This window comes from Lithobates pipiens, unplaced genomic scaffold (genome assembly GCF_037356315.1).
Source record: "Lithobates pipiens isolate NorthernLeopardFrog02 unplaced genomic scaffold, aLitPip1_a1.2 Scaffold_8, whole genome shotgun sequence".
In the NCBI taxonomy this organism is placed as follows: domain Eukaryota; kingdom Metazoa; phylum Chordata; class Amphibia; order Anura; family Ranidae; genus Lithobates; species Lithobates pipiens.
Window position 1 is genome coordinate 550,124,843 of NW_027507903.1, and position 144,179 is coordinate 550,269,021.

Below are 144,179 nucleotides of genomic sequence, written 5' to 3' on the forward strand. Positions count from 1 at the left end.
TAATAGCTAAAGTTGGCCATATGCTGTCCAAACGCTGTTTAGGAATCCATTCATATCCACCCACAGCTTGAATTTCAGCTCATTCAGCAGGAATTGGCTGGAAATCCAGCCGCGTATGGCAAGCTTAGGGCAGGACTTCAGCAGAATCTACCCTAGGTTAATTATTTGGCATATACAGCTGTGTAAATCTGTTAAAAGCACTACTACAGGGTAAAAAAAAACACATCTCTGCCTATAGAGTGTTGATTACATTTTGACTACTTGTCATTTAAAATGTGAGAGTCACATTCCAATGATCTGCTGTGTATTTTATAAAATGTGACCTTTCTATGATGAGTCTTAGTTTCATACTGCTGCGTGATTCTCTGTATCAGTGCTCATAAATATGGTCAGAAAGCTTTAGTCTTCTGCATTTTTTTAATTTATTTATTTTTTGATTGAAGATTTTTAATGTACAGGTGAGAGAACTGTACATGATGATTTTTTTTTTTCTTTTTAAGACGCTGTATGCAGCAAATCACAGCATTTGATAACGAACATACGATTGGCTGTAGTCACACAGGGGTGGGTGGTGGGGGTTTTTAAATGATTGCTAGTGATCTACTTCTTTCATAACCAATTGACAGAAGTAGCTATGTAATGCTATGTATTCCCTGCTAGCCACACTCATCTGGCTTTTCACACAGCTTCTATATGAAACTGTAACCTCTTGTTACATGTCGCTGCAGCATGTGTGTGGCTGACTCTGCTGAAATCTCAAAGAAAGTATGGTATGCATTTTGACCTACCATTCTCTAAGGCTGGGTTCACATATGTGAGAATTGTGTGGATTTCCCTGCATCCAATTCGCATGACAGGCAAATTTGCCCGCCTCCCTTAGGAGCCGGTTCAGACGGGTCGGGGTTTCCGCATTCCGCACCCAGAAGGGTCCTGTGTGTCTTTGGGTCCGATTTAGGTGTGGATTCGGGCAAAAATTCTGATCTGATTCGCACCTGAACTAGTGAACAGGGACGCACCGGGCCCCATGCTTTGAACCACGACCTTACTTGTCAAATAAGAATAGTGGCAGAGCCAGGTACAAAAGCTAGAACTTAAGGCTGTGTTCCCCTTATTGGGTTTTATTTTCTATTGTTCTATGTTTCTATTACTGTACATAACATTAAAGGAATACTGTCACACGAGAATATGTAGCCTGCCATTGCCGACTTCATCTGAAAATGCTAGTAGCCTGGCTGTGTCATGCTGCTCTTTTCCCTTCTCCAGTGAAGTTCTAATCTGCATGCTTGTTCAAGGAACTGAAGCCATAGGATCAATATGACAGTCAAGCAGTTGGCTTTATCAGAAGAATGACTCCACAATGGCAGGCTGGTCTCGGCACAGATTATCTTTAGTTTTTGGAAAATTTCTTGACTAAGTGCTGGTCTAAATGGCACCCTTGTACCACCATACCTCCTAAGCCTGGTTTCCCCCACTTCTGCAGATGTAAGTAGCCCACCACTCAGAACTTAGCCTGACATGGAATGTATGATGACCACAAATGGACAAGCTGCCCTCCTTTGACCATGTACTGCACATATTATCTACCACGCTGCCTGGGATATGATTCCCCCTTTGCAGAAGGCAACATCATAGGAGCTCTGCAGACTGAACTCTGTCATGGGTGACACCTCACTCCAATTGCACTGCCGTGGGTGGCTCTGCTGTATCTGGGCGGCTCTGCATGCACAGAATGTACCGCTGGTGGAGAGGCGGCTGCGCACAGCTGGTCTTGCAAGCACTAATGGTTGTAACTAAGAGAATTTAATTTATTTTCATTCTTGAAGGGGTCATAAAGAACCTCGCACACTCCTGTTCACCCCTGTACCTCCCCCTGTTAGGGCACATCCATTGTGTTGGGGGGTAATTTTAGGGCTATCTACAGAGGAAACCTTTGTACTACAAGGGCTTTTGGTGACACAAAGTTGTAAAATTAATATGGCGCTCAAATACTAGGATACCCATATTGTAAAGGAGAACTCCAGGCTAGGATGATGAGTGCAGCCTAAAGCCAAAATTACGGGTACACAATTTTTCATTTACTTTTTTTTTTTTTTTATTTAATATACAAATTAACATGGCTGTTATGTGTTGCCATAAACTCCCTTTTTCTTCTGGAACTTTGCTGAGATTGTGAGCCGTGGCTTGCCACAAGTTGACTTTTTAATACCAATAGTTGTGGTCAAAAGTAAAAAAAAAAAGCCACACAGATCAGAATTTTTTAAAATGTAACACAATCAGCTGATCAACTAGAAATGTGACAGCACTTTAAAGTAAACCTGTCAACCATTTTGAATTTTTATGCCCCGTGCACACGAGCGAATTTTCCGTTGGAAAAAACTTGGATGGTTTTTCCGGCGGAATTCCGCTGAAGCTTGGCTTGCATACACATGGTCACGCAAGTTTTCCGAACTTTCGACCGTCAAGAACGCGGCGACATACAACACTGACGAACCGAGAAAATGAAGTTCAATGCTTCCAAGCATGCGTAGGAATTTTGCGTAGCGGAATTTGTGTAGACAATCAGAATTTCCGATCAAAACTTTTTCCGACCGAAAAATAGAGAACCTGCTCTCAATTTTTTGCTGGCTGGAATTCTGCCAGCAAAAGTCCGATGGAGCGTACACACCGTTGGAATTTCTGACCAAAAGCTCTCATACGACTTCTGCTGGCAGAATTTCTGATCGTGTGTATGGGGCTTTAGTGGTAAATTTCTGCCTAGATTTGCTCTTTTCATATCTGCTGCAAAGTGTGCTCCTCACATGAACGGTGGTATGAGTGGTAGATGGCAGGGTAGAGTCTGAGAGAGGTACACAGAAGAGACTTTACTGGCTGATCCCTAAGAAATGAGACCTAGTGGTATTTGCTTTAGGGCCGACTTTAATTTCCAAAAGTTCAAACTTTCTAACAGGTGTACTCATGAAAAAGTTGATTCTCCTGATAATGGAGGAGAAATCCTGCCCTTCCCTGAAATGTGACATCAAATGTTGTAATCTTTATTTGGCATAAAGTGCTAGTGCCAATGAATGTTTGCGTTCTCTCATGCATTTGTTGGGTCCTTAAAGTGGAATCTAATAAAAAGAACCCTGTGATACATAAGCTGGGCATAGATGGCTCAAATTTTGACTGGATCCTGCTGAACTAGCTTTAATGTGAGCTGTTGGTGGCCCTGCAAGCACCACCTAGCTTGAAGAAATTTGATTTAAAATCAGCTGCGCCAGGTAGAAAATTATTAGCTCACCAATTGCTGCATCCTATCAGGTGCAGTTCCTGTTCAGGCAGTTCTTTTTGAACTTTCAAGCACAAAACCGCACATATTGCTTGGTGTATTTTGGGGTGCCATTAACAATGAATGACACCACAAGTGCAACATTAACTATTCTTTTTTGCACATTGTAAATGTATGCAAGATCACATGATACACAAGTGTGAATGCAAGCTTAGCATGGATGGGGAAACCACGGACTGAATAGAAAATCAAGCCGTGTATCCTTACCCTTACCTCTGGGTGACTGAAAGGATTACCTTTTGGTTTCTAATAACTTGTACTTCCTGATATCACCTGTGAAGTGCTGAAATTTGCTTTTGGGTAATATCCAGAAGGAACCATTTTTTTGTATTTAACAGTTTGCCACATGACTTTGTTAGACTATAATGGCACCAACTGGAGTTCTTCTTTAATAACCAGGGGCCAGTACTGCCATGGCAATAAGGCACTCAGGAGCTGGGTTACCTTAGACAATCTCATCCTTAGAGCATCTCCTGCGGGGTCCTTTGAGAACCACATAAGAGACACATCATCCAGATATGAGGACGTTTTCCATGGTTCCTCTAGACACGTAGCGGCACAGTAATTCCTACATCCACATTCAGGTTTTAGATGGCCCATCCTAGGGGAAGCTTGGCGGTGTGCCCAGTCCCCTGCTCTCCATCTTCATTAATCTTCTCTCCATTAAGTTTATTATTTGCTGAGTTGTCTTGTATTAAAAAGGAAAAAAAAAAAAGAAAAAAAAATGATGGAAATGTTTTTAAAGAAGTACAATGCTGATTTTTTTTTTCCACAAGAGAATGGGAGGAAAAAAACGTTCAGATTAAATGACAAAATAGTTAACCAAGGTGTCTGTTGTCTTTTTTTTTTTGTGAACAGGGTTGTGTTGAGCTGATATGAGAGGTGAGCAGTGATTGTGTTATGAACTGCGCAGTTTCCTGACGTTGGGGTGCCAAGGCATATGTATGTGGTTATGCGCAGTTCCATCTATTTGTGCGATTTCTTTCATTATTTACTATTCCTATTCTAATGCAAAATGCATTGAAGATAACATGGTAGCTGCGTGATGCAGAAGAAGGTAAGTATGCTTCCCTGGCAATGCTGGGATCCAGTTGTTGATCAGGGAGACACTTCTCTGTAGTAGGCAGAACAACAAAAAAAAACACTGCCAGTGTGTCCATTAGCAGGGGGTGTTTTGGCAGAAAAAAACTTGACGCTTGTAAACGTGTCTAAGCACATGTTAATGTTAGGTGTGTTTAGCGATTTAGCAGTAATTCATTTTAATGGCCAGAATAAATTATTATTCCGGCCAATGAAATAAAATAAAAGTCCAAGCGCTTGATGCCTGTAAATGCTCCAAAACTCTTAAAAATGCTATAAATTTTTACAAGCGTAAGGCTTATTTTCTGCCAAAAGCTACTGCCAGGAACAGAGTAGTCTAGGAGAGCTTGTAAAACAGCCTGTGTGCATGAGGTCTTGTAACACCTTTTTTGTTTTTGTTTGTTTTTTAAAATCAATTTGTACATTGACTAGAAATATGAATAACTTCCTTCATCTAAGAGACAGGTAGAAGCTAAATGGAAAAACTTCTCCAGCTCAGGGTTACTGGCCATACAAAAAAAACATTGTGTGCTGGTACTGGTGGGGCTGAGTAAAGACTGTACAGAGACATTTTATATTGGTAACATTTCCAGAATCCCTTGGGAAATGGGTAGGTTATATGGTGCACATTCTATTAATAGATTCCTTTTATGGCTGTATTTTGTACGTGTGTTGCTGCACAACATTATATCCTATTTGTTATGACCTTTGTATATTTTTATGGCATCATATATGTGCTCTTTAACTCTATGACTGCCAGGGAAGCGTGTATAGCAACTGCCGACATGTTTCTGTAAATGTGAAGAACACACAGAAGGTTATAGAAAGGAGAACATTTATGTGCAGTTCTAGCATGTGCACATTTATAAGCTGCTGTTACAGTGCCTTGAAAAAGTATTTATACCCCTTGAAATTTTCCACATTTTGTCATGTTACAAACAAAAACGTAAATGTATTTTATTGGGATTTCATGTGATAGACCAACACAAAGTGGCACATAACTGTGAAGTGGAGGGAAAACGATAAATGGTTTTCAAATTGTTTATGGGTTATTGGTATCCCCAGGATAGTGATGTGGACTATCCAATGTCACCAGATGGTTGGTAGTGGCTGTCTGTAGGATGACCAGTTGTATGGACTATATTTATTTTTCATACATCATGGGACACAGGCTAATATTCATTACCTACTGTTCTACTTCATCTCCAGGTGAATTGACACTGGTAGACCAAAGGTCTTTAGACAGGAAGTTATCCCCTATATAACCCCTATAATACAGGAAGTACTTCAGTTTTTTTTACCAATGTCTGCAAGGTGGATGGCATGGTTGTTTGAGCTCCAGGTCTCTAGTCCCATAAATGGTTTTTAAATGAATGAGGGGACTGACCGATCGGATCCATTAGACACAGGCTCTATATGCTTAGAAAAATGGTACCCGAGCCTTGCAAAGAAGATTTAAGATCCTGCAAGGTTTTGCCAGTAACGCAACCTCTGTGTCCTGGACCCTGCGAAGTGGAATCCTGGACACCACAGCGCTAAGGCATTCCTGCAGGGTGCTGTACAGGTCCAAGGGAGCGGACCCTAAACATGAAAAGGGTACCTAGTCCTTGAAGGTCCTCAAGTAACAGGAACCCGCCGTGATGGGTGAAGATTGGGCTCTTAGTTTACTAAGCTTCCCTGCACCTGGATGGGTAAGTGAAACCTATTTACTTATTGTGGGGTGTCCCAGTGATCAGTCAAGCTAGCTAGAGGCTGGACACCTGTGTTTGCAAAATGTACCCTTTTTGCTTGTGTCTGGCTGTTTTTATACCTGTATGATGATGCACGACGGTGTGCCAATTTTGCCCTGGTTCGCCGTGCATTGCTGTGCTTGTCAGTTTGGCAGGCCATAGCGCACGCAGCTTCACCTAAAGCCGCACATACACCATAGCCTTTATGCACACGAAGATTCACGTCATACGTGAATACAGCCATGCCATTCGCTGGGACCGCGTATGTGCGTGCGCACGCATGCACAGAACATTCTGGCTCACAGCCAGCTTATTTAAGCTGTGAATGCCAAGCATGCAGTGTTTTCAGAAGGCAGCTGTGGGACACAGAGCAGGCTCTGAACCAGGCATTTGCAGCAGTTCATTTCTCCTTACCCGGGTCGTGAGTCACCAGGTGTTGCTTGGTGGGCTAAAGGTGCTTGGCAGGATTGTTGCATAGGGGCTTGGTGAGCCCTATTAAAGGGTCTCCCTTCTGAGGTGTGTTAGAACTACACCCAGGTACTCTTTTTGTGGCTTGTAAATTACTTCAAAAAGAGGAGCGGGACTAACACTACAGGCAAGGGCACGCCTATGTCATCAGTAGTTACTGATGAACCTAGTCGTATCCCTAGTGCTGTATCCCCTGAAGGACCAGAGGCTTCTGGGCAATCTGAGCCACTGCGCTTATCTGATATTGTGCCCACAGTCAATGCTGCTGCTTCACCCTTTTTCACCAAACATGAACTGTCCTCGGTCCTAGCCGGGTTAGAGCACAGGATTGCTGGCACGATTGCCTCCCTCCCCGCAGGGTGGCAAAGAAGCGTGACAGATTCCCCCTCCCCGGAGCCTTCTAGTCTGGAGCAGGAATAGGTTGAGGATGGGGTGGAGCTAAAAGCTCAGGATTCTGTGGAGGGCCTGGCAGATAAGTCTGCTTCTGAGCAATCTGGACAAGAAGATATCCAGTTGATGTCTGCCTCTCAGTCGCAGAGGCTTTTGATCCAGACTCTTACCGAGATGGTTCATTCTGCCTTTAAGTTGCCTTTTACAGAGGTGACTGAGCCCCCCCGATCTACTTTGGGTTCCCGAGTCCTCTTCAGGCAGCACAGGTTTTCCCCTTGCACCCTTTGTTGGAACAAGCGGTGTATGCCGATTGGGAACATCCTAAGCCCTTGTACACACGGTCGGAGAATCTGTCGGAATGAGTCTTATCGGACCGTGTCGTCAGATAATCCGACTGTGTGTGGTATGCATCGGACTGATTCCGTCCGAATCTCCGTCCAACCCAATTTTCCAACATGTTGGAAATATTTCCCGACCAACTGGGCTGGACGGACCTAATCCGATCATGTGTAGAGCATTTTCATCGGACCAAGTGCCACGCATGCTCAGATCAAATTCCTACATCAAAGCTATTGGCTACTAGCCTGAATGTAGTCCCATCGTAACGAAATTACGTCATCACGTTCTGAAAGATCGGATTTTTCGACAACTTGGCCCGACCGTGTGTATGCAACAGTTTCGGACACAATCCGTTGGACTAAATCCGACGGATTTGGTTGGCAAAACCTCCGACCGTGTGTACGTGGACTAAGAGATTTTCCCTTTTATATCCCATGGATGAAAAGTTTGTTAAAAAGTAGAGCATGCCAGCTGTAGATGCGACAGTCTCTTCCTTAAACAAGAACTTGACCACTTCAGCCCCGGAAGGTTCTACCCTCTTCCTGACCAGAGCACTTTTTACATTTTGGCACTGTGTCGCTTTAACTGCTCATTGCACGGGCATGCAATGCTGTACCCAAACAACATTTTCATCCTTTTTTTTCCCACAAATAGAGCTTTCTTTTGGTGCTATTTGATCACCTCTGCACTCAAGGGGTTAATGTGTTCCCTAGTGTGTGTTCTAACTGAAGAGGGGGGGGGGGGGATTGTGCAGGGGAATTGACAGATCGTTGTTCATACTCTGTATGAACAGACGATCTGTGTGTTCTCCCCTCAGAGAACCGGAAACTGTGTGTTCTCCCCTCAGAGAACCGGAAACTGTGTGTTTACACATGTAGATCTCCCTTGCTGGGCCCCTCCCCCCGGAAACTCTTATCACCCCGTGGGACAAACACTTCTCCCGGCTGCTGAGTAACCTGTGGAGGCTACCAATTCGTTATCAACTACTGGAGGGCCCCAAACTCAAAGACGAGGTGAGTCTGGGTGCCGCAATTGGGGGTAGGACAGTGATGGGGTGTATATAATCAGCAGGGTGTCCGTATTACATGTGGGGTGTATATTATGAATGGGGTGTCATATTGTATCTGACAATTAGTGGGGGCTAATAGTATATGTGGGGTGTGTGTTATCAGTGGGGGGCAGTATTATATGTGGGGTGTATATTATTAGTGGGGGGGGGTCAGTATTTTGTGTTTGCAGAGCTGCAGCGGAGAGGTAGGAATATGCCTGCTAGAACTATGGTTCCAGCCCAGGGATGAACATCGCTGCCTGGACAGGGTTAACACAGATCACGGCTGCCACTCACCTCCCGCTGTGCGGCATTGACCTGTTTCTCCTCCAAGGTAGATGGCTGAGCTGTGTGTCTCTCAGCCTCAAAGCGCACCGGCCCTGAAAATGACATCCCCCTCCTCTCTCTGCATGGACGTGAGAAGAGATGGGGCTCATCAGCTCCTCCTCCTCCTGGGTCTGCCCCAAATACACTTCCCGGGCATGTTTGAACCCAGGAAAATAAAAGCTGCAGACAATCTGCGCCTCAGCCTCCATCCTGAGATGAGTAAGCTCACCCTCTCTCCTGCCTCCCAGTGTATAAAATGATTTTAAGGGGTGTGAGAGGAGGGGGGCAGGCTTTGGTGAGCAGAGACCCCCCTTACTCCAGAGTCGCAGCATTCCCCTTTAAATCAAGGTTCTCAGAACACCCCTTACATCAGATCCCCCCTTAAATCAGGATTCCCCTTTACATTAGTCCACAGAACTCCCCCTTACAGTGTAAATGGAAATTCTGTGCAGACTGATGTAATGGGGGGGGGGGGGGGGCAGCTCTGTGCAGACTATGATGTAAGGAGGACCTCTGTGCGGACTCTGATGTAAGGGGGATCTCTGCACGGACTCTGATGTAAGGGGGAACCTCTCTGTGGACTGTGATGTAAGGGGGACCTCTGCGGACTCTGATGCTTACATAATAATGTACATAACATAATCTACAGGGTTCAGTAGTATGTAATTTACAGGGTGCAGGAGTGTGTAATGTACAGGGTGTAGCACTCAGGAGCGTGTAATGTGCAGGGGTCAAGAGTATTTAATTTTGCAGGGTCAGGAGTGTGTAATGTACAGAGGTAAGAGTCATGGTAAAAGGAGGGGGTCCCATGAAGAGCAGAGTGAATGAAGGTTGAGAGATGGGACATGTTTATGGCAGGACTCCAGAGTATTGATGTCTACCATGAGGGACTGTAGTTTCTCTTCACACTCCTGCTTGACTCGTAAACCATGTTTAATAAGTACACCTTGTATAACCGCCTTATGCGCTTCCCATACAATCCTTTGATTGAAATCAGGAGTATCATTGGTTTGAAATTGAAAGCCCTCTTCTTTAACCACATCCACCAACATTTCTGGGTCCTGGAGAAGCCTCTCATTTAGCTTCCAAGACTTAGTAGTAGAGGAGAACATTGCTGAAAGATCATATGTCAAGATTATGGGTGCATGATCCGACCATGTAATCGTACTGATGGGGGAATCTATACCTGCATGTTTTTGGGAATGTGGGATAAGAAAGTAGTCTATACGTGTATACAGTTTATGAGGTGAAGAGTAAAAGGTACAGCCTCTTTCCCCTGAGTGCAGTAAGTGCCACACATAAATTAGTTGTGCCTTATGTATGACTCTGGAGATTCGCTTGAGGGACCCAGTAGGTACAGAGGAAGACCCTGAGAAGGTATCCACAGAGGAGTTCAGGGAAACATTGAAGTCACCGCCCAGTATCAAATGGCCCTCTGCAAACTCGGGGAGTTTTTCAAGACTTGGACCAACAAAATGATCTTGGTGGATGTTAGGTACATAAATGAAAGCCAGCGTCATTTGAATGCCACCAATTGTGCCCTTTACAAACAGAAAATGCTTGTTGGGGTCAACTAGGTTATTCAGACATGTTCATGGTAATCTATCGGAGAGTACAATGGATTCTTCCTTCGATTTAGCAGCCCTGTTCGTGGATTGTCATATTAAAAAACGTTTTGAGAAGAGGCAGTTTGTCATCTCTGAAATGGGTTTCCTGTCATGTCATGGAGTAACATACATCTTTTTTCGGGGACATTAAGTCCCTTGGCATTAATGGATACAATACAGATGGCATCCATTGTAGCCAGGAGGTGGCAAAGCAGAAAAAAAAGGGAGGTTGGGTGAAGGTGAAGGGAGAGAAGGGACGTTAAAGATAAATCAGGAAGGATGGGCAAGAAGGGCAAGATGGAGAGCTCCCAGCTAACTCCAATCAGACCTAAAGAGGTAAAGGCATGTGCAGCAGACTTAATAGGTAAAGATACTATAAAGTTAGCAACAGGTGCTCACTCGTACTATGTATATGATAACCAGAAGAGGAGAGCATATTAAAAGCAATGTGATATCTATGGGAAAATGCTGACATTAATAGGAACATAATGTATATGGAGAGGACCAAATAGATCAAGTACACCGTGGGAGATGAAGCATTCAGTGCCCTAGATCACACCAGGACACCGATGGTCAACGCCACATTATTATACTTATACTATTATATGCCATCATACTTTATTATACTTTTACTAATATACGTTATTATACTTTCCTCAACCCATCTGTGATTGTGATCAGCTTGATGGAAATAACCAAAAAGGGTCAGACCACACAAAGGTGATAGTTCAGTTGTAGATGGAGCATAGTAGAAAGATTCACCATAAAGTTGTTGTTTTTTTAACTTTCCCAAGAGGAAATGATATCAGTGGGGGCCTGTAGAGGCTCGTTTGCTTTAAAATATTCTACCAGTCTTAACATTGTGAACATGCTTACGGGCATGATAAAGACATAGAGATGACCTCATCATTGTGCTGCTGCTCCTTCATTGTCCACCCAGCAGCCTGTAAGCAGGTCCATGGCCAACCTGTATATTACTTAGCTGCAAGTCAAAAAAATGATGTCACCGACCTGTTTGTCTACTGTGGCAGGCAAGCCGGCTTCATACGACTGGTTATAGAGAATTGACAGGTAAATAGGCTCAAATATACTGTATGTATCTCAGCTGTGTATTTAGCTGTAAGCCTTCTATACCTTGGCCAGTAAGCGAGAGTCTCCCCCGGCATTCTTCAGAGAAGTCATACAGAGAGAAACAGATTTAAGAACTGGCAAAATGCAAATAAAAAGCACAATAGACCTTTCATGCCCACGATATGTGTGTGGGGTGAAGGTGAAAGGTTAATTTATGTCACTTTCTTCCAACTTACAATGACCAGACTCCGAATGGCATGTCTTACAGAACGCAGGAATGAGCCGGGGGGCAATTATACACATCATCTTATAATGTATTATTTTATCACTGTCAACAGGGCATGTCACAAGGGAAGGACAGATTCATGAACACCCCGCACGCACTTTATAAATAAAACTTTTTTGCCTCTTTACATTTCCAAAGGGCTTCCAATTGTGCGATTCCAGTGAACAGTCATTGTTAGTTACTGTAAATGCATACCTCCCAACATTCTGAGATGGGAATGAGGGACACCTACTAACAAATGTATGTAGCTAGGACACTCCCCCTACCACACCCCCTTAAAGAAAAATTAACCAAAAAAAAAGTAAATTAATTACACAAGGACTTTTTTACCACTACTATTCCTTTATATTCGCTTTTAAAATGTACAAATGCAGAGATTTAGAAATTGGATGAAAGGTTTAGCACTGGGAAACGTTTTTTTTTTTTGTTTGTTTTTTTTTTGTTTTTTTTTCTTTGCCATGGGGTTCTTTTCTTTATTTTAAATAGTTTTTTATTACGTTTTTACAGATAAAAAAATCTTACATACTTTGCAAAACAATTTGCGAGTCATTCATAAAAATTCAAAACATTCTCAAAGTACCCATAAATACATAAAAAAAATTCATATAGGTACACAAATGGATCTATCCTCTAACATGCACTTAAATACAGAAATGAATCAATTTAGAAATTAGATGAAAGGTTTATCACTGGGAAACATTTTTTGAAAGGTAAAAAGTGCATTTTTTATACAACTATATAGATCAGACCAAAATGAGGGCCAAATGAGAGGGAAAGAGGGACATTGTTCCAAATCAGGGACAGTCCCTCAAAATCAGGGACAGTTGGGAGCTATGTAAATGTTTATTCCAAAGTCAGTTTTTTAGACATTTACTTGCTTTGATTAGCCCCAAGTATTTACAGCAAGATAGCTCACTTTATCAACTAGAAAAACATATTCAAGCGTACGTATAATTTTACTAGTGAAGAAATTTCCAAACAAAAATACAGTTTTATTAGAAAACTGAGATAATAAAATATGCAATTCCTATTAAAAAGAATGTGTAGTGGCTCTGTACACATTTATTATGAAAATTATAACTAAATATAAAACATTGCATTTTAATATTACGCAAACTTTTATCCAGCCAGCAGATGGAGCTGTAGTTTTTTTTTTTTTTTTTTTTTTTTACAAAGTTAGTTCCACTCTGGTGAAAGTAGCCCAATGTTTATTAACCACTTAAGCCCCGGACCAGAAAGACCAGAGCGTTTTTTGCGATTCGGCACTGCGTCGCTTTAACTGACAATTGCGCGGTCATGCCACAAATATAGCTTTCTTTCCCAAGTGTTCTTCCAGGACAGCCCTTGAGAGATGGAGCTCCTCCCATCGACACAGGAAACACATTGCCACAGTTCAAAAGGTGGTCCCTCAGGTCCCTGGTCAGTCATTTGTGTTTCCTCCGTCGGAGGAACATGTTGCCAGGAACCTGGAGGCCCCTCTCAGGGGCTGCCTGAGAACCTGCAAGCCTAAGGGACCGGGTCCTGGTTTATGGCTGCAGTTTGGGTCCATACCTTTTTCTTTGGCTCGGGTACCGTCCAGCTGAACCGGAGCAGACCCGTTACCCTCCTCCTTCCAGTGCCGAGGTGGCCAGGGGCAGAATGACGCCGGTTTCCCCCAGGAGTGGTGAGTGGAACCTTCCATCTTCCCTCCTCGTGCAGGGGGTCGGAGACGCCGAGCGTTCACTTCCGGCGGAACCGCGTCATCACTGCGTGCCGAGACTTCCGGTTCCGGGTCTCTAAGGGTACAAGGAGGAGAGGGAGAGCCAGCGCTGTGCCTGTGAAGCCCGACCAGCGTCCAGCTATACCGGATTAGCGGCGGGATTCGGAGCGTCAGAGGGGGACCATGGAGGCTATTCCCCAGGATACTCCGGCGGAGACAGGCACCAGCCAAACCCAGGTAGGCTGCTGGGCATGCTATTACTCTGGTGGAGTGGTGGTGTTTGTAGGCTGGGCCCTGTAGTACCCCACGGTGGCGGTTTACTCACAGTGAGGTTGTTTGTTAGTGGTGATTCTAAGAGGGACATGGTGCTGACGCTAAGAAATCCTTTGTCTTCTTATTTTCAGGCTAAAGAGATGCCAAGGGAAGACAAGACAGGCCGCAAAAAGTGCCCTAATTGTGGGAATAGGTTGTCCTCTGGCTCTAACAAAGCCCTATGCAAGCAATGCATTGCAAGCTTGCTTAAATCTGAGGCAGATTCCCCTCTAGCAAAGTTTTTGGGCTCCTTTAAAGAGGAAATGGCGTCGACTTTTAAGTCCCTCCGGGAGTTAATCACTGACGTGGGATCAGCTGCAGCTGCCTCCACGAGTAAAACAACTATAATCTCATCCTCACCATGCCTTACAACACCCAGCTCAGGGGAGCCCCGTATGGTCAGGGAGCCTAGCCCCACGTTGATTAGCCCCGAATCCTCTGACACTGACTCGGGTCAGGAAGAGGATCAAGCAGCATCTAAAGCCTCAAAATATAGATTATCTCTCGAGGAAGTAGATGAGCTAATGGGGGCTATCTATGATACGCTGGAAATTGAGGAGGAAGAAACTCAGTTATCCAGACATGATCAAATGTATGAGGCTCTGGGGAAAAAGAAAGCAAGGGTTTTTCCTATACATAAGGTGCTTTCTGACCTTGTCCTTAAGGAGTGGTCTGAACCAGACAAGAAGGTTTTCTTTCCTAAATCCCTTAAGAGAAGGTTCCCTTTTGATGAGAGCCCAGAGGCGGTCTGGAATAAAAATCCAAAACTAGACGCCCCTCTGTCCAAAATCTCAAAGCAGGCTGATCTGGCCTTTGAGGATATGGGCCACCTGAAAGATCCCATGGACAGGAGAACAGACATTGTCTTAAAGAGGGCCTGGGATGCCTCTATGGCAGGCTTAAAACCAGCTCTAGCCACTTCCTGTGTAGCTAGAAACCTGGAGTTCTGGTTATCGCAACTACAAGAACATTTAAAGGCAGGCACTCCTAGGGGGGAGCTTTTGAAATCCTTCCCTATGCTTTTTAAGGCCACCAGTTTCATCTCTGACGCCTCCACGGACTCCGTTAAATTTACGGCTAAATCTGCAGCACTTTCAGTGGCAGCAAGGAGGTCAGTATGGATGAAAACCTGGGGGGGAGACACGGCGTCTAAAACCCGCCTGTGCAGCGTCCCTTTTACAGGAGACTTAGTCTTCGGGCCTGAATTAGACTCCGCCTTAGAAAGGACGGCGGACAAAAAGAAAACCTTTCCCGCAAAAAAGAAAAATTTTCAAAGAAAAATTTTTCGTCCCTTTAAGGAACCCTCTAAATCAGAGAAGAGTTCAACCCCCAAAAAACATTGGTCGGGACATAAAGGGAAAGGAAAAGGGGGCATACTGTTTAGCCGCCCCAATCAGGATCCCAAACCCCAGTGACGTCAGGGTTCCTGTGGGAGGAAGATTAAGCAAATTTCTTCCTCAATGGGAAGAGACAACCTCGAACGAGTTTGTCTTAAATATAATAAAAAGGGGTCATGCGCTGGAATTTCACAGGACCTAGAATTGACTCAACTCAGTCTGAGTCGATTAGGGTGGATTGTCAGTCAGGAGAAATCCAAGACAACCCCAACACAGGAGATCCTGTATCTGGGGTACTGGATCAAGTCTGTAGATCAGAAAATTATACTGCCGGAAGAAAAGATTTTGAATCTGTGGCAGAGAATATCTTTTCTTCAATGCAGCCCCAAGTGTACGGTGAGGGAAGTAATGTCGGTCTTAGGTCTTATGACGGCAGCCATTCCAGCCGTACAATGGGCCAGGTTCCATCAAAGAGAACTTCAGGGTTTTCTGTTAGAACAATTAAAAGGCAGAGATCTGGAGGAGGAGGTATCGATCCCCTCAAGGGTAAAACGCTCCCTCTGGTGGTGGAAGGACAGGGAGAACCTAAACAAAGGGGTTCATTGGGTCCTTCCTATCACTTCAACACTAACAACGGATGCGAGCAGTTGGGGCTGGGGAGCCCACCTAGGCTCAAGCTGGGTCCAGGACAAGTGGACCCCGGAGGAGAAATGTTTCTCTTCCAATTGGAAAGAACTAACAGCAATCCTGAGAGCTGTTCTAGCTTTCCACCCCGCAATACAGGGTCACCATCTACAAGTCCGTTCAGACAATACGACGGCTGTAGCATACATAAACAAACAAGGAGGAACCAGAAGTCCTCGTTTGATGTTGGTAGCCAGACGCATTCTCCAGTGGGCAGAAGCCAATCTGGAATCCATTTCTGCAGTTCACCTGAAAGGGGAGCTGAACAACAAGGCGGACTTCTTGAGTCGACAGAGGATTTCGAACCAAGAATGGTCCTTACACCCAGAGGCATTCAATCTCATAACAGCTCACTGGGGAGAACCAGAGGTAGACCTTTTTGCGAGCAAGAAAAATGCAAAGGTTCCCAATTTTTTCTCGCTAAACCCAGGAGATCAACCCCTGGCGGTAGATGCCTTGCAAACTCCATGGACTTTCAGTCTGGCGTATGCATTTCCCCCTCTTCATCTCATTCCGAGGGTCCTAGCAAGATTCCTCAAGGAGAAAACCTGTTTGATTCTAGTAGCACCTTTTTGGCCCAGGAGACCGTGGTTCACAACGTTGCTACAATTGACAGACTGTCCGCCTCTAAGACTTCCCTACAGACAGGACCTCCTGTCGCAGGGACCTCTTTACCATCCGCAGGTCGCCACACTGAAGCTGTCAGCGTGGTTACTGAGGAGGAAATCTTAAGGAGTAAGGGCCTGTCAGACGAGGTAATTGCGACCTTACTACAGAGTCGCAAACCAGTCACGAGAGCTATTTACAAAAAAGTCTGGAAAAAATTCAATAGCTGGCTGAATGGCCGGGACATAAATACGGCTAATATTCTACAGTTTTTACAGGAAGGTGTAAACAAGGGTTTAACCCTAAGTACTATTAAAGTACAGATAGCTGCCTTAAGTGTATACCTAGATGAACGCTTACAGGAAAATCCTTTTGTCGCTAGATTCTGTAAGGCAGTCGCTAGACGCAAGCCAGTCAGAATCACAAAAGTCCCATCCTGGGATTTAGCAGTTGTGCTAAAAGCTTTCTTGGGGTCACCCTTTGAGCCTATCTCAGAGGCCTCCCTAAGGCTTATTACCTTTAAGACAGTTCTCCTGGTGGCAATCACTTCAGCCCGTAGGGTCAGTGAAATCCAAGCCCTATCCATTAGGGAACCATTCCTACAGATCCTAGAAGACAGAGTCATTCTAAAGACAGACCCTGGGTTCTTACCAAAGGTAGCATCTAGCTTCCATAGGTCCCAAGATATTGTCCTCCCTTCATTTTGTCAAAATGCAGCAAATGAGAAAGAGGAACGTTTTCATTTATTGGATGTGAGGAGATGTATTCTAGAATATCTTAAAATAACAAATCCATTCAGAATCTCAGACTCCCTTTTTGTCCTTTTTTCCGGACAGCGTAGGGGACAGAAAGCTTCAAAAGTAACCATAGCTAGATGGATTAGGCTAGCTATAGCAGAGGGGTATAAGGCCTTGAATAGAGATCCTCCTGAGGGTGTTAAAGCTCACTCCACAAGAGCGTTGTCTGCATCCTGGGCAGAAAGAGCTGGTGCCACCCCGGAGCAGGTATGTAAAGCAGCCACATGATCAAGCTTTTCCACCTTTACAAGGCATTACCGACTGGACTTAATGTCTAGTCAGGATCAGGCCTTTGGGAGGAAAGTCCTCCAGGCCGTGGTCCCCCCCTAATCTGGTAAGTACTTGGGGATCCTCTCAAGGGCTGTCCTGGAAGAACACTTGGGAAAACTGGAGTTAGTACTTACCGGTAACTCCTTTTCCGGTGGTCTTCCAGGACAGCACGATCCCACCCTTTATTTGATTGTAGTGATGTACTAATGTTATTACCTGTTATGGTTTATATGTTTTTCAGTTCCATCCTTCGGTTCTTGGTAAATGACGGACCAGGGACCTGAGGGACCGCCTTTTGAACTGTGGCAATGTGTTTCCTGTGTCGATGGGAGGAGCTCCATCTCTCAAGGGCTGTCCTGGAAGACCACCGGAAAAGGAGTTACCGGTAAGTACTAACTCCAGTTTTTGGTGATATTTGATCACCTCTGCAGTTTTTATTTTTTGTGCTATAAACAAAAAAAAGCGCCTATTTAAAAAAAAAAGGCATTATTTTTTAATTTTTGCTATAATAAATATCCCCCCAAAAAATATTAAAAAAAACCATATTTTTTTCCTCTGTTTAAGCCGATACGTATTCTTCTACATATTTTTGGTAAAAAAAAAAAAAAAAAATCGCAATAAATGTTTATTGATTCGTTTGTGCAAAAGTTATAGCGTTTACAAAATAGGGGATAGTTTTATGGCATTTTTATTAATAATTTAGTAATTAGTAATGGTGGCGATCAGCGATTTTTATCATGACTGAGACATTATAGCGGACATATCGGACAATTTTCGCATGATTTTGGGACCATTCACATTTATACAGTGATCAGTGCAATAATAATGATTACTGTGCAAATGTGACTGGCAGGGAAGGAGGTAACCACTAGGTGGCGCTGTAGGGGTTAAGTGTGTTCTAGGGAGTGATTTTAACTGGGAAGAGGGGCTGTGTGTGACACCACACTGCTCCCGATTACATGGAGCGGTGATCAGTGTCACTAGGCAGAATGGGGAAATGCTTGTTTACATCAGCATTTCCCCGTTCTTCCACTCCGTGAGACGATTGCCGGTATCCCTGCGGACATCGAGTCCGTGGAACCCGCGATCACACCTTTGAAGCTCCCGGCGGGCAACCCGCCTCTTAAAGGACAACGTACAGGTACGTGATTCTGCCTGTAGGTGCCCTTCTGCCACAGTATATCTGCGTGAGGCGGTCAGGAAGCGGTTAAAGTCAATGAGTCATCACGTCAGGAAATTATCCCTTATCAGAGGGCTCTGTTGTACTGTTCCATCTAACCCATGGTGCTCTGGGAGTCCCTCATTATGCATTACAAGTTTATTTTTAAACAAATATGGTATCTATATAATGAAAAACATATAAATGTTTACATACTAAAGCTGTTTTGTTTTTTTTTATTAAAAATTTAAATTGATCCAAAGTGATTATAGTATCCCTTTAAATCTGAACTCAAGGTGGGTATAAAAATAAATCAATGATTGTACTTCTGTATTTTTTGTGTTCTTATATTTATGACTTTAATGAATTAAAAAAAAAAAAAAAAACACTACTAACCAGTAAAGTTAGCCCATTTTTTTTTGTATAATGTGAATCGTGATCTTTTTATTCTAAGCAAACAAATTGTGTTTCTTATTTTGGCCAGAATCGTGCAGTTCTACTATGCTGACAGGAGAGAGCAGAGAGATGGCCTCATCAGTTTGTTTCTGCTCTTTTGTTGTCCAATCAAAGGCTGGGGGTGGGGAGGTGACCTAATATATAAACCCAACATTTCATATTCCTGATATGTGCCTACTGTACCATCATGTACTATCATGTTCTCTCTTTATAGTTTCCATTGTGTGAAATCACTGGTGTCCCTGCCAATCCCTCTGCTTTCCTAATAAAAACTGACCACACTAAGCAGGAGAACACATCGCAGTCAGTTCTCTAACAATGCTGGGAACTCCATGCACCCTCCTCCAATATTCAGAATTGTCCCAACACCCCCTTCCCCTGAGGGCTGCATAGAACAGATGTATCTATACTCAGGTGGACTCTTTTTACTAATTAGGTGACTTCTGAAGGCAATTGGTTCCACTAGATTTTAGTTGGGGGTATCGGAGTAAAGGGGGCTGAATACAAATCCACGCCACACTTTTCACATATTTGTTTGTAAAAAAAAATTGAAAATCATTTATCATTTTCCTTCCACTTCACAATTATGAGCCACTTTGTGTTGGTCTATCACATAAATACCAATCAAATACATTTACATTTTTGGTTGTAACATGACAACATGGAAAATTTCAATGGGTCTGAATACATTTTCAAGGCACTGTACACACAAATGTTTTGCATTTATTTTTTATTTTTCACTAAATGGGTTACTTTACAAAGTGTTCATTTACAATCACTTTAAGCGCTAAATCTCAGGACTGGGCAGACAAAAATACAAATCCGTGAAGTAAAACAGCTCCCATATATCTGTGTACTTTACTATTGGAGACTGCAGTTCAGCTTTAAAGGTGTAAATTACTTAAAAAAATTCTTGCAATGCCAGTTTATGCCAGAAATCTCAATATACTCAAACCTACACATACAAAAGTATTGGGACGCCTGCCTTTACACGCACATACATGCACTTTAATGGTATCCCAGTCTTAGTAGGGTTCAATATTGAGTTGGCCCACCCTTTGCAGCTATAACGGCTTCAACTCTTCTGGGAAGGCTGCCCACAAGGTTTAGGAGTGTGTCTATGGGTGTTCTATCAGATTGAGGTCAGGACTCTGTGCAGGCCAGTCAAGTTCCTTCACCCCAAACTTGCACATCCATGTCTTTATGGACCTTGCGTTGTGCACTGGTGTGCAGTGATGTTGGAACAGGAAGGGGTCATCCCCAAACTGTTCCCACAAAATTGGGAGCATGAAATTGTCTAAAATGTCTTGGTATGTTGACGCCTTAATAGTTCCTTTCACTGGAACTAAGGGGCCAAGCCCAACCCCTGAAAAACAATCCCACATCATAATCCCCCCCTCCACCAAATGATTTGGACCAGTGCACAAAGCATGGTCCATAAAGACATGGATGAGTGAGTTTGGGGTGGAGGAACTTGACTGGCCTGCACCTCAACCCGATAGAACACCTTTGGTCTTCTCATCCAACATCAGTGCCGGACCTCACAAATGCGCTTCTGGAAGAGTGATCAAACTATCCCATAGACACACTCCTGAACCTTGTGGAAAGCCTTCTCAGAAGAGTTGAAGCTGTTATAGCTACAAAGGGTGGGCCAACACAGTATTGAACTCTACAGACTAAGACTGGGATGCCATTAAAATTCATGTGTGTGTAAAGGCAGGAGTCCCAATACTTTTGACAATATTGTGTGTATGTATATTTATGATAGTAACGTCCCCATTAGGAAATGAAAGATTGTCAGATGTACCGTCACTAAGTGTGAATACCATTGAAGTTTTATTAGGTGAACACCCTTTGTTTAAATAACTTGGAAAGTGAAGTGTCTTAAATTACTTTTACTTGTCAGCATGAATGCCATGTGTAAACTTTCCTGAAGATAATGATTGTCATGTCTCTATACCCCTGTTTTCAGTTTACACAGCGATAGGAAGGGTTAAAGATTAACACAAGAATTCTTCTTTTTCTGCCTACAAAAGGAAATGGTATATATAGGATAACACCAAACCTTTATTTACAACTGGGGTGTATTTTTATGAGAAAAAATTAGGGCTGTTACTGATTTAAAATTTTCTTGTTCAATTGATCAATTTTTTTTAATCGACGAATCGACTAATTTCACACACATACAGTTTTTACAATTTTTTTAATTAAACGTTAAGAAAAACTTAGAAAGTTAGTTTAACTTTAATTATAAAACATATCTAGTATATTGACATACTGTAATGTCCACATCTGCCCCCATAATGTAATGTGCACATCTGCCCCCATACTGTAATGTCCACATCTCCCAACATACTGTAATGTCCACATCTCCCAACATACTGTAATGTCCACATCTGACCCCATAGTGTAATGTCCACATCTCCACACATCTGCCCCCATACTGTAATGTCCACATCTCCCCCATACTGTAATGTCCACATCTCCCCCATACTGTAATGTCCATATCTCCCCCATACTGTAATGTCCACATCTCCCAACATACTGTAATGTCCACATCTGCCCCCATATTGTAATGTCCACATCTCCCAACATACTGTAATGACCACATCTGCCCCATACTGTAATGTCCACATCTCCCAACATACTGTAATGACCACATCTGCCCCATACTGTAATGTCCACATCTTCCAACATACTGTAATGTCCACATCTACCCCATACTGTAATGTCCACATCTCCCCCATACTGTAATGTCCACATCTCCCAACATACTGTAATGTCCACATCTGCCCCATACTGTAATGTCCACATCTCCCAACATACTGTAATTTCCACATCTGCCCCCCATACTGTAATATCCACATCTGCCCCCATACTGTAATGTCCACATCTTCCCCCCATACTGTAATGTCCACATCTCTCCCATACTGTAATGTCCACATCTGCCCCCCATACTGTAATGTCCACATCTGCCCCCCATACTGTAATATCCACATCTGCCCCCATACTGTAATGTCCACATCTTCCCCCCCATACTGTAATGTCCACATCTCTCCCATACTGTAATGTCCACATCTTCCCCCATACTGTAATGTCCACATCTCTCCCATACTGTAATATCCACATCTCCACTTGTCCGCTCTGTCCAAAATAGACAGCAGGCAGACCTGTCCGCTGAGTAGATGGCACAAGCAGGCGGGTGATGAGGACTTTAGCGCGCTGCTACTAGGCTGCCGCCAGGTGAACCAAGATGGCCGCCGCTCCAGACCTAGGCCGAAGCCACGGCCTTTCCTATGGGCAAGACTGCAGAGCTCAATCCGCGGATCATGCTAGATCAAAATTATTTTGGTCCGATCAAAGAAATTAACGATTAATCGAGTAATTAATCGTTAATTTCTGCAGCCCTAGAAAAAATCCATCTAATATTAGTATATGAATTGGAGGATTTAGTGTTTGGGTGGCAATGCAGCAGCTTAGTGGATAGCACCCTTGCCTTGCAGCACTAGGGTTCTTGGTTCAAATCCAGGCCCGGACGCTACCCACATGTTTGTTCTCCCTGCATTTGTGTGGGTTTCCTCTGGGTACTCCCGTTTCCTCCCACACTCCCAACATATGTGGATAAGCTAATTGGCATGTATGTGAGAAAATTACCTTAGAGTGCAATCTCCTTGAGGGCAGGGACTGATGTGAACATACTGTAAAGTGCTGTGCTAACTGTCAGCACTATATAAATGCCTATTCCATGGTAAAATTGCCGTTATCACCCAGTCATTGATTTGTGCAAGCTGCTGTCTACAGGTAATCACAAACACCTGTGCTACCTGCTGCAGAAATCTGCTGATTTTTGGTAGCGTACGCCTCTTATCGGCTGTTTATTTATTAATATTTTGTATTTTCATATATATATATATATATATATATATATATATATATATAGCCAGCAGGTGGCGTTTCATGCTTTTTATGATAACAATTTGCTCACTGTCACCTGGTAACAAAAGCCTCTTGTTTACATAGTTCAGTAACTCAAACTGAGATTGACACACACAAGTAAACGAGCCAAAGGTGTGATTGCTCCCCCTCTTTCACTACTTACATATTTTAATTCCAAGGTTTTAATTTCAGACAGAGAGCCTGAAAGGAGACAACTACTGCTGTGCTCTCACTCTTACTTTTCTCACAGTTCTCGGTGTATCCTTTGTCAAGGGTAAACTCTGTATTTAATGTTTATTTGTGAAACAAAGATTATATTAGGGATCCTCAAACTACGGCCCTCCAGCTGTTGCAAAACTACACATCCCATGAGGCATTGTAAAGCTCTGACATTCACAGACATGACTAGGCATGATGGGAATTGTAGTTCCTGAACAACTGGAGGGCCGTAGTTTGAAGACCCATGGATTATATAAATAGGGACAGTATATTAAATATAGATTTGCAGCAACGCCAATGTTTAGGGAGTTCCATTCAACACTTAATCCCTACCCAAGCAGAATTGCTGGAATTTTCTTTTATATACATTTTTTTTACTTCTTTGTTTTCTTTTTGGATCCACCCCTGGCCACCATCCAAGCCTAGATCAGAATAATGTGTAGCTGTCCCTGCAGCCTCCTAGGATGCATACCTCACATCGTGCAGAAGGCTGCATGATCGGCTCATAAAGCAGCCAATAAGCCAGCTGGAGGGCAGATCCGGCGCACCATCAGGAGAGGGTCAAGGTGATGGCGCTGGAGCCATTGTATGGCACCTCAACAGCGGATCGTAGTGGGACAACTCTGGATTTACTGTGCAGGTGAATATGTGATTTGTAGAGAGCACAGCACTACAGGTGAGAGGGGAGTTGAGTACCGCATTAAGGCAATGTTCACACTGGCATCAGTCTCTAACACCCCTCTGACATGCGATCCATAGTAGATGGCTTTTCAGAGATGATTTGCAAGTGGTTCGAGAAGCAATAGTGCTGCCTTCTAAATACTCACGGTTGCAGTGTGGATCCTATTGGCCATTAGAAGAGTTTGGCAAGGGGCATATCAAGCTCTGTCTGCAGAGTTCAAATTGATTTTGGAGGTAGGTGCACAGGGGGAAGTAAAAACATGTCCGCCTATGAACGAGACCTTAGTATGAATTTGTTTCAGACAGCCCCTGTGATAGCTTTTTGGGACATATAAACTGGAGCAAAGAAGGATTGAAAGTGAAAAATTGGCGTTGGGTTGCACCTCCTATGTTTTATGGATGTTTGATGAAGTGCTCATCAACTTGCAGGCACACTAATTCAGGTGATTTCTAGAACACCTGGGACTCACCCCTGGTCTGCTACAAAAATGAAAATAAAATTGACCAAAACCATTAAGCCTTGTATACACAATCGGATTGTTGGCCAACAAAAGCGTGGAATTTTGTCCAAATGGCGTTGGCCCAAACTTGTCTTGCATACACACGCCCACACAATTGTTGGCCAACAATTATGAACGTAGTGATGTACTACGTTGTTTTTCAGCTCTTTAGCGACACCCTTTGGGCTCCTTCTGCTAATTTCATGTTAGTAGAAGTTTGTTGAGTGTTGATTTGGATTTTTCATTTCGCACTTTTCATTTTGCGCTATTCAGTTAGTTTCTGAATAGCCGTTTGTCAACCAGCATTTTGCGAAATCGGAGATGATAACGTGTTATTTATTATTAGCCTTGGAGTTATTGCTTTGACATTATTTTTGTTGGTTGAATAATGATTTGATTTGGTATATTTTCTATTTTTGGATGCATAGAATGCACTTTATTGGCAGATCACATGTCCAATTTTATTTGTTTTCTTTTTTTAATGCACAATATAAAATTGTGGAGAATAATACTTGGCTATGTGTTTTACTTCAAATGACATTTTGGGAGTAGGCAGTTACATTTTAAAAAATACAATGTAAATATGATAAGTAACACCAACATAGTTGTATCTTTGATCGTAAAAAACTACAGGACAATGGTGTTGTGGTAACTTGCCCCAAAAAAAATAAAAAAAATTAAAATTATTCTTGATCTCACTAGAAAAAAAAGCCTTGAAAAATGTGTTTGCAATAACTCCATCAGTATCACCAGCAAAGCAGCTTCATTATTATCCCTTTAAAGAAGAAGAGAATGTGCGCTGCATTTCGAGATTTCATAATTTGCCACGTCACGAATGTTAATTCTCCATTACAAATGCGAGTTTACAAGACCGACTGCTTCTGTCTCATCCTTGCTTCTGAGCATTTGTGTTTGTACTTTGGACTTTTGTCTAATGGACTTGTGTACACACGCTCGAAAAATCTGACAACAAACATTTGTTCCCGGAAAAATTTAAAACCTGCTATCCAACATTTGTCTGCGGAAAGTTGTCCAACAATTTTCCGATGGAGCATACACACCAGCCTGACATCACACATTTCCTCTTTGAAAATCCGATCGTGTGTATGAGGCTTAATAGTCTTCAAGTGAACCACCTTTCAATCATAAAAACAATTACATGGACCAAGGCAACATGTCAGTAAAGGTTGACCGATTTATATCTATATGGCGGATGGTGGTAGGCTGCAGTTAACCACAGAACGCAGTCCAATTGTACTGAAAATACTAGAAGTTGCCAGAAAACTGCGGCGTGATAGGAAACCGCGCTGCCCAGAAATTTAGCAATTTTTTGCTTCCCATTAGGTTTCAAGTACAGCAATCAGCCGACCCATGGATTGGTTTTCCAGGGTATGGCAGGCATTACACACATGAGGTTTGATAACTTGCTGTGTGCTTTCATCGTATCAGAAACATTTTACTTATTTATTTTTATTACAAAATGGAAAAGCCAAAGTACAGTCTCATATCTGATTTCCTGTTGTAATAATATGGTCATGTAAGGAACATGGTGTAAATAACATTTGCATGATGTAGTGTATGAAGAAAGCAATGATCCCACTCCAGGCACATGTATGTGCTGTCCACTCCACCTCAGGTCCAGGACCCAATGGCTCACCTCTGGCCATATGAACTTCCAATTCACAACATGCCAACCACATACCAACATATGATCCCCACCAGCCGCACAAGCTCCTCCCCACAACAGCTTAATCTTAGGGCTCATTCACACCGTATTTGCTAAGCTGTGTTGATCAGCATAGAGCATCACAGGTACAACACAAGGGCACATAGAAAACAAATGTTTTTTATGTGCCTTATGCTCATCATAACACTGTGCTGAGGTGCAGCGTGGTGTGTTACATAGAAATTCAGCATATCACTGCAGTGCACAGACTTGAGTGAATTGTCAGTTTGTGACACTTCAATAAAGTTAGAAAAAAAAGAAAAATGTAAACAGTGCAGTGTGTTGTAACAAAACAATGCTCCAGCTGCTATACTCGCTTCTGGCTAGAGCTGTCCCATGAAGACTCACTGCTTCTGACGTCCAGCTTCAGTCCTCTTTTGAGTTAAATGATCAACAATGTCCAATCCCTGTCCACCTCGTCATCCTGGGCTCTTGGTGGAGCACTACAGAGAGCAGCGATAATGTCATAATGCCAGGACCACTCTTTGTAGTAAGGAAAACCGCCCCACCGCCATTACTGGAAGAACAAAAATGAGGCGGGAGGTCATCACCTGCCTGGCTAGAAGATGCCTGGACTCCAGATTTCTGCTTCAAGCTGCGTCCCTCACAAGTGTATAGACAAGTCATAACAAGTATAGGCCTCCATGAAAGTGTCACTAAAGGCAAAACTTTCATTTTTTGTTTTGGATGGAGTAAGGATGGGTTTGACCCTTCCGTGTGCATTTCCTGCACTACTTTCAAAACGTACTGCACTTGTAATCTACAGCTGGTGTCAGTGCTAACTTAAAGCGGAACTGCAGTCTGTTCACAGCATTTATAATAAAAACATCTTTGCCATTCTGAAGCTTCCCTCCAACCACTTTGTATATTATTTTATATAAACTGTGGTTCTGTATTTGCCAAATATGCTGCAGAAATCTCCCTCCACTGAGTCTGGCTGCAGCCATTTTAACTGTGGGCAGCTGAAGCCGATGCCTGTTCACTTTGTGGATTTACAGAGACACACCTCCAGCTCTGAAGCTCTCATTGGCCCTCTTATGACTCATCCCCCTCCGTTCCTGGCAAACTCTCACAAGAGTGTGACAGAGAGAGCTGTGCATGTCATGTAGGTCACAAAGGCAGTGTGTTTGCCTGCCCTAAATCGCATGGTACTGCGTTCTGATCTTTGTATCGGTTCTACACGGGTGTGCAGTCAGGGATGGCCCCAGCTACTATTGATATTAGCAGGCTGTCTGCACGCAGTTGCACGGAACTCCTGGGTACATCACGATAGCCCTTCACATGCATGTACGGATTAGTGCTCCCATGTGAATGAGGCCTAAAAAAATCACTACATGCGTTTATAAATGTCCTGTAAAAAACCTAGAATTGCAGGTTGGTAAATGCCGGTATGAATGTGGCCCTTCTAAATCCCTCTTGTATATACAGTATGTGTGTGTGAGCCATAGTGGTGTATTGTGTAATACTATCCTTATCTTTGTTTCAGCTCTCCTTTCACTCCATCCTTCTGCAGGTACTGGATGCTGTTTTCCCTGTCCCTGCGGTGTCCCACATCCGATCATCTACTTGTCCTGACCTTTCTCTACGTCCCTCGTCCCCTCTCTCCTCCCTGTGACATTCTCTCCTTCTCCCACTCTCTATAACAATCTCCCTCCCTCCATCTCTGGCACTGTGAGGACAGAACTCCTGATCTGCACATCTTGGGTAAGTGACTCAGAAAAAACATTGTAGCCAGATAGTCAGCTGGGCATGTAACAGCCAGGCAACTAGCATTTTCAGAACAAACAATGGCAGCCCCTGCATTTCCCTAAAGCCCAACTGCAACCACTTTTTTTTTTTAGGTTTCTATGAAGGGGAGAATTTTGAAGTCACTGTAATGCCGCGTACACACAGGCGGACTGTATGGTGTACTTAGTCCGTTGAAACACATTTCAGCGGACAGTCCGCTCGTGTGTGGGCTTCAGCTGACTTTTTCAGCGTGCAGTCCGGCGTACTAAGAATTTCGGATTTTTCGAAATTCTGTCCGTCGTACTTTGGTTTCAGCGGACAATCCGCTCGTCAGTATGCTAGTTCGACGGACTAAGAATGGCGCATGCCCAGAAAGGATTTACACGGCGGAAGGGTGCTTTGCTGTGTATTGGACTTCCTATTTCTAGTCCCGTCGTACGTGCTGTACACGTCATCGCGCAAGCTTTCGACGGACTGTTTGGGTATCCGTGTGTGGTCAAGTCCGTTCAGTGGAAAGTACGACAGACTGTCTGTCGGATTGTATGACGAACTAAGTACGCCATACAGTCCGCTCGTGTGTACGCGGCATTAGGTTGTATTGCAGTGTGACCCCCCATTAGGAATAATTACCCTGTCCAATCACAGGGTGTCACAACAAGGACAAACAATGATGGCAATTCTTTCATGGGGACAGACACGGCGGGGGAAAAATACCTTTATTATTTAGTAGAAAGGGAAAAATTGGGGATTGCATTGTTCTCTGTATCTTCCTAAACCTTCCAGTTCCACATAGATTCAACAAGGTGTTGGAAATATTCATCACAGATTTTGGTCCATATTGACATGATGGTATCACGTAGTTGCTGCTGATTTGTTGGATGCACATCCATGATGTGAATCTCCTGTTCCACCACATCCCAAAGGTGCTCTATTGGATTGAGATCTGGTGACTGTGGAGGCCATTGGAGTACAGTGACCTCATTATCACGTTCCAAAAAATGGTGGTGAGATGATTTGATCTTTGTGACATGGTGCATTATCCTGCTGGAAGGAGCCATCAGAAGATGGGCACACTGTAGTCATAAAGGTATGGACACGGTCAGCAACAATACTCAGGTAGGCCATGGAATTGAAACAATGCTCAATTGGTACTAAGGTGCCCAAAGTGTGCCAAGAAAATATACCCCATACCATTACACCATCTCCACCAGCCTGAACCATTGATACAAGGCATATGAATGTCGCAGCTGAAATCGAGACTCGTCATACCAGGAAATGTTTTTCCAATCTTCTATGGTCCAATTTTGGTGGGCCTGTGTGAATTGAAGCCTCACATGACTATTCTTAGCTGACGGAAGTGGCACCCGGTGTGGTCTTCTGATTCTGTAGCCCATCTGCTTCAAGGCTCAATGTGTTGTGCATTTAGAGATGGTATTCTACATTCCTTGGTTGTAACGAGTAGTTATTTGAGTTATTGTTGCGTTTCTATCATCTCAAATCAGTCTGCCAATTCTTTTCTGACCTCAACGAAGCATTTTCATGCACACAACAGCCGCTCACTGGGTATTTTCTCTTTTTGGACCATTCTCTGTAAACCCTGGAGATGGTTCTGTGTGAAAATCCCAGTGGATCAGCATTTTTTTTTTATTCTCAGACCAGCCTGTCTGGCACCAAAAACCACGCCGCGTTCAATGTCCTTTTCTTCCCCATTCTGATGCGTCTAGATGCCTAAATGCATTTAGTTGCTGCCATGTGATTGGCTGATTAGCAATTTTTGACAACAAGCAATTGAACAGATGTACCTAATAAAGTGGCTGGTGTGTGTGTGTGTGTGTGTGTGTGTGTGTGTGTATTTATAGCTATCTCTCTCTCTCTCTCTATCATATATATATATATATATATATATATATATATATATATATATATATATATATATATATATATATATATATATATATATATATACTTTATAACCAATTTACAGGACTTCAAGCAGATGTAAACCCATCCATAAAACAGTTTCATTTCTGGCACGTGCCGGAAATGTACCACTCCCATTGGTTGTGCTCTCAACCAAACTGTCAAACCATCCAATGGCTGGTGTCATACCTGATCACATGTGCAGCATCATGACAGTTGTAGAGTAAACATAGGCAAAGATGGCAGCTTTTTTGGCTGAAAACAATAGGGAAATTTACTTACACTTTAAAGGATCTGCTACTAATGGCTTGGCTTAGCTTGATGGCTTGGTGCCACATACCACAGCATACCGTCAGAGGTCTAGTGGAGTCCATTCTCAATGGGTCAGGGCTGTTTTGGTGGCAAAATGGGAACCTATTCAATATTAGGTGGGTGGCAATAAATGTATGGCTGGTCGGTGTATATAATGATGAATAAGCACAATCCAGCATAAATAATGAAAACCTTTACAGATACAGGTCTGTATTGTGTTATGGAAATTCGTATTTTCCCTTCTCATTTGCTCCATCATTTTTTCCTATCACAGGTTCTGCATCCAACTTTTCCTGACCTCTGTGTGAGTCACCAGTCCTCTCTCCTCCCTGTCACATTCTCTCCTTCTCCCACTCCCTCTCCCCCTCCCTCCATCTCCATGCACTGCCATCCCCATCCTCTCTCTTCCCCATCATCCCTGCTCTTCTTTCCCACCTCTCCCTGCCATCTCTTTCCTTGTACTGCTATTAAACATTATCTAGCCTGTAGGGCAGAGTTCAGAGGGTGTGTGTGTCACAAACGGGACACGCAGGGTAGGGTGTGTACAGTGTACCATGGAAAATATACAGCCGGGGTGTGTATGGTGCTTCACTATAGTGCAGGGTGTGTGCTCCAACTTTGCAGAACACTAGAAAAGAGGGGTTTTTTTTCTGCACAAAAGTGTGTGACAACAGATGTCATTGTCGGATCTGGTGTGACGTGCTCAGTGTTGTGAAACTGGTGTGAGTATTCCTTTGTTGTGGGGTGACAGGCTGCCAGGTATCCAGGACTGTGTGTGGGGAGAATGGCAGTGTATTGTGAGTGGCAGTGATGTGTGTATACAGGTGGGAATGTGAAGATCGGTGCTTGGTATGTAGAAAAAATGACTGTGATGATATCAAATTGATCACAGAGTGCTCTACGGGTTTGAACTACCTGGGAAAGCTCTGAGCTGGTGTGCTCTTATGTGCTCTGAATTGTTCTGCTCTGTGCTGCAGGTTGATATGTGCTCTCTGTTCCTCTAGATGGCGCTGCAGTGGGTAGAGACAGATCTCCAGTTATCACTGGATGACTTCATCCCTCCACACCTGCAGAGAAAGAGCAGGTCCACCAACAATTACACAGAAGACCACCAGGTAAGGGTACACCTTATGCTGCAGGAAAATCTAGGGATTCCTGCAGAATTTTAACAGACTTTGTAGCAGAGTTCTACCTTTTTCCTGTTCGGAAGAAAAAGCTGTTCCACTATGTCCTTTCAAGACTGATTCCTGAATACGAAGGTCTGCACCCATTATAACCACCTGTTGCACTTTCAGTGTTCTAATGAGGAACGTTTCAGTGTCTGCATCCCTTTAGGCCTTGTTCACACGGCATATGACTGCGTACACCTGTGCGAGGGCTGTGTTTGCCCCGCATGGGGATGCACAGGTATTCTTGACATTAATGGGACTGACTGCACGGGTATGCATGGAACACCTGTGCATCTCCGTGTGGGCAAATATGCACATGTCAAAGAGGCCTTAAAAGTATTTAATTATAAGACTTGGTTTACAAATTCAGTAGTGCTTGCCACAACTCTGAAATGCAATCTGTGGCTGATCACTTTTCAGAGGTGTTTAAAAGGCATTGAGGAGACAATATGTCGCCATGTCACTCCCTATTCTAGGCCTGTAAATGCAACAGCACTGCGCGCATTATATGCATTTGCAGCATAGTTGTGGTGCAATCTAATGTACTTGAAAGAGGCAGAGATCATTTTTACTGTGGCCGCAAAGCATTGCAGCTGTGGCATGTGTACACCCTTATCTGGCTACCATTACAAGCTGTAGCTTGTTTTCTTGTAAATGACAGCATCTGTAGAGGAGCTTCATCATTAATAAAAATACAAGCCTACAACAACACAACACATACTGTACTACCTAGTATCTGTCTGACTTGGATTGTTGTGGGTTTGTATTTTTGTGAATGGTGATCCTTCTGTACAGCCACTGTCATTCACAAGAACATGCAGGTGGCTGGTGGGCAGTTCTGGGATCAGTCAAGTTGGTGCTTTATGTACAAGTAAGGCAGCAGAGGGGGCACAGACAGGGCTGCAATATTACACGTATGGCTGCAGAATGTATAGGGAACAGGGCTTCAATGCTGGCTGTAACGCCCACGTAGCAAAACACATAATTTGGGCTTCAGCCTGGGGAGGAACTACAGTCATTTTTAACTATTTAAAAATGAATTGTATTTGCTAAAATACTGCTCAGATTTAGATTTACCTTCAACTATGTAGTGCAAAGGCCTGTCTGATTGCATACAAATTGAAAGTGTTTAAGTCTGACCTCATATTATATGGTTTTGGTAAAGCTAAATAAAATTTTTACTAGAAAATTGTATAATGTATGGCCAGCCTAAGTTGCCTATTGGACAATCCAGATCTGCTGGAGCCCCACACTAATGTGTATAGTTCAACCCTTCCCTGCAATATCAAGATGGGGTTTATTTACTAAAGGCAAATCCACTTTGCACTGCAAGTGCACTTGGAAGTGCAATTGCTGGATATCTGAGGGGGACATGCAAGGAAAATAAAAAACAGCATTTTTGCTTGTATATAATTGGATGATAAAATCAGCAGAGCTTCCCCTCATTTCAGATCTTCCCCTCAGATCTAAAGCGACTGCACTTCCAAGTGCACTTGCAGTGCAAAGTGGATTTGCCTTTCATAAATCAACCCCAAAGCCTGCCCTTTCCTGGCTCACACTTTGTTTCTATTGGCTTATAGGTCTAATGGCCAATATGATGGGTTACCTTGCTAGCCAATAGGAAGTTGGAGAAGGGTCACTGTGTCTTTGAACACTCCAGGGAAGTGTCAACATTTTGTATATTAGTGCCCCTTCGGAGTCAGGGCTCCTTGAGAAGACATCTAAAGGTGTATGTGTGGCAAGGTGCCTACATGGTACTCAGACTGGCATGCTTGTATTACTGGCAGATTCCTAAAAAATTATAAAGCGCAAGTGTAGACAAACAACTAATGGTACTTTTACACTGCTTCGCAGCAAAACTGCATGAAGAACACTTATGCGTCATTGTCACTTTTTTTGCTGCGTGCATTAAATTTACCACACCGCATGGTGCATTTTTAATGAATTTATAAATTTACCTGACTGAATATGCACCAAAAATGCAGAAACCAGGATTTTTTTTAAATGCAAATGAAGCGCAACTGACCAGTGAGTGTGAAGAGCTACATAGGATTTAAAGAGACGCATTTTTCTTCTGTTTTTTTTTTAAACAGAAGAACTGAACAAAAGGAGATCAGTTTGAAAGTAGCCTAAATGTATAGTTGAAATACATACAGTATGTGTGAACTGCCTTACCTGCAAAAAATGTTTTACTTCTATACAGATGGTTTTCTAATACAGACAACTCCGCTAGACACTATAGAATAACAATATTATTTAGGCCCCTTTGATGCGGGCGATAGTGGACAAACCGAACGGAAGATCTGCTTACATCTGATCCATTGAGATTCGTTTTTCAACCCCTTTTATTTTCCTCATTAAACAGACTATATATAGCTGGTTGCTAAGGAGATGGCTGGGAAGCCGGCCGCCATGTCCTTAACAACCGATGAGTCATCAGTTGTCAGCATGGTTCTCCGCTGATAGCTGAATGTAGAAAAAAAATTGCTAGCAAAAAAAAAAAAATTGTAAAAAAAATGCCGTGGGGTCCACCCCAGGTCCATGCCAGGCCCTTCGAGTCTAGTGTGGATTCGGAGGGGACCACCATGCCAAAATCCCCCCCCCCCAAAATCCATACCAGACCCTTATCCAAGCATGCAGCCCGGCAGGTCATGCCCCCAGATCCCCCCCATGTGAGTGGATATCGGGTACATCGTACCCCTGCCTATTCATCAAAAAAGCAGTGAAAAGTAAAAAATAAAAAAAGCCGGTTTTTGACAAGTCCTTTATTAATAGCTCTGAGCTGTTCTCCCGCCTTCGCCTCTCCCGGTGCCATCTCCCCCGTTGCCATCTTTCCCCACTGCCATCTCTCCTGGTGCCGTCTTCTCCCACCGCCATCTCTCCAGGACTTCTGCAGTAGCACAGCTAGACCATCTTGAATATTAGACCTAAATTGTTTATAACATTTTTAATATAAATACAGGTAATCTCTGATAATGAAGATCATATGTACAAAGCCACGTTGGTGCTCACCTCTGAAGACACCTGGGACAGCCCGAGTCCACGTACACAGAGGCGCTGGATCCGCTATGAAGGCATTGGACCTACAGATGAAGATGGATTGCCCTTCGCGTCCAGATCTGTGAGTGTTTAGTGTGTGTGAAGGGCAATTACTCCTATGGTGTACATTCCAAATTTCTGTTTTTGATTTTCACAGATCCCCTGATGAAACCAATACCATTATTTACATTTACACACCATCCCCTTCAAAATAGTCCCCTTTCCCAGCAACACAGCGCTCCCAGCATTCCTGTCACTTCTGGAATGTGTCCTGGAAGTCTTCTTTATGAAACTGGTCACATTCTGCTATTCTCACTGGAACTCTGCAATGCTGTTAAAGCGGCAACCTTTGAGCTGAATCTTCATCTCATTGCAGCATCACCGTAAACTTGCAGAATCATGTCAGATGTCTCTGTGGCAGATTTGCCCAGTTTCACACAGAATTTCACGTTTGTTAAAACTTTCTGTTCATGATGAATTAGCAGATGTGGAAATGCACATGGTCAGATTAGCACCAGTTGCACAGCTCCCGATGTACACAGGATGATGTCTTTTGGCACACTGACTTATGAAGGTCGGTACTCCCTGTGACTATGTGTGCAGCATTGTGCTGCCATCTGTTGGCATGTTACAAAACTAGTCACAAAACTTTTTGATGTCGCCTCATATATTTGCGAAGAATATTGGGTGTTTTTTTTTTTCTTTAGTTCAGGGTTTAGGCATTAGGACAAAAATATATTGTAGCTCTGGCGAGTAAATAAAAAGAAAATCATTCTTGTAGACTTGATTGCAAAAACTAAAAGAAATAAGGCAAAAATGATGAAAGGAAATAATCTGGAGTATTATTGTACTCTAGCTGTCCCTCTTCTTTATATCATATATCTACAGTCTCTTCTAGATGATGAAAGGTTAGTCATTAGTCCCTGATTTGACTATAGTTCACCATAGGGTACTATGCAGAGAATCTATGAGGTGCCTTTTATTTTCAAAGATATAATATAGGTTACATTTTACACTCTGGAGTATGACTTTTGAGCTGCAGGTTCCTTCTGATATTATTACAATTGCTGTATTTCCCATAGGACAATCAAGAAATTTTTTTGTTTGTTTTTGTTAAACATCTCCTTACTTAACTACTTTCAGACCGGACCAATTTGCTGGTCAAAGACCAGACCACTTTTTGCGATTCGGCACTGCGTCGCTTTAACTGACAATTGCGCGGTCGTGCGACGTGGCTCCCAAACAAAATTGACGTCCTTTTTTTCCCACAAATAGAGCTTTCTTTTGGTGGTATTTGATCACCCCTGCGGTTTTTATTTTTTGCGCTATAAACAAAAATAGAGCGACAATTTTGAAAAAAACGCATTATTTTTGACTTTTTGTTATAATAAATATCCCCCAAAAATATATAAAAAAACTTTTTTTTCCCTCAGTTTAGGCCGATACGTATTCTTCTACATATTTTTGGTAAAAAAATCGCAATAAGCGATTATTGATTGGTTTGCGCAAAAGTTATAGCGTTTACAAAATAGGGATAGTTTTATAGCATTTTTATTAATAATTTTTTATTATTTTTTTTTTACTAGTAATGGCGGCGATCAGCGATTTTTATAGTGACTGCGACATTGTGGGGGACCCATCGGACATTTTTTACACATTTTTGGGACCATTGTCATTTATACAGTAATCACTGCTATATAAATGCAGTGATTCCTGTGTAAATGACACTGGCAGTGAAGGGGTTAACCAAGGGGTGGCAGTGTAGGGGTTAAGTGTTCCTAGGGGTGTGTTACTAACTGTGGGGGGGTTGGGCTTTTATTTAGTGAACACTGATCTCTGCTCCAATCACATGGAGCAGAGATCAGCGTCACTAGTTGCTAGGCAGAATGGAGAAATGCTGTTTACTCGGCATTTCCTCCATTCGGCCGCTCCGTGAGACGATCACGGGGATGCCCGCGGCGATCGAGTCCACGGGTCCCGGGACCGGACTCACGGGGTCCCGACCAGCGTGGTAGCGCGCCACCGGCGGCACGCTCCCGATGGCAGGGCGGCATTGAATATTGGACGTACCTGTACGCCAATATGCCTGCCCGTGCCATTCTGTCGACGTACATCGTCGTGCGCTGGTCGGGAAGTGGTTAAAGTAGAACTATAGGCAAAACTTTTTTTTCATTTTGGATTAAGGGAGTAAGGGATAAATATAACCCCTGTCCGATTTTTTTCCCCCATCTTTGTTTCATTGCAGAGATTTCCCTTCACTTCCTGTCCCATAGCCAAACAGGAAGTAAGAGGAAATCCCTGCAGATTAAGGGAATTTCTTGGTGACCCCCAGGTCACCAAAGCTAGTGTCCCCAAGAAATTTCCTTAACTTGCAGGGATTTCCTCTGACTTTCTGTTTGGCTATGTGACAATTATACAATTTTCTACAGATTTACCTTCAATTATGTAGTGCAAGAGCCTGCCTGATTGCATACAAATTAAAAGTGTTTAGGTTTGACTGCAAATTATATGGTTTTGGTAAATCTAAATGAAAATGGTATGAGACGATTGTATGGCATAGCATGCATTAAAAAAGGGATTAACTCCAGAGATAAAACTATAATTCTCCCACTCTACAAGACTCTGGTCCGACCGCACCTGGAGTATGCCGTCCAGATCTGGGCACCAGTCCTCAGGAAGAATGTGCTGGAACTGAAGGGAGTCTAGAGAAGGGCAACAAAGCTGATAAAGGGACTGGAGGACCTTCGTTATGAGGAAAGATTATGAGCATTGAACTTATTCTCTATGGAGAAGAGACGCTTGAGATGGGATATGATTTCACTATACAAATTCTGTACTGGTGACCCCACAATAGGGATAAAACTTTTCTTCGAAAGGGAAATTTAAAAGACGCGTTGCTATTCACTAAAATGAGAAGAGAGGCAGCTTAACCTCAAACTACGTAGAGGGTTCTTTACTGTATGAGAGGTAAGAATGTGGAATTCTCTTCCGCAAGCAGCGGTTTCAGCAGGGAGCATATATAATTTCAAAAAACTATTAGATGAGCACCTAAACGACCTTAACATACAGGGATATACAATGTAATACTGACATAAAAGCACACACACGGGTTGGACTTGATGGACTTGTGTCTTTTTTCAACCTCACCAACTATGTAACTATATATATATATATATATATATATATATATATATATATATATATATATATATATATATATATGGCCAGCCTTGGTCACTGGTGTTCTAAAAAGCTGTGAGACCCCCTTGTCCTGAAGAGAAGAATAGCATAATGCTTTCCAGAAACATGCTTGTAATCCCAAGCACTTGTATATCGAAGCAAATTTCCCCATAAGAAATAATGGAAACTAAATTGATTTGTTCCACAACCATTTATTCATAGGTCCTTCAGTTTGTAGTCCATATAAAAAGATTATAGCAATGTGACCGGTTTGTGTGACCATAAAATGTCCATCATCAAATGGAAGGGGATTAGAGGAAAAATCCAGCAGGAGCTACAGAATATAAAAGAGAAGAGAGGCTCCTCTAAGTGTAGCAATATGTTGCTAAATGTTGTACCTTCATTAAATGTAACCATATTGCTACACTTAGAGGCTCCTCTCTTCTCTTTTACACTGAGTTGTGACATGACGCTACTTGTATATCAAGACATCGCTTGTATATCAAGTCAACATTTATTTAAAAATTTTGCTTGTCTTGCAAAGTACTCTCAAACCAAGTTACTCTCAAACAAAGGTGTTACTGTACTGCTTACAGGTCGCTGTCATAGGAAATAGGTGGAGCTAAATATTAGCCAAGATTTCAAGCTATTGTCAAGTCGCTATACAATATAAAAAGCAAATCACTTTACAATAATGGTTTGGAGTTCTAAAGTACTGTATTCCTGCAATGGACAAGGACTCTTTGGTGCTTGTTTTTCCAATACCTCCATATGCATTGGTCCACGGTGTTCAGAGACCATAGATTTTGCTGATTGATTCATGTGACACTACTCAAAATGTTATCAGTGCTAAATTCACCTTAGCTGCATCTAATATGCAAGGTTTATTGAGAACTGATTGTAGTATCCATGAGTATAGATGCCTTCCAGTGACCCATCCCCCTTCCAGACATTATTGTCATTTTGGAGGACACATTTGTGCACCATGCCTAAAAGAACTGAGTATGCAGCTTAGAAGACTGAATATCCATGAGTAGGAGTCCTAAGATATACATCCATAAATGTCCCAGATAAATACAAGACAACAAATGTCCAAACAATATATATAAGCCAATATATGTATCGCCTAAATACCTCAATAGCCATCAGCTTGTCTTACCATGAGACAAGGTGACAAACCTTTTGCCAGGTGGCACCTTCCTAGAAGAAACATTTTCTCAATGAACGCAAAGGATGCTCTGAGTGGACATGGTGGAAAGTGTGACATCACTGTCTCTCCTTTCCACCTCATCCAATCAGAGAATGCTCAGCATTCATTGAGAACTATGACTAGCATTCTGTGAATGGTGCCCGTTCCACGCAACTGATTTCCTGTGTTCAGAAATGCAGCCTCTTGGCACAGGACCCAGAAGCTGATGGAGATCACTGTTATAGCAGTGTCTACTACAGTGATTTTTAGCATCTAGAGGGATCCCACAGGTATAGTATATGCATAGTTACATTGGGCCAAGCTGGATGGGCCAAGTAACTATGTCTAATATGCTATACCTGGTTTTATTTTTTAACATTAAAAAATACAATTTCAACAGAGATTTTTGCAAATTCAATAGGAGATGTTCCAATCTGGGAACCAAAGCCCATAGATCTCACCATAGAATGAGATGAAATGACCGCTGTATTAGGTGATTTACCTCTCCAGCATCTGGCAAACACTGAAATAATAGTTTTGCTTGTACTGACAGTTTCTTGTCTTAGGCTTTTGTCCAGCATGTCCTGTAATATAACTGTATTTCAGATAGCACCTGCAATTCTATAAAACATGTAGGGGGTCAGCATGGGCATTAACCTCACCTGATTATATTTGTTTTTCCAGAGTGTGGACAAACCCCGAGAATGGTACAAGAACATGTTTAGAATTCTCCATCCCCTGTCAGGTAAGTATCACTAACACTAAATAACTCAATATAAAATATAAATCTCCATAAAGATCAGTATGAAACTATTTTTTCTTCAGATGCTGAAGACAGTGACAGTGAGGGGTCCATCCAGGCTGAAGACAGATCACGGACCCACCATGTGAAAACAGTTTCTAGGTAAATATTGAATTAACTCTGTCACTCCATAACAGCATTTTATTGATACGCTTTTCTTTTTTCTAGGGTTCAGATACAGCAACGTTTTACAGCCTAATTATACTACATGACTGGATCACTAAATTTACATTTATAGTTTATTATTCAATATATATAATTTTTCTTCTCTACAGATATCTAAATAAAGATCCACAAAATGAGCCAGATCAGGATGAGCAATGCAGAAGAAATAAAGAAACCAGCCACCTGCATATAAAACTGAAACCTACTGTCAGTGAGTCACCCAGCAAGATAAGCGTAACCTCCAATGTTCAGACATCTGTAGTCCCTTCATCAAACTTGTTACATGCCACTGGATATTCTCATCACTTATTAAATAAACCATCAGAACAACAATCTCCACCTAGAAGGTCTGAAGAGTCACCATTTACACGTTGCTCCACTGGTACATATTCCTCAACAATCTCTACCTCCAAACAGCCTCAACAAGTACAGGCCAATGCCAACCAAAAGCAAACTCCAGAACCTACTTTGCCTAATTCAGACTCTTTTAGGCCATTATACACTTCGAAAGTCTCTGACTTTTCTCCTACTCAATCACTCCTTACAAACAGGGAGACATCTTCACCAAAAAGCCCCACAGAGAAGATCAAGTACTTCACTTTAGGAGTCAACTCTTCGGCCAGAAGTCCTTTAAGTCCCACATCCAGAGATCAAATGAAATCCTCTAAAGTGTTGGTAAGTGGTGACTGGATGTGTGAAAAGTCTGGAATATGATGTGTGTTCCAGATATTATGGAACAAGATATTTTGTGACCAATGTATTGGCAGAACATACATTCACCTATTTAGGGTGAATTTTGGTTTAGACTAATGAAAAACTTTAGTTTTTTTAAAGTTTTGAAGAGTAGGAAAGTGTTAAATCCACTAGTTTTTTTTTTTTTTTTTTATTGTTGTCTGTGCTTCTGCTGGGGAGATTTACTCTTTATTAGTCCTAGTGACCATGGTAATGGGAAGAAATCCAAAATTTGCAGTTGGAACAGAATAATTCTTATCTAAATCTTCCAGTTGGGATATATGCTCTGGTGATAACCGACAAAAAGAGCATTTCCCCTCCCTTTCACCTCTCTTTCTTCTGTGGAACATGAAGTGAAAAAATATTGCCCTAAAGGGAAACAGGCACCAAAATACCTGACAGGGGTTTTAACCATTCACTATCCAAACCAAAAAAAACATATTCCCTTTGAACAGATGTGATGTTACAGTACAGGTTTAGAGCTGAGTTTTTCAACAGTAGAGTGTTTTATTTAAGGTTAACCGTGCCATTGCTCTTGCTATCCAATAGCTGATGTTTTACGTGTATATAGAGACTGACGTACACTCTTTATTTTTCCCTCTCTTTCCAATATCTAGCAATTCCTAAGTAGCAGCTGTGAAAACTCAGACTGGAAATCTGACTTTTAAAGTAAAGTCTGGACTTCTATAGTCACTGATCATGTCATGTTCATAGTTGTCCTGTGTCCTGTTAACTCTCCTTGTGTTATCTCAAGTCTAATGAGTCCTCCCAGTTCTTATACAAAACTACAGAATAATTAGTGTGTATGTGGCAGAGATTAGGAGAGTGAGAGGGTTTGAGTAGTTTAAGCAGAAGTCAACTGGGCAGGGCTGACACCTTAGCTGACTAGTAGCTGAGGGCATTTTTGGCAGCAAGTGTTGCAGATCTTTATCTGAATAGATAAAACATGGGGAAATGTGCATGAGTTTGCAAAAATTCACTGCATTATATATATATATATATATATATATATATATATATATATATATACACTCTAGTGAAGCAAATATTGTTTATGTAAATATATCATACAAGCATTTGTGTCCCTTCATTACATGACAGGATCAGCTGGAGACAGAGCTGCGTGAGTTCACAGAGGAACTGGACAGAGATCTACAGGCCCGGAAACGCACAGAGAGTCTAGAACTGTGTGAGGTGAGAAAATGAACAAGTACACAACCATATCTGTTATATTTGGAACTCTGATCCTGATAAGCCAAACTCCCAGCAGACTAAGGCCGCGTACACACGGGCGGATTGTCTGCCCAACTAAGTTCGTCAGACAATCCGACAGACAGTCCGTCCAACATTTGAATGAACGGACTTGACCACACACGATGAACAGACAGTCCGCTGAAAGCTTGCGCGATGACGTGTACAGCACGTACGACGGGACTAGAAAAACGACGTCCAATACACAGCAGTGCAACCTTCGGCCGTGTAAATCCTTTCTGAGCATGCGCCATACTTAGTCCGTCCAACTTGCCTACACACGAGCGGACTGTCCGCTGAAAGTTTGGACGGACAAAACCAAGTTTGGACGGACAAAACCAAGTTTGGACGGACAAAATTACGGAAATTCCGAAAGACTTAGTCCGTCAGACTGTCCGCTGAAAAAGTCCGCTGAAGCCCACACACGAGCGGATTGTCCGCTGAAACACGGTTCAGCGGACTAAGTTGGGCAGACAATCTGCCCGTGTGTAAGCGGCCTAAGGCTGGCCATACACTGATCAAAATTTGACTGTTTCAGAGGAGACCATATGAATTTCTATCAGTGTATTGCCATCCTTACTTGACAGAAGTTGATCATATGATCATCTTCTGCCGAAGGGAAACATTGGAAAACTTATCTCGATCAGTGGCTGCTTTTGTGACCAGTGTGTTCTGATAGCAGTGGGTGCCGCTGTCAGAATATAATCTCCCGGTGGGGGATTCCTCCATCTACCTTGTTTGTGTGGATGGAGGAATTTGTTTGTTTTGTAGCCAGTTTAACACTAAAAGAATTTTGTTTGAAATGTTAAATTTTAAGAACATTTGTTCAATATTCTAACCATTACTGGGGTCAAATTTGAAATTTGTTTTTGACTGTAGTGATGAGAACATCTGAAGGAGCTGGATGGAAAGCTTTCAGAAAGAAAACATTGTGTATGTAGTTTTCATTTGGGAAAAGTGAATTTGTTCCAAAACGACATTCATCAAGCCATCAAATGTACTGGAAATTTTGATAAAAATTTTCATACAATTGTTCATATGAATGTTCATTAAAAATCTGCAAGTGTATAACCAGCTTAAAGTGGTTGTGAACCTAGTCACACCACTCTTACCTACAGCTAAGCCTATATTAAGGCTTACCTGTAGGTACTGGAAATATCTCCTAAACCTGCACGGTTTAGAAGATATTTACCATATACGCTTGCGCTGGTGACGTCACCGGCACACGCGCATTGAAGAAAGGGCACGACATGCCTTTCTAAAGGGCCTGTGCCGTGACCGGCAGCTCCCGCACGCATTCTCTGGAGGGACGTCACACGACTCTGGCCAGTCACAGAGCCGGAGTCCACGGCCCCGGAAGGAAGAGGGTTGAAGATGGATGCGGATATCGCGGGCTTCGTTTGCAGGCAAGTGAAACATAATGCGATGCACACTAGCCCATTATGCATTTACTTTGCAGGGGAAAAAAGAGGGTTTACTTCCTCTTCAAGAGGGGCAACAATAAATAACAATGTTTTATCTATTGATTAATTTGGCAACACATATTGCAAATATTACACATCTTATAAAGTCAAATGACAATTTCAGGGGACAACAAACCAATGCAATGCTATCACTGTAGGAATATAAGAAAAAAGAGAGAGGGCGCACTGCCTAGTGCATTATCCAACAAATCTATAAAAAATATCTGATAAAACCAAAAAACAAACATAAACTTGTAAACTCGATCATCAAGCCACATGGGTGGCTAGTCTCTCACATATTGCTTGGACTACCAGACCAAGGTAGGGAGTCCTAAATGGGACCCTGCTGGCTGACGTGTTTCGAAGGACGACCTTCTTCTTCAGAGCCACCATTTGTTTTAGAAATGCCTGTTCAATTTTCTAATCATTAAAAAATTCAAAGGAACGGGATGGATCTTATTTATTTTGCAAATGAACACATTTCTTGGTGTGTTTTTTGTTTGGGAAAGTCCATTTATTCAAAGTCTTCAAATGTACTGAGAATTTTTGTACAAATGTTAATTCAAAATCTACTATGTGTATGGCCAGCTTTAATGTGTAGGTGTGGCCAGCACTGAAGAGATTTTAGATAGGGGTAGGAGTTAGTACTGTTTAGCTTTGGAAGATGGGAAATGGAATTTGCCAAAATTTTATACAAAGTTAAATCTGACCATTAAAGAAGAACTCTGGTAAGCACTTTTTTATTTAATTTAGAGAAAAAACCCACCCTGTTTGAAATCACTCAATGTTTTTGGGGTCAGCATGGCTCTAACATTCCCCGAGGTTTAGAAATGTTATAAAATATAGTGAAATGCCGGTAAGATTCCCTCTCCTCCTGTCCACTTCACTTCGGTCTGCTCCGAGTCATACAAATACAAATGAATCACAGCAGCTCCTGCTTCCCACCAAATAGAATTTTCTTCCCTTTGCCGCTAGATGGCGGTGTGCCTATGGAAAGTTCAAAATCTGCAGCACTGCTACAGTGTTTCCCCCAAAAAAGCCTGGGTCTTAAATAAATTTCAGCAACAAAAGACACAGTAGGGCTTATTTTCGGGGTAGGTCTTACTATGTAATGTGCTGTCTTCTCTCCCCCTCTCTCTCCTTGCCTGACAGGTATCCCCAGTGTGAACTGAGTTAAAATGCTTTTAAAACCCTATAATCCACTCTATTACAGTGGTATCTAATGTACAATGTGTGTGTTTCTGTAATATAATTATAGCGCCGCTCTGTTCTTCTGTGACCCGTCGGAGCTCTCTTCCCAGCAATTATATTACAGAAACACACACATTGTACATTATATACTACTGTAATGGAGTGGATTATAGGATTTTACAAGCATTTTAAACTAGGGCTTATTTTCCAGCCCTCCTGGAAAATAACGCTAGGTCTTATTTTCGGGGTAGGTCTTATTTTTGGGGAAACAAGGTAGCAAAAAAACCACACATCCCTGAGATGTTGGAAATTACCTTTTTTGCATCATCACCCCAGAAATTCCCCATGACTAATACTTGGAAAGCGATTTGGTTGAAGGCTTTGCTGGGGGAGCCCTCTTATGGAAGACTAAAGCTGATCAAAAATTATGCAATTTTCTTTCCTTCAACCACAGGTTTCTCCACTGTTAGAATACAGCAGTTTGTATGCAAGTGTATTAACAAGAACATTTTTGCAGCCCTAGCAACTACCGTAATTGAAGTCTGTGTTCCACTTTCAATTCTCCCCTGCAAAAATAAATTGGAAGCTAGTTGGTTTTAATGGACAAGAGTTGTTCTGATTGGCACACTTTTTATACATAAGGCCTTGCGTGCTTACTAGCTCTATCCATTATTTCAATCAACTTTTGTGAAGAGAGCTAGGCTGCTCATATTATGTAGTTACTATGTTTTGACAAGGAAACACATCAGAGCGGATGATGTGATGTGTTTTCATCTGACTCACTGCACTTTTGTACAGACTTTATTGTTCTTAGATGAAAAGCAAATTGTTTGCCTGCTCCCCCCGTAGGTCATGGAAATTGTTCACTTTCACTAGACTGGCCATAGATTATGCATTTTTCTTTCCTTCCGCAGGTTGAAGGAAAGAAAATCTCTTAATTCCCACATCAACACAGGCAGTGGGGGGAATTCCTCTCACTGTGCTGTATTCTGACTGGTTTCCCCAACATCAGAGTACAATGATCTCTGCTGGTGGCTTAAGCTGCTGGCTATGATCTCATGAACAAACCCTCACAGGCTGGTTGTACTGAACTTTATTTCCAGCTCCTGGATCACTTGTCTGAGCCCTTGTACACACGGTCAGAGATTCCGACGGAATGTGTCCTATCGGACCGTTTTGTCGGATAATCCGACTGTGTGTGGTATGCATTGAACTGTTTCCATCGGAATATCCGTCGGACCCAATTTTCCAACTTGTGGGAAATATTTTCCGACAAACTGGTCCGATCAGACATACTCCGATCATGTGTAGAGAATTTTGATCGGACCAAGTGCCACGCATGCTCAGATCAAATTCCTACACCAAAGCTATTGGCTACTAGCCTGAACGTAGTCCCATCGTAACGAAATAACGTCATCACGTTCTGAACGATCGGATTTTCCGACAACTTGGTCCGCCCGTGTGTATGCAACAGTTTTGGACACAATCCGTCGGACAAAATCCAACGGATTTGGTTGGCAGAATGTCCGACCGTGTGTACAGGGGCTTAGGCCAAGTCCTTTCCCATGCACAAGCTCTGTTCTGTCTTTGCGACATGTTTTATTGTGTGTAAACCTTCCTATTCTGCAATAAGCCTGACTGAATGTAATCTTGAAGCTTTATTGACAAAAACAGGGTGGAGTGAATTTATTGGGCAAAACAGATGAGAAATACATACAATGTATGAAACATACAAAAACACAATGAAATAACTTGTCTGCAGATGGCAATAAGTCCATGCTCACCAGCGATGATGCCTGTAGAGGATGTAGGTTTAGTTCACCAACCTGTGCTACAGGAATGATGGCTGGTTTCCTCCAGGGACGTGCGGTGAGGTCAATAGCTGGTGAAGCACTGGCTAGTATCAGAGCCAGATACACGTAGGTTACATACGCCACGATCGTTAGAGAGAGAACAATAATTCTACCACTAGATCTACTCTGTAACTCTAAACATGTACAGTGGTGTGAAAAAGTGTTTGCCCCCTTCCTCATTTCCTGTTCCTTTGCATGTTTGTCACACTTAAGTGTTTCGGAACATCAAACCAATTTAAACAATAGTCAAGGACAACACAAGTAAACACAAAATGCAATTTGTAAATGAAGGTGTTTATTATTAAAGGTGAAAAAAAATCCAAACCATCATGGCCCTGTGTGAAAAAGTGATTGCCCCCTAAACCTAATAACTGGTTGGGCCACCCTTAGCAGCAACAACTGCAACCAAGCGTTTGCAATAACGTGCAATGAGGCTTTTACAGCGTCCTGGAGGAATTTTGGCCCACTCATCTTTGCAGAATTGTCCTTATTCAGTTACATTAGAGGGTTTTCGAGCATGAACGGCCTTTTTAAGGTCATACCACAACATCTCAATAGGATTCAGGTCAGGACTTTGGCTAGGCCACTCCAAAGTCTTCATTTTGTTTTTCTTCAGCCATTCGGTGGTGGACTTGCTGGTGTGTTTAGGATCATTGTCCTGCTGCAGAACCCAAGTTCGTTTCAGCTTGTGTACACGAACAGATGGTCGGACATTCTCCTTCAGGATCTCTTGGTAGACAGCAGAATTCATAGTTCCTTTTATCACGGCAAGTCTTCCAGGTCCTGAAGCAGCAAAACAGCCCCAAATCATCACACTACCACCACCATATTTTACTGTTGGTATAATGTTCTTTTTATGAAATGCAGTGTTCCTTCTACGCCAGATATACTTGGACACACACCTTCCAAAGAGTTCCACTTTTGTCTCATCGGTCCACAGAATGTTGTCCCAAAAGTCTTGGGGATCATCAAGATGTGTTGTGGAGAAATTGAGACGAGCTTTGATGTTCTTTTTGCTCAGCAGTGGTTTTCTCCTTGGAACTCTGCCATGCAGGCCATTTTTGCCCAGTCTTTTCCTGATGGTGGAGGCATGAACGCTGACCTTAACTGAGGCAAGTGAGGCCTGCAGTTCCTTGGACGTTGTTGTGGGGTCTTTTGTGACCTCTTGGATGAGTCGTCGCTGCGCTCTTGGGGTAATTTTGGGTGGCCGGCCACTCCTGGGAAGGTTCACCACTGTTCCATGTCTTCGCCATTTGTGGATAATGGCTCTCACTGTGGTTCGCTGGATTCCCAAAGCTTTGGAAATGGCTTTATAACCCTTTCCAGACTGATAGATCTCAATTACTTTCTTTCTCAATTGTTCCTGAATTTCTTTGGGTCTCGGCATGATGTGTAGCTTTTAAGGATCTTCTGGTGGACCTTACTGTGTCAAGCAGCTCCTATTTAAGTGATGCCTTGATTGTGAACAGGTGTGGCAATAATCAGGCCTGGGTGTGGCTAGAGAAATTGAACTGAGGTGTGGACAACCACAGTTATAGTATGTTTTAACAAGGGGGGCAATCACTTTTCACACAGGGCCATGATGGTTTGGATTTTTTTTCACCTTTAATAATAAACACCTTCATTTACAAATTGCATTTTGTGTTAACTTGTGTTGTCCTTGACTATTGTTTAAATTGGTTTGATGTTCCGAAACACTTAAGTGTGACAAACATGCAAAGGAACAGGAAATGAGGAAGGGGCAAACACTTTTTCACACCACTGTAATCTGTAAAAAAATTTAAAGTGTCACCTATGGAGATTTTTAAAGCGGAGCTCCACCCTAAAGTGGAACTTCCGCTCATTGGAACCCTCCCCCCCTCCGGTGCCACAATTGGCACCTTTCAGGGGGGTGCAGATACCTGTATAATACAGGTATTTGCACCCACTTCCGGCATAGATATCCGCAGAATCTGCGGGTATTTACGCCACTTCCTGCGGGTCCCCCCCTGTCTGCTGGGAAACACATGGATCCCAGAGACAACGAGGACCATCCTTATTGCGCAGCGCGACACGCGCATGCGCAGTAGGGAACCGTGAAGTGAAGCCGCAAGGCTTCACTTCCTGATACCCATACCGAAGATGGCGGCGGCAGCACCCGAGAGCCGATTGAGAGATCGGCTTTGGGTGCCGACATCGCGGGAGCACTGGGCGGGTAAGTGTCCTTATTTCAAAAGTCAGCAGCTGCAGTATTTGTAGCTGCTGACTTATAAAAACAAAAAATGGCGGAACTCCCGCTTTAAGTACCCAAGTTTGGCCGATTCCACGAGTGTGCACAATTTTAAAGCATGATATGTTGGGTATATATTTACTTGGTGTAACATCATCTTTCACGCGCTTACCCTGACTTGTTCAAGCCCCGACTTAGTTAGAGTAGGCGGAACAATTTGGTGGGGGTGGGTCAGCCCGACCTCTTGACCTTTGGCCTCTGGGGGACATGCCTGCTGACCTTTGGGGGGGGGTCCCTATTCCAATACCTATATGAAACAGCCCCCCCCCCCCCCAAAAAAAACCTGTTTGAAAAATTGCTGCGCAAATACCGTGTAACATAAAAAGTTGCAACAACCACCATTTTATTCCCTAGGGTGTCTGCTAAAACAATATATATGTTTGGAGGTTCCGAGTAATTTTCTAGCAAAAAAAATATGATTATTACATGTAGGAGAGAAGTATCAGAATTGGCCTGGGTGGCAAGGGGTTAATTACCAAAAGGAATATACAAATAATTATTATATATTGTTGTTAAGGTAATTTACTATATCTTCAAAAACTGTACTCAAGCAGGTGGTTTAACAGACAAATCACTGAAGTTTGAAGTTATATCTTCCAACCAGTAAATTCACAGTAAATAGATAAATAATAAATTATTATCTTATAACATATAGCATCATAATATATGATTTAGCTTGTACCTTTTCAACAGCAGCAGATTCTCACTCTCCCTCTTAACTGTTTGAGAAAAACATGGGATTATGGTTAAAGCGGAGGTCCACCCTAAAATGGACCTCCGCTCATCGGAATCCCCCCCCCCTCCGGCGCCACAATCGGCACCTTTCAGGGGGGAGGGGGGTGCAGTTACCTGGATAATCCAGGTAACTGCACCCACTTCCGGGCTAGCTCTCTGCGGAAAGGGGCGTACGTTACGCCCCTTTCCGCAAGCGCCCGCCCCCTTCAGCAAGTGCCCCGCTGCCTGCTGGGAAACACACAGCTCCCAGAGGCAGCGGGGACCGTCCAGATTGCGCCGCGCGGCTCGCGCATGCGCAGTAGGGAACCGGGAAATGAAGCCGAAAGGCTCCATTTCCTGATTCCCATACCCAAGATGGCGGCGGCAGGACCCGATAGACGAGCGAGCGATCGGCTTCGGGTGCCGACATCGCGGGCGCGCTGGACAGGTAAGTGTCACTATTTAAAAGTCAGCAGCTGCAGTATTTGTAGCTGCTGGCTTTTAAAAAAAAAAAAAACGCGGAGTCCCGGTAGACTCCCGCTTTAAATCTTATACCCATAAACCCAAGTCTTTCCTTGTAGTTAAAGAGGAGTTCCGCCTGCAAAAAAATAAATAAAAGTCAGCAGCTACAAATACTGCAGGTGCTGACTTTTGAAATAAGGACACTTACCTGTCCAAGGCGCCTGCGATGTCCTCACCTGATGCCGACCTGTCTCTTGGCTCCGGGTGTAGGTGCTGGCATCTTCAGTAAGGGAATTGGGAAGTGAAGCCTCGCAGCATGTTTCCTACTGCGCATGCGTGAGTCGCGCTGCGTGTTCTGAATGATCCCTGCAGTCTTCTGGGACATCTGTGTCTCCCAGAAGACAGCTGGGGGGACCAAGGAGGGGCCGGACCAAGCATAGTTCGCCACGGATTCTGTGGCACTCTTTCGCTGGAAGTGGGAGCAAATACCTGGATTAGACAGGTATCTGCTAGCCCCCGAAAGGTGCCAAATGTGACACCGGAGGGGGCAGGAACTGGATAAGTGGAAGTTCCATTTCTGGGTGGAACTCCACTTTAAGAGGGCTGAGCTGGAAGGGAGCATGTGTCTTTTAGACACATGCCCCCTTCTATGACACTGCAGTGAGGGCATTTTTATTGGACAGATTGGGCTGATAGTACTTTACCATTGGTCCAAGACTCCAAGCTGTCCATTGAGCTCAGTGCCTCTGACAAGAATTGAGAGGCACTGTGAGCTCATCCTCTCAGGCTGCTGCAAACAGAGTGTGCCAGCTTGTATTTAAACTGGCCGCTCTGTATGTAGCTTCTGACAGGCTGCACAAGGAGCCCCGTATCTCCAGAACCATAGGTCATAGGAGCCCCACATTTTTACCAGTGGTGGGGTAGGACTTATGCTACAAATCTGACCTCAGGTCACTGAGCTACAACCCTCGAAGCTCGATTTTTTTATTTATTTTTAATGTTCATGGCTCTGCCTCACCTGCCTTCCCTGACTGCATGTCCCTGGTTTCCTTTCCCTCAGTTCTTGAACTGGAGTCTGAGCTCCAACAATGCACCTGTTTCTTTTTGATGAAGGAAGCTCTTATTAAAGAGGTTGTAAACCTCAGAAAAAAACAAAACAAAAAACTTGCAAGACAAAGGCACAAAGAGCTAGTATGTATGCATCGCATACTAGCTCATTATGAAATACTTACTTTAGAATGATGCCCTGCAGTGCCGCCCCGCATTTTGCTCCTGCAGTCGACATCTTTCGCCGGAGTTACACCAGCAGGCCGTTTCTTCAGTGTGCATGCACCGATGACATTGGCAGCAGCACATTTAGTGAATATCTCCTAAACTGTGCAAGTTTAGGAGATATTTACAGTACCTACAGGTAAGCCTTATTATAGGCTTACCTGTAAGTACAAGTGGTGTAACAGAGTTTACAACCAATTTAAAGCTAAACAGTCTCTAACATCTGTAAAACAGTAAATTTATTCCAGGCTCCATCTAGTGGGCAAATGTAATATTGCAGGGACAACAAGCATAATTCACCATTATTTCCTGCCAAAGGCGGAACAAAGTCTTTAATGAAAATTAGAATAACTTGAGACTCACACTCATCAGTTTTTTTGTTTTCAAAAGGAAAGTAGGTAGTAATGTTTGTACCTATTGTCATTTCATTCAGTGTTTTTTTTTTTCTTACTTTGAATTCAGCATTAAAAGCACAGGAGTTACCAGGCCTACATGATGTTGAAATTATGCCTTGGCCCTAGAGAAGAGGCCTTGCCAGCAAACTAAAAAAAAAAACCCCACAAAAGCTGCTTTTTACAGGCGCTTGAGCTTTTATTTCTGCCTATAAAAGCTTGTTCTTTTTTTGTGCTCTATCTTGTGTTTTTATTGAGCTCTTTTGAGCTTTTTTGAGCATAAGTGTTTTTTTTTCACCAATGCTCCTGGATAGTATTTTCTCTTAACTACTGTATAAACAAAACAGAAAGCTGGAACAAACATTTTTGTGCATTTCTGAGATTTTTTTAGATCTTTGGGGCACTAGCTCCTCTCAAAAACACAAGTTTGGTGGTGGGGTGCATGGACACATTGGCTAACATGGAGGGGGGGTTCTAGGCAGAAGAAATAAGAGCTTAACCACTTCACCTCTGGACCATTTGACTGGCCAAAGACTAGAGCACTTTTTGCGATTCGGCACTGCGTCACTTTAACCACTTGCTTACTGGGCACTTAAACACCATTCTGCCCAGACCAATTTTCAGCTTTCGGTGCTCTCACACTTTGAATGACAATTACTCAGTCATGCAACACTGTACCCAAATGAATTTTGTGTCCTTTTTTTTCCACAAATAGAGCTTTCTTTTGGTGGTATTTGATCACCTCTGGGGTTTTTATTTTTTGCTCTATAAATGAAAAAAGACCGAAAATTTTGAAAAAAAACGTATATTTCTTTGTTTCTGTGACAGAATTATGCAAATTATTAATTTTTCTTCATAAATTTTGGCCACAATTTATACTGCTACATATCTTTGGTAAAAATAACCCAAATTAGTGGATATTATTTGGTCTTTGTGAAAGTTAGAGAGTCTACAAGGTGTGGTGCGAATCGCACAAAATTGATCACATCTGATGTACTGGTGGACTATCTCGCTTCTTGTGACCCGAACAAGTCAGGAAAGTACAAATACCCCCCAAATGACCCCTTTTTGGAAAGTATACATTCCAAGGTATTTAGTAAGAGGCATAGTGAGCTTTTTGATGTTGTCATTTTTTTCCCACAATTCTTTGCAAAATTAAGATTTTTCATATTTTTTTTTCTCCACAAAATTGTCATTGTAATAGGTTATTTCTCTCACGTGGCATGTGTATACCACAAATGACACCCCCCAAAAAATTCTGCTACTCCTCCTGAGTATTACAATACCACATGTGTGTGACTTTTTCACAGCCTGGCCACATAGAGAGGCCCAACATGCAGGTAGCGCCATCATGTGTTCTAGGAACATAAATTACACATCTAACTTGTTGACTATTTATTACACTTTTGAAGCACCAGGACAATGACACGTGACACTGATGACAGATGGCACTGATACCTGGCAATGATGACACTTATACGTGGCACTGATGACAGGTGGCACTGATGACAGATGACACTAATATGTGGCACTGATGACAGATGGCACTAATATGTGGCACTGATGACACGTGGCACTTATACGTGGCACTGATGACACGTGGCACTTATACATGGCACTGAAGACACGTGGCACTAATACGTGGCACTGATGACAGATGGCACTAATACGTGGCACTAATACGTGCCACCGATGACAGATGCCACTAATACATGCCACCGATGATGCGTGACACTGATGACAGATGGCACTGATAAGTGGCATTGATGACACGTGACACTGACAACAGATGGCACGTGACACTGATGACAAATAGCACTGATACGTGGCACTGATGACAGATGGCACTATGTGGCACTGATGACACATGGCACGGACGACAGGTGGCACTGACGACAGGTGGCACTGACGACAGGTGGCACTGGGGGCAGGTGGCACTGGGGGCAGGTAGCACTGGGGGCAGGTAGCACTGGGGGCAGGTAGCACTGGGATGGATGGCACTGGGGGCAGGTAGCACTGGGGTGGATGGCACTGGGGGCAGGTAGCACTGGGGTGGATGGCACTGGGGCGGATGGCACTGGGGCGGATGGCACTGGGGTGGATGGCACTGCTGGGGGAGGATGGCACTGCTGGGGGAGGATGGCACTTTTTATTTTATTTTTTTACTTTTTTTTATTTTTTTCCTTACTACAGGCAGAACGGCTGCCGCTGCAGCCGTTCATCTCTCCCCTCTCACACTGTCTGTGCGAGGAGGGAGAGCGGCGCTGAGAGATGATCTCATATGTTTACATATGAGATCATCTCCCATTGGACACGCCGATCACGCTGTAAACGGCCGCTGTGATTGGCCGTTTACAGCGATCTGTGTTTGCCTGTCCCCGGGGGACACGGCGAACACAGAACTTCAGGCCGTCCAGGGACGACCACCCGGACGAACGCGCCTGCTCTACGGCCGTCATTCGGCTATAGGGCGGGCGCGAGGTGGTTAACTGACAATTGCGCGGTCGTGCGATGTGGCTCCCAAACAAAATTGATGCCCTTTTTTCCCCATAAATAGAGCTTTCTTTTGGTGGTATTTGATCGCCTCTGTGGTTTTTACTTTTTTGCGTTATAAACAAAAAAAGAGTGACAATTGAAAAAAAAAAAACGCAGTATTTTTTACTTTTTGCTATAATAAATATCCCCAAAAAAGATATAAAAACATTTTTTTCCTCAGTTTAGGTCGATACATATTCTACATATTTTTGGTAAAAACAATCGCAATAAGCGTATATTGATTGGTTTGCGCAAAAGTTATAGCGTCTACAAAATAGGGTAGTTTTATGCCATTTTTATTAATAATTCGTTTTTTTACTAGTAATGGCGGCGATCAGCGATTTTTATTGTGACTGCGACATTATGGCGGACACGTCAGACAATTTTGACACTGTAAAAATGTCACTGGCAGTGAAGGGGTTAATACTAGGGGACAGTGAAGGGGTTAATGTGTGTCCTAGTTTGTGTTCTTACTGAAGGGGGTGGGGACTGTGCAGGGAAACAAACAGATCTGTCAGTTCACCCCTCAGAGAAGAACCGTAAAACTGTGTGTTTACACACACAGTTCCGGGTTCTCCGTGTGCCCGGAGAGATCGCGGCAGCCCATCGGTGATCGAGACTGCTGGGCACTCGCATCGGCTCGGGGAGCGAGTGGGGGGGAGGGGGGACACATGCACAAGCCTCCAGCGGCGCGCATGTGCATAACGTCGTTTCGCCCAGCCATGCCATTCTGCCGCAGTACAACTGCGTCCAGTTAAAATAGCTCTAAAGCCTATGGAAGCAGCTTCTTTGAGCTCCTTTGAGCTGCAGTGTGCATGAGCTCTTATACTGTCTGAAAACTCCTGATTAACCAGGAGAAGTCAGTTACATCCAGTTGTCTTTTCCCAGAGAAATCCACAAATCAGCAACAGGAATGTTTTTACAATTCATCAAAGACATAGGGGGAGATTTACTAAAACTGGAGTACTCCGAATCTGGTGCAGCTGTGCATGGTAGCCAATCAGCTTATAACTTCAGGTTGTTGAATTAGGGTGGGTTCACACTGGGACTACTTCTCAGGCAACTTAGCCGCCTGACAAGTCGCATCCCGTTCTGTACAATGGAACCATTCACAAGTCGCTCCGACTTAGAAAAAGGTTCCTGTATGACTTTGGGGGTCACTTGAGGCGACTTGCATTGACTTGTATAGAAGTCATTTTGCATGTCGCCGCAGCAGTCGTGGCAGTCACACTGCAAGTCATGCTGCCTCAGTGTGAACAGACACCTAACCTCCCTGGCGGTATGATTATGGTTTTAGGTGCTGAAAGCGGTACCATTATTTTGCATGGAAATTTGGCGTTTTATATTGTAGGCCTGCAATTCTTAGGAATAACTCTCTTAAATCTGTTCAAACCAGAGTCTAGCAGACATCCCGGGTATGATAAAGTTTATAATATAATAAATAATGATAATAAATAATAATAAAAATTATTCAATAATGTAATCAAATCCAAAAACACTGAAATTTGCTCATTTGCAGAATTGTCGCTGTCATTAGATTTAGTGTTTGATGACAAATTTCCCCACATATCGCTATCGCTCAATTCTGCAAGTGATTATAATTTATTATCGCTGTTTTCTAGCTGGTCTAAAATCACTTTGACATAAAGGGACACTTTTTGGTTGCTATGGACAATCTCCAAATTCCAGGCAGGAAAAACAGTATTTATAATATAAAAGTGCATGCAGGGCACTGCACAGACCACTAGGGACAAAGGGGGTATGTAATTTTTTTTATACAGTATGGTAATCTGTAAGATTACAGTACTGTGTGTGTTTTGTGTGTTTTTACTTTTTTTGAATTTGGCGCCGATCTCCGCTCCCGTGAGTCGTAACGTTGCAGGGAACGGAGCTCGGTGGCACTCGGGCACTGTATGAATCGAGCGGAGGACAGCTCGATCACACAGCGTGGAGGACATCGCTGGATCCAGGGGACAAGGTAAGTAACATCTCCCTGTATCCTCCCTGCATCCAGCAATGCGATCCCGAGTCTGGCTCGGGGTTACCGCTCATGGTACTGAAATCCCAGCCCGAGCCAGACTCGGGATCACCGCTAGGGAGGTTAAGCTTTGACAATAAAACCTGGAAGCTGATTGGTTTGTATGCAGAGCTGCACCAGATTTTGCACTCTCCAGTTTTTGTAAATCAATCATTTATTGGCATCTCTAGGCAAATTCTGAGATGAGAAAGAGCGATATCCCATGCCACTAAGCATGTAGGCAAGGGACACACCCTTGCCATGTCCCATTTGGACCTTGAAGAATGAATTTTCAAAAATATGATTGGTTAAATGCACAAGTGTGTTTTGTTTTGTTTTTTTCCACTGCTCCTTTTTTTTTGTACTGGCTTTAAAAAATTACAAATGTATTTATTTAGATGTTGGGTGTGGTATAACACATTTGGTAGATAAAGAACTATAGTCCCCTCTAGCAATATGGTGTATGTGAGCTCTCTGGCCAGCACTGACATCTTCGCCTAGTCTTGTTCTTGGTTCAGGATCTTTAGCCATCTTGGCTGGCCGCACCAAGATGGCATATCTCCCACACATGAGTTATCTCACCCTGGCAGATGATGAAAGATGATTGTGAACAGGCAAGTAAAGCTGGTCATCCACTAGTAGAATTTCCAACAAAAGTTCACAAGAACATTCTCAGAATATTTGGTATGTCTCTTCTAGAATAAAAAAAACCTGCCTGTTCTCATATTTAGAATTTTTATTTAAAGCTGTTCTTTAACTAGTAGATTCTATATAGAAGTCAATACATAGATTAAAAAGAGGAGAATGGAGGGGCAGAGAGATTGGGTTTCAAAAGAGGGACGGTCTCCCTAAATGACAGACATTTACAAGGAATGTGAATGAGTGAATTACGTAATGGCACACCATTATATCAAGTGTCTCTCAACACATTTAATCTCCAAATACTGAAACCAGTAATGTAATGAAGGAGAAAATGTTCCACTGCTAAACAGTAATTTATCCTATCATTATATGGACTGAAAGCTTACACCATCTATTATTTACACTTAGTATAATCCTGCCATGAGTAACAATTTCCGCATTCTGAAAGCGTATGGAAAAGTGTTAGGAGCTCATGCTTACCATACATTATAAATATAGAGGCCCCTACAAATGTGATAGGCAACTTTTGCCGGCAGAAGCTGTGTGCTGATCTGCCTTGGACTCAGATATAGTATACTGGACCATAGAGTCCTGTTATACAAAGATAGTGCTCATTTTAAAGTGATATACACTCATGGCTACTTTAGCGGTGACTCCACATAATATCCTCCACATCGCAGCCTCCCGTACACACACACACACACACACACACACACACACACACACACACACACATTTAGAGCCGACACACATCACACTTTGTGCTTTTTTTTCTTTCAACTTTATTGAAATGTCAAAATACATTTCATTCATTTTTATGCATCACAGCTCAGTTGTGGTGCATAAAAATAGTATGCACCGCACTGCTCAGTGGCACTATTGCAGTGTGAATAGGACACATAGAAAACAATTGTTTTCTATTGCCCTTGCAGCGACCGGTGTTTTGCTAGTGCATAAATTACAGACCCCCTTTTACATCAGTGTCTTCAGTCCCCCCTTCACATCACATCATAGCCCCCCTTTTACATCAGTGTCCTCAGTCCCTCCCTTCACATCATATCCCCCCCCCCTCATTTTACATCACAGGCTGCCTCATCACAGACCCCCCTATTACAGACTGACTCATCACAGACTGACCCTCATCACAGACCCCCCTCACAGACTGACCTGACCCATCACAGACCCCCACCATCACAGAATGACCCCCCAAATCACAGGCCTCCCATTACAGACTGACCCATTACAGACTGACCCATCACAGACTGACCTGACCCATCACAGACCCCTCATCACTGACCCCCCCCAGATTGATTGCTGGGACCGCCCCGCTGCTTGGCAACCAATCACCCACTTCTTAATTTAAAAAGTCTCACCCTTTGTCCAGATCGGCCGGCGCTTCATGTTTTGTGTGAATAAGACTGGCAGTGTGGGGAGGGGGCAATGCAGCAATATTACAGAAGAGATGGACCTGCCACGCCTGCCATGCTGTGAACATAGTGGCATCGACAGCGACAGAGGTGAGCCTGTGACGGGGAGAGGACACACAGGAAACTACTTGGTGAGGCTACGGTCCAAGTAGAATGGCCATTGGGGCCGGAAACCGCACCATGCTCTGCCATTTAGTCACGCCTGTCTTATAGGCAGTACCACGGTGCTCAAATGAATGGCTGCGCAAGCCGTGAAGCCATTACTTTGACAGGCTGTCACTGAAACCGGCCCACTGAGCCATCGGCCCACCGGAAAACTCCTGGTAGTTCCGATGGCCAGTACATGCCTGAGACCTACCTAAAGTGCCATATCAATCTGTATCCAATCAGGCAGACCCCAGCATTTCTAAGTTGTTGACAGATCTAAAGAGGGTTTGATTCCTCCATTCCCAATAGCCGAATTAAAAAAAAAAAAGACTTGTCTTTCATCTATGGCCAGATAGTCCTCTCTTCCCCACTAATCAGACTGCAGCATTATAATTTTGTAGAAAATCACAAAGTAAGAGGCTGCTTCAGGGGTTGATCTGTGCCAGAAATTTGTGAACACAGCCAAGATAAGCACAGGCAACAAGATTTGCATAATTGTTTAATCTCTGAGCCAGTATCTCAGTCCAATAAATAGATGCAAACCCTGTAGGTGCCTGAACAAATATGGTTCCATCCTACTGGAAAGAAAAGCAGATGGAAACATTGTAGGGAGGAGTTCTTAAAGTAGAACTCTGGGCTAAAACTATTTAACCTTAAAACTGCTCCCATCCCTTTCCTAACACCTATACTAACCCTGTAGAAGAAAGTATGTATGCCTTTTCTGAGGGCACTCCACTCCAATTACCTGGCAGCACTGCCAGCACTGGCTACAAGGGAGAAGAGAGAGCACATGACAATGGCTGGAATGCCTTAACAGTGACGTCACCCATAGGCTTAGTATGGGCCATCCGTTGTCGGTGCTCCCTCCTCTCTCCTTAAGCCACTGCTAGCTAAGAGAGAAGAGCTGATCATGTGACCAGAACGGAGCAGAATAGGTAACTATATGCATCTTTCTTCTAGAGGGTAATTAATACAGGTTTTTAGAAGAGGTCAGTGGGAGCAGTTTTAAGATCACATAGTTTTAGCCCAAAGTTCTACTTTAACATGATGTGTTTGTTGATCAGGAATGAGAAAAAAAAATAATTAGGTTACTTTTATATATGTGCTCAATTGCCTAAAAAAAACAAAAAAAAAAAACAACCTGTCTCACCCCCAAAAAGTGGTCTGCCTTAGTTATTTGACCTTGTGGAAATATAGAAACAAAAGCATTTTACAGCAAGTCCCAATGAAAGGACCATTTCTCCACATTTGGGTGCCCTCAGACAAGTCCCTCTGCATGCTTCTTATACATTATAATTTCCCATATAGCAATATTAACAACTTTACAAGGTAGCTAAATGGGTCTTCACGCCTCCTATACCATGTACTTGCCAACATTCTAAAAAACTTTAGCAAGACACTTACAAATGAACATTGGATACAGAGTGCACCCATGACGCAAACTTCACAGAGCCCTTGGGGATTTCCAAAAAAGAAATCAGAAGCTGTTTTCCTTCAGTCAACATACCTCTGATTCATATGGAGTCCTCTGTACACAGTAAGAGAGAGGAGAAGTAACCGCTTTGACTTATTTAGCTGTGTGTGTCAGTTTGAGCTATTGACCCCTGTGAACAAGAGTTTTTTTTTTTTTTACCAAAGCAGAATAGACTTGACAGGTAAACATGTGAAATGTGGCTGACTAGAAAAAAAATCTACACAATTATTCAGTATTTTAGATTTGTCTAACTAAAAAACATTTAAAAAAAATATTTGTAGAAAAAAATTACACACATCAACATTTACTTAGTAAATATGTGCTGTAATTAAGGAGAATGTGTTAATAATGAATACAGCTGTGAGACAGAAGAGTGATACAGTATATAGTACTGGTAATTATTATATTGTACTGACTGATCTTGAATTATTTTGCAGCTTTGCTGATATTTGTGTCTGAGCTTTCCTCATCTGGGTAACATGTACAATGTGCTTACTAACAGTCCTCTATCTCTACAGGAGGTTATATTACGGAGATCTTCATACAGGGAAGGTAAGACAGCTGTTTATAAAAATTTCTTAAATGACTAGTCCACTCACTGTACATCAAGAAATTATTGTTATTGAATACTTAGTGATTGTAAACCATCAGATTTTTTTTTGTAAAATAACAAACATATCATACTTACCTCCACTGTACAGTTCATCGTCATCTGGGGTCCCCCGGCAACGCTCGCGGCTCCTCCCCGCATTAGTAAATCCCCTGGGAGAAGTGCTCTCTGGGTGGGTGGGTTTACCTTGCGGGCGCGCTCCCGAATCCAGCATTTGTGTGCATGGACACGGAATGCCTGGCTCGGACCCCAGCACCAGCGTCATTGGATTTGATTGACAGCAGCGGAGCCAATGGTTGCGCTGCTATCAATCTATCCAAACAAGAGCCAAATGGCTGGGGGGCTGGTCAGTGTCAGAAGTTTTTTCACCTTAATGCATAGGATGCATTAAAGTGAAAAAAACACGAGGGTTTACAACCCCTTTAAAGTAACAGCATATTTTACTGTTCTTTACATCAAAGTAATTCAAACTTAACAGCAGGCAACAAAACAGTCAGTGGATTGATAATGGTATCCATAAATCTATGCAGAACTGAAATTAGCCAACTTACCCAGAGTATTTTAAGACTATGGGGAGCCAAAGACACAGGAGGGGGTCAGACATGCAGACAAGATCCAGGAGTTTAGACGAGACAAGAGCACTACCAGTGGGTTTAGACGTCAGAACAATTTATTTCATCATAGAAATCTAACATAAAACATCTAGAAGGTTTGTAAAGCTTGGTGGTCATTACGGGACTGCAGCAATGTAGGCTTTGGTAGAAGTAACCTGTGGGGACACAGGCTTTCAACACTCCCAGAAGAGTTGCATGCCAAAGAGGCTTTCTGAGGTTACAGTGCTAGAATGGAGGGGAGGTAGGAGATATGGACCTCCAGAACATGTCTTCACTGGTGGGGTGTCCAATATTCAATGCTTGCAAATCCATTAGGCAAGCAGTTTATGAACCTGTATCAAACCACGTGGATTAGGAAATTGGAAGGTTACTGCACTTTGCTTAATCGTAACCCCTGAACTATGTGTGTTACTTACTCCTAACCCCTGAACTATGTGTGTAACTTAATCCTGACCCCTGCATTCTGTTTATTTTCTCCTGACTCCTATACTCTGTGTGTTAACTTATTTCTTACTCCTGCACTCTGAGTCTATCTACTCCTGACCTCTGCAGTCTGTGTTGACTCAGTCCTGACCCCCTGCACTCTGTGTGTTTATATACTCCTGACCCCTGCAATCTGTGTGTTTATATACTCCTGACCCCTGCAATCTGTGTGTTTATTTACTTCTCACCCCTGCAGTCCATGCATTATGTAATCCTGACCCCGGTGCTCTATGCTTTATGCTCTCTTCTTCTATAGCAGCATAGGCACATGTTTTATTTACCAAACCCCTTTAGGCTCTGCTGACAGTTACTGCAATATAGCCACATCCACAATTTCCTGTGGTGCGCTGTGCAACAAAAAAAAGGCAGACAATTTTGAAAAAAAAAAACAATATTTGTACTTTTCTGCTATAAAACATATCCAATAAAAATAAAATAAAAAATCGAATTTCTTCATAATTTTAGGCAAATTTATATTCTGCTACATATTTTTTGGGGGAAAAAAAACTCCCAATCAGCATATATACGCTGGTCCACCAGACTAAGTCCACCGGATAGTCCGTTTGTGTGTACGGGGAATAACTGACGCTTTTTTTTGTAATTCCTTTATTTTATTTTCCAAAATGATCTGCTTTTAACAGTCAAGGTATGCACTAGTTACAGATAACCGAATCAAGTAGCGAAAAAGGGGTCACGCAATCAGAGTAATATAACAACTAGCCCCGCTCTTCACATTGCGATTTGAGACTTTGCGGGAACCAGTGACACTAATACATTGAGCAGTGCTAAAAATATGCACTGTCACTGTAATAATGACACAGGCTGGGAAGAGGTAAAACATCTAGGGCGATCAAGGGGTTAAATGTGTGCCTAGCCAGTGTTTGTGTACACTATATTCTTTCACTAAGGGAAGTAATGGATTTCATTCCCTGCTTTGCGGGGAAAAAGAAATCCAGCACCTCCCTGCTGACAGGACAGGGCTCTGCCTTGTTTACATAGGCAGAGCCCTGTCCTGTGTGTTTTTCAGACGATAACCTATTGGCTGGGCCCCGTTGATTGACATATGCTGTGTTTAATCACAGCACGACCGCGCTCGCACCCCCTACCCGGAAAGTGCCGGATCACGTACTAGGTACTGGAAAGTGAAGGGAATTCTCTGCAATGAGTCACAGATGGCGAAAAATAATCTTACTTACTCTATCCAGAATGAAAAAAATAATGTTGCTCTTCGTTCTACATTAAGTTTTTATAGTCATACATAGAAATAAAACCATATAAATGTATAGGCATGATATCATCAAGAAGAAACTAGAATCATCGTTGACAACATATTCCTAGGAACATGAAATCACAAAACGTTAAAGTAAAAGAGCACTGATAATTAGTTCATGCTTTTTATGTCTTCATACTCCTGGCCCGGAGCCAGCTGGTGTATTGTAGCCAGCATCTTTGCGAGTATGATTGTAGGGATTAAAGTAGGTAATCAACAGGCAGTAAAGGGGGAAGCACAAGATTTCCTGCAGCAGAAGCATTGTGCCGACAGTGTCCAGAGAGGGGACTGTTTGTCTATTTAACGTAAGATGCCATGAAGTGATAGTCTGGGTAGTAGATGAAATTGGTCCAGTAGAACCATTGTTTACGACACTATTCCTCATTGTTCTTACTCATGGCCATTAATACTTCCATCATACGTATTTCCTGAATCTTGACAAACCATAAGCTAATTGGCCAGGGTGTGGTTTGTTTCCAATACAGTGGAATGCATGCTTTGGCTGTGTTAAGTAAGTGGATGAGTAGAGAACATTTGTACTTGTTTAACGACATAGGGGTCATGTGGAGGATGAATCAGCAGGGTCAGCTGGCATCTGAATGTCTGTAGATAATCCCTTTGACTTGAGACTTTAGGCCTGACCAAAATATGTGACACATAGTGCCCTCTTCCCTCTAAAGATGTACAATAGTTGACTGCCAACGCCCATCAGCCATGAAGGTTTCACCAGGTCCATGCAAAGTGGTGATGCTTTTCAGATGGATAGGTATCTTGCCATCTGTGAAATAATTCTCGTATAAAGCTGCACAGTCCAGATATATTCCAAGAGGGTGCTTGTGGTGACCACAAAGAATGGTGTCATGCAGAACCAGTGGTAACAGTAGAAAATTGCCAGCACTTCAAAGATACTTTCAAACTCTTTTATGAACACATAGGTTACATACATAATACTAATATTGCGTAGAGGATGGGGGCCCTGCAAGACCTGAAAACATTGACATTTTGACCTTGTGTGGCATTATGTGTTCATAATAAATGTTTGAAATGCATCTTTGGAGTTCAGGTGACGTTCTACTGTTGCCACCATTCTTGATAGGACATTGGACTGTTAAAGTCCATGAGTGACTGTACACATTTCTGGTGTTCATGTGAATATGGACAAAGCTGACGTAATGTCTTCTGGTGTAGTTAGTGGAAAGACATGATGTGCTGTGAGGTGACATGACTAGATGAAGAAAAGGGCTGAGTCAGAAGAACTATATAGCTGCAGGTAAAGAATGCAAGAGCGTGGGTTCGTTTTCATAGTGATTTGCGCAAAATACTACTATTATAAACCATTGTTCAGATGTTACAAACTAGTGTCATGATTTCTTTATGTGTTGCGATATTATTACAATTATTAATCTAGAACTAAGTTATGAGTCCTTCCTCACACATATGGACATAGTCCAAGCTGTACATTGTCTAATATTGGTATCTCAGTCCCTGGATTCCTACTTTATACATAAAGACCGAGTTATCTACTCCAAGCCAGGTATGGTGGCCCCACAGTTAAGACCTCATGCCTGCGATGCGGAACTTTCTAACCATGGGGTAAACGTTTGCTGAAAATAGAAGCATTAGGCCAAACAGTTCTAAATGTATTGTGATATTCTACATTTCTGATGAAATAGCTGATCATTCATTTATGGGATTTGATCCAGGATTATATTGCGTTATTGCTTCTATGAAGAGTTAGCATTACTAGGTTTATTTTATGTATTTTGCTGTGTACAACTTGACAAGGAATTCACAGTGCTAGTCACCTCATTTTGTAGAGCATCAGGGGTCAAAAAGTTAGTCTTTTGGGTTATTGCAGGTTATAATAATAGTAACAGCAGAACCTTCTAGTCAAATTTTCAGCAAGCCTCTCTCAGAATATACAGAACAGAAGCAGGTAAAGCTCTGTCACTTTGCCGAGACCACGGCAGCTTAATTTACTATGGCATTGCCCCAAACAGAACATTTACTGGGCAGGGGTAGTGAACGCAGTAAATGCCAATCAGTTCTCCCTTTGACGCAACCCTAAACCATGCCTATTGGGCATACTAGATGACCTCCAACTATCAGCCCACACTAGAGAAGCAGTGGCTAGAGCCTGTTTTCAAGCCCACAGAGACATTTTAAGGTATGTGAAATCACCTGATTCCCTTTACTATAAAGAATGGTTTTAGTGTATGGGAGAAACTCTCAAGATGGAGAAGTACGCATACCAACACAGGAGATGCCCTCGAAAATATGATAACGTCTGGGTGCCCATGGTTGGACACACTTGACCTAATCTTGGATAGGTTCTTCATGTGTTAAAGTATACTCCATTGGCTATTGAATTCAGCCTAGAGGCTGGAAAACGAAAGAAGGTTCCTCTATTTTATAATGTCTTTCATTTATTGTACCGCTAGGATGATTTTTGGTAAACTTACTGGGCTCTGTTAGGACATACCCAGTCTGAATCATTGGATGATTTTGATTCTGTACATGGAACTGGTAGCTTTGGCTGTGGATACTGATCTCTACTGGAATTGCTGTTTTTTTTTCTTTTCAATAGAGTTCTTTGTGATATAAAAAAAATCTGTCACTTTATTTATACTGCACCAGAGGAATGGATGAAGCAATAAGTATTCAGTGCTACCTTCATACTGTAACTATATCATGTTATTTCCAGCAGATGGCAGAGCTGAGTCAACCGTAAATAGTACTCAGAATAGTGCAGCTCAGAACATCAGAAGTGACACAGAGGACTATCAGGTGGGTGCCATAGTGCACTGTAGTGTAAGGACATGGTAAAAAGAGCAATTTAGCACTACAGTTAAAAAACAAAAAAAAACAAAAAAACACACGCATTATACTCAATTAAAGGACAACATGCCCATCTGTCAGATAGGTCGGTGGAGCTTATCAATGAACTACATATCATATCCTTTCCAAGAAGATCACATTGGGCAGGCACTATGAAGATGTGCACGTTGATCACGTGGCAGCATATCAGTGGATTACACTGTGACAAATGTGACAGCAGGTGTTACTTTATAAATTCTGTCCTTCCAGTTAAACGTGTTACAACAATCGCCCATCTGTCATTGTCCTAAGCTACTGACCTAACTATAGATGGTGGCGATGTGAGGAATGTGGTACCACTTAAGTATTTTTATCCCTACCAGCTTATAATCAACTATTCATAGCCACTTCCATCTAAATGCCATGATTAAATCCAAATAAAAAATGCAGGCATTGCATTCTGTGACGTTGGCTTAAAGAAAACAGTTAAATATTTCTTTATTGAGCTGTAACATGAAACTTCCAGAGTTGCTAATCACAGATTTATGCCAACACTTGCTGGGTGATATTTCAGAACATGACAATGCCAACATCTGATTATAAGCCAGGTTCATTTTAGATGCTGGAATTTGTTCCACTGTAAATGATTTATATATGCATGAAACCAGTTGTGTCCCCCCCAAATCCAAATAAATAAATAAAATAAAATTACTGTTCTGTACCCCTTGTATATGTGTGTGTGTGTGTGTGTGTGTATATATATATATATATATATATATATATATATATATGTACATACATTATATATATATATATATATATATATATATATATATATATATATATATATATATATATATATATATATATACATTGGGTGCCTTTTAAAAAGATGTGCTTGTTTCCTTTAGAATATTGTTCTCCAAACAATGTGGCCCATTTCTTGCTTTAATCTGGCCCTTGGGGCAATGGAAATGGTGGGGCACTATTCCTCCCATTGATACCAAAGATAGGGCACTATTATTCCCACTAACACCAATGATGGGGCACTATTACACTGACACCGTTGATGGGGCACTATTACACCCACTGACACTATTGATGGGGCACTATTTCTCATACTGATGTCAATGATGGGGCAGTATTCCCCCCACTGACACCAATGATGTGACACTATTCCCCCTGCTGAGACCAATGATAAAGCACTATTCCTCCAATTCATACCAAGAATGGGACATTATTTTCCCCCTAATACCAATGATGGGGTATTGTTTACTCCCACTGACGCCAGAACATTGTCTTCTCCTGCTGGCCACAGTCTGCCCCCCCCCCCTCTGAAATTTGAAGGGCTGTAAACAAGCCCTTTGTTCAGAAAGTTTGGAGACCCCTGCTTTAGAAAGTAGAAAAGCCTGTCAACTGCCAGCATGCTTCTATGAAGAACTCTAGTTATCTGTGTGGAAGCAGTGGTCTCTCTGCAGAGGTCCGTCTGACTAACCTCTTGCTAAATCATACCTAAAGCTATGCAAACCAGTAAAGCTCATGCCCACCGCTGGTTGGAGAGCTCTAGATCTGACTCAGAAGGGGGCACGTCAGACCTGTACATAGAGACCACTGCTTACATTCAGAGAGAAAGCATCCTTCTCTGCAGCATAATGAAACTGGCATGTGTGCATAGAAATTGCTTTAAATAATTCTGAAGATTGCAGGCACAGGCTTTACATTGCAGCAAGGTAGATTCCTGTGATTTTTATAGTATCTGCATATTCTATTATATAGGTTTGGGATGCAGCTGGGGGATTAATTCACTAACTAGCACACATTTTTTTCTTCCAATACAATAGTAAGAGCACGGAGTGGGCATTTATTTAATTATTAGGCTTTACAGTGCTTTCACATCTTTGGCACTATATCAGTCTTGGCTGTACTAAAAGAAGTTAATTGTTCTCAGAACTCAATGAGGCACAACAGTGACTTGTACCTTATCAATCTACTTTAATCAGACAGAGCCTCAAAGCAAGCTTCTCTGATGTGCTGTCTCTTTAGCTAATCCTTAGTGTTCTGGGAATCCTTTGTCTTTTGTTAAATGTCCATTTGTAAAACACATGTATTTATAGTAAAAATAATTTGATTAAAAATAAGTGAGTTTAAACTACAACAAAACTAACCTAAAGCCTTTATAAACTACCTAAAAAGATTTCCCCTCTACCTCCGTTCCCCTGACAACTGTAACATTTCAGATTTCCACTGTTTGCTCCAATGGCAATAGTCATTATGGTAGAAAGTCAGATGAAAGGAGAAGTATGGGTTTGGGGTTTTTCCCCCATCATACTTACCTGTCCCCCGGTGCCTCTACATTGAGAATCAAGCGATCGAGCAATGCAGATGGCTCAGTTCTCTCAGCTCCCTGAGCAGAGAGCTTCTGACAATCAGCAGCTACTCCACTCTGCTCCTCTACGCACACTGGAGTGCTGGGCTGTGAAAAGGCGGGGAGTGGCCGTCTCAGGCTCTTGGCGGGGAGTTGAGAGCCTGAGACGGGCATCAGTCCAGGCACCTGGCGGATCCCGACTTCCATTGTCACGATTACGCATTATCTGGACTGATTCCAGTGACGTCAGCAGAGAGTGGACTTCAGGCTGCTCTTAGGAGAAGTCCAGCCAAACAAGCTTAGACTGGACTTCTCCTTTAAGGGGATGATTTACTAAAGGGAACTAGAATGTCCACTTTGCAAAGTACAGTTGCTCCAGAGCTTAGTCAACGAGGTGAACGTTCACTTTGCAAAGAATACACAATCACATGCAAGGAAAAACTGCATTTTTGCTTGCACATGATTGGATGATGGAAGTCAGCAGAGCTTCTGCTCATTTACTTGACTTTAGTAAAAGCACCCCAAAATGGGGACAAATAAACAATAAAACCTGACAGGGGTAGACAATACTGAAACTAGAGATAAAAAGGTTGTGGCTGGAGATCTGTTTTAATTCTCACATGTCCTATTTTCATTATAATAAATCTTTCTCTGCTTGGCAGGCTATCTCCCCCGTGGCACAGGCAATCGTAAAATTTGACTTTGTGGCAGATTCGGAAAAGTGAGTATGTGACATTTTATGAGCAGTGATCCAGTGACCATTTGCAATAGAATATATTATTATCTTAAATTGTGATAAAGTTGCCTTTAAGGGTAAGTCTACCGTTACAGAGTTCAATCCATACAATGTACAGTGCAGTAGCCGCCCCAGAGCCTATATGCTTTATAACCCTCACAATGGGGAGCAGTCATTGGTCAGCACAGCCATGTGACTGTACTAATCAATGAGAATCTCTTGTGGGGCTTCTTCTGGACTGGTGTCACAGAAGAGAGAAGAGATTCTTCTTGGTCAGCGTGGTCGCATAGACACACTGACCAATGACCACTTGCCATTGTGAGCAATATGATGCAAACAGGCTGCCAGGCTGCTAGTGCAGTGTACAGTGTATAGATTGCCTTCTGTAAAAGAGAACTTAGTTTAACCACTTAAGGACCAGAAGGATTTGCCCCCTTAATGACCAGGCAATTTTTTGTGATGCGGCACTGCTTCGATTTAACTGACAATTGCGCGGTTGAGCGACGCTGTACCCAAACAAAATTTATGTCCTTTTTCCCCCCATAATTAGAGCTTTCTTTCGGTGATATTTAATAGTATTTAGTCTGCTTTTTTTTTTTCTGCTACAAACAAAAAAAAGAGTGTAGATTTTGAAAAAAAAAAAAGTTTTTTTACTTTTTGCTATAATAAATATCCCCCTCAAAAAATGTAAAAAAAACTAATTTCTTCATCAGTTTAGGCCAATATATATTCTTCTACATTTTTTGGGTAAAAATAACGCAATAAGCGTATATTGATTGGTTTGCGTAAAGTTATAAAAATGGGGGATAGAATTATGGCATTTTTATTACATATATATATATATATATATATATATATATATATTCTTTTTTTTTTTTTACTAGTAATGATGGCGATCAGTGATTTTTAGCGACACTGTGACATTGCAGTGGACAGATCCGACACTTTTGACACTTTTTTGAGACCATTGACATTTATACAGCGATCAGAGCTAAAAATAGCCACTGATTACTGTATAAATGTCACGGGCAGGGAAGGGGTTAACACTAGGGGTGATCAAGGGGTTAAATGTGTTCCCCCATGTGTGTTCTAACTGTGGGGGGATGGGACTGCCTGCAGGAGGAGACCGATCACTGTTCCTAATCTTTAAAGTTTACATCTCTGTTCTGTCATTGTCAGGAGCGATTGCGGGTGGCCAGCGGGCATCACGACCGCTGGCCACGTGCATCGGCTCTGGTGTCGTACCTCAGGTGCGCGAGTGAACAACCCCTAGAGCTCCTGAAGCCGCCGACGTACCATGATGGCAGTTCACCCAGGGGAGCCAACCTGCAGCAGTATAACTGCGGCGGCTGGTCCTTAAATGGTTAATGTAACCATTTTTAAGAAATTAAAGTGGTATCACGCCCAAGACCAAAACGATTCTAAATTAGGACTCTCTAAGATGCCCTTTTTATACCCAATCATGTTACTTTTGCCAATCGATCTAATTCGTTTTAATAATGTTCTTCCAGCTCTTCCTTGTTAGTACCGTTTACTTTGCCAGCTTTTTACTGCCATTTCCCAGCTTTTTTGCAATGTGTTGTTGTCATCAATTTCAAAATTACCTTATTTTTTTCTTAATATGGCACATTTTCTCAGTTTAAACACTTGATATGTTATCCATTTTCTATTGTGAATAAAATATGGGTTTATGAGATTTGCAAATCATGGCATTCTATTCTTATGTAGATTTTACACCTTCCAACTTTTTTGGAATTGGGGTTGTATATATACATAATTGTAAATGTTATTAGTAGATCTTTTATGTAACGTACAGTATATACCGTATATAACATGCAGATCTTTCTGTAGGGTATATGAGAATATTATCATTAAAAAAATCTTCTACAAGCTGTATGACGTCAACATTTACCTATGAGATGTACTTTCCAAGGTAGAAAGTGTTTTTTTCACCAATGGCCTGTATTGCCTTTACGATGCAGCTTAAATAGAAGCGATGAGCAGAAGTAATGAGCAGGATGAATCCAGCAACTCAAATTTTGCATCAGCTTGGCGTGTAGTGAATAAAGACTAGTCTGATGTGGACTGTAGCCATCAATCCAGCTTTTTGTTACTACCTCTCCCTAGTGCACCCTTTCTAACTAAGCAAGTGCTTTGAAGCATGTGTCCATTTTGTGTCGCCCCCTACAGGCCAAGATGTTTCCACTTCACAAGCTTAAAGCACACCTTGCACCTCAGTGACAAGGTCTACTTAATTAAAGTGCCCCCTCCCTAAAACACTGGATAAAAGTGCAAAGACAGCGCAAGGCAAAGGTGAAATCATACTCCTTTCAGCCAGATCTTGAAAAATTCTCAAATCCCAAGAAGATGATCCTGCACTGTGCTGCATGTCTTCTTGCGAGATTTGCGAGATTTGGACTGCTTAGTATCCCCAGGGATCTTGTCAACTGGAGGATATCATCCCCTGTTTTAGGGAAGTCATAGAAAGGTGAGAATATTATCTAAGATTCCCTCCACAAGTTATTTTTTTCCACTTGTATGCAGTGTTTAAATCAGAGGTTGGCCCACTGCTGCAAAAATGAAAAACCAGCAGCTACAGTCGCTGGCTTTTAAAGCCCCAAAAATGGAACATCCGCTTTTCGCAATCCTCCCCCCCTCCGGTGTCACATTTGGCACCTTTCAGGTGGGAGGGCGGAGTAGATACCTGTCTAATCCAGGTATTTGCTCCCACTTCCGGGCATGGATAGCTGCAGTATCCGCGTACATATACGCCATGTCCAGTGACTCCTCCGTCCCTGCCGCTGTCTTCTGGGAGACACACAGGTCCCAGGAGACAGCAGGGACCAGTGGGATCGTGCATGTGCAGCAGAGGAACCAGGCTTGAATCCGCAAGCTTCACTTCCTGATTCCCTTACCGAAGATGGGGGCACCTCCACCTGGGAGCCGAGGGACAGATCAGCTTCGGGGTGCTGACATCGCGGGCGCCCTGGACAGGTAAGTGTCCATATTTTAAAAGTCAGCAGTATTTGTAGCTGCTGACTTAAAAAAAAAAAAAAAAAATCGGCGGAACTCCGCTTTAATGATAGAACACTTACCTGTGCTGGAGTCCAGCGTTTTGTCGGCATTGCAGCTGATGTTTCCGGGTGCTGCCACCACCATTGCAGATAAGGGAACCCGGCAGTGTAGCCTTACGGCTTCATGCCAAGGACTCTACTGCGCATGCGTGAAAGCTGCGCTTCTTTCTACTGGCCTGGTGAGGGGGAAGAGAAGGGAGCCGCGCCACGATGTCAATATCCGCGGCTGAGGCTCCCGGAAGTGTGGACAGGATACCTGTCAAAGACAATTATGGCACCGGAGGGGGGGGGGGGAGGAAACAAAAGAGCAGAAGTTCCACTTTTGGGTGGAACTCCGCTTTAAGGAAAGTGAGCCACGTTGAATAAGTAGACCTTGCCTGAAGTGCAAAGTCCAAATAAATGGTCTGCCATTGCTGACCGTCTGCTGAGTAGAGATGGCCAAACACCCCCCTTCGAATCTGGTATGGATTTTAAAGGAGAAGTCCAGCCAAGGCTTGTTTGGCTGGGCTTCTCCTATGGATCACAGGAGTGCAATTTGTTATGGTTGAAGTCCGCTCTCTGCTGACATCGCAAAAATCAGTCCAGGCACCACATCATCACAACAATGGAAGTCTGGATCCGCCACACCCATCTCAGCCTCTCAGCGAGCCGATGAGAGCCTGAGATGGCCAGCTCTGCCCCCTCCACAGTTCAGCGCTCCAATGAGCACAGAGGAAGATGAGCAGAGAGCTGACTGACAGTCTACAGCTTTCTGCTCATGGAGCTCTGAAAACGGAGTGATCAGCGGTGTTCAATCACTTGGTTCTCAGTGCAGAGGCACTGGGGGGGCAGATGCAACATGGGACTGATGCTGCACCCACCTAGGTAAGTATGAATAGGATAAAAAAAAGAAACCCATGCTTCTCTTTTAAGGGGAACTCCACGCTAAAATGTAAAAAACAACAACATGGGGTCTCCCCCCCCTAAAATCCATACCAGGCCCTTATCCGACCACGCAGCCTGGTAGGTCAGGAAAGGGGGGGTGGGAATGAACGAGTGGGACAAGGGCCTCTTCCTGACATCCTTGGGGGGGTGGTTGCGGGCAGAGGGCTTATCAGAACCTAGAAGCCCCCTTTAACAAGGGGGCTCCCAGATCCCACCCCCTCTATGTGAATGAGTATGGGGTATCCATTCACCAAAATAGTGTAAAAATAAATAAAAACAGGAGGCAGTTTTTGCTTCTGCATTGGGGGGGCATCGTTTTTTTTTTTTCTAATAAAGGAATTGTCAAAAACTTTCTGTTTTTATTACTTTTTTTACACCTTTTTTGTGAATGGGTAGGGGTACTATGTGCTCCATACTCATTCACATGGCCACGATCTGGGGGCCCCCTTCTTAAAGGGGGGGTTACAAATTCTGAAAAGCCCCCCACCCACAGTCCCCCACAATCACCATCCAGGTGGTTTCTTTTTTTATTCAGGTGTCAGTGGGGAAGCCCATTGACAGCTGATGACTTATCGGTTGTTAGATGCTGTGGCTAGCTTCCCAGCCCCACTTCTTAAAAAGCGCTAATTACTGCGCCCTAACAGGGCTTAGAATGCACTGTGCAGCATGCAGTACATTGGGCAACTGGGGCTCTGCAAATTTAGGTGTTTGCCGAATAGGTGATGTTCGGGCCGAACTTTTGCTCAGCCCGAACCGTTCGCCCAACTCTACTGCTGAGTAGGGTTGCCACCTCATTCCTTTAAACCCAAACACATATTAATTAACCACTTTCAGACCGGACCAATTTGCTGGTCAAAGACCAGACCACTTTTTGCGATTCGGCACTGCGTCGCTTTAACTGACAATTGCGCGGTCGTGCGACGTGGCTCCCAAACAAAATTAACGTCCTTTTTTTCCCACAAATAGAGCTTTCTTTTGGTGGTATTTGATCACCCCTGCGGTTTTTATTTTTTGCGCTATAAACAAAAATAGAGCGATAATTTTGAAAAAAACGCATTATTTTTTACTTTTTGTAATAATAAATATCCCCCAAAAATATATAAAAAAACATTTTTTTCCCTCAGTTTAGGCTGATACGTATTCTTCTACATATTTTTGGTTAAAAAAAATCGCAATAAGCGATTATTGATTGGTTTGCGCAAAAGTTATAGCGTTTACAAAATAGGGATAGTTTTATAGCATTTTTATTAATAATTTTTTATTCTTTTTTTTTTTACTAGTAATGGCGGCGATCTGCGATTTTTATTGTGACTGCGACATTGTGGGGGACCCATCGGACATTTTTGACACATTTTTGGGACCATTGTCATTTATACAGTAATCACTGCTATATAAATGCAGTGATTCCTGTGTAAATGACACTGGCAGTGAAAGGGTTAACCAGTGGGTGGCAGTGTAGGGGTTAAGTGTTCCTAGGGGTGTGTTACTAACTGTGGGGGGGTTGGGCTTTCATTTAGTGTACACTGATCTCTGCTCCAATCACATGGAGCAGAGATCAGCGTCACTAGTTGCTAGGCAGAATGGAAAAATGTTGTTTATACAGCATTTCCTCCATTCGGCCGCTCCGTGAGACGATCGCGGGGATGCCCGCGGCGATCGAGTCCGCGGGTCCCGCGACCGGACTCACGGGGGTCCCGACCAGCGCGGAAGCGCGCCGCCGCCGGCGTGCTCCCGATGGCACGGCGGCAACAAATATTGGACGTACATGTACGCCAATATGCCTGCCCGTGCCATTCTGTCGACGTACATCGTCGTGCGCTGGTCGGGAAGTGGTTAAACAGGTTTTCTGGCTGATTAAGGTGGTAATTAGACTCAGTTGGTGCCTTATCTGTATTAAATTAGCCTCAGAACCTGTGTAATTCATATGTGTTTGGGTTTAACCACTTGACAACTGGGCACTTAAACCCCCCTCGTGAGCAGACCAATTTGCAGCTTTCAGTGCACTCACACTTTGAAGGACAATTATTCAGTCATGTAATACTGTACCCAAATGATTTTTTTGTCCTTTTTTTCATACAAATAGAGCTTTCTTTTGGTGGTATTTGATCACCTCTGGGTTTTTTATTTTTTGCTCTATAAATGAAAAAATGCATTTTGCAAATTATTAATTTTTCTTCGTAAATTTTGGCCACAATTTATACTGCTACATATCTTTGGTAAAGATAACCATTATTAGTGGATATTATTTGGTCTTTGTGAAAGTTAGACAGTCTAGAAGCTGTGGTGCAAATCATAAATAAATTGATCACACCTGAAGTACTGGTGGCCTATCTCATTTCTGGGGACCCTAACAAGCCAGGAAAGTACAAATACCCCCCAAATGACCCCTTTTTTCAAAGTAGACATTCCAAGGTATTTAGTAAGATGCATGGTGAGGTTTATGATGTCATTTCTTCCCACAATTCTTTGCAAAATTAAGATTTTTTATTTTTATTTTTCCCACAAAATTATCATTGTAATAGGTTATTTCTCTCACATGGCATGTGTATACCACAAATGACACCCCAAAACATATTCTGCTATTCCTCCTGAGTATTATGATACCACATGTGGGACCTTTTCACAGCCTGGCCACATAGAGAGGCCCAATATGCAGGGAGCGCCATCACGTGTTCTAGGAGCATAAATTACACATCTAACTTGTTGACTACCTATTACACTTTTGAAGGCCCTGGAGCACCAGGACAATGACACGTGACACTGACGCGGCACTGATACGTGGCACTGATGACACGTGACACTGATGTGGCACTCATGACAGATGGCACTAATACGTGGCACTGACGACATGTGACAGTGATGGCAGATGGCACTAATATGTGGCACTGATGACACTTGGCACTAATACGTGAAACTAATGACAGATGGCACAGATAACACATGGTGCTAATACGTGGCACTGATGACACGTGACACTGATGACATATGGCACTGATGACACGTGACACTGATGACAGATGGCACTGATGACACGTGACACTGATAACTGTTGGCATGTGACACTGACAGGGGGCACTGATGACAGGTGGCACTGATGACAGGTGGCACTAATAGGTGGCACTGATGACATGTGACACTGATGTGGCACTGATGACAGATGGCACTAATATGTGGCACTGATGACAGATGGCATTAATACGTGGCACTGACAGATGACACTAATAGGTGGCACTTATGACACGTGGCACTTATACGTGGCACTGATGACAGATGGCACTGGGGACAGGTGGCACTGGGGACAGGTGGCACTGGGGACGGATGGCACTGGGGACAGATGGCACTGACATCTGCTGTAGGCCCTTTATTTTCCCCCTTTTTTTTTTTTTTTTTTACTCACTGACGCTGCAGCCATTTGCGCTCCCTCCTCACACGCTGTCTCTGTGTGAGGAGGAAGAGCAGGTGATTAGAGATGATCTCATATGTTTACATATGAGATCATCTCCCATTGGACACTGTGATCGAGTGCTAAATGGCTGCTGTGATTGTCCATTTAGCACGATCTGTGATTGGCTGTGTCTAAGGGACACGGCCAACACAGAACTTCCCGATGCGCGCCTGCGGCGGCACTCATTGGGGAAGTAAACAGGAGGACGTTCTCCCAGAAATTGGAGTCCGCGCTGCATCCATCTTTCAGGTATAGCGAGGACGCCTAGTGGTTAAAAGGATGAGGGGGAAAACCTATTGCTGAGTAGGGATAAGCCGAACACCGCTTGGTTCGGGGCGTGGCAGAACATGCGAACAGGCCGAAAGTTCGGGCGAACATTCAAATACGTTAAAGTCTATGGGACCCGAACGTGGAAAATCAAAAGTACGGATTTTAAAGGCAAATATGCAAGTTATTGTCCTAAAAGTGTTTGGGGACCCGGGTCCTGCCCCAGGGGACATGTATCAATGCAAAAAAAGTTTTAAAAATTGTAGTTTTTTCGGGAGCAGTGATTTTTAATAATGCTTAAAGTGAAAACATAGTGAAATATTCCTTTAAATATCGTACCTGGGGGGTGGCTATAGTATGCCTGTAAAGTGGCGAGTGCTTCCTGTGCTTAGAACAGTCCCTCCACAAAATGACATTTCTAAAGGAATAAAAGTAATTTAAAACTGTTTGTGGCTGTAATGTAATGTCGGGTCCCGGCAATATGGATGAAAATTATTGAGAAAAACAGCATGGGTACCCCCCAGCCCATTACCATGCCCTTTGGGTCTTGTATGGATATTAAGGGGAACCCCGCACCCAAATTAAAAAAAGAAAAGGCGTGGGGCCCCCAGGCCCTATATACTCTGAACAGCAGTATACAGGCGGTGCAAACAAGACAGGGACTGTAGGTTTGTTCTTAAGTTTAATCTGTTTGTAATTTGGAACAGGTACATTTTGTAAGTGTAGCTCCTGCCAAAAAAATAATTTTTAAGCTTTTTGGATAACGTAGGGAAGGGTTATTGGGGAGACAAGGATTGATGATAAAGCATCAGTGGAGACACCTTTTTCCCATATTAACTCTTACAGTAGAGAATTTCCTTTCCTAGGGGTAAATTTCCTCTCACTTCCTGTTGTCTCCCTCTGTTTGTAAGTAGGAGTTGTTTGTAAGTCGAATGTTTGAAAGTAGGGGACCGCCTGTATATACTATACAGTGTGCCCTATATACTCTGCAGAAAATTGGGCCATAGGTGTTGGTGGTACCAGAACACTGTAAGACCCCACAGTTACACTTGGTGGGCGCTTGAACGGGCCCTGCTGTGAAATATTATATCAAGAATTGTAATTACATGCCACTGTTAACCACTTAAGGACCAGGCCTCTTTTTCAGACTCTGTGTTTACATGTTTAAAACTGTTAATTTGCTAGAAAATTACTTAGAACCCCCAAACATTATATATTGTTTTTTTTTATAACACCCTAGAGAATAAAATGGTGGTCATTGCAATACATTTTTTCACACGGTATTTAGCCCATTTTTTTTTTTATATTGTGAAAGATAATGTTACACCGAGTAAATTCATGTATCACCAACATGTCATGCTTCAAAATTGTGCCCGCTCATGGAATGGCATCAAACTTTTACCCTCAAAAACCTCCATAAGCGACATTTAAAAAATTCTACAGGTTGCATGTTCTGTGTTACAGAGGAGGTCTATGGCGAGAATTATTGCTCTCGCTCTACCGATCGCTGCGATACCTCACATGTGTTGTTTGACTACCATTTTCATATGCGGGCGCTACTCACGTATGCGTTTGCTTCTGCGTGCGAGCTCGTCGGGAGGGGGTGTTTTTAAAAAAAAATTCTTATTTATTTTACTTAATTTTATTTATTTTTACACTGTTTAAAAAAATGGATCACTTTTATTCCTATTACAAGGAATGTAAACATCCCTTGTAATAGAAAAAAGCATGACAGGGCCTCTTAAATATGAGATCTGGGGTCAAAAAGTCCTCGGATCTCATATTTGGACTTAAATGCAATAAAAAAAATAAAATGTCATTTGAAAAAAATCACATTGAAAAAAACCCGCTGCAGAGACCATCATTATTGTAAACATGACTGCCTCCTGTAAAGATGGATATCTCAGTTGTGGTAGCAGCTGCTGCCGTTACCAAGGTATCCCTCTTCAAAGTGCCAACGTATACGTACAGGAGGCGGTCGGCAGGTGGTTAAATAGGGGCAGAACAAATGTGGCCTTTGGTGGTGCCACAATACTGTAAGCCCTCTCAGTTACTTTTGGTGGGCGCAGGAACGGGCCCTGCTGTGAAATATTAGATCAAAAATTGTAATTACACCCCCCTGTTAAACAGGGGCAGAAAAATTGGGCCTTAGGCACTGGTGGTGGTGCCACAACACTGCAACCCCTCACAGATACTCTAGTTGAGTGCAGGAACAAGCCCTGCTGTGAAATATTGCAGCAAAAATTATAATTATATGCCCCTGTTAAACAGGGGCAGAAAAATTGGGCCTTAGGCAATGGTTGTGGTGCCCTGAAACAAAAATGTTCTTAGAAGTTATCAACATGAACATTGAGGAGGAATAGGATAGTCACTCAGCATAACAGGATAGTCACTCAGCAAAAGGCATAATTGGCCAAAGGCACCCTGCCTTTGGGCAATTATGTCTCTCTTTGCTGACAGCGCTGTGATTGGCCAAAGCATGAGGGTCATAGTGCATGCTTGGCCAGTCATCAGACAGCAATGCACTGTACTCCCGCAGTGCATTATGGGCTGTTACACTCCACTCAAATTTGGCGCAAACGGCCCATAATGTTTTTTTTTTCGACAAACGGGTGAACTGCCAATCTTCAAGTCAAACTCATGTTCGAACCGAACAGAAAGCTCATCCCTATTTCTGAGCTATTTCCCTGGCTGTTACAGCATACCTGAAGCTAGGGGTGTGTGTAAGTCTGATGTCCTTATCTGCATCCTCTAGGTAGCTATCAGGTAGTCAGCATAACAGTCGGGCAATCTGCCTTTTCCGAGTGATAGGTCAGCAATGGAAACTTCCAGGTTTTCTGACATAGGTTTCCTTTAAATGTTGTCAGCGTACGGGCTAATACAAGGGGTTTTCTTTTTCTTTAATTAAAGAAACATATGTCCTTTAAGCTAATAAGGTGTTTAAAAAAAGCAATATTGCTGGATGAGTTTAAAAATAACCCTGATTTGCACTAATGAGCCCAAATTACTATGAGCTTGCAGCTGTTTTGTAAATTCTTTCTTTGATTGTTAGAATTACCACTGCGGCAGTTTAAAGCAAGCCCCCGAGGAGGTCTATTAGATGTGCACCTCTTTGAAGGGAAAAATATATATAACGCAATGTTTTATCTGCTGAAAACTTAAAGTGGTATTAAATGCAAAACCAAAAATGGTTTATATTGCAGTTCACCAATATTTACTGCAGTTGCGATGGCTGCATTTGTTTTCTTTTTTTAGTTTTTTTTCCCCCTTTATTTTCACCTGGTAAACTTGACAGTAAATCTGTTATTTTTCTACTTTCAATAACAGACTAAGCTGTCCAGCAAAAGTAGAAGTTACAGGGTTAAAATTACTTACCATAAAAATGGAAAAATCGTAAAGCGTCACTTAAACTAGCAGCGTTTTACCAGCATTTTTCGAGCGCTAGTGGGGCGCTTTTAACCCCTGCTAGTGGCCAAATAAAGGGTTAAAAGCGCCCACAAAACGCTGCTGCCAAAAGCGTTTTTCAGGCGTTTTCAAGCGCTTCTCATTGATTTCAATGGGAAGAGGTGCTTTAGGAGCGGTGTATTCACTCCTCCAAAAGCGCTGCAAAGAAGCTGCTTGCAGCACTTTTTTTGATGCCCTGCCAGCGCAGCGCCTCAGTGTGAAAGCACTCGGGCTTTTACATTGGGATTGCAGTTGCAGCTTCTTTCAGGTGCTTTTTTTAATGCTAAAGCACCTGAAAAAAGCCCCAGTGTGAAAGGGATCTCAGTGTGAAAGCACTCGGGCTTTTACATGGGGATTGCAGTTGCGGCTTCTTTCAGGCGCTTTTTTTAATGCTAAAGCGCCTGAAAAATGCCTGAAAAACGCCCCAGTGTGAAAGGGGTCTAAGTGTGTTACTGGTCAAAAACTAAGGAAAAAAAAGTATAAAAAAAAAAAATTTAAAACGAATACAGCCACCTCATTTAAAGATTGGAAAGCTGCAATATTTAATATATTTATGCATTCTTAAAAAAATACATAAATCTACTTTAAATAGTACATCAATCTATTTGCTCACACTTAGGGCCGGTTCACACTGCGAGCCGCGGCGAGGCGTCTCCGACTTCCTCGCCGCGACTTGCAGGGGGGGTCAGCGGCGACTTGCAGAGGACTTCTGCATAGAAGTCAATGCAAGTCGCCCCCGAAGTCGCCCCGAAGTAGTACAGGAACCTTTTTTCTGAGTCGGAGCGACTCGAGTCGCTCCTCTCAGAACGGTTCCATAGTACTGAATGGGGGCGACTTGCGGGAGCGAGGCGAGGCGAGCCGTGTCGCCTCGCCTCGCCTCGCAGTGTGAACCGGCCCTTACACTCCCCTTTCAATCTAAGGGCACTTTCACACCCACAGCACCCAGGTTTCGGCGGTTACCATCATTTTAGCGGCATGTCCCAAAATGCCTCAAAGAAGCTGCTAGCAGGACTTTTTTTGACATCCTGCCAGTGCACCAGTGGCGGCTGATGCAGTTTTAGGATGGGGGAGCGTCAGACCCCACCCTTCCTTTTTGACCCCTCCCAAATGGGCATGGTTTCAGCGAAATAGTGTGTGGTTAGCATCTGAGATGAATGAGGGATGGAGGGAGAGGGAGAGAGAGATGGAGGGACAGCAGACTCAGATCCTACACAACAATAGAAATATGTGTATTCTAGAAAGTTTAACAATCAGCAAATAAAGATATTCCAAACACCTGGTGTTAGCACTTCAATCATCCCGGCACCATGGTTGTTATGGTGTCTGGATGATTGAAGCGCATTATTTCTATTATTACTAGTGATGGACGAACTTCCGACGGGACGTTTCGCGAAAGCGAAATGCGAACGGACCCAAACGTTCGCGAAACCGAACGTTCGCCGCGGGCCCCATTGACTTCAATGGGAGGCGAACTTTGCAAACCTTCATGTCGAATTTGCGGCCACGTGGTAATTATTAGGGGGTAAAACGTAGTCCCACCATCTGGACAATGACATAATACATGTATGAGGTGAATTTGGGATCGATAACTACAAGCATTTTTATTTTATTTGGGAAATTGTTCTAACAATTCAGGACTATGGAGCTAATGAAGGCAATGGAGGAGAGGGAAGGTCAGGGACCAGGGTAGGCAAAGAAGAGGGTGCAGGAGATGATCACCAGCAGCGTGACATACCGGAATGACACATGCACCGTGATAGAGGCATCTGACAGCAGCACCGTAATACAGAGCGCTGACAGCAGCACCGTGACATACAGCGCTGACAGCAGCACCGTGACATACAGCGCTGACAGCAGCACCGTGACATACAGCGCTGACAGCAGCACCGTGACATACAGCGCTGACAGCAGCACCGTGACATACAGCGCTGACAGCAGCACCGTGACATACAGCGCTGACAGCAGCACCGTGACATACAGCGCTGACAGCAGCACCGTGACATACAGCGCTGACAGCAGCACCGTGACATACAGCGCTGACAGCAGCACCGTGACATACAGCGCTGACAGCAGCACCGTGACATACAGCACTGACAGCAGCACCGTAAGCAGCCCCAGGAGGAAGTCAGCACAGCACAGGGATGGTGTGATCCCCTCATAATAAGAACCCCCAGGAGGAAGTCAGCACAGCACAGGGATAGTGTGATCCCTTCATAATAAGAACCCCCAGGAGGAAGTCAGCACAGCACAGGGATATCATAAGCAGCCCCAGTAGAAATATGACACCGCTCAACCTCTTCAAAGAGGAGGGTAGGGGCATATAGTACGGTGTGCTTTTTTGGGTCAAGGAAGTGAGCCAAATGAATTAAGAAGGTCTGTGTGCTTGATTAAAAAAATAGTTTATAGACATATACATGGTCTACTGGTCACATGTGTTGAATTCCTCCGAGATCCATGCCTCATTCATTTTTAGAAATGTGAGGTAGTTAACACTGTGGTGAGCTAGGCGAGTACGCTTATCGGTCACAATCCCCCCTGCTGCGCTGAACGTCCTTTCGGACAGGACACTGGATGAGGGGCAAGCCAACAGTTCGATTGCAAATTGGGCAAGCTCTGGCCAGAGGTCAAGCCTGCCCACCCAGTAGTCTAGGGGTTCATCACTCCTCAGAGCGTCCACATCGGCCGTTAACCCAATGTAGTCGGACACCTGACGGTCTAGGCGTTCCCTGATGCTGGATCCGGATGACACCTGTCGATGGGTCGGCTGAAAGAATGACCTCATATCCGAAGTCACCAACACATCTTCAAACCGGCCTCTTCTTGCAGGCGCTGTTGGATTGGTACCCGCAAATCCTTCTCTGGGAGTGGGAATTGCTCCTCTGCCAGCGCACGCAAAAGCAGAATGCAGCATTTCTCGAAGCAAGGCCTGGAAGTGCTGCATTCTGACAGCCCTCTGCGACGGCGGTAACATTTCCGCCATTTTGTGTTTGTACCGGGGGTCTAAGTACGTTGCCACCCAGTACTGGTCCTTGACCCTCATGCTTTTTATACGGGGGTCCCTATTAAAACACTGGAGCATGAAGGCCCCCATTTGCACTAAAGTGGAAGCGGTGTGGTGGCCTGGCTCCTGCTCATCATCCAGGATAATGTCGTCCTCTTCATTCTCCTCTCCCCATCCTCGCACAACAGGGATCCCAGAAAGGTTTAAAGCATGCTCTTCTTGCTCCTGCTCATCCGCCCCGGCACCATCCTCCTCTGACTCCTCATCAGACTCCTGTTGTTGACTTGTCTCAGATAGAGTAGCCCCCCCTGGGAATTCATCCAGCATTGCGACTTCCTCATCTTCCCGCTCCTGCTCCTCCACAGCCTGATCAATGACACGACGCAATGCACGCTCCAGAAAGAAGGCATAAGGTACCATGTCACTGATGGCGCCATGGCTGCGACTGACCAGTTTGGTGATCTCCTCAAATGGCCGCAGAAGTCTGCATGTGTCGCGCATGAGCAGCCACTGGCGCGGTGAAAAAAAACCCAGCTCCCCAGAACCGTTTCTTTCGCAGAGTTCATACAGGTAGACGTTAACTGCACGTTTCTGCTGGAGCAGCCTATCAAGCATATAGAAGGTTGAGTTCCATCGCGTCGGGCAATCGCAAATAAGACGTCTGACCGGCAGATGGTGTCGCCGCTGAATGTCAGCAAGGCGAGCCATGGCCGTGTAAGATCTTCTGAAATGGGCCGAGATTTTCCTTGCCTGCCGCAAGATGTCCTGGACCCCAGGGTATTTGACAAGGAATCGCTGCACGACCAAGTTTAAGACGTGTGCCATGCACGGCACGTGCGTGATTTTGCCCTGTTTCAATGCGCTAAGCAGATTGGCACCGTTGTCACACACCACTTTACCAACTGTCAAATTGAGCGGTGTTAGCCACTCATCTGCCTGTGAACGCAAAGCTGAAAGGAGTGCCGGGCCAGTGTGGCTCTTTGCTTCCAGGCACAACAGACGCAGCACGGCATGGCAACGTCTCACCTGGCATGTGGAATAGGTTCTGGGGAGCTTGGGCGGTGCAGTGGAAGAGACGCTAGCAGCGGAAAAGGAGGAGGCAGCTGAGGAGGAGAGGGAGGAGGATGGAGTAGGAGGAGGAGAAGAAGAGTCAGGCCTGCATGCAATCCGTGGCGGTAAAACCAAATCTACACGGGTGCCACGGGTTACATGCTTGACGGCCGTCAGAAGGTTCACCCAGTGGGCAGTAAAACTGATATACCTTCCCTGCCCGTGTTTGCTAGACCACGTGTCTGTGGTCAGATGTATCTTGGCACCGACACTGTGTGCCAGAGATACATTCACTTGCCGCTGAACATGGCCATATAGCTCTGGGATGCCCTTCTCTGAGAAATACTTCCTTCCTGGGACCTTCCATTGTGGTGTTCCAATGGCCACAAATTTGCGAAAGGCCTCCGAGTCCACCAGTTTATATGGCAGTAGTTGGCGGGCTATGAGTTCTGACAAGCCAGCCGCCAACCGTTGGGCAAGAGGGTTATCCGGCGTCATCATTTTTTTACGCTCAAACATTAGGCCCACGGAAGCCTGCCTTTTTGCAGAAAAATGTGAGCTTGGCGTGATGGAAGGTGGAGTGGAGGACAATTGTGAGGAGAGAGGAGAAGGAGAAGTAGAAGACGAGGCTGGACGGTGAGAGCCTGCAGTGTGGCTTTGTGTGTTCCGTTGCTCCCACTGGGCTCGGTGATGGCTGCTCATGTGCCTTCTTAAGGCGGTCGTCCCTAGGTGAGTATTGGGCTTACCGCGACTAACGCGTTGACTGCAAAGATTGCAGATGGCAACGCTATTGTCAGCAGCGGACACGTTAAAAAAAGCCCACACTGCGGAGCCATGTGCCGGTGTCCTGGGAGCGCCAGATGTGACCGTACATGGTCGATGACTCGCTCCTGATACATTTGCAGTCTGCTTTGTCCCTGCTGTGCAATGTAAGTCATTGCTGCTTCTCCTCCCTATCTGCTGGTCCATATCTCCCTCTGAACTCCCCTCCTCTTCCTCTCTTGTGGGCACCCACGTGACATCACTAGACACGTCATCATCAACGTCACCTTCCCCACCGCTATAAGTAGAGATCTCGGAGTAGGCAGCAACACCGGGGACCAACCTCCTCCTTGGGCTGATCTGGGTACTGGCGTCAGACTGCTGAGTAGCGCTTGTTGCTACCTCCTCTTCCTGATCCAATACCAAGAGTGGCTGCGCATCAGAAATGTCCTCTTGATATGGATCGGAAAATAATTCCAGTGACTCAAGCGGAAGGTATGTGGTGGTGGTGGTGGTGGTCGTGTTGTTGGTGGTAGTGTCTTTGGGGGTGCACATAGCAGAGAGTGAAGAAGAGGGTGCAGATCGAGAGGATGAGGAGGGTGCAGAAGAGTAAGGCTGAGCGAGCCACTCAACCAAGTCTGGTGCATCCTTTAAAGTAATTGAACGCACCTTCTGCAACTTCCCACTTTGGCTCAAGCCTGTTGCTCCTGCCCTACCCCTACCACCCCTGCGGAAGGGCCTGCCTCTTCCTCTGCCTGTCATTTTTTAAATGACCCTGTGACAAAACTCTTAGTCCCTATACCGATGAAGGACTGCTGCAGTATAGGGCAGCGGTCAGCAGTGGTGCACGTCAACCCTATCTATTGTGGACCGATAGCGGTCCTTACAGAACAGCAGACTGTACCGCACTCAAGCCTATGTACCGTAGCACCCTATACCAAGTTACCAGTCCTTATAAGAACTTTTGTGGACCAAGCAGGTTGTGTATTAGTGTTTAGCAGACTGTACGTCAGTCCCTATACCGCTGAAGGACTGCTGCAGTATAGGGCAGCGGTCAGCAGTGGTGCACGTCAACCCTATCTATTGTGGACCGATAGCGGTCCTTACAGAACAGCAGACTGTACCGCACTCAAGCCTATGTACCGTAGCACCCTATACCAAGTTACCAGTCCTTATAAGAACTTTTGTGGACCAAGCAGGTTGTGTATTAGTGTTTAGCAGACTGTACGTCAGTCCCTATACCGCTGAAGGACTGCTGCAGTATAGGGCAGCGGTCAGCAGTGGTGCACGTCAACCCTATCTATTGTGGACCGATAGCGGTCCTTACAGAACAGCAGACTGTACCGCACTCAAGCCTATGTACCGTAGCACCCTATACCAAGTTACCAGTCCTTATAAGAACTTTTGTGGACCAAGCAGGTTGTGTATTAGTGTTTAGCAGACTGTACGTCAGTCCCTATACCGCTGAAGGACTGCTGCAGTATAGGGCAGCGGTCAGCAGTGGTGCACGTCAACCCTATCTATTGTGGACCGATAGCGGTCCTTACAGAACAGCAGACTGTACCGCACTCAAGCCTATGTACCGTAGCACCCTATACCAAGTTACCAGTCCTTATAAGAACTTTTGTGGACCAAGCAGGTTGTGTATTAGTGTTTAGCAGACTGTACGTCAGTCCCTATACCGCTGAAGGACTGCTGCAGTATAGGGCAGCGGTCAGCAGTGGTGCACGTCAACCCTATCTATTGTGGACCGATAGCGGTCCTTACAGAACAGCAGACTGTACCGCACTCAAGCCTATGTACCGTAGCACCCTATACCAAGTTACCAGTCCTTATAAGAACTTTTGTGGAACAAGCAGGTTGTGTGTTAGTGATTAGCAGACTGTACGTCAGTCCCTATACCGCTGAAGGACTGCTGCAGTATAGGGCAGCGGTCAGCAGTGGTGCACGTCAACCCTATCTATTGTGGACCGATAGCGGTCCTTACAGAACAGCAGACTGTACCGCACTCAAGCCTATGTACCGTAGCACCCTATACCAAGTTACCAGTCCTTATAAGAACTTTTGTGGAACAAGCAGGTTGTGTGTTAGTGATTAGCAGACTGTACGTCAGTCCCTATACCGCTGAAGGACTGCTGCAGTATAGGGCAGCGGTCAGCAGTGGTGCACGTCAACCCTATCTATTGTGGACCGATAGCGGTCCTTACAGAACAGCAGACTGTACCGCACTCAAGCCTATGTACCGTAGCACCCTATACCAAGTTACCAGTCCTTATAAGAACTTTTGTGGAACAAGTGAGTTGTGAATGTTTAGCAGACTGCAGCAGAAGGGCAGCAGTCAAGTATAATATCCTTTCTATATTTGGAAGAAAGAATATTATACATGTACAAGCCTATTACTGTACCACTGATACCAGTCCTGAAAAGAACCTTTGTGGAACTAATAATAACAGCAAGTCTTTAAAATTACCCTCACTGCCTGACAACACTGCTTCCTTCCTGTCCCTATACAAATTGGCAAAAAAAGAGAACGATTAGTGGTTACTGGAACAGCTCTTTTGTGGACCTTGATAGTAACAGCTAATGATGATGATGATGATGATGATGATGAAAGACTAATCTGGCTGTCCCTGTAGCATACACCGTCCTTTCCCTTTCTCTAAACTAACAAAAGACACTCAGGCTGCTGCAAGAATCAGCAGCACAGCAAACCTATCAACACCTAACACCTATACCAGTCCTGAAAAGAACTTTTGTGTACCAAATAGCTAGTGGTTTATCTCTCCCTACTCCACACAGGAACCTGTCCCTATCGTAACAGAAGAAAGAATGTAAAATGGCCACCGGATCGGGTGTATTTATAGGTTAGGGGGAATGTACAAGTGTCCATGTGCTGTCATGTCTCAATTGGCTGTCCTGTATCACATGATAAACGTGTCACCAAAGGTTAAAGTTCTTGTATACATTAAACACGTAAGTCCGCCGCGGCGAACGACGGAAAAAGGCGTTCGAACGTGCGGACCGCGAATGTCGGAAATTCGCCGCGAAACGACCGCCGGGCGAAACGTTCGTCCATCACTAATTATTACATTATAATATAAAATTAAATCATTCAACTCACCATAATGCAGAATCAGTGGGAGCCCTGAGCATGTCTCTAGCCACGTCAGCTGCCACCAGATGCCATCAGGTGTCCCCAGCGAAGTCCATCCTTACATCAGGTGCCCCCAGCGGAGTCCCTGCTTACATGCAGCCTGTGTCATATAAAATGCAGCCAGTATATAATATATGTATAATAAATTATATATATATATATATATATATATATATATATATATATATATATATATATAATAAAATACTTTTTTATTATTATTATGAAAGAAAAACTGGACCAAAATAGTAAAAAAAAAAAAATGTTTTTATTGTTTTTATTTAGCTGTATTTTTTGCTACTACCATAACCTAACACCAAAGAACAAGCAAAAATAAATTCTCCTGCTCACGACGATCACAGCGATACTACATATGTGTATGTTAATTGTTGTTCGTACCCGTAGTACAGCCCAGAAACAATAGTGCACATTTTGCTTTTTTTTAATCCAACCTAAAACACACTGATACTAACTGATATTCATTTAAACAATGCTTTAAAAAAAAGAAAAATCCTGATTAAAATATACTGACCCTGACTTTGACCCAAAGACTAACCTGGGCACTGAACTTTTCTTTCTTTTTTTTTTTTTACACACAGTTTTGTTTATTTTATTCTCTCTGCAAGGAGAGAGATACAATGTATTTGTCCCCTCCATTTAGAGAGAAAGAAAACATGGGGGTGGGCTTCACAGTGACTGATCACTGTGGTAACCAATCAGAGGCTCTCACAGTGACCAGGTGACCCAGAACCAGCAGTTAGTACGGGACCCGAGGCTCTCGGTAAGACCCTGGTGTCTGTGCTGGCACAAAGACAGATACACATACATTATATGCAGCCCCATGGAAAAAAAAGCCCACTCCAGTGAGGCCGCATTTATGTGTACTGTCGGCGGAAAAGGGTTAAAGTGGTTGTAAAGGCACAAGGTTTTTTTACCTTCATGCATTCTATGCATGATGGTAAAAAACGTTCTGTGTGCAGCAGCCTCCTGAGCAACCTCTAGATCCAATGATGTCCACAAGAGCCTTGCCTCTCCCGGGACTCGCACTCCCGATTGGCTTTTGGCAGCGTCGGGAGCCATTGGCTTCCGCTGCTGTCAATCACAGCCAATCAGCCAATCAGGAAACAGAGGGGCCATATCGCGTCTCCGTGTATGAATGGACACACAAAGCTGCTGATCGGGAAGGTACCTGCTTGGGTGCCCTCATTGCAAGCTGCTTGCTGTGGAGGCAACTGGAAGGAGGGAGGAGCCAGGAGCGCCAGCGAGGGACCCAAGAAGAGGAGGATATCTCTCTGTGCTAAACAGTACAGATAGACAAATCTTTTGATATGTTTGTGACTGCCACATCACTGGCAGTCAAAATACCCAAACAGTGGCTGCGTCTAATTAGATGCAGTTGCTGTTCCACCCACAGTCCACCAACTCATTAGTTGTAAGATGTTGAGTAGAGTGGTGCGAACAGGGCAACCCACTGACCAAATTTTGAATGGTGTTTTAGGAACCAGATAAATATCATCCAATGTATGGTCAGTGTCCCTGCTGGACTAGGAAAGCTGCTTTTTCTTGGCTCCTGGGCTTGGAGATCACAGAGAAGATATTAACTGGACAAGTCAGAAAACACTGATCACTATTGTTTCCTTCAAGCGAATCCAGGAGTGCCTGCATGACCTCTTTTTACTTCATAGAATAACAATGAACACTAGGATGTCTTGAGCATTAATGTTTGTTCTGGACCTAAAGACATCTTCAGATGGTATGGTCCTGCACCATGTCTGATGTTTATGGCAAGTTTAAGTTTCTGATCTATGGAATACTGTGCAACTGAGCCTGTGAATTTGTACTAGACTACTTGTATATATGATATGACAAGCACAGACTCCTTCCTAATTTCCCATGTCTTCTTTTACTGTATTTCTTTTTACAGAGAAATCTCATTGCAGCGTGGAACCACAGTCCACATTTTGAAGCAAGTAGACAAAAACTGGCTTCTGGTAGAACAAAAAGGGCGACGAGGCCTGTTCCCCGAGAGCTATGTCAAGGTCTGTTACCACACTCGCTGAAGGCATTATAGATATGATTATTTTGGGCCTTATGAATCAAAAGGTTCTAAAATGAAAGTGGCTGTGTTGATTTTAGCAACTAGTCAAACTGCAGCTGTCATTGTAAAATTTGGAGTATACTGAAAGGACAACATGACACTTTTACTTTTGATACAAGAGGCCCAGTAATTGTGTGCAAATTTTATTGTCTAACCTACAGTGCCAATTAAAAGATATTAAATATGTACTGTTCTGTATCTGTGATAGAATTTCATTATAATCATTTCATGTTCTGTAATACAAATAAAAATATAGATAGTAAGGGCGCTCTACTCTAATCATAAATCCCCAATAAGAGAATTAATAAGTACTTCATCTAGAAATCAAAAGAACATTTCAAGTGCTTCATCTAAAAATCTGTGCCAAAAATTATGTATATAAAGTGCAATGTGCAAACTTAGTGCATCACAGTAAAGTGCATATATTGAGAGAAAAAAAATAAAAATAAAAAAAAAGGTATATAGTAGACCAAAGCGTTACACAATATACAAAAAACACACTCCTAGATATCTAATGAATACTAATTATTGATAATAATATATTAAATATTAAATTGTACCCCGTGATGAAAAAATAAATATAGAAAAAAGTAAAATGCAGAATAAAAATGAAAAAAAATGGACACCACAGTTGTATTTAAAATAACAAGTGCATAATGTTAAATTACACAAACAGGTGATACAAATGCTTTAAAACCAGTGTCCATAACTAGCAGTGCTAGAAAATGTGAAAAGAGGTCAAAAGTGCAAAGTGCCAACTGCAAATATTCCTTGGGGGGTAAAAACCCGGTGCGATATCCGTGCAACAGGTGAATCTTGCACTCACCGACTTCCCTACCCCTGCAGGGGTAGAAGTGCCTCCACAGTATTAGCCACTTTGTTGCTATACACTGGTCCAGGAATTTCTGCTATATGCCGGTCCCAAAACAGCTGTTTTTCATCTCAGGGATGTGTTGTTTTCAATGAATATGAGGAAAGAAGACCGCCCATAGTGTGATAAAGTAACAGGCAATATTTATTGGTAAAGTTAAAAAAAACGTACTCACACAAAGGTAAAGTTAAAAAACGCAGTATACAGATATCTCCGGGTACTGCCGCTTGAAGGAAGAGTCTGTGTATGTCCTAGGCCACTCCCTACGCATTTCGTCATACGACGTCCTCTGGAGCCCATGGATTTCATATTCTATGTATATAGAGTGTAATATATTTGTATTATTATTGTGTCCAATGATCAGGTCATGGTGGCTATTGCAGTGTTTTGCGACCATATAGAGTGTAATACAACTGTATTGTGATCTTGTCATCTTTTTTTGTTTATAGAATTAAGTATTCTAGAATTATAACATACCGTATATACTCGAGTATAAGCCGAGATTTTCAGCCTCTTTTTTGAGGCTGAAAGTGCCCCCCTCGGCTTATACTCGAGTCATCGCTGTCTGCCCGCTCGATCAGCGTGTCGAGCAGACAGACAGCGGCCATTCTATAATTCAAAAGCCGCGCCTCCGGCTCCGCCTTCGCCTGTGATAGGCGGAACACTGAATTTCCCAGCAGCCTGTGTTCCGCCTATCACGGACATCGTATCATCCTCGTACTACGGACGAGGATGATACGATGTACGTGATAGGCGGAACACAGGCTGCTGGGAAATTCAGTGTTCCGCCTATCACAGGCGAAGGCGGCGGCGCAGCTTTTGAATTTTACAATGGCCGCCGAGGCGCCGACGAAGAGGGCACGGGACGGAGGCAAGGCAAGGCACGGCACGGGACGGGACGGGACGGAGGCAAGGCACGGCGGCGAGGCACGGAGGCAAGGAGGCAAGGCACGGGACGGAGGCTCGGGACAAAGGCTCGGGACACAGGTAGGCTGGACACACACACACACACACACACACACACACACACACACACACACACACACACACACACACGGATGGATACACACACACACAGGGATGGATGGATGGATGGAGACACACACACACAGGGATGGATGGATGGAGACACACACACACAGGGATGGATGGATGGATGGACACACACACACACAGGGATGGATGGACGGACACACAGGGATGGACGGACACACAGGGATGGACGGACACACAGGGATGGACGGACACACACACAGGGATGGACAGGCATGTCTTACCCTCGGCTTATACACGAGTCAATAAGTTTGCCAGTTTTTTTGGGGGTAAATTGGGGGCCTCGGCTTATATTCGGGTCGGCCTATACTCGAGTATATACGGTAATTACAATGTGCAGTGGTCGTGTTGTGTTGTGAAGTACAGTGTTTTGTGCCCATATAAGAGCTATTATAATTGTTTTGCTAGAATATTCACTGGTTAGGTCACTGTCAAGACCTGGATCATCTACTGGTGGGACTGTGGTTCTTTTGACGGAGAGTTGTAATTCCAGTGTCCACCAACGGTTGTCTCCTAGCAACCAGTAGACCCCAGTAATCAGTTTCCACCTGATGCTGGCTGCTGGGAGGGTATTTAAGCCCTCCTCCCCAAGTGCCTCGCGCTCAAGTGCTTTGCTTGCTGCCAGATACTGCTAGCTATTACCCTGTTCATGCTCCTGCCCTGTTTGTTGTAGCCTGTATCCTGCTGCCTTGTACCTACTCTCTTGTTCTTGATCCCAGTTTTGATCCCCCTGTTTGTTATTAGTCTGGCATTCTATCACTGGGTTTTTGGTTCACTTATATTTTTATGTTTGCTGTGTTCTGGTGTCACTCTAAATATATCTCACTTAAAAGCATATTATACACAGCCTGGTCCAATTTTCCTGAGTACAGCCTCACAGATTTGGCCATCTCCGCTGCTGATTCCTGACAGTCACATTGGGGAGTTTTGTGTCCATATGGAATGTAAATGAATTGCATAATGATTAGGGCTGCAACTAACGATTATTTTCATAATCGATTAGTTGGCCGATTGTTGTTTCGATTAATCGGTTTATAACCTTTAAAAAAAAAAGGAATTTTGCTGCGATTTGCATTTTTACATATTTTTTTGGCCAATTTGTTGTTGGGCAGATTAAAAAACACAAATTGTGTTATTACATGCTTTTCTGCAGCTTCTCCATTGAAGTATATTGAACCGAAAAAGCAAAATAGCACCATCTTGCGTTAAAAATAAAAAGTCCTTGTCTTTTCCAAATATGCAGCAGCTGAAAAAATCATGGATGTGAACATGTCCCATAGGAAGCCATGTAAATGAACTGTGTTTCTGCAAAAAGCACCAAAAAACACAGAGGCGTGACCCAGGTCTAACATAATGGGGTTAAAAAAACAAAAAATTGTACAAAAAAAGCAAATAATCGCAACTGTAATGCCACGTACACATGATTGGAATTCTGGCCAGAAAAAGACCGATGAGAGCTTTTCACCGTAAAATGTGACTGTGTGTACACTCCATCGGAATTTAGCTGTCCGAATTTCCGCCAGCCAAAAATTGATAGCATGTTCTCAATTTTCCCGACGGAAAAACTTTCTATCGGTAATTCCGATCGTGTGTATGCAATTCCGACATACCAAAAATCACGCATGCTCAGATTCAACTACGAGACAGAAGCTATTGGCTACTGACTATTGAACTTCCTTTTTCTAGTCACATCGTACGTGTTGTACGTCACCACGTTATAAATTATCGGAATTTGATGTGACCGTGTGTAGGCAAGACAGCTTGAGCCAAATTCCGTTGGGAAAACCATCAGAGCTTTTTGTGACGAGAATTCCGATCGTGTGTACGCGGCATAAGGGGTTCATTTTTTACTATGGGACAGTGAAAGTAATATTTACAGTAGCGATTTGCTCTTTTTGTACTATAAAGTGCTAATTTTAGTTTTTTTTAACCCCATTATGTTAGTGGCCGATTACTCGATTATGAAAATAGTAATCAATTATTTTCATAATCGATTAGTTGTCGATTAATCAATTAGTTGTTTTCGGCCCTAATAATGATCCTGTTGTACTCTTTGTTTATAGAATATAATGTTCTGTAATTGTAAAATAATTGCACTGTGATGGTGTCCAGTGGTCAGCTCATGTTGAGTAATGTAGTGATTTGTGTTTATATAGAGTTTAATAGAATTGTATTATGATCTTGTCATAATCATGTTTAGAGACTTAGTCTGGGTTCTATGGAGCTCTAGAGTATCTCCATATGTTGCTAAGGGTTCCTTGAGCAGTAGTACATTTAGCTCCTGCCTGATGGTCCTGCAAAATTTTGCCGCCATTGTCATTGGACCAGAGGAACTTCTCCTTTTTAAATCTCAAACACACCAATGCTATCTGTAAAAGGCCTTCTTTGCTTTTTTCCACCACTGTATGGGACTAATAGACTGACTACCACTATAACGGGCATTCTTTCTACAGACGACCATTGTTAGGGTGCCCTTCTACTGACAACCAATGTGGTTTGGATGATGAACAACAATCACATTTTTTGATATAATTGTATTGTTATAATGTGCATTGGTCAGGTCACATTGACTAGTACATTGTTTTGTGCCCATACAGCATGTTAATAGAACTTATAATGAGTTTATTAAATTATGTCTTTATAGAATAGAATAGTATTCTAGAATTGTAATATAATTGTGTTGTGCAACCCCTAACACCTTTGGGTGATTTGTTCTACATGGATTATATGGCATAATTAAGTGCTGTAGAATATTACCAATACTGTTTGTATATGTACACCCTTAGATATTCATTTTACATGTATACTATATTTGTTTTGTTCATTTTATGAAATAAAATAATTTTTGTATTATTGTATAAACATTGTTGTACATGCCTTTAAAATCCACAGCTAGGGGTTCTCTCTTCTAGTAACCCCTAACACCTGACCCTGCCAACCCCCTAAGCCCCTATAATGGGATGTCATCACTCAAGTGGGCTTAGGGCAGCCCCACTAGTACCTACAGTTCTAATCGGGTCATGTTTAGAGGTGCTACAGATTCCCTGACACACCTTAAGATATTGCAGTATATTAGTTTTCTGCGTGTATGTACAGAGTGCTACATGCAATTTATTATCCAGTTTTGTATAGCGTATTGTCTTTATATCCTATAACCAAACAATCAACTAAGTGTGATCCTTCTAGTATTAAGGTAACAGCCATTGTATGCTTGTTCCTGCAGGTTATCTCCCCTGATCAGCATGATGGAGCGGACACTCCCCAGCTCTCAGCGATTGCTCTGTATGACTTCAAGGCTGACTCTGACGTAGAGCTACCACTACGTAAAGTAAGGGAAAGGCGATGTTATTACACCTGGGTTAATATATTTCTCAGTCTCTCTCTCTCTCTGCAAACAAATAAAATCCCTAGCAACGACATTTCTTAAAAGGCTATTTTCAAACAACCGTAAAATCTTCACCGTCAACCTGCCAAATATGATCTGTGTGCTGACTTTTCTTCCATATATAGCATTATTTATTTTGATTGTAATTTTGGTGAATACACCTCCAAGTGAATCAATATTGGCAGCCATCACATAGTAGCACAAAGTTCTCTTTGTATTTTAATGCGATGCATTCAAGTTTAGTACATGAAAGAGAACCAAAGTATGAAAATATGCAATTCAAATTTTTATGCTGTTTATGGTGGGCAAAGTTTCAGTGAAATTCCACTAGCGTAACGGTCTTCAGAGCAATTTCACGCATTTTGATGGTACTAGAAAATGGTACTGAATCAAATTAGTGTAAGGGGCTTATTCAGACATACACCATTTCGTCATAACCTGAGGTTTTTATTAACCACTGCTATAATATGCCAATAACAAGCTCCTTTACCTAAATTAAAATTACATAAATTATTAGATTTGCTGTCTGTTAAAGTAGATTTTTTTATTTTTTTTAAAAAGCCTGGGGCATGCAAAACACACCCAAAAACTTCCACTCGGTGCCAAAAAAAGTGCACACACATCAAGAGTGAACACAAAAACGTGCAACAGGTGTCCTACTGTCCTCCACTAGGAAGAACCTTACCCTGATCCCCCGGGGCATTAGGCTCCAGACGGGGACTGAGGTACCCATGGCCCATCTTGTTAAAACCAGACGACCGACTTTCTCCAGAAGGTCTGCTGAAACAGACCCACCCAGGTACTTGGGTAGGGGCTCCCCCGAAAGAAGACCACCCAAAGAGAGGGCGAACCAAGCCAGAAGGCCTATGTCCACCATCCCACAAGACTTTCAGGGTTGGCCCAAGGACTGACACCCTACTCATCAAACGCACAGGTGACAAACATAAAACGTGACAAAACACACACAAATAAAATAAATAAATAAAGTGGGGAAGGGATAGTGAAGAGGTGGCCATTGTGTACTTTCTCCCGGAACCAGCCCAGTGGGAGTGTCACTCTTGCTGTGCCTTCTGGGAGAGGGTACTTAAGGTGTGGATGTCACGTGTTTTCCGGGGTTTCCGGTCCAGAAGTGCTTTTCTGACTGTTGGTTTTGGTCATCCTGACCAGCTCCCAGGGCTCTCATGGCCTGGGGTGCGGATCCACCCAACTACAAGTCTCTGGGCTGGCTAGCCCGAGGCAGGGAAACTGAAGGAAGGATTCAGAGGTGGTCCGGTGCCGTCTCGGTTTGTGGAGAGACCCAGCAACTGTGAAGGTATCCAGGGGAGGACTCTTCGGGAGAAGGCCATGCAAAGGTTGGCTTCTCAGCAAGAGCCTGGACAAGTTGAAAGACCCCAAGTGATTGTGTGGTATTGCCGGACCGGCTGCAAGACACTGATACCATACGAGGGTGCTCCGAGTTATCTACACCTTTCAGTTTCATTCAAGTGTTCTACAACAAGTCTGTGGCAGAGACTTTAACCAAGTGTTCTATAGCAAGCCTGTGGCAGATACTTGGTTTGATTTAAGCATCTTGTTGGCTGCTAGGCCTGGTGAGAGAAGGACTATCCGATAAGGGTGAGGATCCAGTTGTGAATGGCTATTCTCTGGATTTCCTAATTTGAGAGACTGTTTCCTATTTGACTTAGCACTAAGAGTACCTCGACTTTCCTACCTAAACCCTCTAACCCTATGTTGAGAGACTGTGTTCGTTAACTATTTTTGCAAATAAAAATCCCTCTAAGTGGATCTGGTCTCTACAGTTCTTGGGCCATCTACTTCGGGAAACCCCTAGAAGCACACGAGGTCAAGAAGGTAACGGTTAGCCCAATTAAATCAGCCACTCCTTCGGGGGTCAGTGCTACACATATATACACTTTATTTTGGGATCAATTTGGATCCTAATAAACCACATGAACAATAAACATTTGTATATGTTTTATAGCATTGCTGTCTCCAGTGGTACCTGTAAAGTCCACATATTCGAAAAAATATATATATATTTTTTTCTTTTAATAAATGTTTATTGAGATGAAACATAATGGAAAACAGTACATATACAGTTAAAATGACAAGAAGTTAAGGTTTACCAATAATATATACAAAAAGAAATGGTGTAATAAGTCCTCTCAGGTATATTTACTCTATATTAGAGTAGAAGGTAGGGAGACAGAAGAAGAATGGGAAGGTAGGAAAGAAAGGCATAGTAACAGTAGGGAGGGAAGAAGAAGAGGGAGGGTGCCAAGATAAACCGGAAAGCGTGACTCTATTTGTCACTATATGTAGCTTAAAGGAGAAGTCCAGTCTGAGCTTTTTAGGCTGGGCTTCTCTTCTGGGTCACAGGAGTGCAATTCTTTTTGCACTCCTGTGACCTGTTTTCAACGGAGAGTGGACTGAAGTGCGCTCTCTGCTGACGTCACTGCTATCAGACGAGGCAGCGCATCATCCCGACTTTCCAAGTCTGGATCTGCCAGCTGCCTTGACTGATGGCAGTCTCAGTGTCTCAGGGAGCTGCTGAGATGGCCGCTCCCCTTCAGCATCACTCTGCTCAGGGAGGAGTGAGAACCCGAGCCATCGGTGGTGTTCAGTGGCACGGTTCTCAATGCGGAGATGGTGGGGGACAGCTGCCGCATAGGTCTGCTGCATCCACCTAGGTAAGTATGATTAGCCAAAAAAACTAAAACCATACTTCTCTTTTAACAACACAATTAAAAGTGATATACGACTATAAGTGGCCAAAGCATAGACTGAGCAACCGAGCGAGATAAGCTGAGGATATAATCTCTGTATATTGAGGGGAGGACCTGAACGTCAGCCAACATACCCACCTTTCAGTGAAGGTTGCTTCTTGGATGTTATGGAGCTCTGAGGTGAGAGCCTCCATGTCGTAGGTATAGTCAAGCATTTGCAACCATAATTTCAAGGTTTCAAGGTAAAATCCCTGATTTTCACATTTTGTCCCATCTTCTCAGGAAAAGTAATTTAGATACACATGTTATAGTGACGATGACAGAATGGTGTGTTTTATACATATAGACTCCACGTTCCCCTAGGGGCCAAGAGGCAACTGCAATCTCTGTTACTTCTGGTTACCATGCCTCTGGGAAAGTGTTCCTGCACCCTTAATCGTTACCTTTCATCTACTTGTCATAAAGGTAGGTGAAGTACTCCTAGACTTTAGGTGATCAATCATGTCATCCTTAGCAGGCCCAGATGAGCCAGGGTCCAGGCGTGCTACCCTTGGAACAGAGCTATTACCAACTGAAAATGTTGAAAAATCAATAGCAAACTTATAGGCATGCATGACAAGAAATCTTTTATTGAAAACCACATTAAACCAGAATTAGACGAGAATATAATCAATGTAGAAGCCATAATGACCAATCTAACCCCCAAATCCGTATGCATCATTGTAAGTAAATAATTAATGTGCATTGTACCAAAATGGATTTAAAGGGTAAAGAAGCTAGGACAAATTGAGCATATAAATGTACACAGGGAAAGTGGTAGCATGACAGAAGAATAAGTAGGGCTACTTACTGGAGCAGGGAGCTAGAGGGAGGGTGCTGCTGGACCATGCAGGCTCTACATGTGGTGTGGTGTGGCGGGCGGGGGGAGGGGGGACTTCCTCGGGAAAGCTGGGAATGGTAATGGACAAAACATGCAAAATCCCTTCTGCTAACAAAAAAACAAACAAAAAAAAAAACACTAAACACTTTTGTCATTAAAGTTATGCTTTTATTTCAAAGCCAACAACATTCCAAAGTATCTGGAATCTGTAAACGGACTGAGTACCCACATTTGAAATACTTAGAGCAAGCTTACCTGTAGATAAAAATGACCTACTACCACTTTAAGTAACTAAAGGATACATATACTTATCTGAAGAGAGCATGAAATTGAAGCAAATGTTGTTGCCATGGATACATAAACATGAAAAAATACCATGGGTTTATCACTAGGAGGATGACAGTGAAAACATGACACACCAGCTCAGCCTTTATGGAACATTCCAGAAATGTAGGTAGAAGAATGGACAATGAGGAGGAGAGGTGCTGAACGTGCTGATCGCCGGGGGAGTGTGATTCTGAGGGAGTGACAAGGCTGGTGTACAAAAATGCTAAAATGACTACATGTTTAATTAAAAAAAAAAAAAATGAGTTACAGACAGGCAACTAAGGACCATGATAATGAAAGATCGTGTTGTTTCTGTTTGTTAATAAATCACATACAAGATAGAAAATAATGGTGATTTACAAAATATTTTCTACACACACTTTGCATTCCATATGCACAACCCAGCAGCAGTGTTTTGCGTCTGTTTGTCCTTTTTATTGTATAAGAATAAGAACTATCTGTTTTTCCATTGCAACATGTCTGCTTTCTACTGTTAAATTCACAATACAAGTTAGAAAAATAACATTGTGCCTCTTTGGTTGCATGGGCAATATAGGCAGTGATGTTGATGGTGTTTTGCTGTCAGAAATGTACAGGGTCACTGACTATATCTTATCTGATGGCCTGTGTCAGTTTCAGTGCTGTGATGTGAATGCTGAGTGTGGACTTAGCACTTGTGTTCTGATACTTCATTATCTGACTTGAATCCTATTTACCACAAGGGGATGGACATTGGACTTACTATATATGATAATATATTGATAGTGTATGATAATGCTTACTGCTTTGGGGCACTGTGCAGTCAGTTCCAGACTCTTTGACTGGCTTATCTGGAAATGGTAATGGTCTTGGAGTGGGTGCCTATACCAACTAGACCAGTGGTCTCCAAACTGTGGCCCTTTGCTTGCCTTTATCAGGCCCTTGGGACACAATTCCTCCCATTGATACAATGCATAATTCCCGTCACTGACCCGAATAGGGTACTATTTCTACCACTGACCTTAACTAAGAGTAGTATTCTTCCCACTGACACCAATGATGGGGCACTATTCCTCCCACTGACACCAACTGCAGGGCTCTTTTCTTCCCACAGACATCTATGATGGGGCATTATTCCTTCTCTTAATACCAACAATGGGGCAACATTCCTCTCACTGATTGGGCATTCTTTACTGCCATTGATACCAGGGCATTTTCTTTGCCCATTGGCCAGAGATCAGCCCCCTCAATATCTGAAGGACAGTAAATTGGCCAATTGTTCAGAAAGTTTGGAGACCCCTGAACTAGACTAAACTCTATACTTAGATCCAAGCAGTTTATCTACAATGTGTATTTTAGTTTGCATCTGAATACAGACAATTTAATTCTGTTGCATGGTCTACTGATCCTAACTGGTTGTGGAAGTCTACAACATTTAAGTCAAATTACCCCATGCACATTTGTGGGCAAATCCATGGGATTGCACTTTGCACAAATGACCCAAAAAAACATACCAAATACAACCATATTTAACTAATGAAAACACAGAATACAGAAATTGGCGGAAATTGGCTGCAGCACTTTTATTGGTTTAAAAAATCAGACCATTTATCAAATACAAAATAAACCCATTATATTCTCATATGACAAAAAGATAATGCTTAGCCATAACGACTTGAACAAAGATAACTTTCAATTCATAATAAAGTCTGCCTTTGATACAAAGGTGACAAACCACATAAAGTGCTCTCACCGACCAGGGGGGTTGAGTAGCTCTTCTTGATCAAACTGTCCAGCTAAAAGGCCAGCCATCAGCCAAGGCCTGGCCAGGTCCCTTGTACACCATTGGGCAGAAATGATCAGCCACAGGTGCACCCAAATTAATAAAGGGGGAGTGAACAATACAGAATTAGCCCAGCATACTTACCCATATAAAAGGGGAGGGCAAAGGCAAATCCAAGACAGGTCTGCACAAATAAATTGTGCCCACTCTGTTATATTAGCAGAGCTGACGGGGGGGTTATGAAATATAGGAACTTCTGAGAGGTCTTAAAAACTACTCTGTAGAGCAAGTAACACACAGCCTTAGCTTCTTCCTCTAAAGCAAGGGTCTCCAAAGTTTTCGAACAAAAGGCAACTTTACTGTCCTTCGGACTTTAGAGGGGGCAGACTGTAGCCAGTGGGAGTAGAAAATGCCCCAGTGTTTGTGGGAGTAAACAATGTCTTAACCTGGCCATTGATGGGTCCAAAATCATCCGGTTCAGCATTGACCAGCCAATTTTTGATCCATCTATGGATGTACCTGCGATGGATGTCGATCTAAAGAGATTATTTTGCTAATTAGAACATTTTCACTCGATCAACACATGTGACCAATCATCTTGCTGTCAGAATACAATAGCACAGCAGGGAGGATTTCACTATCCACCCAGCTTGGGTGTGTGTTCATTTTTTCTTTTTTCTTTTTATTTTATCAGCCCACTAGCTGATTAAAAAACAAAAACAATGCATCTATGGCCAGCTTTAGGCTTAGCGGTCAGTGGGATTAAAAAATATTATGTAATACCCCATAATACCCCATCATTGGTATTAGTGGTAGGAATAGTGCCCCTCTATATCAGTGATGTGCCCCATTGGTGGTTTCAATGAGAGGAATAGTGACTTATCATCAGTAGAAGGAATGGTGCCCCATTGTTAGTGTGAGTGGGGTAATAGTGCCCCTTCATTGATGTCAGTGGCAGAAATAATGCCCCATTGTTGGTATCAGTTAAAGAATTGTGTCACATTATTGGTGTCAGTTGGAGGAATAATGGCTTGTATCAATGGGAGGAATAGTGCCCCATGGGCCTGATAAAGGCAAGCAAAGGGTCGCATCTGGCCCTGCGGACCACAGTTTTGAGACCACTGCTCTAAAGCTCAATGTTGGTGGAGTACACAATTCAAAGATAACACCTCTTACAAATAAGGCAACATTTTGCTTATGATAGCACATTTTGGTTTTATTATTAATCATGCAACATCTGATAAAAGTTTAGAATTCACAATTTACCTCTCTACTATGCTATAGTTCCAGTTTCAGAAACAAGCAGTGTTTGATAAAACTGAGTGTGGGCTTTCTAAATATAGTCAAATTGTGGGAAGAAGTTAGGTGGACTATGTGCATCCACCCAGGGGATAGTAGGTAAGTTTATGGGAAAGGGTATTATTCACTTTTGCAAGGAGCAACATGGTCTCCTATTACAGCTGTGTAGACATCCTAGGGTGTACTCCTGGGTATAAGCCCATTGAGCCTGATTTTGCATAGAGATATAAAAATATGACTGTATGATAACCAGTTAATGAAATATTGGTGAATTTGGTGTTCAATTACTGTAACCATCACCATATGTGCTTGGGATTGTTAGCTATGACTCATATTACTAAAGTACAAACATACATTACATAACTGAATGTTTATTAAAGTTCTTTGGCTTTCCAAGTGCAATGGCACAATACAGTCTACACACTCTGAACTGAAAGAGGAATAGAATAGAAGAATACTTTGTACTGACCTCTGTTTGCACAGTGAATTATGTGTTGTATGTGCTGAACTGTTTTTAGTGTAACATTGGTCAATGAATCAATACAGTCCATGCCAGAGTGGTTTTCAATGAGCCATTACATTTTTGACATTTTAGTTTAATAAAGAAACACTCCCATTCTCTAGTTTGACGCACAGTGTACAAGAAGTGGCTAAACGAATAAAATTAGGACATAAAGATACAGTAATCACATCTCAGTCCTTCTAACTAGGGCACGATGTACGTTATGTCTTCATATGGTCACATGGTCATATTAGGTCAATGTCATTAACCACTTAAGCCTCGGACCAATTTGCAGCCAAAGGACCAGGACCCTTTTTGCGATTCGGCAATGTGTCTCTTTAACTGACAATTGCGGTTACGCAACGTGGCTCCCAAACAAAATTGGCATCCTTTTTTTCCCACAAATAGAGCTTTCTTTTGGTGGTATTTGATCACCCCTGCGGTTTTTATTTTTTGCGCTATAAACAAAAAAAAAAAAAAAATGGAGCGTCAATTTTTTTGCTATAATAAATATCCCCCAAAAATATATAAAAAAACGTTTTTTTTCCTCAGTTTAGGCCGATACGTATTCTTCTACATATTTTTGATAAAAATTTTTTTTTAAAAAATCGCAATTAGCGATTATTGATTGGTTTGCGCAAAAGTTATAGCGTTTACAAAATAGGGGATAGTTTTATAGCATTTTTATAATTTTTTTTTTTTACTAGTAATGGCGGCATTAATGATTTTTATTGTGACTGCAACATTATGGCGGACACATCGGACATTTTTGACACATTTCAGTGCTATTTAATTGCACTGATTCCTGTGTAAATGGCACCTTGCAGTGAAGGAGTTAACCACTAGGGGCAGTGTAGGGGTTGTGTGACGTTATGTTTTTTTTATTGTAGGGGGGGCGTGGCCTGGCATGTGACGTCACTGATCATCTTTCCCTATAAAAGGGAACAGACGATCGGTGACAGCCACAGTAGGAAGCACGGGGAGAGGTTTGTTTACACAGACCTCTCCTCGTTCTTCAGCTCTGTGACCTGATCGCGGGACACCAGCGGCGATCGGGTCTGCTGGTCCTGCGGCCATGGTCACAGAGCTCAGGACTGAGTCGGGAGCGCGCCGCTGGCTGGGCACTTAAAGAGCCACGTACAGGTACGTGATTGTAGGTCCCAATTAGGAAGATTCAATCTTTCAAACTGTCCTGATTACCAATGTTAAGCCTAGTACACACGATCAGAAGACCAAACGAAAAATACTACTTTCAAAGTGATCATATGAATATCTGATCATTAGTACACAGCTTTCAAAAGCCGCTCACTACAGTTCGCCCAAAATTATCCAAAGGGACAAATTTGTAAATTTTTCTCATACCATACCAGTTCGTATGATTTTCGTTTAATTTGTATTGTTTTCGTCTGACAATTCAATACAAATACGCTGCCTCTCTCTCCGGCCCTTTTCGCCATTGCAATGGAACCACTGGTGGAGGCCCTGTGCACCTCCCAACACATCAAGGGCCTGCGCATTGGCTGGCTGGAGGAGAGGGGCGCCCTGTATGCAGACGACCTCCTCCTTTTCCTCAACGATGCAAACTCCTCGCTCGAAGGGGCACTGCAGATTCTGAACTCATTCTCCATGGTCACAGGCCTCAAGGTTAACTGGTCAAAATCCCTTCTGTTCCCTATAGACCCCACAGCTTGTACCACCGCCCCCTCTGATATACCTCTATATGGGTTGAAAGTTTAAATAACCTTGGGGTGGTAATTTCGAGACAGGCTTCAGATTTCTTACCCCTAAATCTATCCCCAGTGGTTCAGGAGACACAGCTGAGACTGAAGGTGTGTCACTACCTTTATCATTGCTAGGTCGGATAAATCTGATAAAAATGAAAATCCTACCCCAATTTACCTACCTACTTCCCCACAATGGATTCCCAAATCCTTTTTCACACAGCCTCTTCGGCTCCTTTATCTGGGGAACCCAGTCCCCCAGATATGGATGGTCAACACTTGTGCGCCCATGCTCCCAGGGAGGACTGGCCTGCCCTGACCTATATAAATATTTTCTGGCCACTCAGCTAGTTATAGTGGCTTGGTGGCTCTCCCCCGACACGACAAACCCTGCTACCTTGGTTGAGGCGGCAGTGGTAAAATTATTGGAAGCACTGAAATTTCTACTTTTCCCTGGTCCTAGGGCCCCATACCCACTGACCCCCTCCATGCGCACCACCCTGCGTGCATGGGAGCGGGCCTTAAAATCGAAAGATACCCAAAAAATGCATTCTCTCCAACTTCCCCCTTTGTGGTTGAACTTCACCCTGGAACATATGTACAAATTGCCCGAACCCCACGCTTGGACTAAATTTAACATTAAAACAGTGGATTAAGTAATATCCAATCAATCTCTGGCCCCACTCTCCAAATTGATTTCCGATTTCAACATCCCACAGAACTATTGCTTTCGACATCTACAACTCTCCCATGCCTTCAGTCGCCAATTCTCCAGCTCTTCCCTCTAGATCGTCCAATCTACATTGGAGGACTCCTCAGATCCGGGTGTACAAATAAGCCCACCTCGAGACTTTATTGCTATTTGATAATGACCTCCCTCCCTACCCTGGAGAAACTCAGAAACAAATGGCTACAAAGCATTCCCAACTTTGACAATGACGATTGGGACAACATATGGGACTTCCCTTTCAGATCCCTGGGAGGCCAACTAATCCAGTTCAAGATGGTCCATCGCACATACTTTACCCCACATAGATACACAAAATGAGCCATGCCTCTCCTCCAGGGTGCTGGCATTGTGGAACAATAACCTGGTGACTTTACTCATATCTTTTGGACCTGCCCGGCTATTGTCGAATATTGGAAGGAGATACTAAACGTCATACCCTCTATGGCAATATGCATATTGGACCTGATAGAACAACTAATACCAACGGTGGCAGGCCACACCCTGGTCGGGCTACTTCTCTTTTACGCCTGCAAAACCATAGCCTTCAGTTGGCGTAAGCCTACTCCCCCTCCTCTCTCCCCGTGGAAACAATTGGTCAACAACAGCCTACCTCTTTACAAAGATTGTTATGCTAATAGGGGATGCCCTCAAAAATATGACAAGGTCTGGTCCAAATGTCTGGCGGATTCCTCCACATCCTCAGACTCGCACCCTACTTAACCCATTACCATCCGTTAATAGATAGAATTATGCAATGGTGAATATAACATATTTTTCTGAGATGCATGTTCTAACTCCACGCTGTCCTATTTATGGAGCAGGCCTACTGAAATTATCGTGATACCATATGATCCCTGTCGTGTTTCATGTAACAGTTAACTTTTGGTTCGTACAGAATTGTGACATAAGGTAAACAGTCGTCATGACCAGTGTATGTTGTTTCTTTGTTAAATGTTTAAAACTCAATAAACAGATTTGCAAAATGAAAAGAAAATTCAATACAAATACAATGCAATACATTACATCACTTTTGAACTTTTATCCAGTGCACATAGAAACGATTGCAGAAACAGTCATGATTGCATGACGAAACGCATCAAGGGAGTGGCCGGATGACGTCAGGAAGTGACATGGGATGACAGGAACCAGAAGTTGGCCATCTTGGATAGCCAAAGTGGGGAAATGTTTGTTTAAAAAGACAATCTTTCTATGTGCACTTGATGAAGTACAATCATTTTGTGAGTAGGCTTTTTGTTTTAACAAATTGATTTGGTAAGCTGATATATTGCGCAATGAGGTTCTTTTGAGCTACCTTTGGAGGAAAGGTGTTCAAATGTGGAGAAAGACAGATGAAAGTTTGCATGGAGACAAAGCCCATTTAAAGGGCAAGGCACATAGTGACCTAATTTTCAATAGGTCGAAATTTGAGGTAAGCAGCCCGTTTGGAAGGTGGAAAAAGCACTCAGTGGTGGTGATTCATTTAGAATATTCACTGGTGCACGTTTCATTTTTTTATGGACTCAAATTGAGATGGAAGAAAAAGGAGGTGGATTATTAATATATATGCTTTTTTCACTATTTATTATCATTTGCATATAAGTGGATGCTACGCTCTATTTTGGACTTGGCACTTTATCTTTTGGGATGGAAGATATTCAGATAGTATTTTTTTTTCACATGGATCCATTCATGCATTTGAAAGAGATTTATATGTATACGGTCTAGTTTTGTTTGACTGCGTGGAGTTTTATTTGATTTTATTGCATTATTTGGTGTGGGAACCCACGACAACAGATGCAGCAATCGTTCATATTTTTTTTACTTTTGTTCACAATTTGTGTGGCAGCACAGGAGACTTTTGTAGAGTACATATCAGGCTTGTTGCCATAGGTCTGGCCTCATCTCCATGTACATAAAAAGCAATGGTGAGGCTCCAGTCAGATGCGTGCAGAGAAACTGTGCTGCCAAACACACCTCTACATATGAAACAAAGTTCAGACACCCAACTTGTTTTTCTAGATTCTTAATCCAGAGTAATACATTTTTAATTGCGTAGTCCAACCTCCTGAGTTTCTGAGTACCTACACTCCCTTTTTTTCCCAGCACTAGAATATTATACCATGTAATATAATATTGCAGAATGCACAGAGACAATCACATCAGTCCCAGAGCTCGCCTCTCTAATGTCCTAAACGTACTGTAATTACACATAACAGCAGACAGCAGTTCACCACCAAAGAGTTTCTCATGCTAGCCCCTCCATCACCTTACCAAGACCCCATGAAAGTGCTTCCCCCCTAGCCAGTAAAAGGAAACCAGTTTTGCACACAGCCCAGATCTTTCTTCCCTATGCATGGAAGGGAGCAACAATTTAGCAGATGTATAAAAACCTGGTACTTCACAGGTCTGTATGAACGTGACAATTTTTCAATTGCTTGTCTACTGCTTTTCTAGCATGCTGTTTGCACATCTTACAACTTGCCTCTCATGTCCAGCGCGATTCCTTGATATACACATACGCTTTGCTCGTGTAAGCTAACCTGTTTTAGTGGATATCTGTTCTCTAGAAATCAGGGTTTGTACTATACCAAAATTTTGGAAACAACTGAATACCCCTACCATATAGGACTGGTAGAGAAAACTGAACTTTAGTTGCCGCTTCAGCATGTCTCATAACCATCAAGACAAAACATTCCGATTTACCTGGCTCCCTCCATAGTTGGCTTTTAGGTACTCAGAATAATAAAAATAACTCCTACACATAACTTGATGGGCTCCAACCTCTCTTTACTCTTCTGTACTCTTCTGCTCCTCAGGGAGGTCCTCCTATTAACTCCTCTGCCCCTTATCCCTCACTTAATCATTACCCTTATCCCACACTTAATCCTTCCCTCATCCAATCCAGTCATTTCCTCTAAGCCCTTGTACACACGGTCGGAGAATCCGTCGGAATGTGTCCTATCGGACCGTGTTGTCGGATAATCCGACTGTGTGTGGTATGCATCAGACTGATTCCGTCGGAATATCCATCGGACCCAATTTTCCAACATGTTGGAAATATTTCCCGACCAACTGGTTCGATCGGACATACTCCGATCATGTGTAGAGAATTTTGATCGGACCAAGTGTCATGCATGCTCAGATCAAATTCCTACATCAAAGCTATTGGCTACTAGCCTGAATGTAGTCCCATCATAACGAAATTACGTGATCACGTTCTGAAAGATCGGATTTTTCAACAACTTAGTCCGACCGTGTGTATGCAACAGTTTCGGACACAATCCGTCGGACTAAATCTGACGGACAAAATCCGACGGACAAAATCCGACGGATTTGGTTGGCAGAATCTCGGACCGTGTGTACAGGGGCTAAGACCTGCTTGAGGTGATCACACTGAGCAAGATGTAATGCTCAAACTACTAAACTGTGGAATGACACCCCCATAGCGCCTGTACTTCTCATGCTTACCATGTAAGTTGTATCTCTTTATGCATTGTAATTATTTTCTTCAAAAATCTAAAAAAAAAAAAAAAAAAAAAAGATTTGTAAAGATAAGAAAATCCACCACTACAGACCTACGTATTGCTAAGTATAACATTTAGCCATGCTTTAATTGCTAGGGAGGTTGACAGTTAAAGTAGAAGGATCTGAGAGGATCTAGCGAGGATAATGAAGCCTTCATAGTTTCCCTATTATTTTATAAATAGATCCTTTAATGATGCGTGATTAAAGTCAAATGCAGTTAGAATGGTATTTGGCAGCTAACGTACCTACAGGAATTTAGAGGAAATACCATTATTTCGGCACTCCTTACCTAACCCCCATCCAACCAGAACTGAGACCCTAAGGCTCGGTTCATATATGAGCCGCATCCGTTGCACAGCAGGGGTCTGGTGCGTGCTGGATCACCATTTCAGGCCCAATTTCAGCTGAATTTTGGGCTGAATTTGGTCCTGAAAAGGACCAATAAAGCATGCGGTTTTCCTGCAAAACGCACGGGACCTGCTGCGGAGATGTGTGAACTGGCTCCATAGAGAGCCGGTCACAATCTCCTGCTATGCATATTGGATGCTGGGAAACCCACATCCTATTTGCATAGAAGCGAACCCAGCCTTAATGTAGCATATCATTTAAAACAATAGTCATAGTCATACTCCACTCTCCGAATGTTCTGTAGAAGTAAACATGGAATTCACCAGAAAAATCTCACATACAGTATTAGCACTAAAACCTGCACACTATATAAATTGCTCTATATTATATTATATGTACCCTCTTATTTAGTATATACTCTGCTCTATGTGATAATTCCTAATACAAAAAGTATGCACCAAAAAGGAAGCTTTTTTCATTAAGAATTATGATGGATTTAAGATTTTCTTGTTTTTTACACTGATTAACAGAACTTGCTTGATAGGGTCCATGCACACCAGGCTAAAAAAATGCCAGTTCCCCTGTATGGGAGTTTAGGAGAGCTTGGTCCCCTTTCACATTGGGGTGGTGCGGACGTTGTTTTGGCTGCGCTTTTCGGCCACCAGCGGGGTGCTTTTAACCCCCGCTATCAGCCAAAGAAAGGGTTAATAGCTCCCGCTTTTCAGGCGCTTTGCAGGTTCTTCGGCAGAGCTGCCCATTCATTTCAATGGGCAGGACATTTTGGGAGCGGGGTATACCCTGCTCCCACACCGCCCCAAAGATGCTGCTCGCAGGAATTTTTTCCTGTCCTGCAAGCGCACCGCCCCAGTGTGAAAGCACTCGGGTTTTCACACTGGGGTGGCATGAGAGGCGCTTTTCATGCACTTTTTTAGTGCTAAAATGCCTGAAAAGTGCCCCAGTGTAAAATGGGTCTTAGGAGTGTTTAGTATTTTTTTCTGCCAGAAAGCTCCAATCAGTAACGCACGCCAGAAGGTTTTTTTTTCCTGCCTCTAAGCACTGAGCTAAAAATGGGCCTCTAATCATACTAATGTGCATAAAAATATAGGATAACATTGAGCTGCTTCTACAGGAAAAACACAACAATTTTTAAGCCCAGTGCACATGGACTCTTAAGGTCAAAGTGAAAACAGATCTCTATAAGTAACTTAACCACTTGACAACAGGGCACTTAAACCCCCCCCGTGACCAGACCAATTTTCAGCTTTCAGCGCTCTCACACTTTGAATGACAATTACTCAGTCATGCAACACTGTACCCAAATGAATTTGTTGTCCTTTTTTTCATACACATAGAGCTTTAATTTGGTGGTATTTGATCACCTCTGGGTTTTTTATTTTTTGCACTATAAATGAAAAAAAAAAAAACTAATTTTTCTTTGTTTCTGTGATAAAATTTAGCAAATTATGAATTTTTCTTCATAAATTTTGTCCACAGGGACGCGGCCGGCACAGAACTTCCACGATGCGTGCCCGCGGGAGCGCGCATTGCGGACGTAAACAGGAGGACGTCCAGGGACGGCCTCCCGACAATTGGCGTCCGTGCTGCAGCCGTCTTTCGGCTATAGCGTGGACATCCAGTGGTTAAATGAATACAATAACAAAAAAACAGCTGTCATTTATATATAGTTAAACAATAAATATAATAAACTGTTTTTATTTGAAAGAAAACTATGCAATGTGCATAAGTTAACCAAGTAACCAAGGTAAAGTTTGTACTTTTACTAACAAAATATGTATTTTACATATATGAAAGCTGGGGCAGACCCCCCCCCCCCGTATTTAATATATACTGTATGTACAGTGGATATAAAAAGTCTACACACCCCTATTAAAATGTCAGGTTTCTGTGATGTAAAAAAGTGAAACAAAGATAAATCATTTCAGAACTTTTTCCACCTTTAATGTGACCTATAAACTGTACAACTCAATTGAAAAACAAACTGAAATCATTTGGGGGGGGGGGGGGTAAAAATAAAAAGCTAAAATGATGGGGTTGCATAAGTGTGCACACCCTTTTATAACTGGGATGTAGCAGTGTTCAGAATTAAAGAATCACATTCAAACTCATGTTAAATAGTAGTCAGTACACACCTGCCATAATTTAAAGTGCCTCTGATTAATCCCAAATAAAGTTCAGCCATTCTAGTAAATCTTTCCTGACATTTCATTCAAAGCATCAGAGGAATATCATTGTTAAAAGGTATCAGTCAGAAGTAGGGTACAAAAGAATTTCCAAGGCATTAGATATACCATGAAACACAGTGAAGACAGTCATCAAGTGGAGAAAATATGGCACAACAGTGACATTACCAAGACCTGGCCATCCCTCCAAAATGTATGCAAAGACGAGAAGAAAACTGGTCAGGGAGGCTGGCAAGAGGCCTACAGCAACATTAAAGGATCTGCAGGAATATCTAGCAAGTACTGGCTGTGTGTGTGTGTAGTACATGTGACAACAATCTCCCGTATTCTTCATATGTCTGGGCTATGGGGTAGAGTGGCAAGATGGAAGGAAGCCTTTTCTTACCAAGAAAAACATCCAAGCCCGGCTAAATTTTGCAAAAATGATAAAACCAAGGTTGAACTTTTTGGCCATAATTCCAAAAGATATGTTTGGTGCAAAAACAACACTGCATATCACCAAAAGAACATCATACCACCGTGACACATGGTGGTGGCAGCATCATGCTTTGGGGCTTTTTTTTTCAGCTGGAACAGGGGCCTTAGTCAATGTAGAGGGAATTGTGAACAGTTCCAAATACCAGTCAATATTAGCACAAAACCTTCAGGCTTCTGCTAGAAAGCTGAACATGAAGAGGAACTTCATTTTTCAGCATGGCAACAACCCAAAGCATACATCCAAATAATCAAAGAAATGGCTTCACCAGAGGAAGATTAAAGTTTTGGAATGGCCCAGCCAGAGCCCAGACATGAATCACATGCAGTGCATGGGGTGATCTGAAGAGGGCTGTGTACAATAGATGTCCTCGAAATCTGACAGATTTGGAGTGTTTTTGCAAAGAAGAGTGGGCAAATATTGCCAAGTCAAGATGTGCCATGCTGATTGATAGACTTAAACCCAAAAAGACTGAGGTCTGTAATAAAATCAAAAGGTGCTTCAACAAAGTATTAGTTTAAGGGTGTGCACATTTATGCAACCACATTATGTTAGTTTTTTATTTTTACTTCCCTCCGCCTAAGATTTCAGTTTGTTGTTCAACTGAGTTGTACATTTTACAGGTCACATAAAAGGTGGAATAGTTCTGAAATTATTTATCTTTGTCTCATTTTTTTTTTACATCAGAGACCTAACATTTTAACAGGAGTGTGTAGACTTTTTATATCCACTGTGCATATATAATTTTTTTTTTAATGTCCTCATATTTGTTAATTGGCTAAATTTAAACTTACCAAAAGACAGTTTTGTTGCTGATCCTCAACCTCCACCATGGCGGGCAGCTCAGGGCATAGTAGGGTGCCACATGTGGCCCCTGACAGCCTCGCTGGCCCTGGTCATAGCCTATGGTGGCTATACAGAAATTCAGCTCTGTGTGTTACTGGCATTGTATGGGTCACCATTGTAACACGCTAAACATAAAATTATGTATTTTTTCATGTGCTCATGTCCAAATAACACTGTATTCAGTCTGTGATCAGTCTAATCCCTGCATGTGCTGTACCCCCTCAGATCCCCCTAACTGTGTTGGTCCTTGTATGTGTGTCAATGTGCCTCTTTTGTTGTCTCTGTAACAGGGTCAGCTTGTCTCCATAACTCGCAGGGTGGATGGTAGGTGGTTTGAAGGGCGAGTTGAAGGTTCTCCGCGTCTTGGTCTGTTTCCAGCAAACTATGTGCAGATCAAAGATTGGCCTTTGGAGAAAAAGACTGAGATCCCTCAAGTTAAGGCAATGAAAAGTACAAAGCCTATAGCGCAGGTCGGTACTAATAATATCTAACACACTGACACTCAACCTAGATATGGACTGAGGGAGGACCTGTTCTCTATAGAAACCAGATTCTCAATGTCTTTGCTCAAGTGTTATATGATTGAAAAGAAAGAAGAATCTGATTGGTTTCATAGAAAGGAGAAGGTAGTTTGTGACTCAAGTAAGCCAACTGTAAAGGTATTACTTGGCAAGAAAACTGGCCATTATAAAAAGTGTACCCGTACTTGCCCATATACAGGGCACATTAACAAGTTTTGGAACTACAGACCTTGTAGGTTGCCCCTATTTGCCTACCCCTTGCTCTTTACCACTTCAAATTTCAGCCAGACCACCCCGAGACTCCCCAGTTTTGACTTTATAAAAGTTAAATCTTTTACAGGACTTAGCAAGTTCCTCCCTGCTCCATGTGCCAGTGCTTGAGGCCTGGAAATTGGCCGTTCAGGCCTGTTAGGAACAGGAAAAATTAGTTTTGTTTTCGGCCTGGTTCACATGAATGCGTTTTTTTGGTGCGTTTTGCAGAAACGCACTACAGTTCATTTAACATTTTTTCATATGGGACACGTTCACATCCATCAATACTTTTTTCAGCCGCTGCATTTTTGGAAAGAGTCTGACTTTTTTTTTTTAATGCAAAACGGTGCTTTTTTGGTTCAATAGAATTCAATGGAGAAGCTGCAGAAAAGCATATAGGGGGTTATTTACGAAAGGCAAATCCACTTGGTAGTGCAGTCGCTGTAGATCCGAGGGGGACATACAAGGAAAATAAAAAACAGCATTTTAGTTTGCACATGATTGGATGATAAAATCAGTAGAGCTTCCCCTCATTTCAGATCTACCCCTCATATTTACAGCGACTGCACTTCCAAGTGCACTTTGCAATTATAGTGCAGAGTGGATTTGCCTTTCATAAATAACCCCCATAGTGTGTTTTTGACACAATTTCACCACAATTCACGTGTTTTTTTTATCTAGCCAACAACAAATTGGTTGAAAAGAAAACAGCATAAAAAAATCCAAAGCGAAATTTGCGGTGTTCAAAAAAGCAAAATGCCGAGCAAAAAGCACTGCGGAAACGGACCAAAAGCAAGCTGCATAGGTGTGAACCAGGCCAAAGTTTGAATACAGCGGTAAAGGTTTATATATTTGTTTTTTTGACAGTGGTCAAATAAGACAAGCAGAACAGTAAATCTATCTAGTAGGAACACAGACCGCAATAAAAATTTGATAGCAATTCTGTTAATTCCAAAACCATAAAAAATTTTGAATATGCATTCACTTTAAAGACTTACAGTTGAACTCTGGGATAAGCTAATATTGTCTAAATACAAGAAGCATGTGAATTCTTACTTGAGTTACTTATATACTTCTTCCAGATCTGTGCAGTAATCCAGTGTGTAGCTTTATCCGGCAGAAAAAGTCCGATAGAGCCCACACACGATCGGATTTTCCAAAAACATAATCCGATCTGATTTTAAAACTGCTTTACTACATAAACAGTATATTTAGACCAAATAACTTATTTTCCTTATCAGGTCTCCGATGGTGTCACACTCAGAGAAAAGCCATGTGTTGTCAAGGCACCTGCATCCAATAAACTGCAGCAGCTCCAGGGGACTATGTAAGTTATGTTAGAAAGACATATGGATGATGGGGACTATCCGTCATACTTGTTAGCTGTCTTTCAAATCCCTTTGGGCGAGGAGACTTTTTTTTTTGAGATTCTGCCATTTTTGGCTAAATCATTTTGTGTTTTAGGTCTAGCTACAAACTCTAAAAACTTGTCGTTTAGCAAACGAGAGCATAATAGGACATTTTATTGGTAGGGGAGCTCACCAAGTTGAATCTCTAGATGTTACATTGCAGCCTATGCATAATAAAAATTATCTACACCAAATACCATTTTTTTTTTTTTTTGATAGAAGCGTTACCATTTACTTAATTTTTTGTGATATTTGGAGCACCCATAGCTTACAGGTTGTGTTAGATTATTTAAATGGATCTTAAGCATGGTCTGGGAGTCCCAAGAACTCACATGCATATCTTAGCTAAAGAATCGAGAAGGCATACCGCCAATCAAATCCACAAACCACCCACACTGCATTGGGGATGGTTTCCAAGAACCTGGGGGTTGCACACCAAGGTATTGGGAGTAGGCAGCATGTAATTGGGAGTACTTACACATACAGTACTCTCTAATGGGAACCCCGTAGCCCAGGTCATTCATAAAGTCAAAAAGATATGAAAGATGTTGGCAGTCAGCTTCGGGTGCTTGCTTTGCACTTATATTGCCAGTTTGGTGCAATTAAAGCTGAGCCATGAAAAAAACAACACATTCTTTATCACTTTTGTGACCTAACTTAACCATAATGAAGTATGTCCCACATCATGCAAACAGGTGGAACCACTCAAAACCTTCTGTGCAGGGGTGGCCTGTCTTCTTCCTTTTTTGGAACTTCTGGCACTGCAGGGTTAATAGCTTTAGGTCTTCTCTGTAGCTGCTGTGAAAAACTTTCACATGGGCAACCGTCGTCTCGGGCATGACGGCAGCTTCCTCCTTGGCGGTGGCCAATATGAACGCTTCTCCTCTCAGCCAATCATGTCTCAGGACCCAGGAGGAGAATCAGGAAGACAATAGCGAATATTAATTTGCTACTGTCACACAACTGGGTGGGCTCAGGGCGCAGTCCTCTACGCCCCGAAGCCACCCTTTTTTTTAAGCCAATTAGAGCCTTAGGCTCTAATTATGTGCTTAAAAAATAAAAATAAACCCTGGGTCCAGCGCTCTGCCTGTAGATTAGGGGCCAGGCACATAGATTAGGGGGCGGCATCCCTATGTCCCTAATGGACAGGTCGCAACTGAATCAGAGGAGCAGCTCTGACATGAGGTAGTAAAATATTCTCCAATACCAAGATGACCGGCTCTACACAGAGCACAGTACAGAAGAATGCATGGCAAATCAGTATTCACCTGCATGGAGACCACAGACATTACTGGGGACTACTTCTTATAGCCTTTTTTTAGCTAAATCTTTACAGTTGAGATGTTCCTAAAATGTAAAGATCAGGAATTGTTGTCCCTATCATGATTTTACAGTGGAGCCAATGATGTATGTAGGGTTATATTACTGAAGATGTTAATCAAGAAATATAATTTCTTGTTGTTTTTAGGTACCGAGCAGTATTTCCTTTCTCTCCTAATAACTCAGATGAGCTGCAGTTGCTGGCAGGGGATGTGGTGACTGTGACACAGCAGTGTGAGGATGGGTGGTATGTAGGTAAGTGACTCTGAACTGGAATAAAAGATCCTGACATTATAAAATATATCATCGGAATGTGTAAGTCATCCATCTTTACCTTTCTCAGGTGTCTGCTGGAGAACACATCAATTTGGAACCTTCCCTGGAAATTATGTTGTTCCATATGTGACCTCTTAGTCCTGGAGGCTTCGCTTTCAAGTGCTTGTGTACATTCTATGGAATCCTTCTTGGACTGGTAGTGCCAACCGCTCTGATTCAGTGATTTCATGGACAGCTGTGGCCACGCTGGATTACAGGGAAGAGATTGATGGAATAACCTTCTGGCATATACTAGCCATGGCCTTCAGCCGATGGGGGACTAGTTGATGCAACCTACCTTGTCAGTGAACAGAGCACTGCAACTGAGGAAAAAATGACTAATATTCTTACTATATACCATATTTGTGGCCCAATGATCCTACCCTCCAATTTGCCCATAATGTATTTTCTGGTTTTGACCATACCCCATAACTCCATCTTATTTTCCAGGTATGTTCCTTATTTCAAGCTTTTAAATGCACCTTATTCTTTGTTGTTTTGCTGATAGTACAGCTGATCTTACAATTGATACCACCTAGCTGTTTTGTGTTTTTTTGTCCTGGATGAACTGTATATATTAGGTAGAGGGGATGCTTGTCTGAAAGTATGTGCTGTGCCCAATGCCATTTGCTTTTCTTTACCATGGGCAGAACCTCACTAGGCCTCATGCAGCTGACTCCCTTAGTGCTTGCCTAATTTGCCACGTACAGGAAATCCCTAGGCTAGGCTCAGTTTTATGGGCATTTCATCCCTGCCTCTCCCATGTACCCAGCAGATCAGCCATCCCTTTCTTTCTCTCCAGACTTTCGTAGATGAACTTCAAATTCTCACAGGAAGGACATCAAGTTGTCTGATTACACCTATGTTTTCTTGCCCCAGTTGCTTCTCCAGTGGTCTCCTCCCTCTCTGCACTTTTGACTTCTCTTTCGACATTTCCCTTCTAAAGTAACTGTATAATCTTTAGAGCAGGTGCTCTTTTTGATGTAAAAGAGTGTTCAATGTCCACACAACTGTATTTAAGGTCCATTTTTTAATTTTTTTTTACCTGGATTGTTATTATGTTATGCACAGAATTAACAACAGTAACTTTTCACTTCAAAGTAGGAGTATCATATTAGGATTGAAGTTTCCACAGGAATTCTAGGAGCCTTACTCCACACAGAGGACCAAATGTTCTTCGATTTCAACTCAGCTACAATAAAGAGGAATGCTCAAAGGAGCACAGTCAACAATGCTATTCTGCTCCTGGTTGGGAGAATCCAGATACTGACTACATGGCGACTTCCCATTCACCACTCTCCAGAAAGAACCAAGACATGGCCTCCAAACTTCCAGACATCCTCTCAAGTAGTGATGGACGAACTTCCGACGGGACGTTTCGCGAACGCGAAACGCGAACGGGCACAAACGTTCGCGAAAACGACCGTTCGCCGCGGGCTCCATTGACTTCAATGGGAGGCGAATTTCGCAAACCTTTAGGTCGAATTTGCGGCCACGGGGTAATTATTAGGGGGTAGCACGTAGTCCCACCACCTGGACAATAGCATAATACATGTATGAGGTGAATTTGGGATCGATAACTACAAGCATTTTTTTTTTATTTGGGAAATTGTTCTGACAATTCAGGACTATGGAGCTAATGAAGGCAATGGAGGAGAGGGAAGGTCAGGGACCAGGGTAGGCAAACAAGAGGGTGCAGGAGATACAGAGCACTGACAGCAGCACCGTAATACAGAGCACTGACATCAGCACCGTGACATACAGCGCTGACAGCAGCTCCGTGACATACAGCGCTGACAGCAGCTCCGTGACATACAGCGCTGACAGCAGCTCCGTGACATACAGCGCTGACAGCAGCTCCGTGACATACAGCGCTGACAGCAGCTCCGTGACATACAGCGCTGACAGCAGCACCGTGACATACAGCGCTGACAGCAGCTCCGTGACATACAGCGCTGACAGCAGCTCCGTGACATACAGCGCTGACAGCAGCTCCGTGACATACAGCACTGACAGCAGCTCCGTGACATACAGCGCTGACAGCAGCTCCGTGACATACAGCGCTGACAGCAGCACCGTGACATACAGCGCTGACAGCAGCTCCGTGACATACAGCGCTGACAGCAGCTCCGTGACATACAGCGCTGACAGCAGCTCCGTGACATACAGCACTGACAGCAGCTCCGTGACATACAGCGCTGACAGCAGCTCCGTGACATACAGCGCTGACAGCAGCACCGTGACATACAGCGCTGACAGCAGCTCCGTGACATACAGCGCTGACAGCAGCTCCGTGACATACAGCGCTGACAGCAGCTCCGTGACATACAGCGCTGACAGCAGCTCCGTGACATACAGCGCTGACAGCAGCTCCGTGACATACAGCGCTGACAGCAGCTCCGTGACATACAGCGCTGACAGCAGCTCCGTGACATACAGCGCTGACAGCAGCACCGTAAGCAGCCCCAGGAGGAAGTCAGCACAGCACAGGGATGGTGTGATCCCCTCATAATAAGAACCCCCAGGAGGAAGTCAGCACAGCACAGGGATGGTGGGAGCCCCTCATAATAAGAACACCCAGGAGGAAGTCAGCACAGCACAGGGATGGTGGGAACCCCTCATAATAAGCAGCCCCAGTAGAAATATGACACCGCTCAACCTCTTCAAAGAGGAGGGTAGGGGCATATAGTACGGTGTGCTTTTTTGGGTCAGGGAAGTGAGCCAAATGAATTAAGAAGGTCTGTGTGCTTGATTCCAAAAATTGTTTATAGACATATACATGGTCTACTGATCACATGTGTTGAATTCCTCCGAGATCCATGCCTCATTCATTTTTAGAAATGTGAGGTAGTTAACACTGTGGTGAGCTAGGCGAGTACGCTTATCGGTCACAATCCCCCCTGCTGCGCTGAACGTCCTTTCGGACAGGACACTGGATGAGGGGCAAGCCAACAGTTCGATTGCAAATTGGGCAAGCTCTGGCCAGAGGTCAAGCCTGCCCACCCAGTAGTCTAGGGGTTCATCACTCCTCAGAGCGTCCACATCGGCCGTTAACCCAATGTAGTCGGACACCTGACGGTCTAGGCGTTCCCTGATGCTGGATCCGGATGACACCTGTCGATGGGTCGGCTGAAAGAATGACCTCATATCCGAAGTCACCAACACATCTTCAAACCGGCCTCTTCTTGCAGGCGCTGTTGGATTGGTACCCGCAAATCCTTCTCTGGGAGTGGGAATTGCTCCTCTGCCAGCGCACGCAAAAGCAGAATGCAGCATTTCTCGAAGCAAGGCCTGGAAGTGCTGCATTCTGACAGCCCTCTGCGACGGCGGTAACATTTCCGCCATTTTGTGTTTGTACCGGGGGTCTAAGTACGTTGCCACCCAGTACTGGTCCTTGACCCTCATGCTTTTTATACGGGGGTCCCTATTAAAACACTGGAGCATGAAGGCCCCCATTTGCACTAAAGTGGAAGCGGTGTGGTGGCCTGGCTCCTGCTCATCATCCAGGATAATGTCGTCCTCTTCATTCTCCTCTCCCCATCCTCGCACAACAGGGATCCCAGAAAGGTTTAAAGCATGCTCTTCTTGCTCCTGCTCATCCGCCCCGGCACCATCCTCCTCTGACTCCTCATCAGACTCCTGTTGTTGACTTGTCTCAGATAGAGTAGCCCCCCCTGGGAATTCATCCAGCATTGCGACTTCCTCATCTTCCCGCTCCTGCTCCTCCACAGCCTGATCAATGACACGACGCAATGCACGCTCCAGAAAGAAGGCATAAGGTACCATGTCACTGATGGCGCCATGGCTGCGACTGACCAGTTTGGTGATCTCCTCAAATGGCCGCAGAAGTCTGCATGTGTCGCGCATGAGCAGCCACTGGCGCGGTGAAAAAAAACCCAGCTCCCCAGAACCGTTTCTTTCGCAGAGTTCATACAGGTAGACGTTAACTGCACGTTTCTGCTGGAGCAGCCTATCAAGCATATAGAAGGTTGAGTTCCATCGCGTCGGGCAATCGCAAATAAGACGTCTGACCGGCAGATGGTGTCGCCGCTGAATGTCAGCAAGGCGAGCCATGGCCGTGTAAGATCTTCTGAAATGGGCCGAGATTTTCCTTGCCTGCCGCAAGATGTCCTGGACCCCAGGGTATTTGACAAGGAATCGCTGCACGACCAAGTTTAAGACGTGTGCCATGCACGGCACGTGCGTGATTTTGCCCTGTTTCAATGCGCTAAGCAGATTGGCACCGTTGTCACACACCACTTTACCAACTGTCAAATTGAGCGGTGTTAGCCACTCATCTGCCTGTGAACGCAAAGCTGAAAGGAGTGCCGGGCCAGTGTGGCTCTTTGCTTCCAGGCACAACAGACGCAGCACGGCATGGCAACGTCTCACCTGGCATGTGGAATAGGTTCTGGGGAGCTTGGGCGGTGCAGTGGAAGAGACGCTAGCAGCGGAAAAGGAGGAGGCAGCTGAGGAGGAGAGGGAGGAGGATGGAGTAGGAGGAGGAGAAGAAGAGTCAGGCCTGCATGCAATCCGTGGCGGTAAAACCAAATCTACACGGGTGCCACGGGTTACATGCTTGACGGCCGTCAGAAGGTTCACCCAGTGGGCAGTAAAACTGATATACCTTCCCTGCCCGTGTTTGCTAGACCACGTGTCTGTGGTCAGATGTATCTTGGCACCGACACTGTGTGCCAGAGATACATTCACTTGCCGCTGAACATGGCCATATAGCTCTGGGATGCCCTTCTCTGAGAAATACTTCCTTCCTGGGACCTTCCATTGTGGTGTTCCAATGGCCACAAATTTGCGAAAGGCCTCCGAGTCCACCAGTTTATATGGCAGTAGTTGGCGGGCTATGAGTTCTGACAAGCCAGCCGCCAACCGTTGGGCAAGATGGTTATCCGGCGTCATCATTTTTTTACGCTCAAACATTAGGCCCACGGAAGCCTGCCTTTTTGCAGAAAAATGTGAGCTTGGCGTGATGGAAGGTGGAGTGGAGGACAATTGTGAGGAGAGAGGAGAAGGAGAAGTAGAAGACGAGGCTGGACGGTGAGAGCCTGCAGTGTGGCTTTGTGTGTTCCGTTGCTCCCACTGGGCTCGGTGATGGCTGCTCATGTGCCTTCTTAAGGCGGTCGTCCCTAGGTGAGTATTGGGCTTACCGCGACTAACGCGTTGACTGCAAAGATTGCAGATGGCAACGCTATTGTCAGCAGCGGACACGTTAAAAAAAGCCCACACTGCGGAGCCATGTGCCGGTGTCCTGGGAGCGCCAGATGTGACCGTACATGGTCGATGACTCGCTCCTGATACATTTGCAGTCTGCTTTGTCCCTGCTGTGCAATGTAAGTCATTGCTGCTTCTCCTCCCTATCTGCTGGTCCATATCTCCCTCTGAACTCCCCTCCTCTTCCTCTCTTGTGGGCACCCACGTGACATCACTAGACACGTCATCATCAACGTCACCTTCCCCACCGCTATAAGTAGAGATCTCGGAGTAGGCAGCAACACCGGGGACCAACCTCCTCCTTGGGCTGATCTGGGTACTGGCGTCAGACTGCTGAGTAGCGCTTGTTGCTACCTCCTCTTCCTGATCCAATACCAAGAGTGGCTGCGCATCAGAAATGTCCTCTTGATATGGATCGGAAAATAATTCCAGTGACTCAAGCGGAAGGTATGTGGTGGTGGTGGTGGTGGTCGTGTTGTTGGTGGTAGTGTCTTTGGGGGTGCACATAGCAGAGAGTGAAGAAGAGGGTGCAGATCGAGAGGATGAGGAGGGTGCAGAAGAGTAAGGCTGAGCGAGCCACTCAACCAAGTCTGGTGCATCCTTTAAAGTAATTGAACGCACCTTCTGCAACTTCCCACTTTGGCTCAAGCCTGTTGCTCCTGCCCTACCCCTACCACCCCTGCGGAAGGGCCTGCCTCTTCCTCTGCATGTCATTTTTTAAATGACCCTGTGACAAAACTCTTAGTCCCTATACCGCTGAAGGACTGCTGCAGTATAGGTGAGCGGTCAGCAGTGGTGCACGTCAACCCTATCTATTGTGGACCTATAGCGGTCCTTACAGAACAGCAGACTGTACCGCACTCAAGCCTATGTACCGTAGCACCCTATACCAAGTTACCAGTCCTTATAAGAACTTTTGTGGACCAAGCAGGTTGTGTATTAGTGTTTAGCAGACTGTACGTCAGTCCCTATACCGCTGAAGGACTGCTGCAGTATAGGGCAGCGGTCAGCAGTGGTGCACGTCAACCCTATCTATTGTGGACCGATAGCGGTCCTTACAGAACAGCAGACTGTACCGCACTCAAGCCTATGTACCGTAGCACCCTATACCAAGTTACCAGTCCTTATAAGAACTTTTGTGGAACAAGCAGGTTGTGTGTTAGTGATTAGCAGACTGTACGTCAGTCCCTATACCAATGAAGGACTGCTGCAGTATAGGGCAGCGGTCAGCAGTAGTGCACGGCAACCCTATGTATTGTGGACCGATAGCGGTCCTTACAGAACAGCAGACTGTAACGCACTCAGGCCTATGTACCGTAGCACCCTATACCAAGTTACCAGTCCTTATAAGAACTTTTGTGGACCAAGCAGGTTGTGTGTTAGTGATTAGCAGACTGTACGTCAGTCCCTATACCAATGAAGGACTGCTGCAGTATAGGGCAGCGGTCAGCAGTAGTGCACGGCAACCCTATGTATTGTGGACCGATAGCGGTCCTTACAGAACAGCAGACTGTAACGCACTCAGGCCTATGTACCGTAGCACCCTATACCAAGTTACCAGTCCTTATAAGAACTTTTGTGGACCAAGCAGGTTGTGTGTTAGTGATTAGCAGACTGTACGTCAGTCCCTATACCAATGAAGGACTGCTGCAGTATAGGGCAGCGGTCAGCAGTAGTGCACGGCAACCCTATGTATTGTGGACCGATAGCGGTCCTTACAGAACAGCAGACTGTAACGCACTCAGGCCTATGTACCGTAGCACCCTATACCAAGTTACCAGTCCTTATAAGAACTTTTGTGGACCAAGCAGGTTGTGTGTTAGTGATTAGCAGACTGTACGTCAGTCCCTATACCAATGAAGGACTGCTGCAGTATAGGGCAGCGGTCAGCAGTAGTGCACGGCAACCCTATGTATTGTGGACCGATAGCGGTCCTTACAGAACAGCAGACTGTACTGCACTCAGGCCTATGTACCGTAGCACCCTATACCAAGTTACCAGTCCTTATAAAAACTTTTGTGGACCAAGCAGGTTGTGTGTTAGTGATTAGCAGACTGTACGTCAGTCCCTATACCAATGAAGGACTGCTGCAGTATAGGGCAGCGGTCAGCAGTAGTGCACGGCAACCCTATGTATTGTGGACCGATAGCGGTCCTTACAGAACAGCAGACTGTACTGCACTCAGGCCTATGTACCGTAGCACCCTATACCAAGTTACCAGTCCTTATAAGAACTTTTGTGGACCAAGCAGGTTGTGTGTTAGTGATTAGCAGACTGTACGTCAGTCCCTATACCAATGAAGGACTGCTGCAGTATAGGGCAGCGGTCAGCAGTAGTGCACGTCAACCCTATGTATTGTGGACCGATAGCGGTCCTTACAGAACAGCAGACTGTACTGCACTCAGGCCTATGTACCGTAGCACCCTATACCAAGTTACCAGTCCTTATAAGAACTTTTGTGGACCAAGCAGGTTGTGTGTTAGTGATTAGCAGACTGTACGTCAGTCCCTATACCAATGAAGGACTGCTGCAGTATAGGGCAGCGGTCAGCAGTAGTGCACGTCAACCCTATGTATTGTGGACCGATAGCGGTCCTTACAGAACAGCAGACTGTACTGCACTCAGGCCTATGTACCGTAGCACCCTATACCAAGTTACCAGTCCTTATAAGAACTTTTGTGGACCAAGCAGGTTGTGTGTTAGTGTTTAGCAGACTGTGCGTCAGTCCCTATACCGCTGAAGGACTGCTGCAGTATAGGGCAGCGGTCAGCAGTAGTGCACGGCAACCCTATGTATTGTGGACCGATAGCGGTCCTTACAGAACAGCAGACTGTACTGCACTCAGGCCTATGTACCGTAGCACCCTATACCAAGTTACCAGTCCTTATAAGAACTTTTGTGGACCAAGCAGGTTGTGTGTTAGTGTTTAGCAGACTGTGCGTCAGTCCCTATACCGCTGAAGGACTGCTGCAGTATAGGGCAGCGGTCAGCAGTAGTGCACGTCAACCCTATGTATTGTGGACCGATAGCGGTCCTTACAGAACAGCAGACTGTAACGCACTCAGGCCTATGTACCGTAGCACCCTATACCAAGTTACCAGTCCTTATAAGAACTTTTGTGGACCAAGCAGGTTGTGTATTAGTGTTTAGCAGACTGTGCGTCAGTCCCTATACCGCTGAAGGACTGCTGCAGTATAGGGCAGCGGTCAGCAGTAGTGCACGGCAACCCTATCTATTGTGGACCGATAGCGGTCCTTACAGAACAGCAGACTGTACCGCACCCAAGCCTATGTACCGTAGCACCCTAGACAGACCAAGTTACCAGTCCTTATAAGAACTTTTGTGGAACAAGTGAGTTGTGAATGATTAGCAGACTGCAGCAGAAGGGCAGCAGTCAAGTATAATATTCTTTCTATATTTGGAAGAAAGAATATTATACGTGTACAAGCCTATTACCGTACCACTGATACCAGTCCTGAAAAGAACCTTTGTGGAACTAATAGTAACAGCAAGTCTTTAAAATTATCCTCACTGCCTGACACACTGCTTCCTGCCTGTCCCTATACAAATTGGCAAAAAAGAGTAGGCTGGAACGATTAGCTGGAACAGCTCTTTTGTGGACCTGATAGTAACAGCTAATGATGATGATGATGATGATGATGAAGAAAGACTAATCTGGCTGAGCTGTCCCTAAAATAGCAGCATACAGCGCTCTGTCCCTTTATCTAAACTGACAAAAGAAACTCAGGCTGCTGACCTAACACCTATACCAGTCCTGAAAAGAACTTTTGTGTACCAAATAGCTAGCGTTTTCTCTGTCCCTACTCCACACAGGATCCTTTCCCTACAGTGACAGAAGAAAGAATGTAAAATGGCCACCGGATCGGGTGTATTTATAGGTTAGGGGGAATGTCCAAGTGTCCATGAGCTGTCATGTCTCAATTGGTTGTCCTGTAACACATGATAAACGTGTCACGAAAGGTTAAAGTTCTTGTATACATTAAACACGTAAGTCCGCCGGGGCGAACGACGGAAAAAGGCGTTCGAACCCGCGGACGGCGAAAGTCGGAAATTCGCCGCGAAACGACCGCCGGGCGAACCGTTCGGCCATCACTACTCTCAAGTGCCCTAAATCATGTCTCATAATAAATGGAGAAATGTGACCAATGGATTGTATGGGCAGGGGATAATACCAGTAGAAAAGTAGAAGGGATAGATAGTACGCCAAATATGAAAAAGTAACAACATTTTATTATACAATTATATTACATATAAAATCTTGATAGTAAAAGCAAGACCAAAATATGGTTGAATTACAACATATATACAGCTGACATCTGAGTCATATGAGAGGAAACACAATAAGAGGCCAAATCATTCATATGAGTTAGCTCAGTGGTCATCAACCCTGTCCTCAGGGCCCACTAACAGGCCAGGTTTTATGTATTACCTTGGGGAGATGCAGACTAGAATACATCAATCACTGAGCAGCAAATGATATCACCTGTGATGTATTTCAGTTATCTTGCAAACCTGGCCTGTTAGTGGGCCCTGAGGGCAGGGTTGATGACCACTGAGTTTAGAGGAAGCCCAACATGTTTCGGAATAATTTGTTGGATACCTTCTTCAGGGAAAATAAAAGGTAAGCTTCTAGTGTGAAGATAAATGAGTAAAATGCATTGTGATATCATATGAGCATATTATTGGAAAGAGAAAGATAGCATGGAAATTAATTACAGGGCTGATCAAAAATTATAGAGAATACTCACAGAGAAAAAGTAGCCATGCATGCGTGTTAGAAACCACTTTTGTGCAGGGATCCATGGCATCCCAAATTCCAAAATCCGTATTAATACTACGTCATGTTGCAAATGATAGAGGATTAGTTTGATTCCTCAAATTGTGCAGAGTAAAGAAAGATGTTGTTTGCCAATGACGGGGAGGGATAAAGGGGGGAGGGAAAGGGAAAAATGTGTGGTGCAGGAAGCGCAGCTGTTCCCTGAGAAATCCACAAGGATCGGGTAAAGCCGGCAGGGAGGGGATCCCCTAAACAGAAGAGATATAAAAAAAATTCTCATACAATATACAAACACTTCAAGTGTATATCTTGCAGAGAAAGAAAGGGGAGACTAATCCTAGCTGTAGTGCTCCCGGATACGTGTAAATATATTAGTAAAAGGGAACCAACAGTATTAAGACCCCTTTCACACCACACCGCCCTTAGCGTGGGCGGGAAAACGTCGATATTTTTAGCAGCGTTTTACCGCCCGATTTACAGCGGATTTGCGGCGCATTTCGGCCGCTAGCGGGGCACTTTTACCACCCGCTAGTGCCCGAGAAAGGGTTAAAACCGCTGGCAATACGCCGCAATAACGGCGTTTTGCCAGCGGTATTACAGCGCTGCCCTATTGATTTCATTGGGGAGCAGCGGTGGAGGAGCGGTAAACACACTGCTCCTTCACTGCTCCAAAGAAGCTGCTGGCAGGACTTTTCCCTGACGTCCTGTCAGCGCACCGCTGTAGTGTGAAAGCCCTCGGGCTTTCACACTACAAACAATGGTGCAGCTTTTTTAGGGCGGATTGCAGCCACTATTTCTAACGCTATAGCGCCTGTAAAACGCCCTGGTGTGAAAGGGGTCTAAGGGTACATAATAATTGGATATCATTAAATATATTTGGAGTATTTTAAATATTTACCTATAAACAGAAGTAATGGTCAAGAAGGATCAAGGGTGCAAGTGTTTCAAATCTTGCAGAATATAAAGTAACATCTATGAACTTACTTTATTTAGGCAAACAGCAACAAAACCACCTTGGAATGGTATGGAGTCCATGCATGTAGCGGACAATTCACCACCATATCAAGGTATATATAGGTAATGGTGTGTGAATATTACGCCCATCAGGATAATGGTATCCAATGATGGCTCACCTGGGATCTGGTCAGCCTAACTGGACCAGCTGATGCACATAAGATCCTAATGATGCCGGTGTCCTATCATATATGGTCCCCCATCGGATAGTGTCCCTTGTGTACGGCGCATGCGCCATACACAGCACACACAGATTCCGAAAATAGCCAAGGATGAACGGCGCCTGCGCCGTGAGTCCAGGTTCTATCCTCACCATCCAAGTGGACATAGAGTTGGCATATAAAAGAGCCGAGCGCAGTGAGGCCGAGCCCGCAGTGTGGCAAGCGAAGCCTGCCCACGAGGGGCCCTCTAATTTTCCCAACCCTATGTCCGCTTGGATGGTGGGGCTACCACCTCCACTCACTCAGGCGCCGTTCATCTTCGGAGATTTTACGAAGCTTCTTCTGCTCCATACTGCGCATGCGCAGTACGGGGCGGACACTATATGATGGCAGGACACTATCTGCCAGAACACCGGGAGCTTGCCGATCCCTCGGCTGAGTGACGTCACCGCGTCAGAAGGCGCGGTGACGTCAGACATCACAGAGCCACCGACATGGAAGAGGGGCTGGAAGTCTCCAACAGATGAAACAAAGGACACAGCGCATACGCGAGCTGGCGTAAACACGTCGATCTGGGTGCCCATTGGAGGGAGAAGCCTGAAGGAAGCCCTGAGACGGCAACAGACCTTAGGCAGGCACATAACAATCAGAGAAAGAGTTGGCAATAATCAGGCATCTGCAAAAAAGGGCATACTAATGTAGATTGTGAAATCATGACCTGTAGTCCAGATAAGGAGAATTAGGGGGAATGTGGAGCCTGAAAAATAAGCACAAAGCGGGAATTAATGATAATTATAGGTCCAATAAAATGACAGCAACCATGCATTGTAATCCATATAGTTATGAGAGCAAATAATATTACATATGTTTCAAACACCATCAGTATCACAACAGTGGTAATAAATATAGATCTGATTATATATAATTGGACTATACATTAATTACAACACAATCTTTTTGAAGATCCATCATATTAGGAATGCATTGTTAAACAAAAGAGGAGAGGAGAGTGTATGATTGTATATGGACAAAGGCATTCGAAAATAAGACATTATACATCGTATTAAGTATCTAGATGTTAGAAAATAAGAGAAAAGAATTGAGTACATATGAGAGGGAATATTGGGCACGTGAAAATAACCTTATTCCATTTGTGACAATATATGGAGACCATATTCACCCTGGACTTTCTAAGGATAATAGCAATTATGATGGATTTCCAAAAAGGGGAGAGTTTGTACTGGGAGTATTTTTATTTTCCCCTCACATGTCCCTTTCAAAACCTCCCGATGAGAACCCTGATAGAAAGGGCTTACATTTAAAAGCTTCATTTAAACTCAGGGGTAAGGTGGCATTTAAGTCTGAAATCCGCCTAAGCTCTTGTTGAAAGGAGAACTTTGTTGAGATCGCCACCTCTGGGATTGGTATGTAATCGATCCAGAACAAGGACCTTAACCTTTGGGAAGCAGCCATTGTGAAAAAAGATTTGGTCTTCCCAAGATTTTATATGGAATATGTTTGTATAATACAATTTTGTTTCTTTTTCATATTTGGCATACTATCCCTTCTACTTTTCTACTGGTATTATCCCCTGCCCATACAATCCATGGGGCACATTTCAAATTTTTTTCTCCAATCATTTGGGATGTGGCTAGGGGGCTCTCCATTTTTATACTTACTAAAAAAGTTCACAGACCAAACAAGGAACTTCATAAGGGAGATTAGCGACATCCTCTCAAGGCCTCTCTTACAGTCGTATCAGGGTAGTACCAACGTAACTATTATTTTTAGAAGGAAGTGGTCACTGGCCCACATACAGTATCTCTCTCAGTATGTTTCCTTTAGGTATAAAATCCCTGTAAATCTATTTTTAGAAGAGGTGGATGAATAAATAAGGATGGTATTATGGGGAGTAATATGGGAAGAAGCTGTTTGCAGGACTTTTTTTACATCCTGCCAGCGCAGAGCCCCAGTGTGAAAGCACTTGGGATTTTACACTGGGTTTGCAGCTGAGGCTTTTTTTCAGGCACTTTACAGGTGCTATTTTTAGCGCTAAAGCGCCTGAAAAATGCCACCAGTGGTAAAAGGTGTCTTATAGACTTAATGCCCTGTACACACGGTTGGACTTTCTGACGGAAAATGTGTGATCGGATCGTGTTGTCAGAAAAACCCGATTGTGTGTAGGCTCCATCTGACTTTTTCTGTTGGAATCACCGTTTGAGAGCTATATCTAAAATTTTCCAACAACAAAATCCAATCGTTTAAATTCCAATCGTGTGTAGACAATTCCAACGGACAAAGTGCCATGCATGCTCAGAATAAATTACGAGAAGAAAGCTATTGGCTACTGGGCCATTTATAGTCCCGTTCTACGTGTTTTACGTCACCACATTCAGAACGATTGGATTTTCCGACAACTTTGTGCGTATGCAAGACAAGTTTGGGCCAAAATCCGTTGGAAAAAATACGACGGACTTTCTCGTCGTAATGTCCGACCGTGTGTACAGGGCATTATAGGGGGTTATTTACTAAAGGAAAATCCACTTTGCACTGCAAGTGCACTTGGAAGTAAAGTCGCTGTAGATCCGAGGGGAACATGCAAAGAAAATAAAAAACAGCATTTTAGCACATGATTGAATGATAAAATCAGCAGAGCTTCCACTCATTTCAGATCTACCCCTTAGATTTAGAGTGACTGCACTTCCACGTGCACTTGCAGCGCAAAGAGGTTTTGCCTTTTGTAAATAACCCCCATAGTGTATTTGTATCCGGCCCTTTCCTTCATTATTTTTTTTTGCACTATTAGAGACTGATTTTTATATCATTTATTTGGGGTAGCACCTAAGTATTTTAAATTTTTTTTTATCATTATCCAAAACAATGAAAGTAAACCATCACCACAAGGCACATATCCAATTTCCCTCTGCGCTCATGAACCTGTTGAACTAAAAAGGTTACCCTTCAGCTGCTGCTATTAAATAAATCAGATAGTACAAAACACGTCTACACACCCTTAGGGTCCTTTCACACGGGGCAGATCAGTGCTGATCCGCCCTGTGGATATCCGCTTGCACAGCGGGGCTCGCCGGAGCGATCTCCGCTGACCAGGAAGATGACAGGTCCGTCTCTGCACACTGCGCAGGGACGGACCTGTCACAGCGCCGCTCTCCCCTATGGGAGATCGGGTGACGACGGACCGCAGTGTCTGTCATCACCTGATCCGATGACGGATGGAAAATAGCTTTTTCCTCCGTCACAATTTTTCAGATCGAAGCGGGTTGGATGTCAGCGGACATGTCACCGCTGACATCCGACACTCCATAGAGCTCTATGGAACATCCGTTCAGGTCCGCCTGAAAAACTGACAGGCGGATCTGAACGGATCGGTAGTGTGAAAGGGGCCTAAGAAAAATATAAGCATTAGCAGTGCTAAACTATTGTTTCAGCTTAGAGTGTCCAATAGTAAATATTTCAGAGAAACACAATGGGGGAGGTTTTCTAAGACTGGTGCACACAGAATCTGGTGCAGCTGTGCATGGTAGCCAATCAGCTTCTAACTTTGGTTTGTTCAATTAAGCTTTAACGATGAAACCTGCAAGCTGATTGGTCTCTATGTAGCGCTGCATCAGATTTTGCATCATGCAGTTTTAGTAAATAACCCCATGTGTCCTGAATATAGATAAAATAAGAAAGTCTGTATGGAGTGGTCAGCTGTATCAAGGTGACCGACAGTGCACGGGGGAAAGTTGGAAAAAATTCTATTTAATCACGGAATATCTTCATCACTTCACCACACCGCGTAGAACACCGCTCCCTTAGGATGTTACACTCACCAGAAATCAGGTGGAAATCAGCCTTTAAGCTCCACAGATTAGCAGCCCTCCTCCTCTGATCGTCGGATCATGGTACAGACTACCTCTTAAGCTTCAGTCCCAACTTTGCTAATTATAGATCTGTATGGACTCCCAACACAAACTCTCCTGAGTTCCAAGCACCAATTCACGGGTATTAGATCTTAAAATACCCGACTACAATTGATTGCTAATGGATCCCCAGCTCATCAGTGGTACAGAGACGGACGCTGAATAATTAGACAGGACTACTGTCACTTTTCCTCCAAACCCAACTCTTTTCTTTGGTGGAGAACTCAGAAAAAAACCCATAAGATCCAGTCACTGTATCCTTGCCAAAGATCAGACATGGGCTTTACTGACAGCAAACAAAGACAGCTATTGCCCGAACTCCAAAAAGCAGTGATTTTATCTATATTCAGGACATTGTGTGTTCTTTGAATTATTTACTATTTGACACTCTACGCTTAAACAAAGGTTTAGAGCTGCTAACTTAAATTTTTTTTTTTTCATTGGTTGCGTATTCTATTTGGCACTTTATTAGTCACTTACAGTATAGTGTATTGGTTTAAGCGCTGCACTATCACGTTTTGTGTTTATGTATAAGGTTGGCCGATCACCTTCTTTTGTGTTAGCTGCTGTCCCTCTTTTGAGCACTCATTCACACTATTCTAACTGGAATTGCAGGAGAGCAGACTGAATTCTCAGCATAGCTAGAACACTGACCACTCTGAGCTCTCATACCTAGTGTGGCCAGTTTTTAATAGGAAAGCAGAGGGACTGGCAGGAACACCAGGGATTTTACACAGAAGAAGCAATACAAAGAGAACAGGATACATTTTCAAGTACATGGTACACCAAGCACATATTAGGAATATAAAATGTTGTTGAAACATCAACACATTCTTTAGAGAGGTTGTAAACCTCCGAAACCCTCCCCCCCAAAAAAAATCTACAAGACAAAGGCATAATGAGCTTATGAAATACTTACCTTAGAACGATGCCCTGCAGTGTCGCCCGCACTCCACTCCCACGGCCAACAGCTTTCACCGGAGTTACTTCTGGGTTTTGTGGGCTCCAGGGTTGTGATTGACTGGAGCCATGATGACATCACTCCCGCACGTGCGCTCAGGAGCCGTCGGTCACAGCATGGGCCCTGAACACACGGCACCAGCAGCCCGTTTCTTCAGTGCACATGCACTGAGGAGGTCGGCAGAAAGTTTAAGAGATATTTACAATATAGAAAGAGCTAAAAATGGCTGGACAGCCGCACTCCATTAAGACACCTTTATTGAAGTCAGATAAAATCCAAATAGTCACAAACGATCACATCGATCCCAGAGGGACAGGACAAGACAAGGCTTACATGTTTCACACCGCAAGTAGGTGTCTAATCATAGCCATAGATATTTACAGTACCACTACCTACAGGTAAGCCTTATTATAGGCTTACCTCTAGGTACAAGTGGTGTAACAAAGTTTACAACCACTTTAACACCCCTTTCACATCAGGGTGTTTTGTAGGCGCCATAGCGTTAGAAATAGCACCTGCAATCCGCCCTAAAGAAGCTGCATCATTATGTGTAGTGTGAAAGCCCCGAGGGCTTTCACACTACAGCGGTGCGCTGGCAGGACGTCAGAAAAAAGTCCTGCCAGCAGCTTCTTTGGAGCGGTGAAGGATCGGTATGTTTACCGCTCCTCCACCGCTGCTCCCCATTGAAATCAATGGGGCAGCGCTGTATTACCGCCGGCAAATGCCGCTATTGGGGGGTAAAAGCGTCCCGCTAGCGGCCGAAATGCGCCGCAAATCTGGCGGTAAAATGCCGCTAAAAATAGTGGTGTTTTACCGCCGACGCAATGGGCGGTGTGGTGTGAAAGGGGTCTAAGAAAAAGCTGTGTGTGCCATTATGTCCTTGGTAGTCTGGTTTGTAAATGGGAGTGTTTGCATTCAGTCTAATCAGCTGATGCACTCTTCTAATGGGAAAAGTTGCTGTTTCTGCATCCCTTTAGAAGTAATTAACCCTTATGCCCCATACACAGGAGCAGAATTTCCGTCTGAAAAATCTTGGATGTTTTTTCCGACGGAATTCCACTCAAGCTTGGCTTACATACACACGGTCACACAAAAGATTTGTATCTTAGTGCAAACTTCTGGGAAAATCAGTCAGTCAATAACATGCAGGAAATGACATTTCTGGGGAAGATCTGTACACCAACTGTGTACAGTTGGTCTCCAGGTTGCCAAACTGTATTGAGTTTTGCTAAAAAAATAGAGCGGCTACAAATTGAAATGGAAAGTAAATTTTTAATAACAAAATTATAATACAGTTACTATATATGCTACATTTTTATTTATTTTTTTGTAGTTTCTTTATTTTTCATAAAAGTGGAGTTACCCTTTAAAGGAATTACATAGCTCCCGACTGCCCCTGATTTGGAACAATGTCCCTCTTTCCTCCTCTTTTGTCCCTCATTTTGGTCTGATCTATGTAGTTGTATATAAAATGCACCATTTATCTTTCAAGAAGTGTTTCCCAGTGATAAACCTTTCATCCAATTTCTATATTGCTACATTTGTAAATTTCAAAAGGCAGTATAAAGAAAGAGTAAAAAAAAAAAACAGCACTTTTAGGTATAACTAATCATTTTTTTTGTATAATTCTCCTTTAAGGGGCGTGGCAGGGGGTGTATTCTATGTTTGTCTACTTTTGCTAATAGGTGTCCCTCGTTCCCATCTCAAAAAGTTGGGAGGTATGGAATTAGCATAGTCTAGACTCTAGAGTGCAAACCTAAACCAATGTATGATAAATGAAGGGATCTTGAACCTCAGATGATATTAAATGAGACAACATAATGATAACCAGTGGCATGAGAAGAGATCAGCAGACATGAAAGAAATTCATGAAAAGGAAGTGAAGGGCTGGGAAGGTTAAAAGAAAAATTCTGTCCAAGATGTGGAATTTTCCCCCGATACAAAAAGTCACAGCTCTGTGTTGTCTCAGCTTGTAGCGGAATGAGGAATCCCAGGGATGGACAGGCTGGGGCTATAGAGGTTGCAATAGCTTGGGGGGGGGGGGGGGGCAGGAAACTGATATTATAATATAGTGATATATCAGTTTACCAGAGGTCGTATATCATTACATATTCCTGCATTTGTTGCTGAACAGCAATTTGTGAAATAAAAATATAATTAAAGAGGAACTAAACCATCCTCTCCTTTATAGCCAAGGAAGCTGCCATCTTGGCCTCGGTTCGATCAGCAATTGCCATGATGCTCCACATGTGATCAGTTATGACACCAGACACTTGATGGCTTCACAGTTCTGTTGAGAGCAAAAGTAACTGTGGCAATTATTATTCTTAGCATTCCTTGAATCTAATTGTTTTGGAAAACTGTTAAATCAGTGGGTTTAGTTCTGCTTTAATTCCCTTGCATGTGCTTCATTCGGGGGATCACCCAATCAGGCTCTGAGCATTGCATTGTGGGCAAAAGAGGAGAAGTTCACCTTCTCCCCTACACCCAGACATTCTGGATATTTTCTCAGGGCTCTAGCCTTCAAATAAGTTGGTTGAAGACTTAAGGTAAAAAGAGCATTTCAGATTTACCATAGGCAGCCAGCAGGTGGTGCTATATGTGCTGTGGTGGATTTTCTGCAGCTGTTCTAACTACAGGCATTGATAGCAGACCACCTTCCTCAATCCTAGCAGCACCAGACTAGAATTAAGACCCCTTTCACACTGGGTCGTTTTGCAGGCGATATTGCTCTAAAAATAGCGCCTGCAAACTGACCGGAAATAGCTGCTGCTGTTTCTCCAATGTGAAACCCCCGAGGACTTTCACACTGGAGCGGTGCGCTAACAGGATGGTAAAAAAAGTCCTGCTAGCAGCATCTTTGGAGCGGTGTGTACACCGTTCCTGCCCATTAAAATGAATGAGGCAGAGGTGCTTTGCAGTGGTTTTTAACCAAAACTGCCTCGCTAGCAGCCGAATAGCGCCGCAAATCCGACGGTAAAGGGCCGCTAAAATAGCAGCGCTTTACCACCGATGCTCCTCCCGCCCCAGTATGAAAGGGGCAGAATTCCTGCCGAACACTAACTATTCTTACAAATGCTCTCATCCCCACCCCCCGCCCTGCTTGCTACTTATGCTGCCTAACCTGTATGAAATAAAAGTGTGTACACTTGCCTATCTTCAGCCTGCTCTGCTCCGGTCACGGATCTGGTTCCCCTGTGTCAGTCAGCGGCGGCTGGGGAGGAGGGAGCGCCGACAATGGATGGGCCATGCAAGCTATAGGTTACGTCACCACTCCCATTCCATCAGTTGTTGGTGTGCTTTCTCCTCTCCCCTGTAACTGCCAATGGCAGACACAGGGGTCATGTGGCTGGCTGAAAATAGGTAAGTATATACATCTTTCCTACACAGGTTAGTCAAAATAGGTGTTGGGAAGGGGAGGGACCACTTTAGACATAGTTAGTGTTAGGCAGGAATTCCACTTTAAACAGACAGTGCTGGGCTTTCTTATTAGGGGGAGGAGCTTCCTAGAACAATGACGTCTGCTGCAGGCAGGGGGAGCACTTCCCCTGTCTTCCTACCTCCAGTAATCACTCTGTTCAGTGCATTGTGATGGTTAGGTGAGGCAAGTTAAAGAGTGAGAGGAAACAGCTGTGTGAGGGATTTTTACACTGGAAGGTCAGAGAGTGAGAGGCAGCAGCAGAAGGCTGAGCTGTGTGAGGGATTTTTACACTGGAAGGAGAGAGGGGGGAGAGAAAGAGAGGAGAGATATGAGCTGTGTGAGGGATCTTTACACTGTAAGGTCACAGAGTGAGGCAGTGGCAGAAGAAGACCGAGCTGTGTGAGATAATGCTTGATTTACTAACGGAGTAAAGGCTGTTTACCAATTAAAGTGTCTTTTCACTTTCCAAAGTGAATGTTAGTAAACGAAAGGTTGTTAAGCTAGTCTTTACCATAGCTCGAACAGTTCATTCAGGGGAAATATTTGAATTATTATTTGTCATTTTGGAGTTTTCTATACATGTAAGGCCCCATTCATACGGACATTACATCAGTCCATTTTTGACTTTTACTGGTAGAAACAAAAACGCACTGTAATGTATCCCTATGAGTGTCTTGGGGTAAATAAATGTGCGTCAATTTACAATTGGGTCCACTCAGGTTCTTCACACCGAATACAATATGTTTGCATCCAGGTCTGCAGACCTGAACATAAATGGATGTACATAAATAGAAATGGATGCACTTCCATTTTTATTTAGCCACACAGAGGGAGTATATAGGTCTGTTTATCTTCATCCCAAGATAGAGGAAAAACAGAACGGACACAGAAGTCACATATATTCACCAATTTCTGTACTGATCCAATTGAGGAAGAGATCTATCTATGGATCCCTTGATTAAGCCATGTGAAAGGGGCCTAACAGGTCATTTTTGCATAGCTCCCAACTGTCCCTGATTTGGAGCAATGTCCCCCTGTCCCTCATTCCTCCTCATTTGTCCCTCATTTTGGTCTGATTTATATAGTTGTATATAAAATGCACTTTTTATCTATCAAAAAGTTAGCCAAGTCTAAACCTTTCATCCAATTTCTAAATTGCTACATTTGTAAATTCCAAAATCCAATATAAAGGAATAATAATGGTAAAACAAGCACTTGTGGGTTTAAACAATCTTGTTTTTTTGAACAATTCTCCTTTAAGGGGGGCGTGGCAAGGGGTGTGTCCTATGCCCTGCATAATTTTGCTGATAGGGCCATCTCAAAATGTTGAAAGGTATGTTTTTTGCTATGTTGACTTCAATATTTCTTAAAATGAAATTTGCCCCTTATTTTCTATTTAAAAGTTTATAAGTTGGTTAAATAGTATTTTTATTTAGTAATGTCATCATTGCTCAAGGAAACAAATGACTAGATCAGCTACAATATTGTGAGTCTGTGTGATTTGAGCATAGTCAGTTGTCATGTGGTTCATTTATTACTCTCCCTCCCTCATCAATTCTCCTCTGCTCCCCCCCCCCCCCCAGCCCAGATATTATGTCATTGCATCGCATCATTCTGTTCATTTTCTCACCCTTGTCTGGTGTCCTACCCTCCCCTAGGTGTGGAGATCACAGTGTTCCTTATATAAGAGCTGTGCCTCTACCTGTCACTGTGCCCAGTGCCCAAGGCAGAGCTGTGGGGTGAGGTGAAGCGGTGTTCACATTCCACATCCACCGTATGAATCAGGCCACCTGAGATCTCTGCATGGGGATGTGGCCAGCTCATTCTGCTGTATTTTATTTTATACCTTTTATTCTGAATGTTTATAGAAAATATGCTAACACTAATTCCTAGGCCTATGAGTGGAACAATCAAACTCAGCAGAGATCACTGCAGTATGGCCGGATACTATAGAGAGAGCAGCCTTTTATAGGGAATTTTAAATATGAATCTTTAAAGCCCCTTCACCACACTGCAAAGGTTAAATGCTCATTTGATCTAGGGAGAGATGAGGAAACTGCATTTGTTTCCTAGCCCCCCGCTCCTGTCGGCTCTGGTCAGTCCTTTGGTGTCATAACGTATGTAGCACCCTCTACATAGGTAGGTGCTAGATTCCTTTTTTTGTGAGTATAGGCAAATTTAAGCAGGCCTAGCTGGAAGCTAGACCGGTTTGTTTTGGTTTGTGTGGGCTGGGAGTGGCTCAGAGTTAGCAGCTGGTTACTCACAGTCAGCTTCACTGTGACCTCACTATTCCTTCTAGAGGATGCTAGAAGAAGAGGAGGAGAGGTGGAGCTGCCTGGGGTCTTGTAAGGAGTCCTGACCAATCCCCAACCTGGAATGGCAGGGGGGCAGGCCTCCTTAAATACCTAGAGTCAGCCCAGCTGGGGAGGAGTTGTCGGGTGGAAGAACTGAGGATGGAGTACTAGGCTGTTGGGGCTTTAAGGGAGCTCCCCAGTATGGGGGGGGGACTTGGGCCTGGGCTCAGGTGCAGGATGGAGCCCTCCAGGAAATCGTGGAGGCTCTCAACAGGAGGCACAGGAGGAGCAAGAGAGGACAGCAGGGCAAATCTTCAGGAGGGAACCACCAGTCGCAGTCAGGAGGGCTGGTTGCTGACATGTGCAGTCAAGAGGATTGGGGAGGCACGCCTCAGGGGACTGAGAGATTGCAATCAGAGATGGGTGCAGAGCCAGTAGTGAGGACTGCAATGTCATGGGCAGTGGAGTTGGTCCGCTGCAGTCAGGAGGGCTGGCAGGGCCTGAAGAGGGCTGACTGGGAGCACTAGTCCACCTGTAGGACATAAAAAACTTCCTATTTTTTTTCTGCTACATCATAGGGGCCCACAGTCCATGCCTGCAAAGGGCAAGTTACTTGGGCCTGGCTGAGTCAGTGGCGAGCCTAACCACATGCTAGCTGTTCCTGAGAAGTTGTGCAGGAGGAACAGAGAGAAAGAGCAATAGTCTGCAAGCAAGAGTTGTGCAGGAGGAGATTGGAGAAGTGTTGTGTACATAGTTGTCCTGTTGATTGATATGCAATCCACCTAACTGACTGAGATACAATCTGCTGGGCATCTCATAATTCCCTGACCCCATACAAGTTAAAGTGGAGCTCCACCGTAAAAAAACAAATACTGCAGCTGCTGACTTTTAATAAATGGACACTTACCTGTCCAGGGTGCCCGCGATGTCGGCAGCAGATGATGAGCAATCGATTGTCTCTCGGCTGCCCCCGCCACCATCCTCTATCAGGGAATCCCCTCCCCCCTGAAAAGTGCCAATTGTGGCACCGGAGGGGGGGAGGAATCTGCTGAGCGGAAGTTCCACTTTAGTGTGGAGGAAAATGGAGAAACCCCCTAGATGTGGGACTTTATAGGTACTACCATATTCACATATGTAGAAAAATATGTAAAAAATTGTTTTTAATTATACAAAGAAATAGTTACAATATCACAGAAACATATAAATAATCAAGGATGCATAACAATACACAAAAAATCATGGATAGGTGTAATGGAGTAACTCAAACCCAGTGACGTTTCAGAGATGAGTCGTATTCTCCTTCATCAGGGGTTTTTTCAGGTAACACTGTATATCCTAATCACTATTAGGTGATTAGGTACATTTTAGCATCCAAAACAATTTTAAAATAAATGCAGAAGAGTCATCCTGACGCAGGGGCCAATCCGAATCCCATCCAACCAGATATTCTTTAAAGAGTATATATATGCAATTAGCGGACCTCCAGCTGTTGCAAAACTACAAGTCCCATCATGCCTCTGCTTCTGGGTGTCATGCTTGTGGCTGTCAGAGTCTTACTATGCCTCATAGGAATTGTAGTTCTGCAACAGCTGGAGGTTAGATGAAGGGGTACTGTGAATAGATCTGGCGCTATACCTGTATATGAAAATACCTAATAATGTGATAGATTAAAAGTGTTACATCAATCCGGTGTATAAGTGCCAATTGTGCAATATATTATTCTAGTATTGAAGTAAAAATGTAAACTATAACCAAAAAAATCAAAAAAGTGTGTATATAGAATATTTGTCGCCCTGATAAATATTTGCCAGCGTGCTGGCTAGAAATGTAAAATTTAGCTTAAGTGCAATGGAAAGCCTAAATTAATAAACTCTAGATCATATGAATACCTTAAACCTGTGAGCTACTTAATATGTTGGTGATAACTGAGATGAAAATTGTACATGTAAAATATGAACCACAAAATTAACCCAGTAGTTGGGTTTAAAGTGCACAAATGTGACAATCAGGTCTATGCATGCAATGATAAAAATGTACAATAAATATGTGATAAATATCAGTACAACAAGTGAAACATGCCAAATATTGGGAGTGAAAAAATAAAAATAAATAAAAAATGTGAAAATAAAAATAAAAATAAAAATAAAAAAATAAAAATAAAAATAAAAATAAATTTAAAATTATTGAATATTTGTCCCAAAAAATATATAAAAATGTATACAGAGAGAAAATCTAAAAATATAAAAGATAAATTGGTAAAAAAGCAAGAAGTCTCTAGTGCAGTGCAATTAATGGGGGATATCCCGTGGGTAAAGGAGGGGATGTGATGGATCCAAAAACTATTCTTCATGCATTGTGGACACTTCTAGGATGTACTCTCACTGGAAAAATAACCCCGTCCGGGGTGGATCAGCCTTCGCAGTATGAGCTACTGTGTCGCTCTCTGGCTTGCTTCAAGTGGGCTGCTGAGGATCCCTCGTTATTTCCAGGTGGAGTGTGCCACAGTATATATATATTAAAAGAGAGGACCATCCATAGTGTGATACCGTATGAATCAATTTATTTAAGAAGATAATTAAAACTACTCACACATTCTGGTGGAAGTAATGGCATAAATAGATGCAGTAAAAACGATGCAATGTGGAAGATATGGAAGCGGCTGCGAGCGTTCCGTTCGGCTTCCACGCCGTCTGTATTAGAAGTGTGTATTCGATAGGCCACGCCCTACGCGTTTCGTCACTAGGGCGTCATCCGGAGCGGCCATCTTTACACACCTCACGCTCTTTATAGGACACAATACACCTATTGCGCGTGCGCGGACAACCGCCGCCATTTTAACTGTGGGAATGCCCATATGTCGGATAGAGCGCGGTGGTGATTGTGTTCCTACTATCATCCTATGCAGTATTCTGCCGTTTAGCTCACCGACCGTATTTCATGCGGAGCTATATATGTATACTAGTTTGTTACAATATGATTATGCTGCTCAGTAAAACCAGGTACAAATTACATATAACATATAAATATAATGAATACAAATTGCAAATAAAACTGATGATAAAAACATGAAAATGAGTGACGTTGTCACTAGGCAGACCGTGCTGTGAAAGTATTACTAGTCAGTCCTAGAACCGATAGAGGCTTTTAGCGGGTAAAATTTGGATTTAATTGTGTAATACGGAGGGAAAGAAAGGTAAAAAATGTGATAAAACCATATGTGTGTAATGGATAAAATAGCTGAAAAGAATGAGGTGAAAGGTAAAAATATGAAAAAATATAAATAAACTATGAAGATTAAAAATAAAAATAAAAATAGAGTTGAAGGATTGGATTGAGGTGAGGTACCGTAAATAATATTTAATAAAATTAACTTGATATAGAATGTTTTGGTTTCCCGGCTACCTGAATGTATATATGCAAAAGAGAGGATTATTTCAATGATTAAATGTGCTCTTCTTTGCTTACTATTTTTCTTGTTAAAAATGATGGTTTGGAATATTCGTTAATTGAATAGATAACATTCGACCCTCAGTGCTATAGTTTGCCTTCGACCCAAAATTTGACCTATAGACGTCTATACTTGTTTCTTCAATGATAGTATAAGTACAAAAATGGTTGAGTATGCCCTTACTATTTTCCTTATTAGAAATAATGGTTTGAAGTGTTCGTTAGTTGAATAGATAACCTTCGACCCTCAGTGCTATGATGTTACCTTCGACCCAAAATTGTTTCTTCCAAAGTAATATGAGTGAAATTATATTCATGCAATTTTATATTTTATAGTAGGAACACAATCACCACCGCGCTCTATCCGACATATGGGCATTCCCACAGTTAAAATGGCGGCGGTTGTCCGCGCACGCGCGATAGGTGTATTGTGTCCTATAAAGAGCGTGAGGTGTGTAAAGATGGCCGCTCCGGATGACGTCCTAGTGACGAAACGCGTAGGGTGTGGCCTATCGAATACACACTTCTAATACAGACGGCGTGGAAGCCGAACGGAACGCTCGCAGCCGCTTCCATATCTTCCACATTGCATCGTTTTTACTGCATCTATTTATGCCATTACTTCCACCAGAATGTGTGAGTAGTTTTAATTATCTTCTTAAATAAATTGATTCATACGGTATCACACTATGGATGGTCCTCTCTTTTAATATATATATACTGTGGCACACTCCACCTGGAAATAACGAGGGATCCTCAGCAGCCCACTTGAAGCAAGCCAGAGAGCGACACAGTAGCTCATACTGTGAAGGCTGATCCACCCCGGACGGGGTTATTTTTCCGGTGAGAGTACATCCTAGAAGTGTCCACAATGCATGAAGAATAGTTTTTGGATCCATCACATCCCCTCCTTTACCCACGGGATATCCCCCATTAATTGCACTGCACTAGAGACTTCTTGCTTTTTTACCAATTTATCTTTTATATTTTTAGATTTTCTCTCTGTATACATTTTTATATATTTTTTGGGACAAATATTCAATAATTTTAAATGTATTTTTATTTTTATTTTTTTATTTTTATTTTTATTTTTATTTTCACATTTTTTATTTATTTTTATTTTTTCACTCCCAATATTTGGCATGTTTCACTTGTTGTACTGATATTTATCACATATTTATTGTACATTTTTATCATTGCATGCATAGACCTGATTGTCACATTTGTGCACTTTAAACCCAACTACTGGGTTAATTTTGTGGTTCATATTTTACATGTACAATTTTCATCTCAGTTATCACCAACATATTAAGTAGCTCACAGGTTTAAGGTATTCATATGATCTAGAGTTTATTAATTTAGGCTTTCCATTGCACTTAAGCTAAATTTTACATTTCTAGCCAGCACGCTGGCAAATATTTATCAGGGCGACAAATATTCTATATACACACTTTTTTGATTTTTTTGGTTATAGTTTACATTTTTACTTCAATACTAGAATAATATATTGCACAATTGGCACTTATACACCGGATTGATGTAACACTTTTAATCTATCACATTATTAGGTATTTTCATATACAGGTATAGCGCCAGATCTATTCACAGTACCCCTTCATCTAACGTTCTCCACCCCACCAGGTGGATATTAATAGAGGCAGCTCTTACCTATTTTATTTTTTTCTTCCCCATATTTTATATGTGATACTTTTTATATATATTTTTTATTCACTTTATACATTTTCTACATAAGCTCCATAGCGCAACCTATTACCCTTATTCCTTCACTTTTATTCGGAGCCTCTTTGACTCCCAATAACAGGTTGCAGCAATGGATCTTTTTAAATACGTTGATAATAGAGCCATTAACCTTATGGAAATCTTTAACCAAGAACATGTAGCCAATAAACAGGATTTAGACAGTTTGTTCAAACAATTAAAACACAATTTAGAAAAGCAATTAAGAGTATGGTGGGACATAGCGATCTTGGAGATGTACATCTCAGCAAAAATCACCCCCAGGAGACTAAGATGGGACGTTTCCCCCAATGATGCCCTTAACGATAAACACTTAATGGAAGATTGGTTCAAATTTTTCAATGAAAGTGAAACTCTGCTATTACAAAAGATTGTACTAAGAAGACAAGTCAAACTCAAAAATATTGAAGTAGAGATTTCACACATTAAAGAACAACTGTCACCTTATATAGAGACAACTGAATACAAGGAGAAAGAAAAAAATCTGCAAGAAGCAATCAAAAAATATGACAAAGAAGTCCAACAAAAAAAGCAGAAAAAATTCAGGAGGGATGTACTGGACTATAAAAATCAGCAGATTTATAAGTGGCAAATGGACACCACTTATACGGATGAGGACAACAACATTTCCATGGGTGATGACCCAGATGAAGACCAAGGAAATGGAGAAGATGCGGAATGGCAACAACCCACTCAAACACCTAATAGAGCAATTAGATTGACAGAACCTTATACACCCAATTACCGAGGATCAGAAACCAACCATAATGCAAACCGGGTCAGAAGAGAATGGGATACTCCTAGATATGTCCCACAACCACACCCGGATCCTTACAATATCCCAAGACATCACAATAGGTACTCCCCCCTTAGAAGACACCCCCAAACTACCCCCTTTCAGAACAGGTATCAAAATGGCCCTTTTCACGGGGGACAAGGACACAGACCACCGAGAAACCCCCCATTTGGACCAAGAGACGGCTGGAGGCCTTTCCGATATCCAACAAGAAACCAATATCAGAGACCTCCGAGGAGGAATGGAGGATGGAACCCTAGGTGGACAGGCCCAGGAAACACAAGAGAAGAATATCCAGCACAACAGGACTACCGAGAGAACCAGGGGAGGGAATACAGACCCCCAAGGTGGGCAGAAGGAAACGAAAGAGGGGCAAAAGAGGAGGCCTCAAGAAAAAGAA

General features: G+C 43.2%; 2 protein-coding genes across 10 annotated transcripts in view; both read left to right on the top strand.

Annotated features, from left to right (window-relative positions):
* Window positions 1-4,147, top strand: part of PPP3CC (protein phosphatase 3 catalytic subunit gamma) — a 170,721-nt gene extending 166,574 nt beyond the window's left edge. For all 3 annotated transcript variants that reach the window (XM_077469843.1, XM_077469845.1, XM_077469846.1), the window contains exon 14: window positions 1-4,147. This exon is cut by the window's left edge and continues 3,505 nt beyond it. The gene's annotated coding sequence lies outside the window, so the exon portion shown is untranslated.
* A 23,464-nt stretch (window positions 4,148-27,611) lies between these two features.
* On the top strand, window positions 27,612-116,509 carry SORBS3 (sorbin and SH3 domain containing 3). Of its 7 annotated transcripts, none has more exons than XM_077469854.1 (16): window positions 27,612-27,757; window positions 31,018-31,128; window positions 34,145-34,303; window positions 39,275-39,335; window positions 39,416-39,494; window positions 39,668-40,232; window positions 41,391-41,483; window positions 59,917-59,950; window positions 65,080-65,162; window positions 68,220-68,278; window positions 89,339-89,453; window positions 94,660-94,764; window positions 112,454-112,633; window positions 114,178-114,263; window positions 115,814-115,920; window positions 116,009-116,509. In XM_077469854.1, the coding sequence occupies exons 2-16, from the start codon at window positions 31,018-31,020 to the stop codon at window positions 116,077-116,079; spliced, it is 1,908 nt and encodes a 635-aa protein (XP_077325980.1). In that variant the 5' UTR covers window positions 27,612-27,757; the 3' UTR covers window positions 116,080-116,509. The 7 variants fall into 7 exon arrangements, with proteins under 7 accessions (XP_077325980.1, XP_077325976.1, XP_077325974.1 ...); XM_077469848.1 differs by lacking the exon at window positions 27,612-27,757 and adding an exon at window positions 30,520-30,587; XM_077469849.1 differs by lacking the exon at window positions 27,612-27,757 and adding an exon at window positions 30,520-30,587 and having other exon boundaries at window positions 65,083-65,162.
* Window positions 116,510-144,179: the final 27,670 nt, after the last annotated feature.

What these genes read in the sequence shown, in the direction of transcription:
- SORBS3 (XM_077469851.1), top strand. Translation starts at nt 30,824, where the DNA reads ATGTGTGTATACAGGTGGGAATGTGAAGATCGGTGCTTG. An exon ending in GAGATCTTCATACAGGGAAG is followed by an intron (nt 59,951 to 65,079) that starts GTAAGACAGCTG and finishes TGTTATTTCCAG; the next exon opens with CAGATGGCAGAGCTGAGTCA. An exon ending in TAGAGCTACCACTACGTAAA is followed by an intron (nt 94,765 to 112,453) that starts GTAAGGGAAAGG and finishes TCTCTGTAACAG; the next exon opens with GGTCAGCTTGTCTCCATAAC.